Below are 144,179 nucleotides of genomic sequence, written 5' to 3'. Positions count from 1 at the left end.
ATCTGTTTCAAAATCTCAAATGTGAGAATGAATAGCTGATACACCTGGAAACTTCTATGACTGTATACAACTACCTTTGCTTTTGTATGAAGGCGACACTCAATTACCTTCACTGAGAGCTGTGGTCAACCACCTGTATAGAACTTTCTCTTTTAAGCCGAAATTCATTTTTAGCTCTGTTAAAGTCATAATTATTATCATCACTACTACCACCACTACCACCATTGCCTTCGCCACCATCGTCGTCATCATCATCATCATCATCATCATCATCATCATCATATCTGCCTTTTATTTGAGCACTTACCAGGTGCCAAGCTAGGCACCTGATATCTTATACACACACACTGATATTAATTCTCACTACAGCTCTATGAGGTAAAAATCCTGTCTCCTTACAGCTGAGAGAAGTTAAATTGCTTCCCTGATAATTCATGACCCTTCATGACTTATAAGTGATTTAAATTTTTTTAAAAATGCTTTATTTTAAAATAGACGCTACAGACATTTAGAGATTAGAGGAAAGAAAGAAAATGTCTAATTGCACTATCCTCACACAGCCATATAACACAACAACTAATTATATTACTATGATTCATTCATTCACCTACTAGGATATTCATGAAACACATGGTACCCCATTTGTGGGAGGCACAGCTCTAAGAATTAAGGGGACTGTGCAGACCAAAAAGGCAGGTATTCTGGACAAATTGAGGAATGGAAATAAGACAGAATAAAAACAACGCAAGTTCAAAAGAGGCAAACATGCTAGCAAAGCATGAAATGCTAGGAGAGTTCAAAGAAGAGACTACCAGTTGGGGATGGTGCCTGGTTGCAGGAGGTCGTTACAGAAGACACGGTGTTGAGTCACTGAGCTGGGTAATGACTCAGTATGTTCTGCGTGGACGGAATAGCGGGCTCAGGAAGTTCATAAGGCATGTAGGGGGAATGGCATAGTGAGTATTACTTTCCAAGGTACTGTGTGTATAAATTACTTACTATGTTTCATTGCCTGGCTATCCTCACTAGAGCATCAGCTCCATGAAGACAGATTTTTGTCTGGCTTGTCCACTCTGTATCTCCACAACTGTCATAGACAGCTAAAGTATATTAAATATAATATATATAATTGTAAGTGCTCATTAAATATTTGTTTAGGCATGATGGTGACATGGACAGAACAGGGTGCCAGGGAAAAGCTGGAATGGGTAGGAGAAGATAGGGTTGGTCTAGAATGTTTGGTCTGAGGTGCTGGTGGGGTGCTGGGTGGTGACGTCCTTCAGGCAACTGGAGGGTGACTGGATCTGAGGAGCCAGCTCCAGCCTGGAAGCCTCGGTTTAGGAGCTGTTCAAAGTGAGAAGGAGAGAGAGTGAGGAACGGGATAGGAACTGGGAATGTCAGGTTTTGTCAATCAGGGAGGAGAAAGTTTTAAGACATGGGTGTAATCTAACGTGACTCACATATCAGAGACTTCAAAGGCAATTTAGAGGTTTGGTGCGAGAAGAGACCATTTGACTTAGATGACTAAGGGGTCGTTGGTTTCCTCTCGATGCCACCCCTTCAGGTGAGTGTCACAGGCAGGGACCGGACTTGCACTGTTCAGTACGGTGGCCACATGTGACTGTCGAGTGTTTGAAATGTGGCAAGCTCAAGCTGAGATGTGCTCCAAGTGCAAAAAACCACACTGGACTATGAAGATTTAGAAAAGGTAGGGAAAAAATGAATGCGACATGTCTTATTCATAATTTTTATACTAATCACATGTCGAAATGATATTTTCATTTCAAATATATTAGGTAAAATGAGGATATGTTGTTAAATAAAATATGCTATTAAAAGCAGTTTCAACTATTTTTTTACTTCTTAAAATATGATTACTAGATACTTTTAAATTACACATGTGGCTCGCATCATATTTCTATTGGACACAGCTGGGCTAGTTTACTGGGGTTAAAATTCAGCAGCGTGTATAAGTTTTCTTTCTTTCTTCTTTATTTCTTCTTCCTTCCTTCCTTCCTTCCTTCCTTCCTTGCTTGCTTCTTTCCTTCCTTTCTTCCTTCCTTCCTTCCTTCCTTCCTTCCTTCCTTCCTTCCTTCCTTCCTTCCTTCCTTCCTTCATTCCTTCCCTCTTTCCTCCCTTTCTTTCTTTCTCTCTTCCTTTTTTTCCTTCTTTCTCTCCTTCTCCCTTTCTCTCTCTTTTTAAGAAACTACTATATGTAGAAGCTGTGAAAAAAATGTAGCCTTTTAGTGGCTACATTGTTTTCTGAATGGACATTTTAGTAGTTGATCTTCCATTCTCAATAGAAGTAGATGCTTTTTATAATATGAAATCATCCTATTGCCCAGAATTATATTAAAGTCAGGGATATGTGGTGCATTAGTTGTACCGAGCTTCTAGCCTCCCTGGAAGAAAAAAAAAATGACATAAATGAGGTTTCTTTTACCTTAAGTGTCAAATGAATGAAAGCATTTGAAGAAACCACCTACGTGAAGTCTTAGAATTATAATTACTCAACCCTCCAATTTGGCAGAGGTTTTCTTACAATATAACCATCTCCCCAAAATGGTCCCTCTCGATAGGAGGTAGAGAGACTGGGGGCTGCATGGGTCCAGGACAAAGACGTTACTGATCTGGACACTTGAACTGCTGCGTTCATCTTGGCTGGGGCCCGGGGTTGTTCTGGGATGCTGTGAGGCTAGCCTTTAGTCTTAACATATCTGCTTGTAGTGCAATGAATTTGCTTACTTCTCAAAAAAAAATAGACAATAAAAGGAGCTGCTTCTATTCCCCTCTCAGTGCTCTGTAGCTGTGCGGACATCCTTCCTGGAGGAGCAGAGAACTTCGGGCCTGGAAGGGACCCATGAGGCAGGCATTTCGGTAGGTGAGGACATGTCCTGTGGTCGCGTGATGGCTCACCGCATCCATCAGTAGCAGAGCTGTCCCACCCATTCTGCCGCCTACTGCCCACAGCGTGCTTCTCCACTCTGTCCTCTACCTCCCCTTCCCCTGTGGGTACCAGAGCTGCCAAAATCCTCCTGTGGCTCTGTCCACCAATGTGTTTTTTGTTGTTTGTTTTTTTGTTTGTTTGTTTTTGTTTTTTTTTTTGAGTTAATGAAAGTGGTTCTTTCCTAAAACATTTATTTAGAAACTTGAGGTTTAAATGGGCACCTCTGGTAAACATTAGCATTTTCTTTCTTTCTTTTAACTTTAACCATTAGTTAAGGAACAATAGGAACAATAAAAATAAAACCAAGATCTACTGATGCTATCTTAGGCTCGCAATGCTTTAACCCTAGTTGAAGAGTGAAGAAGAAACTGTAGAAGGTCCCCATGCAATGATCTCTTTTCTAAAAGAGAGGAAACCATTTTGCATCCAGAATTCTAGCTTAGAGGTGGAACTCACCTTAGTTTTGACAATGTCAGTTTCCAAGTGAGCCAGAATAGGGGCTGAAGTTTTCACTGGCTGTGAACACCTCTGGCCATTTCACTATGTCTAGTTCCTCAGAAACATTTTGGGGATTCATGTGCAAATGATGATTAAATTGGTGCTGGGGGAGCAGGACAAGAAGAGGGAGAAGCCCAGCACAGGTGTGCTCTTCGGCCAAGTCCCAGCTTCAGCCTGATCCCACAGGGGAGCCCTGCAATGTCCATTATACCTCAGAGTTAGTCGACACCTGAGACAGGAGATTGGCCTTTCACCCCTCTGCATAGGTCAGTCATGGGTCAAGGACCAGCCTGACCAAGGTGAGCTCTGTGAGTGCTAGTCACCTGGGATTGTCTTCAGCTGCTGGCCAGAAGCAAGCACACAGGCTAGGAGATGGATGCACAAATCAGGAAAGGGGACGAAGGGGATCTCAAGGTCTGCTGCACCACAATTTTAACCTGGACAGCATCTCGATGTCTTTTGCTATCCGTTTATGTCCTCTGGAGCTCCTTACCCTGAAAATCTAGGTTGGGATGTGTAGTGGACATTCGCTGTTTTCCGGTTGCCCAATCTCCGTTCCCCCTTTCCTTTGATAATTGTAATTTATTATTAAAGTAATGTAGCAATACTAAAGTAATAATAATTTCAGGAAATTATTCTTCTCGGTCCACATTTTTTTGGCAGAGATGACTAACCCAGACTCCACGGGCGGGCATGTGCCCCAGGCCTAGGCAATCAGACATGGCCTCCCCTTCAGCTCAGTCACTGATTTAAGGATAATGCTTCCGTCTGTAGTCACACACAGGGAATAGAAATGTCTCTAGCAGTCTTTAAATAGGAAGATATTTAATGCAGAGAAACAGGGGCTTATGAAATCACAGGAAGGCCTGGAGGAGCAGGCTCTGGCTGGGTTTCCAGGAAAGCTAGCTGCATTTTGCCCACCAAGGATGAAACAAGAAAATGTTGGAGGTGTTGGCCCCCCTGGATCCATTGCTTTTGAGAATGCACCCAGTCGCTGCGATCCAGGTTTCAGAAGCTTCCCAGCGCCGACGAAGCTAGAGACTGGACGTTGAAACAATTGTCCTTGTCCAGGATTCGCAGCCGGAGCACCACTGTCGTCCGAATCTCAGCTAGCACATCTCATAGGTGGCACCGAATTCGCATCCAGGACCCTAGCTGAGTGGGAGGCTGCCAATGTAGATTTTTGTTTTACAGCCTTTGCTGCACAGAGAGTAATTCTAGAATGGTCAGAATGGGCTCCGAGGGCCGGTTTACCATGACCCCACAGGTGGGCACGTAGCCCAACTCAAGCAACAAGAGTTGGGACCTCAGCTTGTCCAGCGAGGGGAGAAGAGAAGCTCTCTTTCCTGCTGGGTATGAACAGGAGAAGAGGTAGGTTTGGAGTTGCTGGAAGTCATCGTGCCATCATATAAGGCCTGATAATGAAGCCAGTGCATAGTGGAGACCAGACTCGGTTTGAGAGATCTAGAAAGACCTGGTCCTGACGATGCTATTTGAAGACCCGGAGAGGGAAGGTGACTAATGCAAGGTCACACAACAGTGAGAGGTGGAGCCGGACCTAGAACATCGGCCTCCTGGCGCTCAGTGTAGCTTCTAGCAGCTTCTACCATCACGTGGCCCTCGGCCTCCACTTAGAACCTGCTATGCCCTCCCTCCACCCAGCAGCCCTCCGAGCAGCAGCCGGCAGGGGTTCCCAGCCCCTGTTTGTTAAAGGAGCTGATTGGCCCGAGCTCTCTGCGCAAGCGGGGCTGCCTGTAGAGGGGACTCAGCAGAAAAGCACTTAGAACACATTTTCTGGCAGACCTGGTGGAGCCTGGGTGTGTATGAATAACTCATAACTGCAGCCCGGCTAGTGAGGAGCTCAGAGCTGGCTTTAAAAACGCCCCGGGGGTTCTCTCTGAGCAGCACACTGAAATGTGGCCACACCGGTTCAGGCTATTTTAAGCTTCAGAAACCAAGGGAGGTGAGGCGGGGTGAAGCTGAGGTCTCTGAGGGCAGATGAGTTCCAGGCCAGCTTTCTCTGTACCTCCAAGGTCACCTTGGGCCCTTCCCCTGTCACCTGTGGTTTTGCTTTCCCCTTCCCACTTCTTCCTGGAAGATGGGAAGGAAGGACACTTCTGACCTTGGGAGCTGTGAGCCAAGGAGGAGCAGGAGTAGGGGGCGGGGAGCTCGGTTAGACAAGTGAGGTGAACAAAGGCGTTATCTGCCGGATCCTGAGTGCTTCCCCTTACATTTGTTTATTTACATTGATTTTATTTAACCCTCACAACTCTTCGAAGTAGTGTAATCGTTATTTCCATTTGTCACAGGAAGAAACAGAGTTTCGGAGAAAGTGAGAAGCTTGTCCACAGGCCCTCGGTAACACAGCTGAGCTGAGATTTGAAATCAGGTGGGTCTGCATCCCTAATTACTGTGCTCTGTGGCCTCAAAGTGAGACAGCAATCAGAGCTACCCTTTCCTACACACCTGCTCCTTTCTGTTCCACCCAAGGGCTCTGGGAGTTCCGTCTCATAAGCCTCATTTTTCAGATGGGGAAATGGAAGCTCAAAGAGCTTAAGAAATCGGCCCAAGGACACTCTGGGATCTGTAGTCACACCTAGAGAGCCATGACTGAACCCAGCCTTCCCCTCCCTGGCCCAGGTTCTTACCCTTTGTACCGCACAGGCTTTTAGTCGCCTGAAACCCTTCCACAGGCTCTCGTAGGCCACCCACTTCAACCCCTCCTTGTTTGATGCTGAGGAAGCCGAGGTTCTGAAAGATTGGATGAGTGGCCCAAGGTCACACCGCTAATGTCTGGATGGGCTAGAACCGACTCTCGGCTCTCCAGCTGTGTGTAAGCAAATCCTTATTTTCTGGCTCGCAGTGTAATTTCAGGGATGTTTTACCTTCATTTCTAACTGATCTTCATTAGGCAGTGGCTTCTACCAGTTTGATTTAAGGTTTCTCTGTCAGTTCGCATTGGCCTCTGGCAAGGGGTCAGTCACTTGTGACTGTACAAAGAGGAGACCGGGTCGGGCTCCTGTAACTGCCCCTCAGCCCTCCTATGATACAGCGATGACACCGACAATCTGTTGTCACAGAGGCCTCGAGCACAGCTACACTTCTTCATACTTTCCTTATAAAAACATGTCAGAAGGTGGGAGGTGACCTCGGGGAGGTGAGCAGTGGGGAAGAAAAAAAATCTAGACTCCAGGCTTTTTTTTTTTTTTTTTTTTGGAGTGTTTTAGATGATTAGTGTCTTAAAAATTATTTTCATGATAGAGTAGATGACACAGCTCTAAATAATGTGACATGCATGGCAGAAAGTCACATTTTAATTCCTTGATTTCTTTCCCTTTTTCTGAAATCAGTAAATATTTACCGAACATCTCCGTGCCGGCCGCTAGAGAAGCCAGGTGCTGGGGATCCAGGAATGAATCAAACTGGGTTCTTGCCTGCCCAAAGCAAGAGAGAGACAAATGCAGGTGCACAGCGCCGAAGTCACGTGTACAGTGCTGTGACGAGGATGGGGCAGTGTCAGGACCACGCGTGTGGCCATCAGCATTTCCTCGGATGGGGAAGGATGAGACGCGTGAGCTTCATGCAGGCCTGGGAGGCTGCACGGGTGGGGTTGGGCATCTCAGGCGATGGGCATGACTCGTAGAAAGGCCTACAGCCGGAATAAGTGACCTGGGGGACTGCAAGTGGCAGTCGTAGTGGGGGGAGTTTGTGGGGAGCGAGAGATGATATTGGAGAATTCGGCAGGCTTGGTTTCGAAGAGCCCTGCGTGTTATGGAAGGGAATTTAAATCGTCTCCCAGCGGCAACAGAAAGCTATTGAAGAGGTGAAGCCGGAATGTGACATGACAGAGTTTCTGTTTTAGAAAGTCACTCTCACTGCTTTTGGAAGACAGAGGGATGATTAGCGAGACCGGCCACGGACGCCATTTCGGGGAGGGTGTCAATGACGGGAGAGAGGATCCCAACGGGTCTACACCAAGGCCCCAAAGGTGGAGACAGATGAGATGCATGCGTTGAGATATCCGAGCTGAAGAAAACAAAGGAGTGAAGCATGAGCGATAAATTTTTTAACTGGGGGTTCGGGTGGCTCACATGACAAAGAAGAAAGGGTGTCTTAACAGAAAAAATTTACAACATTATAAGTTATTACGGCACACAGGACATTTGGAAAGGAGCAGAAAGAAAAAAGACCCAGTAATCGCATTATTAAACTGGGTCTCTGCCCTCCTGGACCCCAGAGTCTATCGAGAGAGACTATGCATGATTTATTTCCGGCCAATATTCCCCACCTAATTTGTAACCCAGCGTCAATTTCTTAGAGAATACTTTTGCTTTTCTTTTTTTTTTAACTTGATATGAATATTTTATTGATTTGTTTAAAAATTATTGTTGACGTGGCGTATTGTACTAGTGTCAGAGAGATGACGCCGTTTCTTGAGCATGGGATGGTTGATGAGAACCGCCGTGCGCTTCCTCAAGCCTGTGACAGACTCACTTTCAGAGCCACTGCTGGAGGCTCCATCGCGTTTCTTTCTTTGGGGAGGGTCAAATTGCTTGCATATCCACAAGGCATTCAGTTCGATCGAGGACTTGATCATGAGCGTGTTACAGTTTCGTCTGTTCCATAGCTTGGTGCATTCCATTGTTCATTCCTTCTACTTCCCCACCGGCTTTTAAAATGATCGAGATGATGAAACACCTCATACCTTTGTGTCCTGTACAATTCGGCCTGGGATTCCCAGAAATGACAGTGTTCGAGTTAATCCTTTCTGTGGCCTGTAGGGCCCTCTCGTTGGGGAAGTCAGTGGGAAGAGCCTAGGTTTTTCATTTAGTACTCTGGTGTTTTCACTGCCAGGGTATTCTCTGAGTACAGTTCGGCTTCCAGCCTTGCTCCACAGGGAGTGTCCAGCTTGAATAATAAAAAGTAATTGATGAGAAACCTCCAGAAAAGTTATTCTGGCTCTAGCTGGCTCTCGTGGGTCTGAACAATTTACTGCTGGCAAGCTCCAGGTTTGGGGCTTTGCATAGACATGGGGAGAGAGCTGCAGTCTTCTTTGGGAAAGGTGTTATGCAGAATGTCAGCAGTCTTCTTGGCTTTGAATGAAGGAGGGGGGGGGGCGGTGGGGGGGGCGGAGAGAGACAACCAGACAGTGGCCTCATTCTGTGTTATCGGGCTGAAGGGTGATCTTGGGCAAAGTAGGCATTCCAGGAAGAGAGGAGAGCCTGGAAGGAGAGCCAACTCTGTTTGCTAACCTGGAGCATAGAAGTGGTTTCAAGCGAGCCTGGCAAAATGAGGCTATTGGATTCATTCCTTGGATTCTTCCTGCCCGCCATGGCCACCAGGAGCCTCGCCTCTCTTTGGCAGCTGCCGGGAGAGAATGTGATGATCAATGAATCCAGAGCAGGGTAGGAGGGGGATCAAACGTAGGAGATGAATAATGTGGAATGGGGAGAATGCTAATGACCCAGAGCAGGAATTGGAACCATTTTTATCTCTCACATGCCCTTGTGCAGGCAGAGCAGGATGGCATCCAACAGTATGTTCTCTGGGGCTCTGCCCAGGCTGATTTTACATGACAATGGTTGCTCTATACTCTTTCATGGAGCATTCTAATAACGACGCAGGCCCCATGTGGCCTAGCGGCCAGAGCTGGAAAAGGTTCCCTCTCAGACTTCCAGCCCAGCCCAGCAGCAGGTGAGGCACACAGGCTATGAATTACCCCAGGAGGCTAGACAAGCATTTCCCCCAGCCTCCCCGGCTGTTCTTACAAAGGGACTTTTACCAGTCACAGGAAGGGCTGTCCAGGGCACGGCAGGTCACTGCTCCTGACCACTGAGCTCTCTCACGCAGCCTGGAATGAAGATTGGACTTTCGCTTCCTATGGGTCACTGGGAGATTTTGCAAGACAGTGCGTTGGAGTGTTCGCGTGGCTTCCTGCGGGGCTAGCTCTTCACACTCCAGCCATGTGAAAATGCCGGGCGCAACCAGAGAGAGGGAAAGACGCTTGGGAGCCAGTGCGAGGTCGGGCCAGGCTAGCAAGAGTGAGAGCCTGGTGGTCAGCCAAGCTGCAAGCCGGTTTTGAAATTTACTGATCTCTTTAAAAATAGATAAAGAAAACCGAAAGACTTTTTTTTTTTTTTTAGAGCAAACCACTGATAAGAGAATCGTGACATAAAAAAGGAAAATGTAAGCGCTCTGTTTCTTTGTGAGCGCTAAAGGCAGTGAACAGGGAAATGCCAGAAGCTGTGACCCATAGTGTGTACTCATTTCTCGTATCTCATTTCCATTTGCACACAAAGGTGAGATTCTTGTTTTCCAGTCACCTTCGTTAAAAGGTACACCTCAGTGAAGGAAATGAGCTAAGCTAGAATAATAATAATAATAATAACTATTATTAAATGTGTTCTTTCAATCAAGATAGCTCTTAAGTGGAGTGTCTCAGTGCAACTTAATCTCTTATGTCAACATGGGGCCTGGAGAGCCTGCTCAGGTCTCACATTCACACCCAAGGCATAGATGTCTTGGCAGGAATGTCTCCAAACTAAGGAAGTCAACCTCCGTTAACCCTAGAGGACCCTCCACTTACAGGGTTCCTAGGTTTGTTAAGGGCGTGGCTCCTGAAGGCAGAGACAGAACCAAGGAGAACTTTCCCAGCTCTTCTGGTAGCAAGTGACAGAAACCAACTTTAAACTACTTTATAAGCATACAAAAAGGGTGGGAAGGTGGGGGTGGAAGGCTTGGATCGATTAGGTCATGTGACTGGGAAGAGACAATTTCTCCCACCGCCAATTTTTGTTTCCAGAAGAAAAAGAAATAATAGGTGTCCACAATCTTAGCACCAGAGGGGACAATAGCATCAGCCTCCTCCATTCTCCCACCCCAAAATGCTACTGCTAAGCTATTGTCAGTGGGCTATCTCCCACTCAGGAGCTCTTCTTTGCTCTCAACTCCTCTTTCCCTTCTTTGAGCACGTAACATACCTCCCAATGAAAATCCTGATCTTTCTAATGCATATTCTAGGAAGACCAAGACCCATAAAATAGTTTTGGACTTGTACTAACACAAGAATATTGAACGGATAAGATGCTACGATATTAGAATCTTGCATCAGGGCTGAAGTTGCTGCAGCAAGCGGATACAACCAAAAGTTATTTCCTTTTCATCTCAATAAAATAGCCTGTTCTCAAGATTCCAAGGAGTAGGCTTTTGACTATAGTCAGTTTGCACTGCTTCCAGTCATCCAAAACCCCCAAATTAGTGACTTCTTCCTGCGCTGACTGAGGTAAGTAATAGAAGAGGATACTAAGGGTTTTGGTCTGACTCTTGATTGGATGGAACCCAAATATATTTAAGTGAGCTCAGATAAATATTTCTATGGTACAATCTCATGGAGGTCCAAGAACAGGGCTTCATGAGCACTGGGCATCAGAGAATGGATATGGGAGTTGACTCAAGATTCATGCTGGGCATGTCAATAGTAGGTTTCTTCCTCTTTGTACCGCTAACTAAAATTGTGTGTGTGTGTGTGTGTGTGTGTGTGTGTGTGTGTTTAGCTCCACACTCCTGATAGGCTATAAGAGAAGTGTTCATATTGTTCACAGCTGTGTCCCTAACAAACAGCTCAGAGTGTGGCACAAAAGAAGTGCTCCTTATATTTTTGTTCAATGAGTGAATTTTTGCCTTCTGCTCCACCATTTAAATGACCAGCTGACTCTGTGTCTGCTTCTATCAGGTCTGTTGTCAATTGATTTCTCCAGTTCTTCTGCTTACTCAGTTTCTTCTCCCGTAAATCTGGGTTGTACCTGATACGTTAGGATCTCTTCAACCTCTTCTCTAACATAATCTTTTGTTTTTAGCTTCCACCACTAACTCACCAATTCTATCCAAATTCTTAAGAGAGAAGGAGCTATATAGAAAGAAACCAGTTATCCAGGTCATCTCTTTGCACCTCATCACAGGTCATGAGCCAGCCGGAAGATTGTCTATCCTTGGGGATGGTGCCCACTTTGGTCATCAGCTGAGGTGGAAGACAGACATCAGTGTTAATTGGTTCAAAACATAGGTTCCTAGGCAGCAGGGTCTGTGGACAAGGCAATTTCTCAAAGAATGGAATATGATTACGTAAGGCAATTTTTTACCTCTCTTGTAAAATAAAACTAAAGAGCTTATTATAGTCAGAGAGATGACTTAAAGGCAGATCAACATGAATCAGTAAAGCATCTGTGCTGTTGCCTCTCTGGCAACCCTGACTCCCTTGTAAGAGATTTCTTCTCTGGCCACAGCAGAGCTCGGGTGGCCCAGGATAGGCTTATGGGATCTCAACTTCCGAGACATAGTGATTGGGTCAAGGGTGAGCATGTGACACAACCCGGTCAATAAGAGGTCTTTCTTGAAATTTTTAACAATGAATCTGGAAGAGAGCATTCCTTTGCTTTTCTCTGATCATGGAGCTGCTGAGTTATGAGGCTGAGCTGCCGGCAGCCACGCTCTGTATCATGTGGAGGGAAAAATAAAACAACCAGTCAGAAGAGGGGACAAGATGCTGGGAGAGGGCGTTCTCGACAGCCCTTGCTCCTAACAACCTTGTTCTCGTTCTTCCCATTGTTTGGTCCAATGAATTCTCTCTCTGTCTCTCTCTTTCTTCTCCTCCTTCCTCTCTTTACTTAAGTGAATTTAAGTGGACTTTCTCTCTTTTGCAACCAAGGTAATTCTGAATTTAAACGAATGCTAAATTTGGTCATTTAAACTAAGTAAACATTTGTTAAATGAGCGAAACGCTGAAAGTTATATATGTTCAAAGGGAGAGAGAGAAAGAATGCATGCAAAGAAAACCTAAATTGCCTTAATTAAAGTAAAACATTTCCGAATTCAGTACCTCATCTAGAACAAACCCAACCCTTGAAATGTGAACTTTCTTTTTCTTATTCTTTTTTCCTTTTTTATTTTTGAGAGCAAAGCACATGTTTTTCCCTGCGTCAGCAAGCAGGGCAAAGACTGAGTTTAAGGCAACCAAAGGACATGAACTTGAACTAAAGCTTGAAAATATAGACTGTCCTAGATTGAATCTCAAGATTAGGAGACATTTTGATATAGAGCTGAACATAAGTCTTTTCTCTTCCGACGAACCAGTTACCCTTTGTTCTAGAAGCAGAAAGGAGTAGTCAACATTTCCCAGAGAGAAAAAAATCTGTAAGGCTTTAATTGAGCAAAAATCATGGTTTTCCCAAGACTTATTTTGGTGCTTTCTCATGGGGCAGGGAAGACCTTAGATCTTGAGTTGGAAGGTGCATCTGTAAGGGTGAAGGTATCTCCAGGGATGGCACTTGTAGGTTTTACTTCCAGTTTTCTCAAAATACGTAATGACCCTTGATGTTTGTGGGTTAACTTGTGGTGCAACAGCACTGAGTAGGTCACATGCAAAAGAGTGCAGCAGGCAACATAGAAAAGAGCCCAGCCACTGTCTCTCTACAGGTTGTAACAAGACAGAAGGGATTCTAAGTGCTTCCTTTGCTCTAGGTCAGCGTCTGGAATCTTCAGAATGAGTCCTGAGAGAGTGGGATAGCACAGTAGGTCCCAGCCCCAGCTGGAAAGTCAGTCTGGAGCTGAATGGAACTTTTGAGAGCATCCGAGCCACTATTCTTATTTCTCAAAAGGGGATGGTGAGACCTGGAGAGAAAGAGTGTTTTATCGAAGGCTTTGTGGTCACTGTGTTAGTCTAATTCTCCAATAAGCAGACTCCAAGATAGGATTCCATATGCAGGGATTCTATTAGAGGAAATACCTGAGTGTGGGGAAATAGAGGAGAGCTGTGGAAGACCACAGTGTGAGTCTGATCTGAGTGGAAGATGGAGTAGAATCATCTTAGACAGCTGCTCAGTCCAAGGAAGGCTCAGTGAGGCTGCGCATCTGTGTGTGTTGAGGGGGTGGGGGTCCCCTAGCCAAAGCTGGCTGACAGAGGAGTCTTGTGTCTCCCAGGACACAAACTACCTTAGAATCCCTACCATCTCATTCACTAGTCAGGAGCAGTTCATGTGATGTGTGGCTTCCCAAGCTAGTCTGGCAACAGATGTCAGAGGCAGCAAGTGCTGCCCTTGGGTGATTACACTCCCTGTAGATGGAGGTCTCACAGCCAGATCAATGCAGTTGCTCTTGCAGTCACAACTGGTACCGTCCTCTCCCTCCTGCACTCTCCATCCCAAATTCCTCTCATGCTCAGCTATCCCCTTAGCTGGTCTTGGTGGCATGACCCAAAGCTTCGTTTCTAAGGCTACCTGAACCCTTAATAATATGCCTTTTTCAGGCTGGGGTTGCTGCTCATGTCTGCTCATAGTCGTAGAGAGGAAAGGGAGAAGCAGGGGGTGCCTGAGTGGATCACCTGGATTCATATATCATTCCTTTCTGTCTTTATCATGTTAATCCATCCCTCTGTGCTCTGCATTATCAAAGTCAAAAGCTGTTGCCAGTTTAATGATTTCTTTTCTTGCCTGCTGACCCCTGGGCACAAGGAGTTCAAAGCATACTGGTAGCAGCCATAAATTATAGTTTACCAGGACCCTTGCTGTGTTCCCTGCCACAAGTGAGTCCCTTTGGGAGATCAAGACCTTCATTCAACCAGGCAGTCGAGAGTTGCAGACACAGAAAACACGAGATCCCTAGTGGGTCATTGGGAGTGATGAGAGGTGGGGCCGCTGCTGCTTCTACACCATGTTTCCTTCCCAGTGGAAACCCAGTGCCACAAAGGAGTCTCTTACTACTAAACATACTGCGTCCCGAGGATGCGCCCATCCTTTCTGAGGGTTTCCTCTGTGCTGGCACTTCGGCTGCACCTGTCTGGGAGGTAGGCTATTTCCAATGAAGATCACCAAGTCAGCTGCCCAAGCAGATATTCACCCATCTTTCTAGTTTACAGGTAGCCCCAATTTTCAAGAGTGATTTGCCTGACTTCAGGGAAGGTATCAAAGTATCTATAATTTGCTTTAAAATACTCTACCAAAAATAGCATAATATATACTAGGGTATTGGTGTTAAACTCTGGGAACCTAGTCAACATTCGGAGTACACTAATTAGGAACCCACACAGTAGGGATAGTGAATTTGCATTTGAAAACCCTAAAGGTCTTTGACTAGATGCCTGATGACCTCCAGATCCATTTTCTGTCCCCCACACTGCGGTATGTGAGCCTTAGGAGCTGACCTTTCTGACCTGCATAGACCCAGCCCCCTTGCCTCTGGCTTCCTGCAGAGTCTGCTGGGGGAGGGCGGAGCAGGAGACTGGAAGCTGGAAGGAGGGTCTGGGCTATTTATCTCCACTCCCTACCCACAGCCCAAGCCAGTTTTCTGGCTGCAGATCGCCAGTGGCAGCCTTCGTCTGCCTAAGCCTGAGGCTGCTATTGGGCAACCCTCTGCTTCGGCTACAGCAATCTCCATGTTCCCAGTACCTCTTCTTTTTATGTTTCTTCGGGCTTAGCAGAAGGGTGGCAACGCCTCTCACAGTTGCTAGACGGGTGGTGCTTCACCATCTTTTGTTAGTTTCTGCTATCCCTGACCCTTCCTTTGCAATAATCCCTTCGTTAAACTTTCTTCCATTACCTTGTTTGAGTGGCTGTCCATTTTCTGCTAGGACTGTGACAGATAGAATTACCTTTATCTCCAATCAACACGAAAGGGTTTATTAATTCCCATAGACATTTTTAGGAAAGATTTTTACATTGGTGGACTGAGCTGTGTTCAAGATATGTGCATTAATTGGCTAGAAGTGGTGTATTGGCACCCTTGTCCTTGCATAAATAGAATCTAAGAACCCAGAAATTCAACAGTCTTTTCCTTTTAGATTCCCATTTTGGATCTAAGATCCACTTAACTATTTAACCTCTGAATATAGGAATCTTGATGATGCCTAGACGGTTGGCTGAAACTTGCCAGGAATTAAATATTCCTGCACTGGCCTCAAGGGAACCCAAAGACCAGGGACTTTGTCAAGTTTACCAGCCAGTTAGATGACTTTATTTTACTTTGTTTTGTCATGTCTAATTGTTTATAAAAGTTAGTAGGTGTGTCAGAATTTGGCTAGGACTTCCAGATTGTAGGGTGAGAAACTGTTAGCCCTCCACTGTCTCAAAATCTTAGAAGCCACCAGTACCTAAAAGTCAACTCAGTAATTGTGAACTATCCAGCTGGCTCAGGCCAGGCCACAACAAAGAGAAGTACTTTTCTTTCCTCCCTGATAGAGAGGGAAGAGAATCACCTTTTCCAGACTCTGGGCCTCCCCAAAAGCCAAAGACCATAGTGGTCTTGCACTTCCCTGCCCTTTGTGGGCTGAGTATGGGAGGGAGTAAGGAGGAAGGGTTTGCCATTGCTTAGCAAGCGCTGGAGAGGGTGCCTGCTCCCATACCTGATGGCTCTTCTCAAGGGATGGGATACACAGCAACTCTGTTTTCATATCTGGGATCTCCTCACCCATTTGGAGACCCAAGTCACATCAACATTTTGTCACAAGCTGTATGTATTACAAACGCAGCATTTCATTGCAAGAAACCTCCAGAGAGATCACGTGGCTAACATCCTCAAATCACAGGAGAGCACAAGGAGGCCCAGTGAGTTCGAGCTACTTGTCCAAGGCCACCCTTACTTGGTGGACAGAGACCTAAGCGGAACCAGATTTGCCTTCCCCCTTCCCCCTTCCCCCACATCCATCGTTCTGTGCACAGCTGACTTTGCTGGGGAGCTGGTATAGGAAATTTAAATATAGGGATTGCATTGATCAATCAGCAAGCATTCACCCAGAAACAGTTACTAGGTGCCCAGGACTATGCTGTATGGGACAGATGGGGGCTACAACCACCACCAGAAATAACAATGAACTAGCTCGCTAGAGCGGGATAGCTCTAGGAACACAGGAGAACAAAGAAAGGTAATGCCGGTGGTGGTTAAAATGTCTTCTTCAGACTCAGACAGACCTGGTTCAAATCCTAGCTCTTCTTAGGCAAGCTGCTTAACCTAAGACTCACTTTGCCTATCTACATGGGAAGAATCAGTGCCTCCGTCATAGGACAGCGAAATTAAATAAGATTTTGCCTGCTAAAATGCTTCACATCAAGCTGGAAAGCCTGGTAAATGCTCTCTTAGCTAATTAATATTTATTAGTTAAGTTATTTAGTAATCAAAGAAGAAAGGGAAGGGTACCATAAGCATATGGCTTTCTCTTTGATCAAGCATCACAGTGCATATAGTATTCCAAAGGGGTCTATATACAGGGGGCGGAATAACCTTGAAGAATGCTAATTAAATGACTGAAATGACCTGCCAAGTAAACATGATCTAGAAACAGGATTAGCCGAGGGTCAACCAATTATGGTGGGATTAATTGGCTGCTGCTTTTTCAGGGTTGACTGAGTGTCACACGGTATTTGGGGAGCAGCGATCACCTGCTTTCCCACACACTTCTTCATCTTCAGCCTTTCGCTCTGCCACAAATGCAAGAACAGAGGCGGGAATGACCAAGAAATCTGTTTTCAGAGCTGTCTTTGCAGAGCGACTGCTATGCAGCTCTGTAGAAATGGGTTAATCCTTCTTAAGGTTTCTGTTTGTTCATCTCTTTAACAGCTTCACAAATACCTCAAGGTCACGTTTAGTTCTAGATCACTCTATTGTGATGCAACTCCAGGGCAATAATATCATGAGGACGGAGTGCACTGCTGTCCCTCAGTTCTTCCTAAATTAATTAAAAAGGTCGATGGATGATCACCAGCGTACCCACCTCACAAAAGGAACCAGAAAGAGAAGACTTATCTGTCTAGCTGAGGGATAAACATTTACATATAGGAAAAATGGAGTTGAAAGTTCCAGAAGCCTGAAAAGTAACTAGCTCAAAAGCCAGTATGATTTTAATCTAAAAGATGTTTGAGCAGAGAACGAAGCCTTAATCTGGTGTGAACACGGCCAAGAGCCCTATGATTCAGAATCAGTTACAAATTCAGGATATGAAACAATTGAACTTTGGTTTAGTTAGGTCCGTAATCTGACTATTAATGCAGAGAAGGAAGTTATAGGTCTCTTAGTACCTGAAATGATGATAAATCTGAGGCCTTTTCATCCTACCTGTGAGCTGACATTGACTTAACAAAGAAGTAAGAATGAAATTTGCTGTGAAGAGAAATTCCATCTCTGGATTTGCTCTGAGAGCTTCCTGACTTACCATTCACTTCTAAGAAAAGTTTTTACTTAAAATAGTCTAGCCTCTTGTTGCCGTTTCTCCTGGGAATCCTACTTTCTCCATTACCTAGAAAGGTTAATTTAAACAAAGCAATGTAATAATCAGTTTACATCCATTACGATGTCTACTATTAAAATAATAATAATAATAATAACAACAATAATAATAATAAGTGTCTGTGAGGATGGGGAGATGTTGGAACCCTTGGTGGAACTGTAAAATGGTACAGCTGCTGTGGAAATCAGTGTGGTTCCTCAAAAAACTAAAAATAAAACCGCCATATGATCTAGCAATTCCACTTCTGGGTATATGCCCAAAAGAATTGAAAGCAGGGTCTTAAAGAGATATTTGTTCACCTATGTCCATAACGGCACTACTCACAATAGCCAAGATGTGCAGGGAACCCATATGCCCATCAACTGATGAATAAACAAAGAGTGGTATCTTCATACAATGGAATATTATTCAGCCTTAAAAAGAAAGGAAATCCTGTCGCATGCTGCAACGTGGATAAACCTTGAGAACATTATGCTAAGTGAAATAAACCAGTTGTAGAAGGCTAGACACTGTATGATTCTACTGAGATGAGATACATAGGGCAGTGAAAATCATAGAGACAGAAAGCAGAATGGTGCTTCCCAAGGGCTGGGAGAAGGGAAAAAGGGGAGTGATTGTTTAATAGGTACAGAGTTTCAGATCTGCAAGGTGAAAAATTCTGGAGATCTTTTTCACAACAATTTCAGTGTGCTTACACACCATGGAACTGTCCACTTAAAGTGGTTAAGGTGATAAATTTTATGGCATGTATTTTTTACCACATTAAAAAAAAATCAATGTAATAAATGCCTCAAAAAGCTAAGAGGAATACATCAACAGAGGGAGGAATGGATATGTGGACAGATAGGTGATAAAGCAAGTCTAATGAAATGTTAACAGCAGGTGGTGGGTATATAGATGTTTGTTGTAAAACTTCAACTTTTTCATATGTTGGAAATTTTCATAATGAGATAATGGCAAAGAATTTAAAAAATCAATGTAATCATTAAAATTTATATAATGTACTCTACACGTGATACCTATACTGTACATATATAGCTATTATTTATAATTATGGTACATTTTTCTTAAAAATAATTAAACCTCTCTGAAAGAGCGGAATACTGTAAAAATAAAAGGGGTACTCTTCATGACATTAATTTGCTTAACATTTTTCCCATCAGATAACATAAACACATTAGTTTTTAGAAAATCAATTAGAGAAGAAAGGTTCTTAGAGTGAATTTTTTTTTTTTTTTTTTTACACTTACAGCACCTGGACTTCCTAGGTGGTCTCCCATTCAAGTACTAACCAGGCCCGACCCTGCTTAGCTTCCGAGATCAGATGAGATGAGGCACGTTCAGGGTGGCATGGCCATAGACTAGAGTGAATATTAACTGACCTCTGCTCAACCCGCTCCAACCCCAGTCCTACTTCCCAGAGCTTACTGCACATCCTCACTTCCGTTTTTATGTTTTGGGTGGTTATTTCCCTGTCTTTAACTAAAATGCTTATACCGCGATTTCTCATTTTATCAACTTTAGGTATTGTCTGTTGACTTCCTGCCCTGGGAGATGTGGATTTGATTCCCATACATGGTCCTCATCTACCGTCCACTCTGCCCCTGGCATCGCTACCTCCTCCCCCGCTCTTCTTCCTCCCTGCCAAATACTCTACCTCAGTTTCTCCACTGGTCATCTCCGAAACTTCAAAGGAATACTTAGATTCTTGTTTGTTTGTTTGTTTTGTTTTGTTTGTTTGTTTTTGTTTTTGGGTGTTTTTTTTTCTGTGTGTGTGTGTGTATGTGTGTGTGTGTGTGTGTGTGTGTGCGCGCGCGCGCGCGCCATTAACCGCGCTTATCATCTCTTGGTTTCCTGTATGGTAGAATTTTGATATTCCCATCCTCTCCCGTTTTGTCCCTCTTCTTCTCCCACTCGCCTTCCATCCCTCAGACCGTTCACTGTGCCTTTACTTTTGCATCATTACATCAGTTTGAATGTGTCAAAACAAAAACAAAACCCCCACAATAACTCCATGTTGAAAATCCTATTCTGACATGGTGAATAAGCAGCTTGCTAGGATGTAGTAAACGTCTGGCGATTGGGTAGTAGTCCTGTTTGCCAACACCAAATAAAAACCGGGGCTTCACCATTGCCTCCTTATCCCTGAGGAGCCGAGAGCAAGTTCATCATGGCCCCAAGTGGGAACGAAGACAAAAGGCATTTCACAAACTTCTTTCTACGTTATTTAAAAAACAAACGAAAAAAGTATCACATCTACTCTCCATTGTTTCAGGGTTCTAAAAGATCTGTACAACTGCATTACATTTTTAAAAACAAGATTAAATTGGATCAAGATAGAAACAATATAGACGATTAGAGGAAAATTAGTCAAGTTTAGGAGATGTCCTCAATTTGTCTGACCTGCCCCCAAAACTGTTCCTTTGTGACCACAGCCATGAGCCCTGTAGCTCCCCGTTCCTCCAGAAGCTGCAGCTCCTACTTCATTCTGCCATGCATCTGAGTTACGCGTGTGCTTGATGCCTTCACTAAATTATATATGATCTAGAGATTCCAGAGATTCAAGGGTTTCACACATCTTACTTTTCACCCCTCATCGTCATTTTATTATTGTCACTGTGCTAGAGCCCAAGTCTCCCAAATGCAAACCAGTTCACTCTACAACCTTGCCCGAAGATGTCAAACACGACCTATCGATCAGGTAGCCATTGTAGCAGAAGCTGGTTGTTTATGTCATTCTCTGACATGCACTGGCTTCTCTCTGTGCCATTTCCCCCCGCACACCGTAAGCAGCCTCATCCCACGATTTCATATTATGCTTCAGGAATGTGATAGCCTCAGATTGCTGTCTGACGTGGTAAATGAAGTAGAGAAACCCTCCTATTTTCTTTAGCTGCCAGGGGAGAAAGCAAAAGTTCAGAGCAATTCTAGGCCTCACTCTAGTCATGCAACAGTTTGCTGACATTTCTGAAGCCCGAAATGACCTCTGTTAATTCCAAGTCTAGAATCCTGGCCTCTATCTGCCCTTCAGCCATATCCACCTTGAATCCCCAGAATCTGTGACTGTATTATGGGTCAAGCCATAAGGGACTTTCATGTGCGATCAAGGTTGAAGACGTTGAGGTAGGGAGATTTTTCTGGATTATCCAAGGAGTCTAAGCTAATCATGTGAATCCTTAAAAATTGAGAATCTTTTTGTTTGTTTGTTGGTGGAGAGAATGAGAGGGGACTGTGGAAGGAAAGGGTCAGATTGCTGCCATGTGGGAAGGACTCAATCTGCCATTGCTGGCTTTGAAGATAGAGAATGGAGGCCATGAGCCGAGGCATGTAGGCGGCTTCTAGAAGCTGGAAAAGGCATGGACGTGGTTTCTGTGCTAGAGTCTGCAAAAAGGAACACAGTCCTGCCAACACCTTGAATTCGCTATGACCTGTTTTGGACTTCTCGCCTACATAACTGTAAGATAAGTGAATGTTGTTTCAGATGACTTAGTTTGTTGTAATTTTTTCAAGCAGCATCAGACAACTAATATACTATCCAAGGCGAAATTGGCATGCCCTCAAAAGATATGAAAGTCACCAATTCTTCATAATGACTCGGTGCTTGAAAATTGCTTATAAATCATGTCTGGGGAAATCTCTGTCCCCTGGGACTCTTATAAAATATGCCATGGTGATAACTGTGTTTTTCCAAATAGCTGACGATTTACTCGTTTAAGACGCACGACATTTTTTATTTTAAACATTTTGCAAGATGAACATTTTTAACTTTTAGGAAGTTTAAATTTTAACATTTAAAGTTACACATTTAACATTTTAATTTTTAGAAAGATTAAGTTCTTTATAAATCATATATATCCATATATATTCCTTCATATATACACAGATATGTATACACACACACACACACACACATTTATTTCTTTCTACTTAAACAGAATATATTAAACTTTATTTAACATTTTCGTGATGCGTGGGGGCATTTGTTATTTTGAACATTAATTATTATCCAGTACTATAGCATTATTGCCCTTGCGGGTGACTAAGTATTGGAAAACTACCATATGTTGCAGTTTTTCTGGAATGATCCCAATTTTAAAGATTCTGTCTTACTTTCCTTATCCTTGTCGGATTATCCTTCCTGATTTTCGGCTCAGTTACCACAGTCGCTAGGCCCTAACTGCCATCCAATAGGGTATCCTAAATCATGAGTTTGTTACCTTTCAACTCTGCTAAATAATTTTCTGCACAAATTTTTTGGTTGGTAGTGTCATCCGTATTGGGCTGATGGCATGGTGAGTAATAGGTGACTGAGGCCACTAGAAGTTATCTAGCAATAATGTCAAGGCGTGGACCTGTAGCAGGGCCACCGCAAAAACTCAGAATCCCTCAGAATCCCTCTGTTCCTTGATCAAGTGAATCTACCAACTTGCTTTTGACTTAAGTAGCGAAGCCTACATCTCTCTTGAGCAGCCCTTTAAATAAGACTGGAATTACCAGTCGAACAAACCAGTGTGGTTATGATCTCCCTCCTCAAAATAATGCTTCCTTTCTAAACCCAGTGTCAGAAAATCTAAACCAAGACAGGCCTCCAAACTCCAACCACGACTATCTTCAAAAGGCAAAGGAGTCATCCCGTTTCTTAGCAGTCTGGCTGCTGACGTCACCACCTGCTCACATGACTGGCATAGGAGGCTCCTTTCCAGGGGGTGATGTGGCTGGAACCCATTTTACATGTGAGGGTCCCAGCTTAAGGCCCTGAGCCTCAGACCTATTTAATTAACTGAGACATACCTATGGTTACTAATCACTCCCGATACAAACAGATGTCAACAAGCCTGTGGGTACCAAGCTAGTCTTTTGAGGTTACTTAGCGTGGCCGAGAGAGGGAGGTGTGCCAAGTGTGTGTATGTGTGTGTGTGTGTGTGTGTGTGTGTGTGTGTGTGTATTTCCATGTACATGTGAGTGTGTGGCTCTGTGCGGATATAAATGTGTGGGACTATCTACGTGTGCATGTGTGTATTGCAGGTTGTCTGTGTGCATGTATGTGTTTCGTGAACGCAACCAAGGGCGAAGAGAGAGAGGGAGAGATGGAAGCAGAAGAGAAGAGAGAGCCGACAGGAAAGGGCAGTGACACAGAGAGAATGAGCGAGAGAATCAAGGAGGGGGAACGAACGGCCGTGCGAAGGCCGTGAGTGACCAAGACGGCAGGAAGGAAGGTGGAGCACGTGACGCGGAGAAAAGGGGAGACTCGGGCGTGGGCGGCCTGGGTCATGTCTGGGGCTCAGAAATGCCCTTCAGGGGAGGCGGGCAGAGTTCAGTCAGAAGGGTAACGTCATTCTCTTGTCATTTCCCTGATTTTTTCTCACATGCGCCGCTGGTCCTCAACACCCAGCCGCAGCCCTGGCTCCGGCCCCACGGGGGGATGGTGCTGCCTAGTCATACCTCAAACCTCACCGCGGAGCCTGCGGTCTAATTTTTTTCTAATAACTTAGCAACATCAAACAAAGGAAGTCATGTTCATCCTCTGCCTTAACAAGGCCAACAGCGGCTGCCCCAGCCTGGGTGCCTGCCACTCAAGATACACACGAGGGAGGCCAGCGGCCAGGGCACCGTGCAGGGGCCTTGGGTGAGTGGGGCTGACGCAGCAGGGAACTTAGTCTGAGAACAATACAAGCCAAGTCGGCCACTTAGTGCTGAGCAGTGACCAGGGAGAGGGGTTGACCCGGGAAGGGACGTGGCCCACAGGAGACTTTGCGAGCCGTGGGACAGGCTATCTGCTTGGAGACCCTGGAGGAACTTCAGCCCAACTTTCCTGGTTAGGCCTGAATATTTTTCATGTGCACAAAGAGTTACACTATTCAGTGGTTTCCAAATGAGTCTGGGGATTTCAGGGGGTTCCGTGGTGCTCCCCCGGGGCCTATGGATGGGGGTGGGGGAGCCAGCAGGGAGTCCGGTCTCCCCTCTACACTAACCTGAACTGCCCCACGTTTCACTTTACTTTTGTTTGCAGACTGCTAAGCAAAAGCAAGTCTGAATTCCATCTCCCCCTCCCTCCCGCCCCGCCGCCCCCCATACTGGATGATATCAGCAGCCCTGCCAGTCCCAATACTTTATGACTCACATCCCTACTTCAGAGGGTGGAGCAGGGGCGTGGGTGGCGTTACTGGGACCCTGGGACAGAGTTGGCAGTGAACTTTGGCAAGGGAGAAGGCTCATTTGTTCACATCATTAAGGGGTCTAGACTCTTCTTGGCTGGCCCCCAGTGCTGGAAACTCATCCACAGAGTCTGATTCCTTAGGACTAAGGCACATCTGTACACCAGCTGGAGGAGGTCAAAGGGTGCACCTCATTCCAAAGGGCACAGTCTGGTCAATTTGAAATTTCTAGGCTGAGCCAACCATTAGTTGACATAATACTCAGCCATAAAGAAACAGGGAAGTTATTTCCTTGAAATCGGTGCCACCTTGATGATTGTATATCCTGCAGAAAACCAAGGGAAAACCCAGATGAGGTGACTCGTTGGATTAGAAGGTCAGGTTCAAGCTCCATCAGATGACAGTGGCTGTGCCTTCCTGCCAGCTGGCTCTGTTTTGTGTGGGGAGGCCTCCCAGCTGGTTCAACCCAGCTCTGTCGTTCCACAGCTCACTGTGACCCACCCACTTTTTCAACAAGCAGATGTTTTCCCTCAGGATATGGCATTCAGGCATCTGTCTTTTCTGGGCTCCTGAGCTGCCCATCTAAAGTCACAATGGATTGGCCATTGCGTGTCCTGGAAGGATCAGAAAGCAGGCAACCAATGGAAAAACCAACCATCCCCTGCTGGGTTCTTTTTGAGCTTTTCTGTTGGACTTGAGAGCAATGGGAGGGCCTGCCAGTTGGCTGAAGGGGGTGGCGGAAGGCATTCGCCACCAGGCTGAAAAATGACCAACTGCTCAAAAACCAGGTGGATAAATCTGCCAAATCAGTGAAATGGCATCCTGTTCCATTCGGAGGGTACAGCAAACACAGATGTACAAAGCAGAATGATAATTATATCTCGGAAGAAGACGCTAAATATTTAAATGCCCGCCTGGTCCTGATCCTTATTAGAGGAAATTTTTTGATGTTGGGTTTTACAGACAGTAAACTTGTGTACTGAGTTATTTTTCTCCCCTCTCTCTTAAAAAGGGGTGTGTCCGTATTTTTATCATGTGGCAGGTAATAGCTGTGTTCCCCTTGTGTAAATTATTAGTTACCTCCAACCTCGGCCTCCGTTCTCAAACTGGAACGTTCTTTGCTGCAGCTGTCTCTTTGCTAAGGAAATCTCTTCCTAATTGGATCATAGTTTATTTCTGTTTCTAGGGGCAACCACTTCAGATTTCTAGCATGTGGGTGGTTTGCATACATGAGTCATGCAGATGTTGTGTTCCTCCAGAAAGAACCAGCCACATCCTTTTACCAGGTCAGAGCTTTTATCACCAAGCACCGTGCCTGGGAGGCTAGCCCCAGCACTGCAGGGGACCATGTGACTGCCATCTAGAAACGTGGCCCTTGTGTTGTGGGTCACAGCTCACCTTTACCTGACATCCGCCCTTTCTCTGCCTCCTTCTCTCACTCCCATAGGCATTTTACTGAAATATACTCCCTCTGTAAATCACATGCCTCAGATTCCTTCTTGGGTTCTGCTTCTGGAACCTGATGTAGGTCTCTATATCCAGGGCCATGAAGGGCCTGGCATTCCAAGGGCTCGCCTGGAGTCTTAGGCAGCGCCCACAAGCCAATCTGATTTTTCTAGTTCCCTTCAGAACGTTGTCTGGGCAGTGGGGGCTGATCACGGCAGCTCTGCTCCAACAGAGAACGGGGGGCAAGGGATAGCAGATCACATTACCGAAAAGTGCGCTCTGCCAATTGACCTCTGCTTCGGTAGATGAATTCTTTCTAGGGTGCACCCACAAGGAAAAGAGTTTTAGATCTGAAGCCCACAGGCTCTAGGAGACACACAGAGATTTACCCAGTTGCTTTGTGCTTATATCTACAAGGCTGTTGCATTGTCTCCCTCACCAGACTACAGCTGTGTCTGAGTCCCTTTGGGCTGCTCTAATGGAATACCATAGACTGGATGGATTATACATGACACACATTTATTTCCCACTGTTCTGGAAGCTGGGACGTCCATGATCAAGGCGTTGGCAGAGTTGGAACCTGGCAAAGGCCCACTTCCTGGTTCATAGACGGCTGTCTTCTTGGTGTGTCCTCGCATGGCAGAAAGGACAAGGGAACTCTTTGGAGTTGCTTTCATAGAGGCCGTGATCCCATTTATGAGGGCTGCATCCTTTTAATTTAGGATGAGGCCGCCTAAAGCCTCTACCACCAAATACCATCACGACAGAAATTAGGTTTCAACACATACATTTTGGAGGGACACAAACATTCACTCTATAGCAGCCTGTCATCTGAAATTCTACTTTTAGTAATTTAGTTCTTTATGTTGAATTTGTTCCAGAACCCAATGTGACAGGTGGTCCAGGCAGCTTTGGATGGAGGTGGGGGGAGTTGGAAAAGCCAGGAGCCTTCTCCTCTCGCTTTCCAAACTCTTCCTGGCCAGGGCTCTGCCCACATACTTGCCCCTCCCTTCCCTCTTGTCTCTCCCTTCCAGTTTCCCCTTTCACTTTCTAGGATGTCAACTTCTTCTGCCTTTTCCCCAAAGCACCTCTTATTCATTGCTCTCGCTCACCATAGCTTTCATTCATTACTTGATCAGTATAAGGGCCAGAGATTGGTTTGTGGGTATTTACTGAATCTTGGCTAGGCCAGTAAATAAAAGCCACTGGGGAAAGGATAGTAAACAGCCTTTCTAAGAGACAGTGACCACACTTCCCATACAGTATTTTTTTTTTTTTCTGTCCAGTCAGGGCTTTTTCCTTTATTTCTCAGATTTCGTACGTTTGGGTGCTTGTTCATATTCCCATGACATGGTGGAATGCAATTTAGTTCACGACATTCAATAGAACTTATTAGAACCTACTACGTCCATGGTGTCATTTTAGAGTCAGAAATGGCATCTGCCCTCAAGGTGCGTATGATCTGGGCAAAGGGATCCAGGTGGGAAATGGGGGATGCTCAGTAAGTCATGCTCAGCCTGGTGACTCAGTCTCAACAGAGGCTCTCGCTGAGCAGAAAGGGGTCTCTAGAATACCTCAGTTTGTTAGGATGGGACTCTCACACTTTAGTTTCTCCAGGAGAGGGTCTCTATGGACATTTGGGGCAGCGTGTAGGAGTGTTTCACTCATTCAGGACATTTAGCAACTCTGCTCCCAGGCACTAAATGTTAGGAGAAATCCCCCAACCCGATGTTTCAGAATACTTTGAAAGGTCCTCACACATCTCCCTGTGCTTCCTGGGGTGAGGGGTGGGGATGTCGCCTGACTGAGAACCGCTGGACTCTTGGGTAGACGTGGCTCCCTCCCTGAAGGATGTGACCCTAGGAACTTGACCGCAACTTTTAGATCCAAAGCCAGAACAAAAATGAAATAAAAGGGGTCCGATACAGTGGAATGAGTCCTTAGGGACCAGCAGGGGAAACTGCAGGTGTAACCCGGAGGAGGTCAAGGTGTCCTGATGAAGACGGGCAACAGGGATGTATCCACTGGGGTGTGGGGCCAGCAAGGACCTGCAAGAGCATCAGCCTGAACACTGCCAGGCCCAAGAGCAGGACCCAGCTTTTCTGCCTCTGCATCTCTTCTCTCCTGCTCCTTATTTGACCCCCCACCTGACAAGTGAGTGGAAAGAGAATAGTGATCAGAACAATCATGACTGTCACTGTACCAGGCTTCCCAACTCGAAGTAATTCCACGCTGGGGAGGAAGAGAGGACATTCTGTTTACCAAACCCTGTCTGCGTTTGGGCCTCTAAGGGACTGTGGGGTGCGGACATCCTGAGCCGCTGCAGGAGTTTCCACCCAGCTGCAGGCGAAAGTTACCCTCACTAGATAAATATTCAAAGAGATGAAGACGGGAAAAGTTGCGTTTTGATCGCAATCTAAACATCATGTGACTTCATGTAGGTTTCATATAGATTAGTTTCAGAATAATTATTTTAACGCCACTCCACCGTGCTCGCCAAAGAAACATGACCAGTGTGCTTAGTAGGCAGTGGAGATTTTGGCAGTGGCACAGGTTTTAGAATGCACCCCCCCCCCATTCAGGCAATTAGGTCTTATCAATCTTCACTTGAATGAACAGTGCCAACTTCTGTAATTAACATATTGTCGTCAACTGGAATGTCTGCCCGGGCTGAAAAACGCAATGTGTAATTTATTGTGACTGGTTTTCATTGAGCGAGATAGAAAAAGAGTAAATTAGCCATAAATTTAGAGAGATGGCACATGGTGAAGCTTGATGGAAAATGCAAGATTAGCAGTCAGAGAAAAGGCCAGCTCCCAAAAACACACAAGAGGAAAATTTTACTTCCTGTGAATGCAAGACATGCTGGTGTGAGCTTCGGATGTGTAAGGATTGGTGGTGCCTGTTTGTCTAAGGGGGAAAAATGACATGGTGAAGGCTCTGGGACCTGCAGGGCTCAAAAGGGCTGCACCAGTCACAAGCAGTCAACAAGGAACTGATGAAAACCTATCAGAACTGGCTGTGGTCCATGCACATGACTTGCCGGGGCCGTGGAGGCAAGACCTGATGGAGGCAAGACCTGCAAGGGTCGGCTGGTGCAACTACGGTGTCTGAGCTCAGGCAGCTATAACAAAATACCACGGACCAAATGGATTAAGCAGCACATTTATTTCTCTCAATCCTGGAGGCTGGGAAATCTAAGTTCAGGGTGCTGGCATATTCAGTCCTTGGCATGGGCCCTCTTCTTAGTTTGCAAATGGCCAATTTCGTACTGTGTCCTCACATGGCGGAGAAAGGATGCTCTAGTGTCCCTTCCTCTGTTTATAAGGGCACTGATCCTATCATGGGCCCCACCCTGATGACCTCATTAAATCTGATTTCCTCCCAAAAGCCCCACCTCCAAATACCATCATATTGGAGGGGCGTGGGGTAGGGCTTCGATATATAAATTTGGAGAAGGAGGAACAGAAATGTTCAGTCCGTAACACATGGTAACTTTCTTGGACACGGATAAAGGGCCCTCTGCCGGAAGTGCTCTGTATTCCACATTTGCCAACACACGCATGAGAATGTAGATGGTCGAGACTGAGCCGTTTCCTTTCTCACACTCCAGGCTTTCAGGAAACAAAATGGGAAGAAGAAAAAAGCTTGAGCAGTTGCATGATCAATGAGGGCCTTCAAATATTATTTGCTGGGACGAGTGTGTCCACATGTGTGTCTTCTTCCAAAGAGGATGTGAGATGGCTTACAAAGATAAAAACATTAGAAGTCGGTGAGAGAGACAAGGTACAAGGACAATGAGAATAGAGACAAACTATATGGGCCAAGCCTTAAAATAGAAGGGAAATTAAATCTATTTTGCTCCAGTAGGGAAAAGTGCCATGTTTTCTGGGAAGCCAGTGGCATTCTGTTCCGTCTCTTTTAAATTAAGAGTAAGCTGTGTTAGTCTCAATTTAGGGGCCTGCATTTTGATGAGTTTGTTCTGTTTGGGTTTTGTTTGGTTCCCTGACCTTAAATCTCCATTTCAATGAGAAAATGGAGCTCCATCACAGTCGGTTGACAGTTTTCTTGTAACTGCCTTCCTCTAGGGATCTTCTGGTGGGGAACTTGGCAACTCATGAGGGTGGCAGAGGAAGTCAAAGGTTAAGAAAGAATCGGACGGCCTGGACAATACAGGAGCTCAAAAAAGAAAATTCTGGAAGAAATATCCATTTTACCTCTAGTGTTTAGATGGCTCAGAATTTAATTATTTTCTAAAAAGAAATAAGACTAGGTAGTCCACCTCTGCTAGAGCTAAAAGCTCCATAAATAAAACAGGAGTATCTGGATAATTGACCTGACTTTTTGCTTTGGCTGTGTAAGCACAGCGAAGCAGGCTGCTGTTTATTCAATTCCGTGATAGTTTTATTTGATGGTACAAAGGCTATCTTTTCTTTCAACCCCAAGACTGGTTTGCCAAGATTATCTTTATTTAAAGGCTCTGTATTAATAAGCAGCACCTCTGTAGTCTCACCTAGAATCGTCATTTTTAGCCTCCAGAATTCAAAAACAAAACAAATAAGAAACAAGGAAGTTTGCAAATATTACATCGATTCTGTCTAATGATAGTTCATTAGCTACAGGATCGAGTTCACTTTCTTAGCCAGGGATGAAAGGATTTGTTGCATTCTGACTCTTCCACCTTGGTACATTACTTCTCCAAAAACTCCCTGAAGAGCCCCTTGGATCCATTTAAAAGTCTTTGACTGGCGTCTCAGATCCAGGTACTTGGCACTTATGCCTTCAGGCAGTCAGGTGTAGTTGGGGGTGATGGGATGGCGGCAGGAAGTGCCAGAGAATTAACACCCTGCCCTGCTCCTCCACGAGGATCAATTGGGATGACTTAAGAGATTTTAGGTCTGTGGAATCACTGGAATGGGTATTGTTTTGGGCTGAATTTTGTCTCCTCCGAATTCACACGTTGAAACCCTAACCCCCCCATATCTCAGAATGAGATGGTATTCAAAGATAGGGTCTTTAAAGAGATGATTAAGTTAAAATGAGGCCCTTATCCAATACGCATAGTTTCCTTACAAAAAGAGAAGATTTTGGACACACAGAGAGATACCAAGATACCAGGGATGCTCACACACAGAGGAAGACCACGTGAGGACACAGCAAGAAGGATGCTTGTGCAAGCCAAAGAGAGAGGCCTCGGGAGGAAGCAAACCTGCCGACACCTTGACTGTGGACTTCTAGCCTCCAGAAGTGCGAGGAAATAAATATCTGTTCTTTAAGTCACACAATCTGTGGCACTTTGCGATGGCAGTCCTCAAGAACTGATACAGGTGTCCTCCACAAAGACTTTCTTTTCAATCGAAGTCCACTGTAATTATTCTTCCTCTCAACTCCACAATTGTTTTCTGTACCATTCATTTGAAATTTAAACATGAATTTTAAAAATTAAGCCTTCATGATTTATTTTTTCTCTCCAATTCTTCATTCAGTGATTAACCAACTCTTTTTTTGGGGTACTGCTATGTCCTTTTCTAAAGCAAGGAGATTGCCAGATTCTCCAGTTCAGCTATGAATCCACCATAGAACCAAATAAAGCCTGCAACACTGTAGGGATTAGAAAAGTGTAATGAGTTTCTTTTTAGAAGTCATCATTTTTCTGATTATTAATCGGAATTATGGAAGAATTTGGAAAATACATAGAAAAGTATGACTATGAAAATAAAAATCACTCATAAATGCCACTATTTGGGGAAAATTACTGTTAGAGTTTTGAAGAATTTTCTTCCAGTTTAAAAGATAGGTATCAGGAACACTTTCTCATGCTGTGAAATAGCTGTTTAAAGCAATTTTTAGTGCTGTAACAATATTCAACATTCTATTATATGGATTTACTCTATCTTACCTGTTACTGGACATCTGAATTTTTCCTATTATTATTATTATTATTATTATTATTATTATTATATATTAGGTAGCCTGGCTTATTAACTCTCTATATAAATCTTTGTTTGGATTTCTGATAGTTTCTTGATGATGGGGAACTAGAGGCTCATGGAAATGAACTTTGCAGTTCTTGATAGACATGACTGAACCGCTACCCTGTGGTGACTGCACATAACAGTTTTGTTTTTTATTATGAAATAATCAGGTATGTGCTACAAGACCTTCTACTGCTTAGCTTTGATAACCCCAAACTTAAGAAAAATCTTTACAAGATAGTCAGAAAACTCCTACATATTATTGGAAAGTCGACTACAAAAAAGTTCCATTTTCTTATTATTGCATCTTAATTATGACATAGTATTAAGCTTGTCGTAAGCAAGATGCAATACTGAAAAATCCAGTTTTTTTTTAAGTCTAGAATTTTAAATCCAGCACAAAAGGTAGAAGAAATTTTGGAAGCCACCTGCCAACATTATAGATGACAAAATTGCAGCCAGGGACGTGGACTTCTTAAAGTCATGCAGTTTCTAGGCAAAGCGCTGGAACTGGCACTCAGTCTCCCTAGTACCTGTCACAGAAACCTCTCTTAGGAGATTCAAGTCAGGGCAGCACAAAGCAATAAGGATATGACTTATTCTTAGACGTTTCCTACCAGAGCTCTCCCTGACTCAGCTGCTTTCCAAATACCTTCTGTTAATTGGTTAATTAGGAGAATGATGGTTTTACAAAGACAATTCTGAAATGAGTATTCCTAAGAGATAAAGTAAGAAACAAAGGCGCCCACCACAGAAACTACTATGGCTTGCCTGCAGAGAAAAATGAAAACTTACTTCCTGTTGGGGCTTTTGACAGACCAAAGAAAGCCCTGTACTCACCTCCCTTCTCAAGACTCCTCGAACGAATGACCAGTGAGAAGTAAACAACTGCTCTTGCTGGTCTTGCAACCTGGGAAAAACGGATTGACTATCCAAGGAAGGTGGGCCAGGCAAAATGCTGGTCATCCTTGTTTAAATTTAGAGACTTAGAAAATAATTCTAAGAAAACTAAGTTGTATATCAGCACAATCCAATAGAATGTAATATGAGCTACGTAAGTAATTTTAAATTTTTTAGTTGTCATTAAAGTAAAAATTAATTTTAGTAATACATTTTATTTAATCCAGAAATATCCCAAATATTAGCATTCTACCATGTAATCAACAGCAAAAAATATTATTGTGCTATTTTACATTTTTGCCCATATTAAGTCTTTGTAATTCAGTGTATATTTATACTTATAGCCCATTTTGGTTTGGAATGGCCACACGTCGAGTGCTTAGCAGCCACAGGAGGCAAGTGGCTTCCATATTGCACAGCAGATCCTCATGCAACGGAATTCAGTCTCTGGTGGTTCAGTGCCTGCGGGTTTTGTTACCAAAGCGGAAGAGGCATTTTAGAGTAGAAAAGATGGTACGGTTGTTTTAATCTTTTAAATGTGTAGCAGGCAACGTGCGCAAACTGTTATGAAGAAATAGGGATGGGAATGTATGGTATCCAACGGGTACTAGACTTGTTGACTGATCATTTTGTAAGTTACATAAATGTCTAGTCACCATATTACACACCTGAAATCAGTATAACATTGTATGCCAACTGCATTTGAAAAAATAAAAACTTTAGAAAAAGAAGTGAGTATGGAAGAAAGACAGAGACTGAGAGAAGTGAATCATGCTCAGCCGGGCAATTTTACACACTTGGCTAACAGCTTGAATTCATGTCCTTGAGTCCCAAAAGTGCATCTACCGCTGACTTTGTAGCAGCCACTCTGAAGCTACCCAGCTCCACCGCCTTTAATCACACCCAGAGAAGCTCCAAGGGCCTTGCCAGGGAGAGGAGTAGCCAGAACAGGATGCCACAATTGGCAGAACGTTTTTCTTATCAAGGACTCACAGAGAAAGTCTCCCTGTTCAGGGAGGTGTCTTTTGTTTGCTTTTTCTTTTCTCTTTTAGCTGAAGGGAGTTCCTGGGAAAGATGAAGGCCATTGGAAGCGGAAATTCTTGGCAATAAGAAAAAAAGCTACCCCACACAGATACCCGCCCCGCCCAAGCAAGGATCTCAGCTTCAAAGGGTTCAGCAAGTGGCCAGGCCCTGTGTTGCAGCCACACAAGGGCCCATCCCTGGAGAGCTGGCCGGGGCTATGTTTCCTCTCCACGGGCCAGGGCTGCATTGAGGGCAGCTGCACCCAGAGCCGCCCTTGCTGGTTCAATCAGGGGTAACAAGGAAGGCCAGGGAGAACGCGGTGCTCTTGGATTGTGCAAGTAAGGAAGCCTGGAAGCTGGGACCAAGGAAGTAACTAGAGGCCTGGAGACCCTCCCACCCAAGTGGAGGAGAATCCCAAGTCACACAGCTACAAAGCAGCCAAGCAGGGGATTGAGTGTGCCTCGGACTGGCAGCCCAGCCACTTTTCCTTCTAATTCATGAAGCACCTGCACGCAGCAGTAGAGCCTTTTTCTGTGATTTGCTGCTGAAGCGTCACCGTGTACTTGTGGGTGTTCAAAGTGGGGGCTAAGAGAGGGAGGGCTGTTCAGTGAGAGTCTCACCCCAGGTCATCACCCAGGCCAGTAAGTGATGCTGCTCACAGCCACCAAGGCAACACGCAATCCCAAACTTGCCACTTTACCAGTCAGTCAATGTTTGCTGTGCCCCTACTGTGTGCCAGGCACTGTTCCAGACACTGGGGATATGGCAGTGAATGGAGTGGGCAGGACCCTCCCCTTACTTTCCCTCTACAAAGGGGCACAAATAATAAACAAAATAAGTAATTCGTGTAGTAGGTTAGAAGGTGACAAGCCAAGAAGGGGCCTAGGGGTTTAGAGAAGAGGGGGGTTTGCCACCGAGGTAGGGTGGTCAGGGATGGCCTCACCACAAAGGTGATATGTGAGCACAGTCTCTCTAAACGTGATTTATTTACGGAAACGCCTTACTGTTCTGGACCCTTATGAAAAAACAACAGTAATAATAATAATAATAATAATAATAATAATAATAATAATAATAATAAATAACTATAAAGTGCTTACTCCATGCCCTTCAAAGTTCTTTATATGCATGAAACTCAATCCCTGTAACACCACGAAACAGGTGCTTTTATTAAGCCCATTTTACAGAGAAGAAAACAAAGGCAAGTGAAGTGAGTTTGCCTGATAGCACAGTTACTAGCTCAGGTGGGCTGGATGACTCCCGAGCTTGTCAGTTTCTTTGCCCGCCCTAAAAGGGGTGGTCTCGAACTGAGATCTCAGATTTAAGTCCTTTCCAGCTTGCACGAGGAAAATCGAGAGGCAGCCTTTCCAAACCAAGCATTGCTGGTAGATAGCTCAGGATTTATCTGGGGAGGTCGCTCGTGATGCTTCTGTTTTTCTGTCTCCAAAATTAAGTGACCACATGCTGTTCGAACAGCTACTGTTTCTGAAGCCATCATGCTGGACTTCACAGAGGATTCAAAGATGTGGCATCTGCCCTAACAAGAAACAGATCTTTGCCTTGGGCAGAAAGAAGCCAGCCCATTGAAAAGGTAGGAAGGATGAGAGACCACCAAAAGGCTGCACAGCCAGTGTCCAAAGGCAGTCAGACCCCACGGGACAGTCAGGGCATCTGGCAAAACTTGCTGAGAGGCTTAAAGGGGGCCTTGACTGCCAGGAGGATGTGAGTAGAACGGAGCGTGTCACACAGACCAGAACAGCACAGGTGTGGGTAGGACCATGCAAGGCGGTTAGGAGAATGGCTAGTTAGTTTATCCAAAAAAATCTTATTCTGAAGTCTGTCTTCTAGTGGCGTCGAGATTAATAGGAAGGAAACTGCTTCCAAATCCTGATTCTCTGTTCTGATTTAGGTGGCTAAGAAGCTGTGGAATCAACAACATCAATGAATCCAAAATTATGTTGCTTCCCTGGATGCTCATCACCTTGGCAAGGTGGGAAAGCTCCGTGGACAGCGAGAAGAATCCATTTATGTGGCGGAGAGGGAAGAGCTGGAGGACGGAGCACAGCCAGGTGAGTTCTGCATGCCTTATTATCTACACTGAGTGTTTATCCTTGGCTATATACTTCTCTTACCTTGGCTTATCCATTCTGTAAACGGAGGGTCTAATCCCTCAGGCATTCCTGAGTTGTTTGGGAGTAGCAGACACTGTCGCCGCTGCACCCAGACCTCCTCAGAGCCCTCTTACTGGTACTGTGTGCTCGTCCCCCAGTTTTTGAGTGCTTTGCTTCTGAAAGCTCCCACTCGAGACCTCCTTTGAGGACGGCCTTTGGGCTGCTGGGACATCTTATCCCTTCTGCTGTTTTCTCATGGGGGCACTTCCGTTGTAAATCACTTGCACATGAAGCCGCTTCTAGGGAACCCAGCCGAAGACGATTTACAAAAGCATCTTGAAAATCTGCAAGTGAAACATACTTGTAAAGAATTCTCGTGTGGGGTAGCTGCAGAACTGACTGTACAGATCCTACATTATTGGGGTCAGGACAGGACAAGAGGTCAAAAGGAGAGCTGAAGCTGGTTGTTCCACAACTTAGCACAGTCAGCCTCTGTGACTAGCACACTTTCGACTTTGTGTGGGCCGCCCCATCATCAAATAGACTGGGAGCCGCGTCCTCTTGGGCCTCTGGGGGCCTCTACCACTGCTGGGGCCGCTCTGTTTTCCACCCGGGGTCGTCGGCTTATTCCCACTACACCCCCCGGGTGACCTTTCTCAGGGCTCCAGGAGAAAGCAGAAGTCCAGAGCTTAGGACATGGGCCCGGACAAGATTCGGTTTTGAGAGCTATGTAAGGAAGGCTTTTTGGAAATTGTCAAGGGGGCAAATTATGAACCCGGATTTTTGATCAACAAAACTTAAATAGAAACAAAGGCCATTCATTGTATTGCCGGATTTAGTACTTTTAACAAGAAACACACATGCTTCAAAAATAGGTCCTCGAAATTCAGTCTTGTTTTGATATTTCTCCTATGGCCGATGAGTTTCCATGTTTCACTGACTCCTTGGGAGCCTGGGGACAGGATGGACCTGTCACCATGATCATATCTTCAGCATATTTTCATCTTCCTCATTTAGTGGGTGCATTTCAACTTCCTTTCAAAACCAGATCACTTTAAAGGCATTCATAAAGAATCCAACTTACCTTCTGAGATCCAGCTGCCTTGTTTTCTGCGGGCCAAATTCTTCACACCCTGTCCTGCACACCTCTCATGCCAACAAGCAGAGAAATAATGCATGGCTGGCATATTTGTATATGCACAGCGCTTCTTTAAATTGTGTCCAGCCTGGCCCCCTTGACCAGTAAGGCAGGGTAGGCTAACTCTGGACCTGGGTCTGCCCAAAGGTTGAAAGAAATGGCGGGGAAGGAGGTGGGGGGTGGGCACGGTGACCTAGCTGAATCTGGGAGGGAAGCCAGAGAGCTGCTTAATAGACCCCAATCCTGGTGGGGCATCGGCATGGGGATCTGAATGTACACAAATGTAGAGAATCAGAACCACCGGGCACTTCGCCCCAGCCCAGCCAGGTGAGCCTTCAGCATTAGAGATGTCTAGTTGTTCTGGGTCCCAAGAGGTGTGCAGGGCACAGAGAATCTAGAACCCAGCACTAGGGATGTTCGTCATAGATAGGGTCGTGGGGGAAGAGTGTGCAGAGGAGAACCAGCAGGGGACCCAGAAGATGGTGCCATCGCTGGTTACCCCTTAGGTGTGGAAGGGCAGAGCTTGGATGCCAACCTAGGAAGTAGGCAGTTGGCATGAGTTGAAGTTGACAGCTCGGATCCCTCCTGGCTTCCAAAGGTCAGGCTAGGACTGAGCTTCTCTGAGGTATCCAGGCCAAGATTGAGCAGAACCAAACTCAAACCCAGGACCTTTGACTCTGGTTCACTGGCTCCATTAAGAAAAGCCCCAGAATCAAATGCCAGAAAATCCTAGTTCTAAATGGCTACCACCGTCAGCCTGCCTTGGGGGACCAGAAGGCATTTGCCACATGGGTCCTTTATGGGGGTTCAGAAACAGAAGAAATGGGCTAGGTGTTTGTGGAACATTTATTCAGCATGAATCTGGTGTAGGAGTACAAAACACTCAACTGGGCTGAGCTAAATACACAGGTCGCTTATGGATAAGTAAAAAAATCATCTTTTTTTCCAATTGAACACATCAAACCACATGAATACAAATGTCAAAATCTCTAGGTTCTGCTGGAATTTTGTCGTAGCAAATATTGACCAATGTTTGTGGGCTGCCGGCAGAGTCTTGTCCGTGTTTGGGTTATCTGGAAACTCTGCTGGGCAGTAGTGGCAAGAGACAATCATAGGGAGTCAGGAGGCCCGGCTGGGTTCTGGCCCAGACTCTGTTACCAACAGCAGGTGTCCTTTGATGACCCTCTTCAACTTGGTACATGCCCCTCCTACCCCCACACCCCTGCCACCTCATTTCCTCCTCAGCAGTTTGAGGGTATTGACCTAGAGGATCTCCAAGATCCTTTCTAGCTCCAAAAAAATGCATGACAAATGGAGGCACTGTGGCTAAAACCATCTGATGTTAATTTGGACTTAAAAATGTTCTGATAAATGTTTTCAGGCTTGGGAGGTCGCCAGCGGTGCACTTGCTGCATCCAAATTGACATGTTCCAAACCCCATGCATGAGGCTCAGGGCCTTGGGGAACCATTTGGAGTCTCCAGGCTGGGCAGATGGTGCAGAATTCGGTGCCACTGACAATAAAGGTTGGTCCATATCTGGCTGGACCCTGCAGTAAACAGATCGAGTGTTTTCTTTCCCTGTTTAGCTGGATGGGGCTCAGTGCAAACACAGACTGGAACCTCCAAATGAGGACAGAAGTATTTTAATAGATAGTCTGTCAAGAACATTACAACTCCATTAAAGGATGCTCCAGACCTCGTATCACATGGCATAGGCCTGAGTCCAAACGTCCACAATGGACTCTGAGCCCCTGCTTGGAGATACTAGGGAGGAGCAGGACAGGGCCCATGTGGGAACTGTCTTAAATTGCTCTCAAGCAGCATATGACCCCCAACTCAAAACAGCTGCTGCTCACCTTTTTTTTTTTTTTTTTTTTTTTTTTTTTTTAAAAAAAAGGTGGTAAAGTGAAAAAATAGTTTCCTTACAGGGGAATAGCAGAGTAGCCATGACAACAGTGGTCATCTTTCTGCAGGAACTTTTGACAAACCATCCAGTGTGATTGTGGAGGGAAATTTGCTTTAAAAAAACACTACTCACAAAAATTTTAATTCACAAAATAAAGAGTAAAAGGTAGAGAGGAGTCTTCACTCCCATTAAGGATGTACTGTAAATTCATCTAAGAAGGGTGGGGTTTGCCAACAGGCCCCTCACAGACAAAAGAAGCTGATCTGCCAGGATGTGGTGAGTGGCAGTCATCTGGGTTCTGGATCCATGGAGGGATCCAGTGGCAGATGCTGGGCCAAGCACCAGGACATCCTTAGGTGGTGATAAGGGGTGACTAGCTCCCTCCCACCCTCTCTGTGTGAGGCCATCCGTTTTTGCTATGTCTGCTGTGCGCACGTGCATTTATGACACGGGAGAAGACATTTTTCAGTTGTAAAAAGGTTATACAATGTACAGAATGTCCCAGAGCTAAAAGTGGGCTCACCGAAACACTTGGACACCTCTTATCCACATCATGGTGGTGAAGAGTGGCCTAGATATTTCAAAACCATAGATAGTCCAAAAATAATTTATATCAGGCACACATATGATTGTCTTGTATTGTGCCTAGAGTCCTATTATAGAATCACATATTTTTAGAATGAGATTAGTTCTCCCTCTCTTTTAAAAAAATTTGTAAAAAAAAAATAAAAACGAATTTATCCTTAACAGTTTATAAGAATACTTCATAATATTAACTAAATGTACGTTGTTGTAATTGTCCTGCAACAGATCTCTGGGACTTTTTCTTGTTGCAAAACTGAAACTCTGTACCATTAAACAACTCTGTTTTCCCCATCTCCCCCAAGTCCCTGGCAACCAGCATTCTACTTCCTGTTTCAATGAGTTTGATTACGTACCTCATATAAATGAAAGCATGCAATGCTTTTTGTTTTGCGACTGGCTTATTTCACTTAACGTAACATGCTCAAGGTTCATCCATGTTGTAGCATATGACAGAATTTTCTTCTTTAAGGCCAAATAATATTCTATTGCATGTATGTGACACATTTTGTTTGTTTATTCATCTGTTGGTGGACATTTAGGCTTATTCCTCCTTTGGGCTATTGTAAATAATGCTGCAATGAACATAGGGGTGCAGATAATCGCTTCAAGATTGTGTTTCAATTCTTTTGGATAAATATCTAGAAGTAGAATTACTATGGTAGTTGTATTTTTTTGAGGAACCTCTCCATTGCTTTCCATGGTGGCTGCACCAATTTACATTCCCACTAATAGTGCACAAGGGTTCCCTTTTCTCCACGTCCGTGCCAACTCTTGTTGTTTCTTGTCTTTTTGATGATAGCCATTCTAACAGGTGTGAGGTGTTGTCTCATTGTGGCTTTGAGTTGCCTGACGAATAGTGATGTTAAGCCCCTTTTCATGGGCCCATTGCCTGTCTGTATGTCTTGTTTGGGAAAATGTCTATTCAGATCCTCTGCCCATTTTTTAATCAGATTTTTTTTTTTTTTTTTTTTTTTTTGCTGTTGAGTTGTATGACTTCTTTATATGTTTTGGGTATTAACCTCTTATCAGGTATATGATTTGCAGTTATTTTCTCCCATTCTGTAGGTCGGCTTTTCATTTTTTAGATGGTTTCCTTATGCAGAAGTTTATTAGTTTGATGTAATCCCACTTGTTTATTTTTGTTTTTGTTGCCTTTGCTTTTGGTGTCAAGTGTAAAATACCATCGCCAAGACTGATGCCAAGGAGCTTACCACCTCTGTTTTCTTCTAGGAGTTTTATGGTTTCAGGTCTTCCGTTCAAGTCTTTATTTTGCACTGTTTGTATATAGTGTAAGATAATGGTCAGGTTTCATTGTTTTGCTTGTGGCTGTCCAGTTTTCCCGACACCATTTGTTAAAGAGACTGTCCTGTTCCAATTGTGTATTCTTGGCTTCTTTGTCATAAGTTGACCAAATGGGTGTGGATTTATTTCTGAGCTCTCTATTCCGTTTCATTGCTCTATGCATCTGTTTTGTTTTTGTTTTTGTTTTTGTTTTTGTTTTTGTTTTTTTTTACCAGTATCACACTGTTTTGATTACTGTAGTTTTATACTATAGTTTGAAATCAGGACGTGTGATGCCTCCAGCTTTGTTTTTCTTTCTCAAGATTGCTTTGGCTGTTTGGAGTCTTTTGTAGTTTCATACAATTTTTAGAATTATTTGTTCTCTTTCTGTAAAAAAAAAAATTGCCATTGGAATTTTGATAGGGATTGCATTGAATCCATAGATTACTTTTATAGTATGGGCATTTTAGCAATATTTATTCCTATCCATAAGCATGAAATATCTTGCCATTTTTTGTGTTTTCTTCAGTTTCTTTAATCAATATCTTATTAATTTTTAGTGTACAGATCTTTTACCTCCGTGGTTAAATTTATTCCAAAATTATTAAATTTATTTATATATTTTATTCTTTTGATGCAATTGTAAATGAATTGTTTTCTTAATTTATCTTCCTGATGGTTCATTATCAGTGTATAGAAACACAACTGACTTTTGTATATCGATTTCATACCCCGAAACTTCATTGAATTTGTTTTTTTAGTTATAATAGTTTTTTGGTGGAGTCTTTAGGATTTTCTATATATAATATCATGTCATTTACAAGTAGAAACAGTTTTACTTCTCCCTTTATGATTTGGATGTCTTTTATTTCTTTTTCTTGCCTAGTCGCTCTGGCTTGGACTTCTAATACTACGTTGAATAAAAGCGGTTGGAATAGGCATCCTTGTCTTATTCCTGATCTGAGAAGAAAAGCTTTTAGCTTCTTATTATTGAGTCTGATGTTAGCTGTGGGCTCATCATATATGGCCTTTTATTATGTTGAGGTATGTTTCTTCTATACCCACTCAGCTTTGTTGAGAGCTGTTCTCATAATCTTTTCACGTGCAAAGATGAATCCTGAGTTGGGGAGGGATTCAGAGCAAGTTTATTAGCATCATAAAGTTAGATGAGTGTAAGTGTAATTTTCCCTTGGTGAGTAAGGAAACTGGAGCTTGGGAACTCTCAACCATGGAGATAAGGGTCCTGATGGAGAGGGGCTCACCAAGAAAAAAGAGAAGAGAGGGAGCCTTCATGGTGGGAATGAATATATCAGGGAAGTGATGCCGATGTTGAATTATTACTGATTCCTATGTTGTTTGCCAATCCATTAGCTTCAAAGATACATTGGGAAGATACTTTGCTATGTCCATGGTGCTGTGTGGAATGAAAGGAAGAGTGATAGGGGCTGACGTGGGGCAGAAACAGAAAAGCAGCTGCAGGGAAAGGCCAGGAGCCAGAATGAGAGTAGGAGAAATGATGAGAACATGAGGCCCTGGGAGTGCCAGGGAGTCTAGACATGGTGCTGGTTCTCACAGCGGGGAGGGGGATGCATTGCAGTTATTTAAGGAAAAGGGAGCTCAGAAAGGATACGGGCAGCACCGTCCCTGCGCCTATGGATGGCTACAGCCCTGTTAGGGGAGATGTACACAGGAAGTGTACCTGGTAACTAAGGCAGCAATTGTTTAAATGCCCATTTCATTAAGCAGAAAAGACAGAAAGTGCTATGAAAGGTTAGAATTCAGAAGGATTACTTTGACTGGAGTCAGTGGTCATCCCAGTAAATGTTTAACAAACAGCTCCCTGGGAAGAAAATAAAAGCTCTACTTTGTAGCGTTTGCCACTTTCCATGGTGTAAATATCATATGTCAACCATGATCAATTTTAAGTCATCAAGTCGACTTTATAAAACGTGGAGTTGGAAAGAGATGCATAAGAGCACACTATTACTACTTCCAAAAGCGTAATAGATATAAAGAACTCAGAGATTATAGTCAAATGTTTTATAACGATGCAGCAGGGGTGAGTTCTGAGCATTTACTACCTTTGTCTTTATTTTATTGTAAGTTTATATAATAAGTTTACATGATTTTTAATAATGTCTGTGTTCAATAGCCAGGTGGTAAATTCCTGAAAATTTACCAATTGGCTTTGTGAACTGGCATGAGGCAACTCTAGCCTCCCACCAGCTGGAGTGTCAGGGAAGGCCTCCTGAAGAAGACGGGTTTAGAGGATGGCTAGGAGTTTGACAGTCTTGTCAGAAGGCCTTCTAGACAAGGTGAAAATGTGGCAAAGGTGTGGCCAGTAAAGCAAATTACGTGAGTAACAAGAGTGAGGGTTTCTATAATACGTTAAGGTTAAGGAGTTACTTTTTAAAACAATGAAAAGACCTAGCAGGCATTAAATGTTCATAATATACATAAAGCATATAAGGTACCACATATTCATGATATATTAAATATGCATAAGTATTATGAAGAACTCAATATTGATAAGGCCTTAAAATGGCCTTACCCATTCTGGTTTCATAGGTACCCTGCCAGATAAACTTTATAACAGGCTAGCTGACAAACTATAGCTGTGACCATGAATACTTACCCCTGGATCTGCCCCGTGGAACAAGTGTGTGTTATTGACACAGGTACCTTCTGCCTCTGAGCCCCTTTGCTCAAACCTCAGCTCTGCGCCCTGTAATTAAACCATCAGCTGGGAAGTCTGATGTGCCTGAGAGAGAGACTGAATGTGTGAATATTGCATAATCCAGGGCTCAGGTCATGTGGTCCTGTAATCCACTTGTACCCTCTGCCATCTCTTTCCTCTCGTTTCTCAATGTTTACATTGATTTAATAAACTGTGTTAATGCCTTAGTCCGTTTGGGCTGCTTTAACAGAATACGATAGACTGGGTGGCTTATAAACAACAGAAATTTATTTCTCACCGTTGTGGAGGCTGGGAAGTCCAAGATCAAGGTACTGCCAGATTTGATGTCTGATGAGGGCCCACATCCTGGTTCATAGATGACCTTCATCTGTGTCCTCTCGCAGAGAGGTAAGGGAGCCTCCGGGAGTCTCTTTTATAAAACCATTAGTTCCATTCATGAGGGCTTCACCCTCATGACCCAATCACCTCCCAAAAGCTCCACCTCCTAATACTATCACATTGGGATTAGGTTTCAACATAAACATTTTTGGATGTGGGCGGAGGGGGACATAAACATTTGGTCTGTAGCAATTAGGAATCTATGGCCGTGTAAAAACAATTACCCCATAACTTGTGGTTTTAGAATAACGAATGTTTATCATCTCATAATTTCTGCTGTCAAGAATCTGGAAAGAGTTCTCTGCTCACAGGCTGTGTCATGGGCTATGATCAAGGTGCTGGTCAGGGCTGCAGTCCTGTCAAGGCTAACTGGGGGAGGATCTGCGTCTCTGCTCTCTTCAGTGATATTGCCAGGGTCCTCTAGCTTCTCATGGGTTGTTGGCCTGAGGCCTCCCTTAGTTCTTTGCTACGTGGGCCTATCCAGGAGGCAGCCTGCAGCGTGGCAGCTGCCTTCCATCACAGCGAGGAAGTGAGAAAACAAGAGAGAGTGAGTAGGACAGGAGCCAGAGTCATTTTACAACCTAACCTCAGGGGTGCAGCCCATCACTTTGCCAGATTCATTAGAAGTAAGTCACTAGGCCCACTCAATACTCAGTGGGAGGGGAATACACAAGGATATAAATAAAATACCAGGAGGCAGAGATCACTGGGGGCTGTCTCAGAAGCTGCCTACCACCTAAAGTTCTGTGACTTCTGGCTTAGCCTAAGTAGACTTGGAGGCTGCCAGTGCACTGAAGTAATTCCCATCCCACAGGTCCCACAGTCATCGTCACTCTACAACAGCTCACAACAGCTTTGAGATATCGGTATTGTTGTTGTTATTATTTCCATTTTATAGCAAAGGCATCGAGAGTTCAGTGACTTAGCAAGGTCCTCATAACAAGAGTCCGACCTTGGATCCAGGTCTTCTGACTTCTAGGCTGTGGCCTTTGCTCTTTGCTATATTTTACTCAGTTGAGTAGTCGATTCATGTCTCCTCAGAACCTCTGAATATGACCTTATTTGGAGGAGGGTCTTTGTAGATATATTCAATTAAGACGAAGTCATGCTGTGGGCCCTAAAACTGTGGACTGTTATCCTTATAAGAAGACCATGTGAAGACGCAGACACACAGGGAATATGGCCACGTAACAACAGAGGCAGAAATTGGAGTGATGTAGCTGCAATCCAAGGAATTCCAAGAATTGCTAGCAACTGCCAGAGGAGGCAAGGAAGGATTTGGACTTAGAGCCTCCAGAGGGAGTACAGTCCTGCCTACACCTTGATTTCAGATTTCTAGCTGCCAGAATTGTGAGAATAAATCTGTGTTGGTTTAAGCCACTCAGTTTGTGGTCATTTGTTACAACAGCCCTAGGAAACTAATACATATATTATCTCCCTGGAAGAAGATCCCAGCCATAAGCTTCCCCACTGTCTACCATGTATTGTAGGGGCTACTGCTGGTGAGTCAGGATGCACAGCTACCCCAGGTTAAGCCCCATCCATCAGTCCCCAGAGGCTCTATTTAGAATTCAGTCTCTTGTTTCCCCTCCTGGCCAGCACAATGTTTCTTTTCTAATTCCAAGCCAGCAGCCCTACCTGACCCAGGGCTGGGAGAGGAAAAGGGATACAGTGAATAGATTCATTGCCTGTCATCTCAGATGATAAATATTATAGGACACAAGCACTGGTACGTGTGATTTTCTTTTCTTCCATGTGAGAGGCCAAAGATTAGAATCCCTCTGCCCTTCTCCCCGTCATGCTTTTGAACTTGGATGCACTTGGAGCAAATTGCTCACAGCAGCTCTGTGTACGTGTGAGAGTTTTTGGTAGTCTCTGCTGCCACGTAATTGAAATGGTTTATAATATGAAGCAGAGGTCATGTTTCAGCTGGAAAAGGGGTGGGCGTGGTGGGTTGGCTGTGGGACATGTCGTCCTTTGCATCCAAGTTGGCAGGTTCACACAAAGGAATCAGCAGCATTGTGTGAAAGGAGAGGGTGGCTGAAAGAATGTTGCTCAGATTCAATGCCATGGCACAGGGCTTGGGCTCCTGTCTGCGGAGTTTTTGAAATGCAAGAATTTCCTCTTGTCGGAGGACAAATAGCTCATCACGTGAATTATGATTAACGTTTAAGAATTAGTCTTAAAATAGTGCTCAAAAAATGCCCGCCACTCTCCAGCTGAACTCCTAGTGACAGCAGCTGGACCACTTGTGTTCACCAGGGCCCAATGACTAGAAAGTCACAATTTTGCACTTTAATAGGCTCGCAAGATAGAACCTTAGAGATGACCTAAATCCACTCCTTTGGCAGACGGAGAAGCAGAGGCACAGAGACTTCTGTCTCACCAGAACCTTCCTGGTCCCCCCTCCAAATCAGGTGGCCCATGGGTTCTCAGCTCTCCATTTCTCCCTCTACTTGCCTCTCTGCTATCATCATCTTTAATCTACATCTACCTGTGCCATCTTTGTCCCTGAAGCACCTGTAGCTTACATTGTGGGTTCCAGTGGGTGTATCCATCTATCTAACCTTCTAGCCATCTCATATTTATTGAGCAAACTGCGATGGGTCCACTACTATGAATTATGGATGTGGAAATTACTTGTTATCAATGAACTTATAGTCTAATCAGAGAGAAAACGTATATGCAAGTTACTAGAGCTTTAACTAGACTCCTTCAGTGGAATACAGAACAGCATCCCATCAAGCAAAACTTTTGTAGAATTGGAGAAAAAATTTTCTAGAGGACGTGGTTAGTCTTACAAGCAAAAGTCAGTGAAATGTATATTTGGCAACCATACATCCTGAATTTTTCAAAATATCTCTAATTTAAAATAGTGCGTCCTCTTTTCAGTTGATGTGTTCTGACTGTTGGTCAGGGAAAGCCGACCGTCATGCCGTCAGGGTTTTCTGCACCCAATCCATCTTCTCTGTCACCTTCCGTCTCTGCCTCTGGCACAGTCATTCTTTGGACTTCCATCTTATTACAAAGTATCTATACTTGGAAGGGTAACACCATAGGCCATACATCAACGACATCGGCCATACATCAATGACATCTTCATCGATCACCTGAAGCCCCAGTTTGGACAGGTTTTTGCACAGCTGATGCAAAGGTGCTTAAGCGTGTGTGGGACCGCTGGGCCGTGGAGCTGGAATCTTATGAACATCACGAAAAAGAGTCCGGCAGAATGCTTGGGGAATGTTATCACTGGAACTCAGAGCAAGTGCTGGGGACAAGTGGGAAGGAACTCCAAGAAGACCCTGGGGAGTGGGAGAGAATCACCTTTTTTCTTCCATTTCATCACTTTACCCAGCGTCAGCTCTGTTATGCAAAAGCTCACTGGCTGGGGCGCCTGGAGACCCAAACCATTAGAAGCAGAAAGAGTCTTTAAAGTCTTTGCATTTCAGTTTTATAAATAAAAGGAGCCCTGCTCTCTCTTTCCCTGACAGCTTAGAGACAAAAATAAGTCAACGTTGCTTTTCAGATTAGTGTAAACACCTTTTCTCTCTATGTGGGGACAAATGGCTCCCTGAGAGGCAAACGTTCACTCAATTATGGACAGATGTAATCAGAAAGTCAAGAGCGGGTCAGGAAATGGCCACAAGGCATCCAGGGCTTTATCCAGCTGAGTAGCCCTGACACATGTCCCTGTGCTATCACAGATGGTCCCCCCACCCCCAACCCCCCCAAAAAAGACTTTGACTTACAAATGTTTCAACTCTCATTGTCAAGGTAATTTAAAAATAGGCTACACAATGTCCATATTTGAAGTGGGTATATAAATTTAGAATAGATTTATTGTAAACAGGCCGTCTTCCCTCAGTAAAACTTATTTTATTCACCCAACCATATTTTGAGCACCAATTGTATACCAAACACTAGTGGGGCTGAAAAGCCAAGAGGAGGGAGGCTTGGCCACCAGCCTCCTGGGAGGGAACAAAGCAGACTTTGTGCTTCCTCCTTGCCTGGGGAGTTTCCTCTTCAGACTTGAAACTTACCTTGTAAGCCAAGTCATCAGCATAAACTTCCCCGTGAGGTGAACTCCCTTAAATTTCGCAGCAACAAGGAACTCTAAGGCATTGTCCCAGGGCTCTTCTTGATTGATATTGTCTGATATAAGGTTCAGAAGAACCTCCGCTTTATAAATGTTTTGACTTTAGGCGTTTGATCTATTACTTTTTTTTGCAGCAGTGCTTCAAGCACTTGGAGGTTCTCTCAGTCCTTAATCTCATCTATGGATTGTAGAGACGACCTCAGAGCAAGGTCCAGAGAAGTTCAATGGCATCTTCCAGGTTGGACTGTGAGTTAGAAGCCCTGAGCATTGCCTCCAGCATAAGCTAGTTTATACCATCTCAGGCTATTTTGTGTCAAGGTCCTCATTTTCCGTATAAGGAAAGTGAGACCCAGAATGGGTTATCGATTGTCCAAAGCCATTGAATTCTAGATTTTTGGAGTTGGAAGGCACTGTTAGCCTTTTGTTATCTAGTTTCACCTCCAACATAAAGAAGCAACACTTCCCACATGGTCTTTGACAGTTGACCACTGAGCTTCCGCTTAAAAACTCCCGGCAATGGGGAGTGCGTGATTGTTTTCTGGCCATTCCATTGACATACATGTCTAGCTCTTCTCTATAATCAGAGGGAATCTGCATTTCTGCCGCATCCACTGACAACTGCCTTTCAGAGCTACCAGAAGGAAACCAGAGCCTCTGTGCCCCAGGAGAATTACTCTCCCGTGGATTCCTTTACTCAGCTAGACCATTTCCGCTTGCCCTGCCTTCGTTTCCTGGAAGAGTTGGGGTCCACTTTCTTTAGCATGGCTTAGTTCGGTAGGGTTATTTAGCTTTTATTTATTAATGGTTGCCATCACCTCTAAGTCCCACTCATTTCCCTCCTTTTTCTCAGGTGCAGAAGGCTCTCATTAGAACATCAACGAGTTCACTGCACTCTTTAAAATCAGGGCAACGACAAAAATGCATGAGCATGCTTCCCTTGACAAGGCTGCTTAAATATAATCATAGATCTGTCACAAAATATGCAGGCTTATGAGGGGTTGTCAAAGTCTTTCCTGAAGTGGGAGACGTTTGGGAAGGAAAAACTTAACTGAAAATGAACAAAGAGGACAAAATCAAGGATTAAATGATTTTATGAACGTTTTGCGTAGCTGCAATGTTGCAAGCTTCGCCTTGATTGCCGATAATGCTGATGGTTCCTGAAAAAGAGGAAAATGAAGCACTGGGCTGTATCTGTAATTGATCTTAACATTTCCATTCTCTGAGGTTTTTATTCTCTTAAACTGGTGAGGAAGCAGGTGACCGACAGTGTTCATTTGCAGTCTTCCAAATTCCAAACGATGGTTATGGTAGGGAGTGGCCCGAATGGTGGCCACTTAGTAAACACAGAGGTGTCTTTAAGCCATGTCCTGCTCAAAGCGCTCCAGTTATTAGGCTGCATTTTACACCATGACTCAAGGGGGTTTATGGACCCTTAAGCAGTTCTTTAAAAAAGATTCTAACATTTCTTTTTAAAGCTATGTGGATTTGTATTTCAAAATGAAGGGGAGAAATTCAGATCCTTCCAGGTTCTGTAGATGGGATCAGTGGAGGGCGTTCTAGTTTTCTTTGTTTCTTGGGCAGCCTCCTTGAGGTCCTGTGGACATTAGCCTAGGCTTCCAAGTCCCGAATGGGTTCTTCTCTGACCTGAGCATCTGGCTGCTTCCAGGGCCAGCAGAGACACAGCCCCACGTTACATGGCGTTTGGAGAAGCAGTTCAAGGAGGCCATGAATAACTAGACCCAATGCTGTGGTTCCTCTGTGGCTCTGGATTCTAGGTGGGGCCTTGTCATATCAGTCCCTTCTCATCTGCTCAGCCCGACTCTCGCAAGCACTCCAGTGATCTCCGAGCTTTCTGCAATTACTTGGCATAAATAAGATTTCAGAACTCTTCCTGGTTTAAAGCATCCTTTCCGCTTCCTCACCAATACGCGCTCTCACCTCGCCTTGCCCTGAATCAGAAGTACAGTAGCATAAAAAGTCACAGGCCCTTAAAACTGCCCCATGGTACCTTTCTGCCTTTTAGCTCTCCATGTACTTCTCCCTCCCCTTTCTTCTTCACGCATGCAGGTTAAACAGAGCATTACATTCAGACACAGCTGACACGCCCTACTTGGAAAGAGAACATCACAAAAACCAGCTTACCCTTTCTTCGAAATGAGAAAGCAATCCCGCCCCTTAAAATTCCCAGTAATTGTAATGAGGATTATGAACAAGCCCTGCAGAGATCAATTTTCAAATGAAATGCAAGTACTTTCCAGTGCCCTACCCGATTTGTGGACCATAGCGCGACGATTGAAGTTGGTTTTAAAAAACCACACTGATGATGCTTCAAATTCAATTATATTGTACCTGCACATGGCAAAGAGGGGGACATCAAAGACAGAATCAGTTTGGATGGCAAACAGAAATAAATGCTGTTCACAGACGTTGAAGAGAGCTGGCTTTTCTGGAGCCTGATGTTTGTTTCTTAGGGAGGGAGGACAATTCGTGACTTTAATGAGAGTTGGGTGTGGCTTTGTTCTATCCTCTAACTTTATTGTGAGTCTGTGATTAAAGCCTTATTTTCAGGCAGAAAGGATATATTGATTGTCTTATTTGTTACTCTTTAAAACTTTTTCTTATATTTTAATGAAGAAAAATCATCTTTCAGATAAGAAGTCAAGGTCGACCTGAACGCATGCAAAGCCAGGATTAGGCTATTACAAAGGAAATGCAGCTTCCTTACTTTCAACCTAGAGAAATAGAAAGTTGCTTGGGAAAGGAAGGTTTTTGGGGAGGGGGGAGGCAGGTTGCTCAAATAGAAAAATAACAAATATTTTTAATTAACGTCGTCTGTTCTTTCATGGACTTTGATGTGTTTTAAAGTTATTCTTGTATATAATTTTAACACTGCCTCCTAAGATCTTTTTATACTTTGATTTATGTCTATTTAAAATGTGCCAGATTCTGAGTTCACAACATTTTAATAAAAAGGGTTTTGTTGACCACAATGAAGCAGTATCAGTGGCTCTAGAGTCACATGGACCTGGACCTGGATTTGAGTCCTGGTTTGGCAGCACTGTCTGGATGACTTCGGGTGCGTGGGTGCGTCATTTAACATCTCTTTGGTTCATTTCCTCTTTGGTAAATGGGAAAATAACAGTCCTCACTTCCTGGTGGTGTTGTGAAGATAAGATAACACAGTGAACATAGCCACTTATACCAGTGCTAGGCACAGATGTCAAGAGCATTAGTTGGTGTCCAGGGATTTCTGAAAAAAGTGACAAAGTCTCTCTGATTCATCAAGCAGATGCCTCCATCTGCCAAGGTCTCTGCTCTTCACCACCCTTTCTAGGTGGAAAGCAGACAGGACACTTCTTGTGTGCCCAGGTTTAATTCCTAAGTAAATAACAAATTTAATCTCGTGAGAAGCAAGCAAATTTTATTATGGATATGGAAACATTTTATCAGTCTTCAAAGTAAACAGTAGGTAGAAGGACGTCATTTTTCCATTTTTTCTGACGTGTGGGGCAAGAAAATGTCAGTGTGAGTTTCTCAGGAGCCTCAGATGCACCTGTGGTACAATAAGACCATGATGGTGTCCACTGTGAAGTAAGAGCCCTGGACGCCTGGGTTCTAAGCCCAGTTCTGCCACTAAAATTGGGATTATAGATAAGGCACAGGCTCCACGGGGCAGATTTCCTTGAGAATGTGATGGCTCAGCTATCAGTCCCCATGGTCCTATAAGCTCCCGAGTCCTCAAGCCAGCTTCCATATGCTCTCATTCAATTTGGGGGTTAATAAAGGCATTTCATGACAGCAGCAGGCCCATCCAATAAAATCTACCTCACGAAAAGGCCCCAGGCAAGATACATTGTTCCTCCTGGATATTTATGTCTAGGGGAAAGACCCCACCTGGCTGTGATCTGAAGTGACATAAGGTGGGCCAGCCATCTCCTTGGGGATTCATTTGAGGATGTTCCTTTCAGGACTGCCACCCAAAATCAGGTCGATGAGAGTGATGGGCAAGTGGTGGGAAGGGGTCTCTGCTCAGAGAAGGAAGAAATTCAGTGAAGTCTGCAGTGATCATCCAGATGGCCGACAGATGCTTCCCAGTGCTCCTTCAGAGTGATGGAAGGTCTTTACAGGGAGTTTTAGAACTTTCCGTATTTAGTTCCAAACTGCCCGTCCTCGTCTCCATTTTGCAAGGGGGCCAGCTGTCTCTCAGTGGGAGTGTGTGCTGCTGTTTCTTCCTGACGTGGGTTTTCTCAACACTGTCATGCTCACTCCACTTGAAGACAAGAGTCCATTCGCTCTCACCAGAAGTGCTTGAAAATCAGATGCTCTGTTGCTTTTAGATGAAGAAGTTAGGATATGGGCCACCAGTTCAGTCGAGTGACTGGGTAATTGCTCATGATTTGTCGAGGTATAGCTATCACTATAAAGTGCTACATAAGCAGAATAAAAAGCTCAATAGCAGACCATGAGAATCAACACAAAGAATGCTGTTTTCCCCTAATTCACTACAAGCTTTCCTTCCATCATTGCCAGCAATCCTAAGGACGCCACAAGAAGTCCATTTGTTGCCATGATGGGCTTGCTTTCCACAAAAGGAGTGATGCTCTTAGTTGTTCTTATTTTTACTCTTTACATAAAATACTGGAATTTAAAGAAAGGCCTTTTTTAACCCACCATTTTTAAAAAGAAAAGACCATGTTCGTGTGCCCGATGCTTTGCCAAAACTCAAAATGTCAGAGTTTGGTGTCAGGAAGGGGTTATTGATCGAGAAGGCACCAACCAAGAAGATGGAAGAACTAATGGTGCCTCAAATCCATCTTGCTTGCTGGACTAGGTTTAGGGTTTTTAAGGGATTAGGGGGAAACAGCGTGCAGAAGTACTGGTGGGGCAAGTTTTAACTGGAGGACTTCAGAATGTACCACTTATGGTAAAGGGGGGAGGTCAATACCGGATCTTCCTGGACAGTGGACCCTCTGCTTCTGAAAGGGTTCCTGCGGTCAAGTTGCAGTTATGTCCTGGTCTTTTGGTTCTGTGTGTGTGGTGATGGGAGGGGGGTGACCTTGGTTCCATGCAGCTAGAGGTCAAAGTTCTCTCCTCTACACATACTTTGGCTGTATGACTTGCGGCTTTGGTCTGTTGTCTCTGAAAAGCAACTCAGTATTTCGTTAAACAGAATAGGACATCTTGAGCTGGTTCTGCAATTACAGCTGTGTTGAGACAATGTCGAATGTATGGTTTTAAGTGATACCCCTTGTGGATACATGGTCTCTGGCTTACGATGGTTCGACTTACGATTTTTTGACTTAATAGCCATCACTGCTTCTGAAAATAAGAGCAGGTGTGGTCTCTATGCCTTTGGGACAGTCCACAGTTTTAAAGAAATATTTTTCTTTGGGGACCTAAAATTGTCTTTAAAAGATTCCTTCCCTTTTCACCCAGCTTCCCCTCACAGAATCCCAATCCCTAAAAGAAGAAGGCAAGTGGGATAAATGCTCATGATACTTGTTTGGCCTTTGTCACTTTTCTGAGGCCAGCAGCCATCTGTGGGTGAGGAGATTATGCTCATTTGTGATAAAGTTTGAGGCTTGGAAGAGGGAAGCTCATAGTCCTCTGACGAAGGCCAATTTTATGTCCTCGTTTTAATCTTTAATCTGGTTACCATATGTCGTCTCTGAGGGATTAGTTAATCAAAAGACCTTATTTTCAGAACGAGCTAGACTTCCATTGGCAATATATCAGAAAATAATAAAAAAATAAGTAAACTTAACCCCAGAAATGTTTGAAAAAAATCTTTAATGTTTTTTTTTTTTTTTTACTAATAAAATTTTAAAAGTTAATATGGACTGGAAAGAGAATGCAGAGTTTACCCCAAATTCATGAGCATTTAACCCATAAGAAACAAAGACTCACAATTCTTTCACACAACATAAAATCCACTGGTAATAATACTGTGCCCATGGCCTTGAGACACCTCTAGATCAACTGTATTTTTTAGGTAAAATTTAAACCAATGATCAAGTACTACCCAGTTAGAAAACCATATTGCTTTGTTGTTATTTTTCAAAACAAGAATAAATATTTGCAAACAGTTCATTTAAATGGTTGGTGTAGTAGTTCCCTCAGGCTGCAAAGTGCCACAAATCTGGTGGCTTAAAATAACAGACAAATTTTCATTCATAATTCTGGAGGCTGTGAACTCGAGGTGTCGACAGGGCCATGTCTCCTCCGAGGTTCCGGAGAGAGATCTGTTCCTTTTCTTTCTCCCCAGCTTCTTCTGGTCCCTTCTGGAAATCCTTGGTTGTCTTAAGCTTTTGATGTATCACTCTGGGCTTTGCCTCTGTCTTGATACAGGTTTTTCCTTGTGTGTCTCTAGGTTTCTATGTTGTCACATGGGCTTCTCTCTTCTATGTCTGTCTAAATTTCCCCATTTTTATAAGGACACCAGTCATTGGATTAGCATCACCCTAATACCACCCTATGACCTCATCTTAACTAACATCAGCAAAACCCCTATTACCCAGTAAGGTCACATTCTGAGGTTTTCAGGTGGACATGGATTTCGGGGGACACTATTCAATCTAGTACGGTAACCGTTTCACTGGCTCAGCTTCTCCATAAAATGAGAATCACATTGCTTGTTTATGTTTGGCTTTAGTGTAATGGATACATTTATAAATCATTCTCCAATAAGACTCATTCTTTGAATCTTGCTCTACAGCCCTAGGAAGATTAGAAGCTAAACTTTCTTTGGAATTATTTTCATGTAACCTGAAAATCATTAAGCAAGGGATCTTTTTTCATGTAATCTCTTCAGATTAGCATTTCCTAGAACATACTTTGGGAAACAACGGTTTGGTGCTTGGGCCTGTGTCAAGTAAAAACAGTATGACTAGAGCTGTAAGTGCTGCGGTTTGAATGTCTGCATCCTGCCCACCTCCTAAATGCATCTGCTGAAATCCTACCTTCCAGTGTGATGGTGTTAGGAGGCGGGGACTTTGGGGGATGCCTAGGTCATGACAAGTGGAGCTCTCATGAATGAGATTAGTTCTCTTATAAAACAGGCCCTAGAAAGTTAGCTCTCTCGGTCCACCACGTAAGGATACAGCAAGAAATTGGCAGTCTACAACCCCGAAGAAGGTTTTCACGAGAACCTGACCATGCTGGCACCCTGATCTTGGCCTTCCAGATCTGAAAGCGAGCCTAAACAAGAGAAGGGTGGCTCAAAAGGCCTGGTAACAAAGACTTCAGGGTTTTTATCCCTTTTTTGCTGTGGGCGATTAGTTTTCTTAGAGGGGTGGGCTTCCTTGATTGATAACTAAGATTGACAGGACTCAGTGATTAATCATTTTGCTTTCTGCGCATGTTGATTCACAGAATTCAGTCTGTTATAGTGATATAATAAACTTCCGAATATATGCATCATATTATAATGATGGTATCAGACTCAGGTGAGTTGAAGGTCGTTGGGGGATCTTCATTGCGCAGGTGTGAGTGACTGGCTTAAACTGGTACCTAAATCTCTGCCTACTGGTTTCTTTGTGTGAGTTTAAAAAAAAATTAAAATGCCATAAGGCTTGCTTAATTGTGGGCAGACTAGGGTTGATCCTTCTAAGATAGGATGACCTCAGTGTCTTTGCAGGCAGACCCGAAACCCCCTAACTAACCTTCCTGCCTAACTCTTTTCTAAGAGTCATTAACCTCTTAGTATGGAGGTTGAGGGATGGGAGGCCTCTTCTTCCATATCTGCTTCCTGCTGAGAATGGCCTTAGTCCCTGCCTACAGGGGTTTCATGGAGCTCTTTCCCTTTCAGACTCAGTCAGGGTGGGGTCTTGGGTTTCCTGATGAAGTGCCACCTCAGTCCCTAGACAAGGAAAAGAAGATACAAACTCATTATTTAAATCATACATCTATTAATTTCTATTGATTTGCCTATTAAGTGAGCAAAGGGCAACAGACTTGGTAAATATGTTTCTTAGAAAGTAAAAAGAAAGACCTTTGGTTTGAAGTCCCCTCCCACCTCAGACTCTAAGAGCCCTGTCTGGCTTAACACCATTTCTGCTTAACAATGGGCTGATGACCCTTATCAATAGCCAGAGGATCTGAGCCAGAGGGGCAATTATCAGATGTGAGGGAGAGGGACTTTTCTCCAAAGAAAAGAGGTAAGAAAACTCAACTAGGTTTACTAAAAAGATTAACTCTGCATGAGATGTCCCATTTCATTTCCTGCTAAAAGATTAAGAATTTTACAAGTGATGTCCCCTCTCAGGACTTCTCTCTCCCTCATCCCTCCATCTCTGCATGGTGAGGACCCCACTGCAGACTGAAGCAGCCAAGAACACAGGCTGCCTTGCTCCTAAGCTCCCAGTTGGAGAGTTTCTCCCTGAGAGGAGAAGGACTTTAGTGTTAATGACTCCAGCCAGCTACCTGTTGCTGAGACTTAGTCCTGGGTAAGTGTGGTCACATGTCAAGGTTTCCTTCTGCCCAGCTCTGGCTCATGGAGTGTAGGCTCCACCTTTGGTAAAATGCATGGAGAACACTGGGGCCATGCCTGCCTTTAGCCAGCTCCTTGGGCGGTGATTCCATGCCAGGAGATTCAAGCCAAGAGGACCTCAGGCTGCTGCCTCCCCACCTTGCTTGCTCTGGGCGTTCAGCTCCTAGAGCAGGAATGTCAGAGAGAAGCTGGCTCTTGTGCCATTCCCAGTTCCAGAGCTCTGGCTCAGAGATTTTTCCCTGGGAGACAGGGGAAGAAGCCGCCTGTAAAAACAGTCAGCTCCTAATCTCTTCCCCCCAAAACTGATTTCACTTACAACAGAAAGTGGAAAAGTTCAAATATAAAGCCACTCTGAAGAACAGTGCAGGTTGTGATTAGAGGCAATTGAGAGGTGATTCATAGATTTAACAGACAGCCTAGACTGTAGGCTGGCTAGTTTGCTGGAGAGAATTGAGGAAGTAGACAGCTGGGAGGAGCCCTCCTGAAGTCAGAACAAATATCAGACAGTGAGCTCAGAAACTATTCCTTCAAAGGAGCCACAATTTTGGTTCATTTGTAGAACAATGTATGCCCCAGGGCACTTTTGACAACAATAGAGCAATCAGCTAGAAATTAGTGTGCGTTTAACAGTTGGGTGTGGTCAGTGAAAGAGAAGAAGAAACCCCTCCCAGTACCACAGCAGGCCCAGGGTGACTGTAGGCACAGCCAGAGCTGTGCCTCCCTGAAGATCAGCAACCTCAAGGCTTAACTGTGTGTGCGTGTGCGTGTGCGTGCGCGCCTTCAATAGAATAATACAGCCAGTCACTAAAATTAAACCCACTTGTTATCTAGAGTTGCTACAATATATTATCTAAAATGTTCAGTTTTCAGCAAAAAAATTATGAGACATGCAATGGAACAGGAAAGTATGACCTATACACCCGTGGGGGAAAAAAGACTTCAAAATAGTCACTATAAATATGTTCACAGAGCTAAAGGAAAATGTGATTAAAGAAGTAAAGGAAGGTACGATGACAATGTTGGATTAAATAGAGAATATCAATGAAGGGAAAAAAATTATAAAGAAGCAAATGAAATTTCTGGAGTTTAAAAATACGATAATTGGAATTTAAAATTCACTAGATTAAGAGGATGACAAGCCACAGTCTGGGAGTAAATATTTGCAAAAGAGATATCTGATAAAGGACTATTATCTAAATCAATTATATAAAAATGAGCACTTTTATTTTAAAAAGGACAAAAGACCTGAACAGGCAACTCACCAAAGAAGATACACAGATGGCAAATAGCATATGAAAAGACGCTTATCGCATGTCACCAGGGAAATGCCAATGAAAACAACGGTGAGATGCCACTGCACACCCATTAGAATGGCCAAAATCTAGAACACTTACACCACCAAATGCTGATGAAGATGTAGGTGGAGCAAGGGAAATTCTCATTCATTGCTGGTAGAAAGGCAAAATGGGATGGCCACTTTAAAAGGCAGCTGGGCAGTTCCTTACAAAGCTAAACATATTCTTACCACATAATCCAGCAATTGCACTCTGGTATTTAGCCAAATGAATTCAAACTTTACGTCCACACAAAAACCTACACACAGATGTTTATGACAGGTTTATTCATAATTGCCAAAACTCAGAAGCAACCTAGATGCCCTTTAGTAGGTAGGTGAATGGACAAATAAACTATAATACATCCAGAGGGAGAATATTATTTGGCACTAAAACAAATGAGGCATCAAGCCATGAAAAGACATCGAGGAATGTTAAATGCATACCACTAAGTGAAATAAACCTATCTAAAAAGGCTATATATTGCATGATTCCAACCATATGACATTCTGGAAAAAAGGAAAACCATGGAGATAGTGAAAAAAAAGATCAACTGTTACCAAGGATTAGGCAGGAAGGAAGAATGAATAGGCAGATTACGGAGGATTTTTAGGGCAATGATACAATTCGGTAAGATAATATAATGGTGGATACATATCATACATTTATCAGCCTATGGAATGTATGACACCAAGAGTGAACCCTGGTATAAGCTGTGGACTTTCCGTGATAATGGTCTGTCAATGTAGTTTCATCGATTATAACAAATGTGCACCTGGTGCAGGATGTTGATCGTTGGGGAGGCTATACATGTGTCAGGGCAGGGAATATATGGGAAATGCTCAATTTTGCTGTGAATCTAAAATGTCTCTAAAAAATGGTCTATTGAAAAATTCATTAGAGGATTTGAACTAGCAGAAGAAGGAATTAGTGAACTTGAAGACAAATCAATAGACATTATGCCAATTAAGGCACAGAGAGCAAAAAGAATAAAGAAAATGAACAGCCACCATCAAGTACATCAGCAGACACCTAACAGGAATGCTGGAAGGAGAAGAGAGAGAAAGGAGCAGAAAAAATACCAAAAAATAAAAAACTTCCCAAATTTATTGAAAAATAACCTACACATCTAGGAAATTCAACAAACTCCAAATAGTATAAATGTAAAGATCCAAGAATAGATACACCATGATAAAAACAATGGACGTCAAAGACAAGATAAAACTCTTGAAAGCAGCAAGAGAAAAATATCTCATCCCATACATGGGTACCCCATAAAATTAACAGCCGACCTCTCAGCAGAAACAATTGAGTCTAGAGACAGTGAAAAAAAATGTATCGAAGAGCTCAAAGACAACTGTTGACCAGACAGTATTGATCCCATAACTTAAAGAGATTGATGTCATTTCAGATCAACTGGCTATAAGCCCAGTAGGTTCCCTGACTCCCTTGGGTTTAATAATTCACCAGAATAATTCACATAACTCAGGAAATCACTATAGATACAACCAAATGAAGAGACATGTGAGGTTTGGGAGGAATCTAAACACAGAGGTCCCATGCCTTCCCTTCATAAAATTTATGTGTGTGACCTTCCAGGTACATTGATGTGTTCACTAACCAGCAAGCTTCACCAATTGTGTCCCAAGTTTTTATTAGGATTTCCTTACATAGGAATGATTTAACATTGGCCATGTGATTGAACTCTGTCTCCAGCTCTTTCCTCCCTCCTCCCCACTCTCAGGAGATTAAGAAGTCAGGATAAGATGTGGCTCAAAACTCTGGCTCTCTAATGAATCACATGGTTGGTTTTTACAGCATGACTAGCTCCATTTTGAAGCTACCTACGAGATCGCTGTGAGTTGTCTCATTAGCATAAAATTAGATGTGATCCAAGGGGTTCATAAATAACAAAGACACTTCATCAGGAAATTCCAAAGATTTTTAGAAGCTTCATTTCAGGAACCTTGGGTAAAGACCAAATTCCTTATTGTGCAATAGTTACGGCATGTCGTTCTTTTAATATTTTGTTAGAATTTTTATTGAGGATTTTTGCATCTATATTCATGAGAGATATTGGTTTGTAGTTTTCTCGTGATATCTTTATCTTGGTATCAGGTTCATAGAATGCGTTGGGAAGTGTTCTGCTATTTTTTTGGAGGAGTTTTGTGAAGAACGAGTATTAATTTCTCTTTAGACATTTGGTAGAATTTACAAATGAAACCACCTGTTCTTGGGAAATTTTTTGCAGAAAGGTTTTAAAATACTAATTACATCTGTTTTTATAAATCTTTTAAGATTTTCGATTTCTTCTTGAGTCAGTTTCAATCGCATTAGTCTTTATAGAAATTTTCCCCTTTTTTCTGAGTTAAATTATTCGTATTATTCATTCATAATCTTTTTACTTCTGTAACGTCAGTAATAATGTCTCTTTCATTTCTGCTTCTCCGTATTACTGTTCTGGTGTTGGGAGTAGGGACAGTGCCTCGCTTCTTTGGAGTGACACTCATGCTCTGCGAAGATGGCACTGGTTGGGGGCCATAGCCTCTGGCTTTCTTAGCTTGTGTCTTCCGCTATGGAACCTATGCCCTTTGAGTGAGGTAAGTGAGGGAGTCCAAGGCCCCAGTATTCTTGGCTTACTATGCCCCTACTGTGTGAGTGGGGCTGGGTGAAGGAAGGGATCCTCTGACCTTTTGGCTCTACTCACCTGGCATTTAGCCTTTCAACATTTGTGTATGTGTGTGTCATGGGGGGTGTTGAATGCTGGAAGCCTTCGGGAGCTACTATAGCCCTTTCCTGGGGACTCGGGGACAGGGAGGCCAGTGTTGTTGGCCACACATTTCTGGAATGGAGTTTCTGTTGCACTGATCTGGGGCAGGGGAATTGAAGGAGTGGGTCATGGCTCCAGTGTCACAAATTCTCTAGTAGATTTTCCTGAGTAAATGTTTCATTTGCTGCATACCCTTGGGACAATTAACAGAGACCTTCAAAGGTTATTTGAATAAATAATTTTCACCAATTATGGTTGTTCACTTGAAAGAGGGTCCCAGACTTCCTCATGTGATGGTCTGGGAGTGCACTTAATCTCTGGCATCCGTTTATGTTTCCACAGCATGCATTGCTTAATTCTTGACTTTAGAACTTTAGGTGGCCATGAACAGTTCAGGGAGGGTCTACAGAAAACAGAAGCATGAGAAAGAAAACTTAGGAGGCATGTATCCGGGGAATTAATATAGAAGAAAATGTTAAAATATGAAATGATTAACTTTATTAGAGAAGGTTAAGGTTATAAAGAGCTGGTGTATGTGTTCATTGAGCAACAAATGAAAGCTTAAATGCTGAGCAAGGTACACAGATCAGATGTGAGAGATAATCTCTTGGCAAGGCTGTTAATAGGCTGTGCTGCTCATAAAGGCTGCGGAGTAGCATTTTAAAACAGGCTAGGTCCTTACCTTTCGGTGGCTGATTTTGTTACTAAAATAAATGCAGCTTCTCCATCACCTCATGCATTATGGTAGAATTTGGGGGAGGTACTTTATTAATATGAGTTATTAAAATAACTAGTGTTGTATCTTTCACCTACAATATCGAACCATAGCAAAACACCTTAGAATATTTTAAGGTTTGCAATAACCAGGTGCAAGGAAATCACATTAGGTTCTGGGCGCCACAGATGATTATTTTGTTCTTCCTCCAGAAAGTTAAACAAATCAAAGCAGCTGTCTTTTCTACTCGACTCTCTGCAAGGCTGACTTAGCCGTGTTTCTGCCCAAAGACTGGGGCACAGGGTAAATAGCCTCATTATTTCCGTTGCAATGCTTGGATTCCTAGGGCATGTCAGCTTCCTGAACATGGGCGAGCTATTGTTTTTCCCTTTCCAAGATGGGGAGATAAACGATATTTCAAATATTTATCCTCATCTTGCTTACTCTAATCAGGGAATTGGTTGTGGTGTCATTTCAAATGAAATGCCAAATACAAAACAATTTGAATCTAAAGAGATGTAATTCAATGAGCTCTTTCAAATTATAATCTTAAAATATTAGGGGAAATAAATGCTCTTGTGTAGGCAGAATTACAGAATTCAGCCTTTTTCAGGGATCGCCTCATCTTCTCATGGCAGTCCAGTGCTTTCTTCAATAAGAGGAAGAAGTAACAACAGATACAGTGATACTATCTGCCAGCTTATCTTAGCGACCAAACTAAAATATGCTGGACACCTATTTAAATCGTAATTTGCAAAATGTGATCAAAGTTACTGCTTACTAAAATTGTGCTCTAAGATTGACTGGAATTTGAATTTGGGGTCAAAGAGGGGAATCTAGAAACTACAACTGGTCGAATACATAAAAATTATGCATACTAAATTACATACGTATGCCACAATTTTATCTCTCTCGATTGATAGTACTAAACTGATTTGAGGCAATCTTGTTTTGAGGGAAAAAGCAAGCACCGACACATCACTGGATGAGGGATTGTTTCCTGTGCTGAAAGGGACATTTCAGATCGCAGGAGTTTGGAAATACATTCACCTGTCATTTTACTTATCCAACTTCCTTGATTATATCTGCCCCTTAACATTTGGCAAGCTAAGAACTGAGCACAAAGTCTCATCATTGTATTCCATGTGTCATGAAAAGAAAAAAACAACACAAAGAGCGATATATTTTTTGGAAAGCTTTAAGATTAAGGTCACAGATCTGTAAAATAGCACAATTACTACATGTTGGAGAACCCGTGATTTATTATAAACCTTCATTTTAATGGAGTTTAAAAATATCCTAGGTAAGGTCTTATGTACATAAAGGATAATTCAAATCTTTTTGTGACATGTTAATAAAAAAGGATATCTAATTTTTCCCCCTTCAAGAACTTTTTCTTAGAAGTTTCTTGCCTAGTTAGTTCAGAAATGCAATTGAATTAGCTAGAGATTGGAGTTACGCAGTTATTTACACTAACAGGCTGTGTTTAGTTAGCTAAGTGTTTTAATTTTCTGAGTCATTAAAAGTCTGTATATCTTTAAATGTATGAATATGTTATGGTGTTTATTCTAAAAATATTATAAAGTCCTAAAGCATAATAAATTATTTTGAACTAAACAGATTTTTCCATATATATTAGAAAATTTAGAATCTTAGAATGGTTTAGAACTTGAGTTCATCTGGTTCCATTTCCCACCCACTGTGATAAATATTTGGATCAACTATCTTACAGCCTTTATCTGAAGACACAAGCAGAGAACTCCATGGCATGAATGACTCAATGTTTGGAGAATTTACTAGTTGTTAGTCACTGGTCTAAATGCTTTTCTACTATTATCATAAAACAATTGCGAGGTATTAATATCCAGTCTTACAGATGAGGAAACTGAATGTTGATGAAGGTGAGGTAACTTGCTAAAGGCCATCCTGCTATTGACAGTGTCAGGTCAGCTGGCATGAAGTTGGTGTTTTGGACATGACACTAAGCTGTCTGACACATTAACTTTCATTTTACATGATTTCACATATTCTAAGTTAACCTTCATAGGTCCCCCACCTCCAACAAACATTTATTTATTTAACAGCTTCTCATTACTCTTTTGCTTACTTTTCTAGGATGCACACAAAGCAAGCAATGCAGTTGTGGGAAACAGAAGTATCTTTCTCCCACCTTAGTTTGCTCTAAAAAAAAATCACAATATTAATTTGTAAGACGTCTTACAAAAATATGCAGGGTAATAAATACGAGTCCCTCCCTACCCTCTGTATTCAACTCTACGTAGTTATTAGGAGTTCGTTGTGTCTTTCCATTTATCTACTTCTTCGACGTATAGGCAGTCCTTGCTTTGAACAACTCTGGCGTGCACAATTTCAGTTACTAGTTTAAATAACATCGGTTCCCCAACACACCATTCCACACAATTGATACCGTAGTGTATTAACTGAGCAATTACCTAAGTACAACTTCACTTCACTGTCAGCTGTTCAGGCTGCAAATCACAATGTAATGACAGATGTGACCCATGATGGTCAGTGACCAATGTCACTTTTTTCGAAGTCTGTTGGTGACTGGTCAGTGTACATTATTGAGCGCAGACAACAAATCGTGTTGTTGTGTTGCCTTCTTGTTTCTTAGTGATAGAACCGCATGACATTTTATAAAAACGGATAATCAAGAGGGAATTGGCCTATGGGACAAAAATACAGCAAAGAAATGAAAAGTAAAAACACCGAAAGTGAAATCTGAATTGAATGTAAAGAGAGTTATAGAAAAAATAGCTGACCATGGGCATGACCGTGGGACTCCAGATACTAAGAGAAACAAGATTAACTTATCGACATAAATCAGGAAAGTAGCTGTGATGAAAAGGATGATGTCCCAGAGGAAGTGACTCTGACAAAAAATCCACATTAAAGGAACTCATGGAAATATAGCACAATATTGAAAGGGCAAAGATGAAAATGTTAGCTGATTCAACTTAGGAGTATGACAGTTTGCCATGGCAGAGAAGATACTTGCTCTGTATCACAAATTTTATGATGAAAAGCAAGCAAGCACTGGTCAAATAGTCTTATTAAGTTTCCTTACAAAGAAAAACTTTAATTTTCAATATCTGTAATGTTTTAAATTATAATATACTAACTTTTAAAAAAAATTTCCATGTATTTATAATTAACACTTGAGTTTTTAATATTTTAACGAACACTTTTAAAGATCATGGAACAATCATATTTTCTCCATTAAGATTGCACTGTTCCAGCTTGCATGGTCATTTTTATGGTCTTTTATTGTGCAAACAAGGACCATGCATTTGCGCGTATATGTGGCTATGCACATCTATACATGTCTGTGTCTGGAGCTTTAATGGCACCTTTTGACCCTTTTCACCCATTTTGCTTCTATCCTCCTCCCCTGCCAACCACCAACTGAGTATCTAAGAGCTTGTAGTTTTTTATTGTTTAGATCCCCACTCTCAACACTATATTCTCTTTTATTTCTTCTGGCATTTTTGTTACTTTTTCTTTCTATTGTCACTGATTCTTTTCAAACGTGTATAGTGTCAAGTAGAGATCTATTTTTTCCCCCAAATATTCCCAATACCATTTACTGAGTAGATCACCTTTTCTAAATGTATTTTTAAAAAATCTATTGTAATTATGATTGCATTTTGTTTTGAACTATTTGCTTGCATAATTTTAAACTAAGTATTAAGCTCATTTTCCCAAAAGTTCAAATGAATCATGACTTACAGGTTTCTAAGGAGTAAAATTACCTTGTGATATACTTGACACAGCATATTAAAAAGCAGAAACATTGCTTTAGAGAGAAAATATTTAATCTGTTTCATGAAAAAAACATACAAAGCTTTAGAAAAGTCATTAGATTTCAGTGTACAGTATAAACACATTCTTGTTCTATAATCACATGTATTACGCTTCTTTTGAGTTGGTGGTGAAGGCCACTGCACACTCGTTCCAAACCATCTTCTGTTAACATGCACTTGGAAAAAATCACTGAAAATAGTCTAGAAATAAATGTAGAAATATTGTATAAAAATATATTAATCTGTCTACATGAAATGCTTAAAAAATGCAAACCGAGTAAATTCTTTTAGAACTAGACCATGTCTAGAAATATCAATATATGTCCTCGTAAATTGAATTTCCATTGCATTTTTTATCTTTGAAGAAAAAGATAAACCTTTGGAATGACAGATATGAAGTCAGCACAGCAGACCAAGTCTACTCTTAGAAATAAAACCACAACTTTATCCACACAGAAGAGGGAAAGGATTTGTCTCTGAAGTTTAACAAATTAATGAAATGTTAAAATTTGAAAGTAAATACCTATGATTTTATATATATAGTTCTGTGATATAGATCATAGAAAACTTTGATTTGTCCATAATCCACATGTAAAGTAATGACGGAAAGTAAAACATTTCCAAACTGGCTCTCAATGGACCCTAACCGTGAGAACGTCAAACTTCTTTTTACATGAACCTATGGAAAACATAATTAGGCAGGTATACCTCAAAGTAGAGAGAAATTAATTTTAAAGTCACAAAGGGTACTGCTCTTCTTTGCAAACTGAGATATTAGGGATTCCAGAAAAGACATTTACCACAACAAAATCATTCTGCTGTACTTATTTGTGTAACTGTGGTTCCTCAATGAAACGACAGAAATTTCTATTATTTTTAGAGTGAGGGAAGCCCACAGTGTGGGGAAGGAGCAGGGGGGAGGGGCAGTCTGCTCGTGACATAAGTCTGGAGATGAACATGAGTCTGGCGGGAACAGTGTGTTTCAACCCTACACGAACAAAGCCTGGTTAAGTCCGAATGCCATGACGAACACGACAGTGAACACTGCATGCTCACAGGATGACTACATTTCTGGTGGGATTAAGAATAATGACTACAGATTCTAAAAACAGCAAAGAGTTACATGGCGGAGTCCCATATTTTTAGGAAGGAACACGTCTATTTTTACTCCTCATTACCATAATTTACCAACTAATGCTTCGCCCTATATACTTTAACATGTATTTTTCATGAGCACAGCACATCAGATAATCGTAAAAATACTGTTTAATTTGGGCATGTTTAAATCTGAGGGCTAAATTTTTTTCTGTACTTGGTATTATGGAGTCTCTTCTCACTTTATTTCAAATATAAATGTGTAACCCAGGGTAATACCTCCTGTTTGTCCATTTAATTCATAGTTTTAAGTTTTCAACATCAAAAACAAAAAGATCTGCTAGTTTTGCTTAACCCTGTCTTGCTGAAAACACCAGGCGTGTAAGCTGCTGTGCGGAGGCCGGGATTCCCGCCACACCTGCGGCGATGTGGCCTTGCGGGCCTGCTGTTTAGCTAGCTCTCCGTCGTGCTGGGCAGTGCTTTTCAGCGAGTGTGCCGCTGCTGGTACGGGCGGGAAGTGTATGTGGAAATAACTGCAATTCTTTCCTTTTGATTGTGGAGCTTTCAACAGAATGAAACATCCTTTGGTACACTAGGGAGCGACATGCCAGTAAAGAGGGACACACCAAACAATGAATGACCATAACTAGGCAAAACACCCCACGGCGATTATCTAGGGTTTTCCACTTTCCAACTCTAACCTCTGAGAAGAACTAGACCGCATCAGCACCCTAGGAAACGGAAGGGGTGCAGTCAGAGGAGCCGGGGCCTGGACCCGGGTCACGTGGTCAGATCGCTGGAAAGCCAGCAGCTGCGTCTCCTCCGCCGCCCAGCACGCCAGAGGGCCCGTGGCTTGTCGGATGTGGAACGCTCACAGGCAGATTAGCTGAGCCTCTAACTTCTAATGCCAATCTTTATGTTACCCTATTGCAAGGAAATAGGAAAATACAAACTTAATGGTTCAGGATGAAATGGTGACTAAGGTTAATGTGAATTTATTTAAATAAACCACCTGCCACAGGAGGAGGAAAAGGTGATCCTGGTGACTAACAGTGACTTCCACTTCTAAAGTACGGCACCATCATTGCCTTTTTAAGCTGTTGTATAGTTCCTTATGGGTTTTAGAAATGGGATTTTATAACAAAATTAACAAATGTTAATGTTATTTAAGTTAGAAATCTAACAATGAAAAGATGTTTATGTTCTTTAACCTGGATGATCATGGATCATAATTGGTGGTGTGGAGCATTTTACCTCATTGATTTTAATAATATCTAAAGCTGGAATAATAGGCTGACCTGGTGAAAACTTTAATAGAATTGCACACATTCAAGTCACTGTTTGGTGGGTGGGGTCTCCACACCAGTGTTATTTACAAAGTAAGTTAACAGAGGCCTTTGTGTGTGCTAACAGACCGGCCAACCATTATGTTTCTAGAGCTCACTTTAATTATTAAAATTTTCTTAAATATAAATAAGCTTTTGAGGTTTGAGACAGTTCTGTGCTAATTCAGTTGTACTTCATGACTGGATCTTATACCTTTTGAAAACAAATTAAAATAGCATTTTTGGAACTAACACTGAAAAGCTATTTAATTCCTTAATACATCCATCCGCCAAGAAAAACTTTGGACAATATCTGAATTTAAGAAAGAATGGTACAGAAGCTCTTTTGGAGAACATCAATTATACAGACTGTTCCAAACCTTGAAGGATAAGAGAGTATAATGAAAAGTCCAAAAAGCTTATATAATTAAATGGATTTAAATTAACTTTCAAAACCAATTATCACTAGGATTTTTTTGGTTCCTTGGATTGACTGGTTACTATATATAACTGTGAAAGATTTGTTTTTAAGAAAACTACTTTATGAGGCACAACAGCATGGTAGTTGAGCAGACTCGTCAGGCTCAACCACTTCCTAAATGTGGGATATTAACTGTTTGTGAAACTCCTTATAACCTCTTTGTGTCTCAGTTGCCTCATCAGACAAATAAGGAAGAATAGTCCCTCATAAAGTGCCCTGTGAGGATTAAATAGTTAATACATCTCACACACTTAGAAAAGTGGCAGACACAGAGTGAGCACTCAATAAATTTAGCTGTTACTCTTATTATTATTTTATTTAAATCCCGCAAAAGCTCAAGAAAGCATTTGCAAAAGAAAATGAGCACTCCTAATTCTGTGGTTTGTTTTCCCTCTACGTCTGAGTAGAGCTAGGAAGCAGATGTTTTCGAACAAAAGATCCATCCCTCACTACTGACCCCGTGGTTATTTAACAAGCCTGGCCAAGTAACTGCTCCTGCCAAGCACTGCTCTGGCATCATCGGGCATTATTCTAGGAGCTCTATCTCGAGCTATGTCACCTGCATTTCAGAGCTGTTTCCTGTTCTGCAGATTGGACGTAACATCTACTTGCCTGATCATCAGGACACTGTGAAGCTCCAATGAGGCAACATGCATGAAGGCACTTTGAAGATTCTGTAAAGCACCATCAGAGTGTGGTACAGGAATGTGGTTCAGGGTGAGTATGTTTAGACCCTTTCAAAGGAAGTTTATCATTCGTAGTTCTAAAAGGTCTTAAAATTAAAAAAAAATAAAACTGTAGGTATACTTCTTCAACACTATAACATTGTGTATAGACTAGCAACATGCTTGATTATAAAACTAATTCTCTTGAACCTCAACTCTATGGAGAATAATTAAAATATCAAATAGTTGACAAAGAAATAGTTGCATTTAGAAATTGTGGTGGCAGAGAAAATGTCAAGCCACGTGCTTATGGTCATATATTATTAACTAAACCAATAACTAGCAGTTTCATTAATTATCAAGTGCTTTATCAACAGTTTCACTGAATCCTTACAGTAACCCCCTGTGGTAGGTATAGAGGCCTCATTTTACAGGGTTAGAATCCCAACTGCCTGCAAAGTCCCTGCTCTTAACCATTACATTACACAAAAGACCAGAAGAAAAAGCCATAATCATTTGTCTTCACCAGATCACATACTTAAACCTGGTAATCCAGGAGCTCTAAACTATGTTTTGATCTTTGGTAATAAAAGTGACATTTGAAAAGTTATAGTGCTTACTATTCAGTTCATTTAAAATCTTTACAAAAAATTTCCAGTTGGGTTTTTAAACAATAACACATTGCTCACTGAGAAAAAAAATATAGAAAAGTAGAATTTAAAATATCCATAATTCCACCATTTGGGAGAACCATTGTTGACATAGCCCTTTGCATATATTTTTATGCAATTGTGAACTACAGAATTTAGTTTTTCATGATCTTAAACATGATGCCAAACACGGTGGCTAGACCAAAGTCTTTTTAATTGGCAGATATAAAATAGTAAATTTTGTGCAGGCAGAAAATTATTACAGAGATGGTATTATCAATATCTTCCCAAATATTCCAACTCTGGAAATACAGAAAGAGTAACTTATTTCAGTGGTATGAGCTCAAAAATATATTGATCGTAAGAGAAATTTATGTGAGAAATTCTTTAGTTGATCTTTTTATCTGTATGTAGCTATATACATACATACTTCATATATCTTAAAGTTTTTTAGCTGTGTTAAGAGTTATAGTTTTCTAGAGGCCTGACAGTACTATAATTATTAAAACAGTAGAGAAGAAAACTGTTTTTCAGTCACTGAACTTTGCCAAAGTTACATTTATGTGTTTTTAAACTGTAAAGTTTTTCCTTGTGAATAGTTAAATATTTGCTTGAGACAGCATATTCAAGATAAGCAAAATTCTTTTCAGGGATCATATCAATCCTGAGTAAATGCAGAAAAAAGTCCTACCACTTGTGAAACGACATCACAAATAAGGAGGAAAAAACAGAAACCAGCAGAATCTTTAGGACAGATTCCAGGTATTATGTCAAAGCGTTACATACATTACTGGCGCTCTAAAGTAACTTACACCAAAATCTTACTCTTTAAACTATCACTGGACATCATAATTTATGCACAAAGAAAAGCAAAAATTAAAAAAATGCAGACATTCTTATAGAAAACAAGGCAGACAAGGATCAAGAAAAATTTAAAAGTAAATCTTCTAGTACTTCTTCTAAGAGGAAGAGGTTTATGTTAGTCATAAATTCTAGGAACCTATTTATATTGCTTTAGTATGATTTATAAAAAAATCATACTAATATAAATATTTTGAATGTAAAAAAACAATGCAGACTGGTGGCTGGATAAGAATAATGTTCATTAAAATTGTACTTCCAAAGTAAAGTATAAGCTTGATATTAAATAACCTAGGCAAAGGGAACATTAACAGATTCTAAGGAATACTTTTGGATTTTTAATGTACATGAAAGTACATACTGTATGTTTATGTGCAATACTGAAAAATTATCAGTACATCTGAATTAGCAAGTTAAAATTGTATAAACTTCTTTTAGTGAGTGAAAATATGTCTTTAAATAGGAAAAGATTAAGCCAAACTATTCTCATCTTGTCCAACTGGAAACGATAAGTAAAATAAGCAAATGAAATTAAAAAATGACTATGGCCTGTTCTCCATAAAAGAGATTAATGTCATACATCCTTTTATTACAGAACATTTTTTGTGGAGAGAAAAGGTTATGAGGAAATTACATATAATTTTAAACAAGATTCCTTTAACTTTACACTTATATCTCTTTAAAATAGCTTTAGCAGCTTACAAATTAAGCCAAAGTCTTGATCTATGCATTTCCTTACTTCAGAGATTTAGGTAACCTATATAAAAGTGAATAGTATGTTCAAAACTATATTTCAAAAAAACAGAAACAGGCAGATGATGGTACTTAAAAGATTATACTGCAGATTTAGCACTTTTCTTAAGGTGGGAAGGTATATTATGCCATTATTTTTTATAGATATTTACTGAATAAATATGGTTCACCTGATTTTTGAAAAAATCTTGTAAGCTTATTACAGCATAAACATGTTGAATCGGTTCTAGTAAAAACAAGAATAGGCTTTTAAATAGTTATAAAGAGAAATTCTGGTAACAAAAAAACTTGCAATGTCTTCATTTGGGATTAAAAAGAAAACCCAAAACAGTGTCATCAAATCACTGTATGCTTCTGACTTAATATTTTAAAGAGTAATATATTAGGATATACTACACATACTAATGGCATGAAAGTGCATCACATTGACATTTTCACTTTGAAGGCTTAACAGTGATTCTTAAAAACATCACAATACATGATAATTTAAATTCTGAATATGTGACCAAAAAACCCCAACAAATCTGCATTTAATGCTTACAAGTTAAATGTGAATTGCTAAGATAACATATATACATACATCAGATTCAGCTGGCACAATTAATTCTTTTTCATTAAACAGTATCACAGACAGAATGTATCCTTAAGTCCCTTTCTCCTTGAGAGTCATACTTCCAGGGACTTGTTCATTATCTGGTAAGACTGTTCACTCAAACAACAGTTAAAGGAAGTGAGTCTGTTTACCTTAGAGACTCCATCTTAAACTTGTTCTGTACAGAATGATAAGGCATTAATATGTTAAGATAGTAAATAATTTATAATAAAAATAGATAAAAATTCTCTTTTAAATATATCTCAACTGAGCAAATCATAGAAGAGAACAAAGGACATATTTACCACCCAGGCACTCTTTTTAAGTGTCTACTGTGATGAAAAGACTTTTTTTTTTTTTTTTTTTGCGGAGGGGAGGCTTAAAACAAACCGTATGACTTGAATGCTGGGTATCCTTATACCAACATATGGACTGGATCTTAGGTTCTCTTTGAAGTTACTGTGAAATCTATACATTCAAATGTGCTGCTTACTATTAATAAAGACAGAAAAAGATTAAAACATTTGCTATCATTATTGTTATCAGTAATCACTGTAAATTATCTCATGATACTATTTTATACTATAGTGTGGACTTAAGTCTTGTGCTAAACAGCAGCATCATTTATAACATCATGGTTCAAATGATGGTCAGTGATTTAGCTGGTACACGGCCAGAATGAAGAAATCTGCTTATAATAAATAATTAAATAAGGAGTATAGCTTTATCAGTTGCTAGAACTGAGCAGTGGGCTTTGTGGTATCCAGTGGCAGCAGAAAAGTTTCTTTTCATAATTTACAGTGAGGATGGAGAACAGGCAGCTGTGGAGACCGGGTTGTTAGCTAGCTTGCTAAAATACATACTTGAGCTCTACTGGAGCTGTGCAACCTTGTGCATGGGTTATTTGTAAAGGCTGACTGAACGAAATTCCCTTCATCATGCAGGCACTGCCGTCCATACTACAGTAATAAAGCAGCACGCTGATAGATATAACAGCTTCAGGTGATAAGCAATCTGCAGGGATCTGCAGTTGAATGGTTGGTTGACTGGAAATGCTCTCTATTTCTCCAGATGGTATCTGCCCTTGAAGAAGCCATTCATTGCCTTGAAAGTAAAAAGGTAAATTAAGACTGTATAAGATAAAAGTGTTTAGTAATATAATATGAAAACTACAGAACCTACGGAATACAAATATATATATAACTCTGCAGTGACTTGCAAATTAAGATTATGGTGAATTATTGAATATCGAAAGGTACTAATAAATAACACTGGTTTTTAAAGAAACAAGTAACATTTCATATGTTATTCTAATGGCTTGAACAATATAAAAATTAAGAGATTCTGTCTACCTCTTTTTAATACATAAAACTCTTCCAGACTTAGATTATCAAGTCTAATAAGCTGCTAAATCTTTAACCTTCTAGTATTAAAAAAAATTTTTTAATGTCTTTACTCACGCAGTACCTTCTGTCAGAAGGCACGCACATGTCACACTGAGGAAGGACATGTGCACATTCAGCCTTAGAGGGTCTTAGATATCAAGAACCAGCATCTGGGAAATGTGGGACACGCTCTCTTGCCTTCTTAAGAGTATACCGAACACAATCTAATGACTATCTGTGTAAAGACTGATGTATCTACTGAGTTGTGAAAAGATTCTAGGACTACTTTTTAGCTTTTCTGTCTTTCTTTTGACCTCAGGATGAGTCAGCATCTGCCTTTATTGGACCTCTTCTTTAGTATGGTGCTTCTAATCTGTTGACTGAAAAATCAAATTTGAAAAAAGTATGCCAAATAAGAGTAAAAAGAAGGTGAAAGGTGAGAATCTAAAAAGTCCAGAACCTTTATGTAGGAGCTTTTAAACAATTCTTTTAACATTCTCTGGGCTTCTTTGCTTATTTCTGAACGGAGGAGTATGTTTTATTTTATTTAATGTTTGATTTTGCTAGATAGCAGATTGGTGGGGAGCTTATATTTGACATCAAACAGGAAAGTAAATTGGGCTATTTAAATGTCCAATTCTAGAAATATAACAGAGAAAATGTTTTTTTAGATATTTTTCAGATACATCACACATGGGATTTGTGAAAGTTATAATATGCTAATGGCGCTTTTATGCTGCCTTTTTTTTTTGGCTTAAAACCTTCGCATATGCTAAAAACTAAGTTTATACAGACCAAAATTTAGTTAAAAATAAGTGTTTCTGTCTCCAACTAGCCAAGAAAAAAAAAATGTCCTTTAATCATAGGTATACAAATGTACCCCATAAAATAATTTCAAAAACTTTCGGTTATTACAAGTCTTGCCTGAAACCTTATTTGCCCCATACAATAAAAATGGAGTCAATATTTTAGACAAGTGATAAAATCGCTAAGAATTTGCTCTACAGACTTTTTCACTTTCCTTTAAACTATCCATATTTATATTTTTATGACTCAATATTTATGTTTGACAGTTATAACAAACATGTTAATGTGTCAATAATCCTATTTTGAAAACCAGTACACTGCTCTTTAATTTCACACAGAAAAATTAACAGTGACCTCCAGCTGATGCAATGCTTTCCAACCAATGGACAGAGCAGTTGAACTGGCAGTTGAGAACTTGCTCTGAACCTGTAGAGGACTGAGGGATGGCCAGGGATTGAGTATTCTGTACACAAAGCTAGCTCCAAATATCCTCCTGGGACTGCATGGCCTCACAGATGACCTCGTTCCTCTTTAAACTTACAGAACCCTCTCGCCTCTCACCCAGTTGACAGCCTTCTTCTCAAAGTACTAAGAAAACAGAAGCATTTGGAAGAAAACTTCCACCTGCACCTACCTGCCTAGCCATCCATCTAGCTCTCTGGGTCACCCACTGGACCTTCTCGCCTTCCTGTGCAGACGTCCACATTCCTGGCAAAGGCCAGCCTTCTACTTGTGCACGCCATTCCCTCCCCTCTCACATCTTAAAGGATACCCGCCCCCGCCACCTACCATCAGCAATTTTCTCAACTGGATCTTTGCCATCAAGAAACACGGTGTTTTCTCGACTCCATTTCCCCTGCTATCAACTGCTCTATTGTCTCGTATCCTGAAAGAGCTGTCTGTATTCACTCTCTCCAGGTCCTCTTCTACTCTTTTTTAACCTGCTTTCATCAGGCATCTCCTCATCCATCACTCTGAAACAGCTCCAGTTGAGCACATCAACTAACTCTGTAATGTTAAATCAGTGATCAATTCTTAGTCCTTATCTTACCTGATCTATCAACAATATATTGCACTTGGCACAGCTGGTCACTCTCTCCTTAAACCAGCTGCTTCTAGGAAACTCAGCTCTCTTTCTCCTACCTGCTTATTCATTTCTTCCTGGTCCCTGCTCTCCCCTCTGACCTCTTCATGGCGTGCTCTGTGTCGGTGCCACTCCAAGTACAGCCTGCGGCCTGGTGCTCATCCACTGGCTGATGAGTTAAGTACAGAAACTGAGAGTAAGGTTTAGAAACCTTTATAACATCCATATGTGTAATTAGCGGCTTTGAATTTCATGTCTTTAAAAAAAAATCTCATTTTTAGGTCTAATAACCCCTAGAGCAAGTTTGAGATGGAGTGGCACAAAGACACTAAACTAAGAACAAGCAGAGCTGGATTCAAATTCCATTTAATATACGCCCTTGAACATTTATCATAATCAGCATAATGAGCACTTATTATAATCACTCTTTGAGCCATTAGTCTCATTTATAAAAGAGGTTTAGAATAGATGGTGTCTTTTGGTACTTTTCGTAGCTATAATATTCAAGGACCTATCATTCTGAGACCACAGAAGCCTGCCTCATGTAACTGACTTGCTTAGTAGCAAATGGGTGCAATCATGACTAATTTTGAGTGAGTTACACTGTTTTTTAATTAAAGAGGAATGACTCTCAAAGATTATAGAAAACTGCTAAAGTGGGGTTAGATCTGGACCTATTTTGTCATATGACCTTCCTCAAATCCTGCCCAACTACAGAGCAAAAACTCACATAACCAAATGAGAAAGATTGCTAGATTAAACAAGAATTTATGGAATACTTGCATTTGCAAGGTTATTCTCATACCTTTGGCTGTTAGAAACCAGCAACTAGGTGCTCCTTCCGTTAGTTTTGTTCCTGATGGGAAGTCTAATCTTAGCTTGAACTGAAGAGTCTGTCCTGGAGATGCAGCCACTGGGGGAAGTCTAATGGCTGGAGCAGATTTAGGAAGAATGGGTACTGTCTTTTGTTTTTCTACCAGGAATGGGCCATCTACCGTCGCATTTTCAGACATGAAGACTGGGAGCTGGAAAATAAGAAAATCTTTTTATTAAAGCATAGGTACTTTACAGTAACTGTAGAATGAGAGTTTATTTTTTACTTCATTCTAAAATGAGGTTTTATGTCACGGAATCTCAATTTTCAATGAAACTTAATGGCCATTCTAGTCTGAATTAAAATGTTTACTTAGATGTCCTCATGATTATTCTGTAGGTTCAGAAGAATATTTAATCCTGGCAAAAAGATTACCAACACTTATGAATGAAACGCAATTAATTGTCCAATATGTTTACAGATGGTAGGAAATTAGAATAAAACTATCAATTTAAATGTAGTGAATATAATTATATCCTCTTATAATTTTCATTGCCAACTATGTCAATCATCTTATATCAAAGGTCTATGACAAAGGAAATGACATTTATGTTATGACAATTTATTTTTATTTTGAAACATATCTTGGAAATTCTTAGAATTTTAGAAAAAATAACTCTTGCATTTTTTTCAGGCAAATGTGACACATCAAGGGGAAGCTTGAAAATTTTATTAGAGACCACGTCCATATCTCTAAAAATTGATTAGAACTTATTTTTCTTCTAATTTTCAATGTCTTGAGAAATGTGGCTTCTAGAACTTTCTTCGGAAGATTATTTGGTAGTGGAATCATCATAGGAAACAAAGATTACACATTAAGGATCATTAAAAATAAAATTACAAAACTAAGCAATCTAACCCACATTGTACACGTGTGGGCAGTGTGTCAGAATGTCTACACATTTAAAAAACAGATCTGAGTCCTCTTTTTTTTTTCTGAAAGTCCATCAAATTCTTTCCAACTCACAGTATCTTTCTCAAGCACTCTCAGCACAAATGGCATTTTTACTTTAAAAATAATAAGATATCCTTGAAACTGACATCCATTTACTGCTCTACCTACATGTTTCCTTTTCATCACTAGTGATGGACTAACCAAAAGTACCTGTCAGTGCTGTGAGTATCTTAGTTTCATTCACAGAATGATACCCTTTAACTTATATTTTAAGATTACTTACCACAGAAATCGTTTTTGTTTCTAAATCCATCACTTTAATTTGATGATTATTGGTGTCTGCTACATATAATAACTGTCCATTCTCTCCAATACATAATCCTCCTGGTTCGTTAAAAGTTGACTCAGTAAAACTGGAACCAATAACATTACTTGCGTCTCCAGTTCCTGCTAATGTTGTACAGCTTTTTGTTTTTGGATCCACAACTTTAATCTAAAAAGAAAGGAAGAAAACTGGTGTACCTGAAGCTCGATCGCATGTCTGTAGTATGGAAAAGTGCAGTATTATAGCCAGAGGATTTGTCTGTCATTAGTATTCTTAAAAAATCTCAGAAAAGGAACAGGCATTTCTATATTTTCTTGAAATTATTTATGAAATTTAAAAAATTTAAATGTCCTTTTTTCTCACCATGGGGCACAACTGAACTGACTTCTCATGAGCATCTAACACTGGCTGAGGATTTGCTATTTCTGTTAAACTTAATGACTCCCCATTGTGTCCTAACTGTATTAAATTGATAGTCACTCATAAAATATGAATATTTCTCACTGATTTTATTAAAAAATAAAATAAAAATGGAAACAGTTGAATGGTCAGTACAATAGAAACAAATGGAAATGCTGCTTAAAATGAAATTATTTGCTAACAGGCACTACAACTATTCAACAGCTCAAAAATGTTCATTTGTTAGTCAACATATTACTTTCTCTGCTACCTGCCTTCTCCTTATTTACTGAATTTGTTACTAGGATTTGGTGAGTTGCAATTCAGTTTTGGCTATAGCCATTGGCAATCTGTTTATTAGTCCTTTCCTGAGCTCAGCGTACCATCATATCCTCTTTGTAAAGAGAGGACCAAGAAAAGAACAGAAAATGCTTGTATATAGTTGTCAAAGACTGTCATTCCTCTCTGTATTTTAGGAGTGGGAGTTGTAGGAGGCTCACAGAATTTTCAGCATTTTAAATACCACAAATGAAAAGTAGTGTATTACATAATTCTGTCAAGACTCACCTTGTGATTGTAAGAGTCTGCCACGTAAAGTAAATTCCTTTTTTTGTCCCATGTTACTCCAAGTGGGTGCTGAAGCTTTGCGTTGATTCCTACTCCATCAATATCACCAAAAGCGAATAAATTCTTTTTTTTTTTAAAAAAAGAGAAAAACAGTGTGTATTAAAATTTTTACAGTGCTCTGTTAGGGTGTAAAGTGAAAATTAAGATGGCTGTATAGACTACTTGTTAGTGGGAAAAGGTCTGATTTCATATAAATAAGGCTGAGCATTTGATTCAGACTTCTCTTGGTAATCAAGATTGTATCCTTTCTTTCTCTCTGAAGCCTTAACAGTTATATGTAATCAAGTAGAGTCAGTTTACTTTTCTTAGATGGTTCTGTTACTTGTTTCTTTATATTCGCATTTCCTTTGGTTTGACTTCTGCTTTGACTTGTGGGTAAAGCAGAACTCTCTTCGAAATGTTATTAACTGGTCACAATTCGGAACACTGCGGGCTCGGGAAGCGACTGGGCGCACCGTGCCCATCTGGTTTTTCTTACCGTGGGGTCTCTCTCTCCTCCTATGAGGTGCTTCACTGCTCCGTCTTTCAGGGAGACGGTTCTCACTGTGCTGCTCTCGCTATCGGCTACGAACAGGCAGCTCCAGGGATCTTCGGAGGCCAGAGAGAGGCCTGAAGGTTGGGCGAAACCTGCCTTGTGAGGATATGCATTATTTCGATTTTCTTCATTTCCACTTCCAGCAAATCGAAGGCAGGTTCCTTTTTTTAACTCACTGAAAAAGACAAGTTCATTGGTTGAAGTTGACAGTTTCATTGTGTCCAATTTAATTACTAAACGAATGAGAGTAAATGATAAAATCAATGGTGATAAGCACTGTAAAAAAAAAAATCTACTGATCTTGGCTTAGTTAAATTTCTCAAGTCAGCTTACTGTAGTTCTTCTAATCATTAACTTATTTATCCACTGTGTGGAGACCTACTTTTTTTTTTTTTGACATAGGCAAAAATGAAACTATTCTCAATGGCCAGATAGGAAATCACTGACAAGGTGAGAATTATAAAAATAATGAACATGAGGGGATAGATTTTGTTTTTCCTCTAAACAGAGACAGGTACAGCTGGATCCCACCTTAACGCCCTGACCTATTAGCCTCAGGCAATATTAGGTTCTGAAAGGGAATTAAAAACATTATCTAGCTCTTGATAGCTTAAAGCTTAAATTTTCATTGAAAATGTTTTACTTGTACATATTAGAGACTAGCAAAAGGAATTAAAAGAATCGTTTTGAAAGATACCCAGGTAAAGCATTACCCATTTTAAGAAACTGATAAGGATGATTATGTTGCTTAACTAATCAATTATACAAATCAGTATCTTATATACATTAAGAAAATTTCTATCATTTACAATGATTATTTGTAACAATTCCTTTTGTAATGCAAAGAAAGTTTTACACCTTGGTTTCTAAGTTTATGCCAGAGGGACTGTAAGGAAGACACGGTGGTGTCTTGTGTTGAGGGAAGAAAAGCTGACTACAAAGCAAAATAATGAGACTATGAATAATCAGGACCAAATATGGCACAACAAGCAAATGTCTAAAACAATCATCAATCACTTAGTGGTTGATATGTTCCCAAGGTTGAAATTAGGTAGGCAGCAGAGGATGGAGGCAAAGGCATATAGAACACATAAAATATGGCCACTTATTTAAGGAATTTATAAAAATAAATAAAAAATAATTACTACAAGGAGGCTCAACAATTTAAAAAGGAGTTTCCTTACATAAAAGCACTAGTGTCATTTCTTGCCTGCAAAACCTCCACTCTCCCTGCCTAACTCCTGCTCCTCTATCAGGTTTAGTTTAGTAGCATCTTCCAGGAAGCTTTCCTTAGTATCTCAAACTAGTATCAGGAGTTCCTCTTATTTATGTAAGGCAGTGGTCCCTCAACCTTATTGGCACCAGAGACCAGTGCTCCTATGAGAAGCTAATGCCTGATGATCTGAGATGGAGCTGAGGCAGTGGGTGATGCTCTTGCTGGGGAGCAGCTGCAAATATAGTCTGGGGCCCGTGGGTTGGGGACCCCTGATGTAAGGCTCACTTTCAATTTAAAGAACTACTGGAGTGATTCCTTTGACACAGCGCCTATACTGTCAACTGTTTTGTTTGTTTGCTAATCTGTTCTCCTCTGTAAACTCACTGAGGACAGCAATCATATCTTTTCATTTTATTCTTAATTAGTGAACATATTTCATCCCTATTGCCTAGCTTAGTGTTTAGAAGATAGTTTAATACATATTTATTAAGATGGATGATTAAGTGTTGCAAACATCATATTAAGCAATACATACACATATACACTATTTGAAATATATTTGATATTCTGGATGATATAACTGCTCCATTCTACTGATAAAAGTAACTGAGATGACAGGCACTTTCTATGGCAATTTGACAGTCTTTATCGTCTACTGACATTTATTCATTTATTTCTTACTGTGCTTATTATGTACTGGGTACTAGCCTAGGTAGAGGAGACACAAAAATGAATAAGGGCCCTTTTTTTAAAAAGGCAGTCTAGTAAGCAGAAATAGTTATGTAAACAAATAAGTGCAACCAAAAACAAAGAAGGAGGAAGGGAGAGAGAGGCGGGGAGCAGGACAGAGAAAGGCCTTACCAGTGCAGTGATATAACTACATGCGAAGTATAGTGACTCAGGAGAATGTGGTCGGTTCTACCTGGGGTGTTAGGAACAGGAGGAAAAGCTCTATCGAAAAGACAAACTCTGCAGAGACACCACTTTTTCATCTCTATATCCTCAACAGCAGCAACAAAGCTACCAACATTTACCGTACATGCCAGGCAATAGGAGTTCTTCACACATGTTATTTAACTCCCAAAACAGGTCTAAGAGGTAGATGTAAATAAGGACGATGAGGCTTAGAAAGTCCAAGTGGCTTTCCTAAGCTCACGCAGTGAGTGGCACTGCCAGGATTCAATCTCAGGCCTGACTACAAAGCTGGAGCTATCACCCACTCTGCTTTACAGCACTCAAGTATCCGAACCAATGATCGGGGATATCTAAACTACCTGTTAAACGACCACTACCCACCAAATGTTTCCAGTTCTCTTTCTAGACCCTCTGCAGGATTGCTCTTCCCAGGTTCCTTGAAGTTAGGTGTGGTCATGAGACTTATTTTGCCTGAGGAAATTAAATAGAATTGATGTGTCACTTCTGAGTAGAAGCTCTAAGAGCCATAAGCTACTTGCCACCTCTCTGCCAGGATGACTGGCAAAGATCCAGGTGGTGGCTGCTTCACCAGCACGGGTGGCAGGCAGAGCAGTGCTCCCCAGCGAACCTGCGTAGGTGAGCAAAACACAAACCTTGTCTTAACGCCAGGAGCACCTGGGTTGGTTGTTGTGGGAGGATATAGCCCAGCATATGCTGACTAGTACAGTGAGTGGGGCAAGCGTGGGGCTCTGGGAAAGGGAATTCCGTGAACTCCGAGGCGTGCAGTTTACCCAGAAAGATGCTGCCACTTACCTTTTCTTTGGGAGTCTGCCGCAGTCCAGTAGGAGTGCCCAAATCTGATGGGTTCCTGCCATGGCTATCCACAGAATGTCATCCCTCTGGCCCTCTGAACCTTTATAAAAAAATAAACAGTAAATATTATACACATATCTAGATAATACAAAACACACCAATTGTTTGAGAAATTTAAATTAGATAAAAAGAGCAAGATGTTTATAAATCATCTGCTAGAATATAAAAACAGTGCAATGTTTTAAACTGTTTTTGAAATTTTTTTTTAAGATAAACTTCTTTAGACTTATAACTTTATCTGTAAATTCATAGAAATCCAAAGTATTCTTAATGGCAATATGTCCAGGAACAATGTTTGTAAACATTTAATTTCTATTTTATGTGATAAAAGAAATGAATTGATACATATTTTCCAAAGAAACTTTGGCCGTCAAATATCCAGTACTAACCACCTACTTTATATGTTTTAGTAACAGGTTTTCTAAACAATTTCTCATGGGAAAAATCTATCTTTTAATAGTTTAAGACATGTATATTTCTGCTATAGCATTAGATTTTAAACTTAGATATACATCACTATTGCTATTTTAAAATACACTGCTTAGTTATGAAACTTTAAGAAAGATATAGTTGACATACAAAAAAGCCAGGAGTACAATATAGTACAAAACAGCTATTTATAAAACTTAATATTTACTAAAATTAAAATGAAGAGTTGTAAAATTAATTTACAGTTTATTACAATGACAAGGATCTATTTCTCAAATTCTATAGTTTAAATATTTTAATTTTATATGTATTCTGAGGCTACTTTCAGATACAATTGAGGCATTTTAACTAAAAAAATTTGGTCAGATATATCCTATGCTCTAAGAAATATCTTGCCGAGGCTATTTTATTTGTATTTTCTTTAATGTAAAGTAAAGTAATTGGTATCCAGAAGGAACTTTATTTCCTTACCTTGTATTACTTTCAATTGTCTTTCAGTTTAACAACAGAAAAGGTGATGATGATTCTCTGTAAACTGTGGTTGCTATGTGCCAAGTACTGTACAGAGATCATCACTTAAGTTTTCTCAAAGCCCCAGGAGAAGTAGTGTTATGAGGTCCTTTTTACCGATGAAAAAACTGAGGCTTAGAGAGGTTAGGTAACTCGGTAAGATCACATAGCTAGCAAATGGAAGAAACCGGAATCTGAACCTAGGCAGTCCAATGGAAATATTTATTTCACATGTTGCCTCTTTCTCTGTATTCTAAATTGCTCTCCTATGAAATATAAATGAAAGTAGTTTATCTCAATTTAATTGTCCATTATCAAATATTTTTATAAACACAAACTATTAAAAGTGACAGTGACATCCATATATTCTGGAGACTCAGTCTCTGCTTAATCACTTTAAAACTAGATCTAAAGCTTCTCACATTTAGTGTATTTTGTCCCTTCCAAGTGAGGACAAAGTGTGTAGGTAACTGTCCATAAGCCAGAAGAGAGCTCTCACCAGAAACCAGTCATGCTGGCACCTTGACCTTGGACTTGTAGCCCTCAGAACTGTGAGAAAATAAATGTCTGTTGTTTAAGCCACCCAGTCTATGGTATTCTATGGCAGTCCGAGCGGACTACGATATTCCCCCGAGAGCAGAAATGAGACAAGGATAGCTGCTCTCAACACTTACATAGCATCACAGGAAGGTCCTAATTTGTGTAACGAGTATGAAAAAGAAAAAAGCATAAAGATTAGAAATAAAACTGCAATTATTGGAAGATAACATGCTTTTAAAGCCTCTACCTTGCCAGAGGAGAACTGTGTCGGTACATATGTGAGTGAAAGACCACATCGGGCCTCCGTTATCCAGTTCTCCAAACAGGCCAACTCGGGTCTACTGTATGAAGGCAAAGGTTTCACAGTAATACAGTGTGAGCATCTGTTTGCTTTTGGTCTCTGTGTACGGATTTCCTTAAGAAACCCAAGGGATGAGGAAAAGCGTAGACGCGCAGGCTGTGTCAAGTCAGGATTCAGGCGTCTGAGGTTCCACGTACCAGCCGATGAAGTCGGTAGTGCTTTTCAAACGTCAATCCTCGTAATTCTCACGATACGCCCCCGAAGCTTAGTAGCTTCAATTTACTTGAGGAAACTGAGGCATAAATAGTCTAAGTAACTTGTCCAAAGTCACACTACTAAGACGTGAAATTAATTAGAACCCAAGCGGCCGGGCTCCAGAGTCCATCTCATGACTACCATGCTATATACCATCTCTCAAGTTTTTATCTTGCCTGATCATTTCACTGAGGGTCGAAGAGTTTGTTCTTACAAATAAAGTGAGTTTGAAAAAAAATAGAAAAAGGTAGCCTGGCATTTATAATGTCTATCAAACTAACAAGTGTCATATTAATAATTTATGCTGTTCATCCTGTATTTTGAAATCTAAAGCACATAGCTGTATCACTGAGTATAGGTATTAGTTTTGTTCAAACAAGAGTGTGGCAATCACGAACATTTCAATTTTAAATTAAGAGTACATTTAATATCACTGACTCTCAATAGTCACAAATTAAAAAGGGGCAATGCCAAAAGCTAAAAAGGTTTTAGAAGTATTTTAAAAGGCAAAGCCCATCACACTCATCAATTAGGATTAGTGGAATAGCTTCAGAAAAGAGGAATAAAATAAGTGAATGAAACATGAAAATGAAAACATTACCTGCAATCCAGCTTTTAAAAATTTTGAGCTATTTTACGTAACTATGATAAAAATAGATCCCGCTGACTAGAACCCTCTTAATAGCATCTGTGAAACTGGCCATTAGTGTAAATAGTTTTTTTCTAACAGTCTCTAAATCGCCTATGAAGCAAAGCATTAAGCCGCTAGGAAAAAGCAGCGAAGCTGTCACTCGCCCAGAGCACAGGAAAAGACCAATGAGACAACTGGAGAAAGGGTAGAAGAAAAAATCTCTACCTCTGGGAGAAGGCCAAAGACCCAATAATAACACCAACCAGAGGTTCCCCCACTCCTGAGGCAGAAACAGAAAAACTCTTCAAAACCACTCACAGATACAAGGCAGTTGAGCTGCCAGAGAGAAGAAACAGGAACAATAAAAAAGTTGCCCATGTACTTTCAAGGACACTTATGCACACAGGGCCTCCCTCATATTGAGGCTGATCAGAACAACAGAGAGCACTTCCCCTTAGCCCCAACACAACCTAGTACAGAATGACAAAAAGCAGTTTATCCCCAGGGGTAGACCCCTCTATGGCTCGCTGTGCAGGATGACTGAAAGCTGAGGGTGGAATAGTAATGCTGAGAAAAACCCTCCAGAATCTTATCCCCGAAGCTTAGGCAACACCAGCCCACCGCTAGAGGAATTCAAAAGGTATGGCGAATTGATAGAACTCAAGGCAATAATAAAACCCAGACCCGGCCCAGCTTCCGACCACATTGACTCAACCTCCCATAAGAACTGCATAAATACTATCAATCTCAGCTTCTATAGTTCTACACAAGATGACTGGAGTTTAATAAAAAATGAGAAGACACAAAGTAAGCAAAAACAAAACAAAAAACCCCAACCAAACCAAACCAAAACCAAACCAAAACCATTTTCAAGAGACAGGGCAATCAACAGAAACAGACTCAGAGATGACCTGAAATTTGGAACTATATGACATATACTTTGAAATTATTATGCTTACTACGTTAAGTTAGAGAAAAAGGTGACCAACATACCTAATTAGGTGAGGAATTTCATCAGATAGACGGAATCTATAAGACAGTAAAATAGAAATGCTATAAAAAATATCAGAGATGAAAAATTCCTTCAATATGCTCATCAGTTGATTAGACACAGCTGAGGAAATAACGACTCTACGATATTATCCACAATGAAACTTAAAGAGAAAAAAACGAGTGAAATAAAAAGAATACAATATGTAAGAATTGTTGGATACCACATTAGAGTCTAACATATGAGTAACTGAAATCCCCAAAAGAGGAAAAACGAGTAGAAAAACTACCTGAAGAGATAACGGGTGAGAATTTTGCACAGATAATATTAGACATCAAACCATAGACTCAAGAAGCCTAAGCAGGATACTTCCAGACATATCAAACTGCTGAGAGACAAAATCTTGAAGGCAGCCAGAGAAAAATAACACTTTATATACAAAGGAACTAGGAAAAGCATCATACCTCTTATTTAAAACTATGAGCTATAAAAAAATGCGATGACCTCTTTAAAATATCAAAGAAAAAAAAGTTGATTCAGACATATAGGGTGTAAAAACATCTTTCAAATATGAAGGCTAAATACTTTTCCAGACTCCCCTCGCCATCTGCCTCCCCCTGCCGAAAAAAGGCCAAGTGAAATCACTGTCAGCACACACGTGCTATAAGAAATGTTAAAGGAAGTTCTTTAGGCAGAAGCAATACTCCAGAAGGATACTCAGGACTCTTAACAGCCACTTTGGAAAGCAGTCTGGCAGTTTCTTATAAAATTACACACATACTTATCATATGACCCAGCAATTTCATTCTGAGGCATCTGTCCAAGAGAAATAAATATGCATGTCCACATAGAAACCTGTATGCATGTTTACAGAGGCTTTAATCATAACTGCCATAAACCGGACACCTGAAATGTTTATCAACTGATGAATTAATAAGCAAATTGTGTGCAATGAAATATGACTTAGCAATAAAAAAAGAGCAAACTATTGACACATGCAACAAGGAGGAATCTCAAAAGCACTGCACTAAATGAACTAAGGCAGACATGAAAGCCTGTACTGAGGAGCAAGAAAAACATTACCGCCAGTGGCTGGGGCGCGCGGTGGTGGGGGGACCGAACAAAAAATCATGAGATAACTTTCTGGGGTGATGGAAATATTCTATATCTTGACTCTAATAATATTTATAAGACTGTGTGTGTTTGTCGAAATTCATAGAACTTATGCCTAATAATGGTGAATGTTATTTTCTGTAAATTCCTCATTACCTGACTAAAAAAAAAAATCTTATAAACACCCAATGTGGTAAGATAGTATAAGAATCATCTCTCAAATTTTAGATGAAAAAAAAATTACTTTTATTTCAACAAAAACATACTAGTCACATTGTATAAAATTTCTCAAAAATATCTGCAGTAAAAAAGGGGTACTTTGGAAATTCCGTGGCAGAAGATTAATGTTTTCTATGGCATTTTACAGCATATTAATGGAACTCTGAGAAGCATGCTATCTAAGCACAGAAGTACTAACACTGTAGATTATAAGATCAGCATACTAAATAGCTCGATTTTGGTCATTGAAGGTTGTATAAGAACAGCTAAACCTCCATGTAGAGAAAATACTGATTAAAGGGCCAAGGAAGGTTAATGGGATTCGGGCACATTATCCTTTGTATAAATGATTCTAAATGAGGTAAAGTCTATGTAGAGACTAGCAGGGGTTATTGTCTGGCACAAGTCAAGTCATGCATATATAGAAACATGAAAGTTTCTGCTGACCAAATGAACATATTGTAGTAATTATTTTTAGTGCATTATATAGTTCTGACCGTATTTAGAGTGATAATCGAAAATGAAGATGAAACAATCGTTTTTGTAAAAATAACTTTAACTATTTATGCATTTTATCACTGCAATGGCAATAACTAGGTTAAATATTCAGACACTATTTAAAATATACACATATATTTACACATTAAGTGTATGTCTAAAATAATCAGAGGTATTTCAAGTCCCTTTCCTTAATCTCTTCTATGTTTTATTAACTGGGTTGCTTGGTAGGGCATGTATTTAACTGTGTATTTGTCCTTGTTATTTTTCATTCTCTTTACCTAATCTATTTTGCTTTTTATAAGCTTTAGTTTTTAATTAAATATGCATGTGAATGAATGTTACAAAGTTTAATAACTAAACATCCATACGCACACCACCTAGCTCGAGAGGAAAACATTTCGGAAGCTAGTGCACCCCTGTGACCAGATTCCCCTCCTTCTCTCGCCAGAAGCACTTGATCTAAAAAATTTGTTTTTCATTTTTCTTCTCTTATATTTATTTTACTATGTCTGGATGGATTTCTCAGTATATTAGTCTTGCTTGCTACTGAACTTTCTATAAAAGAAATTGTATTGTAGGTCTCTTCAACAACTTGCTTTTTTTACTCAACAGACTCCGGATACTTGTCCATGCTGCTAGGTGTAGCCATGCTTCATTATTTACCTCGAGGTAAAACCTAATGTATGAAGATATAACACCTATTCTATTTTTCATATTTTCCTCCTGATAATTCCATCCACTCTCAAATTGCTAACTATGGTAGAATTTCAGAAACATTCTATAAAATTCTGAAAGCATTAAAAAACTTTAGTGTTTACAAGAACGATTTTTCTCAGCTACAATCCCCTTCAAGTTGCGTTTAAATCCACATTTGTTTAAACCAGTTTTACTATTATGTAATTTAAATATATCTGAACCAATTTAATATAAATGCAAAAAGGAAGCTGTTTCTATGAAAACAAAGTTGAATACTCTGGAAAGACTTCATAAAGGCAAGTAGCTAAGTCAAATTGTTGTTGAATTAGGTGTGGTGCTACATCAAAACCTTGGCTAAAAATTGTACACTTATATTTCTCAAATTAAAACAAAGCATTTCTAGATTTATGATTCCCATAGTTAACAGAATTTTTTTTTCTAATCGAACCATTATTATAGTCAATCACTTCAGTAAAGAATTCTACTGTATTTACTCACTTCTACTTTTATTACATAAAACATTAAAGTAGCTTAGAAAGAAATAAACCTTGATAAGATAAATACATTTAAAATAAGAAAATGGAAGTAAGAGGTAAATAGGGAAGAAAAGAGAGATGCAGCCATACTAATACTAAAAATTGAATGTCATGTTTCCATTTTCCTTTGCGAAAGATAAATTTGCCTCTAAGTTTCCTAGCAGTCCATACAACAATGCAAACACAGTTATGATAGTCAAATTTTCCAGGAGCTTAAAAACAAACTTAAGAAAAAGTATAACTACCTATAATACAGAGGGGTTATTTATAAGGTAATAACTGAAACTACCAGCAAATACTATAGTCAAAACAGGAACAAGTCCTATAGGGCTATGTTTTGATGAAATACATAATATGAAACACATACACAGACATCAATATAAATGAATGTGATGCTTATGTGTTGATATATTTTTAATGAATGGCATGTTGCTGAAATATAGTTTAGTAAAAACAACTGTAAGAAGAGCAAATATTCAATGATCCAATTTCCCCATACTCTGACAATATACATTAATCCAGGATTAGATTAGATTTTAGAATAATTTCATATTAAAGGTGGCTCTTAAAACGTTTTTGGATAACATACCACTTTGAACTCTGAAGAGAATCTGACCAATCTCCTACATTTTAAATAGAAGATATGGGAAGTTTAAGTACCTCGTGAAACCTAACCTTGAACGCCTTGGGTATATAACCAACCTATGGCTACAAACTCTCGGGCTAGCGTAGTCATTGTGATTACAGGTCCTTCATACAGTGCTTGAAAAGCATTTTCTCTTAGTATTTTGAAAGGCACTGAGCTTAAGTGCATTCAAGATTACCCCTTTTGCCAAGACCCTGAAGTGAAGCTATTTTAAGCTGTAAGTGCAGGGCCACACGATTATAATGATCTGTTGAGCTAAGTAAGGCAGGACTTCCTTTACTTAAAACTGAGTTTAATAATGACACAAGCCTCAAATAACACATCACTCCAACTGGAAGCTGAAGGAGTACTGGTCAAAAGAGCCAAGGTTTTCTTGGAAAGCGATTTAGATGCATCATCGATGAGACAAAAAAAAAACAAAAAACAAAAAAACCTAGAAATTCCATGCCATAAAGTAAAGTATGACTGAAAAACTTTTAGCCTAGAAAAATATTTAAGCACTCTCTGGTCATTAAATAAGTTCAACTTAGTAAAGCCTCCAGTGAAGAACATCGTGTTTATGAACAATATAAATTCTAATGTATACGACAGACAGAATTATTGGTTTCAACTCTTCACTCCTCTGTAGTAATATCATACATCCACACCCTTGCCATGGCCGCTTTGTAGGCAAAGTACCTACCTCTGCCCCATAACTTTGAGCTTAGTTATGTGACTTGCTTTAATAACAATAGGTAAGCAGGTAAGACATGAACAAAGGCTTAAAATATGTGTGACTGGACTCTTGTGCTTCTGCCTTTTGCCAAAAGAATATGCCTCAGATGCTACTGGTCCAAGGAAGATGAGAAACAAATGGAGATCTGCACCTAAGAAGCACCCTGGAACCAAGCCAAGCCTTAGCCTTGGTCAGGTGTCCCCATATGTGACCAATAAACAAAGGTTTAGGTTATATGAACGTTGGGATGATTTCTTATGAAACATTATTGTGGCAATTACTGACACTAAAAAGAGGCTTTATGTTGCAAAATATAAAAATCAGTAACTGAATTCTACACGGACTATTACCTATAAATCACTGGGGGCTCACATAGTAAAGGTAGACATAATTTTTTCCTTGAGGGAGGGTAAGAGCATCCCAAGGCAACAATTCTCATCCACTTTGACTATTTTACTAATATGTTTCAGATTACTTTTCCATCTGTATGATTTATGCTGAAATAGCTCAGTGGTGCACCAAGGGCAGGGAGGCAGGAGGATAGGTAGGTCCTAGTGGGAATGAGTATTTTTAACTATGAAATTATTTAGAATTGCCGAGGCATGGTGATAAAAAGATTGAGCTGTAGTTGGTTTTACTACTGTTTTTAATTTCTCTACATATAACATATTCCCTTCCTGACTGCGCCTGGGATGTACTACTCCCTCTACCCTTCCCAACTCCTTCCCCACTATGAGTGACTAAAACAACTCATGATTATTAGGACACAGAGTTCCAAACATGAAAATCTCAAAAATAACTCACCCAAAATAACCAAGTTATACATATTAATTACAGGTAGTACCAGAAGTTCATTCAATTATTTTATGAATATTAAAAACTTTATAAAAAGTTAATCATAATGAAGAAAATTAAGGTCTTTGAATTAAAAACAAATTGGAATAGAAAATTATTTCTAATGTAAAGCCATTCAACTAAACTGGTGCTTATTCACGCTATAAATATATTAAGACCACATGAACCTTACATCTTCAAATACCATTTGCATTGTATTTTATTAACTGACTTTATTCATTACTCTGGTTTTAGACATGTAAATAATCATCTCAGTATCACTGAGAGCCAATGAAAAATAAGAGTACTTATGCTACTGGACTATCTTATAGTCGATTCATATAAATAATAACGGTTGTAAAGAAAAAGTAAATTATGCATTATCAATATCTATATTTCAGTAGGGTAAATCTTTTTTAATTGCTAAAAGAAGCTACCATGTTTCAGTACAAATCTAAATATTAAAAAAAGCAGCTGTCTCTTATTTCTTTTTCAAATTAGAATAAAAAGAACATTGTTAAATGGTACAGTTCATGAATAATTCTTAAGTTCTGAAACTATAATTCTTCTAATTTGAGAATATTCAGAACTGTATCAATGAAAGCTTCAGCTAAAATGAAATTCTTTAATATTAGAGTAACATATACTCTATCTTGTATATAAAATATAATGTGTAATGTTATAAATTACAACATATACTCTATCTTGTATGTATTACTGCTTTTACACAATTAACAAATCCAAAGCCACAGGTATAAAAAAGAACTAGCAATAAAATTAATCCAAATGAATGTCCCCCGAATAATTTTTAAATCTTACACTAAGCAGAATTTATTTGTATTTAATATTAAAAGTTCACATACCCGAAGTTCCAATAACTACATCCCACGGGGAACTAATGGGCTGCTCTTCTCCTTGAGCTCCTCCTTCTTTATCTGAACCTTGAATTCCAATGCCAGCTACAGTGCTCACCATCTCGGCTTCTAGGTCAATCTATAGAAATTAATATATGTTTTATACAATGCATGTTCCTTTTTTAAATTTTGGTACATGAAGATTTTCAATAGAACTATGGAAAACATCTGTAACACAAATATTCATTTAAAAAAAGAAAAAGCTTAAAAAAAAGGCTAACCAAGTATAGGGTGACCTTGTTATTCAAAAGCACAAAATTCAGTACTTTTCATTTCTTCATCCGTCCATTCCTCCAATTTCCACTTGTACCCCTCTCTGATGCCTCTATCAGAACTGGTGTTGACTGCATTTTAACTATAAAATACTTTAAAGTGAAAACTGAAATTTTAAAGCAAAATAGAGAAAAAAAACACATGTTCCTTAAAATTAAATATCTGTATTTCAGTTACACTTGGCTAGTAATTGACACATATAGAGCTTAACATATGTGAGGCACTGATCCAAGAATCATCTATCCATCCATCCTCATAATAACCCTGTGAACGTGATTTCATAATTTTAGAGGAAACTGGGGCAGATTATTATGTAACTTTCACAAAATTCCATAGCTAATAAGACCAGGAACTGGGATTTGAAGCCAGGCAGATCTAGTTCTACTACACTGTATTGCCTCTAGTGCATAAACTAAAAAACTAATGCATTCTACTGAAAAAAAATATGCTCTCATTTCTTCTCCTGAGACCTTCCCCAATATTATACCATAAAAATTTTCAGATAGAACAGTTCAAAAAATTTTGCAGCATTCAGATACCCACCACCTGCTATCAATATTCTGCTTACTTGCTTTATCACATATTTTATTTAGCTATCAATCTCTCAATCCATTTATATTTTTGATGTATTTCGAAGTAAATCATAAGCATCAGTACACTGTCCCTAAACATTTCATTATCATTACCTAGAATTCCATAGTTTTTTCAGAGTTCTTTTTTACCTTTTTGAGACAAAACTTACAATAAATAGCATAAATCTTAAGTTTATCATTCTATGAATTCTCATAAATGCATACACCTGTGTAGCCCCAACTTACATAAAGATATGCTACTTTCACTCCAGAAAGTTCCCTCATGCCCCTTTCCAGCCATTCCTGCCTCCAGAGGCAAACAGTACTTTTTTTCCTAATCACAGATTAGTTATATCTTTTCTAGGACTTTAGATAAATGGAATCATGCAGTATTGGCTCTTTTGTGTGAGGCTTCTTTCACTTAACATGCTTGGGATTTATTCATGTCTTAGTAGCTTGTTTCTTTTTATTGCTGAGCAGTATTCCATCATAGGAATATACCACGGTTCATATATATTTCACACTGATGGATACCTGAATTATATACTTGAAATGGGTGAATTTAATGCTATGTAAAATATATCACAATAAAGTTGTTAAAAATATATCACAATAAAGTTGTTAAAAATACTGCATGTTTTACAAGGTCATATACAAATAAAAAGATATGAATTAAATGTGTCGAAATGGCTGCCTAGGGTGTGTTTATACAGGAGGAATGGGAAGAGGGATGGAGAGGAATTTTTAAACTAAGTAGTAAATTTTCTAAACGAGAGACGTCTGCACGGAATGATGTCATCTGTGACCTGTGAATGTAGGATTATGATCAATCCTTTGCAAATGAGGACTTAAAATACTTTTAAAAAGAGGAAAAGATGATAATTCCACTTCATTTCCTATTTTTGCAGAAACTAAGCCGTATAATACCAAAAAACTCCAGGTAACCTAAATTTGTGATTATCCTACTTAAAAAGTATTTGAAATGCAGTCAATACTCCAAAACCCATTAAGTTCTAAAGCAAGAGAAATCGCATACAATTAAAAAAGGAAGAGTACTTCCTGAATGCTGCAGGCTAACTTCAATACCCTGTTAGATATGTATGACACTATAATAAATTATAGAAGCAGACGACCCCCAAAAGATAATAAATACTGATATGAAGTTCTTAAGTAACAAAAGAAAAACCACTTTTCCCCAAAGGACATACCATAAACATAAACTCATTAGTCCCATAAAAAGTTCTGCCTAAAAAGGGATCCTTGATCAAAGTTTAGAGAAGCGCACCAATACATTTGCATATTAAAGTCTCTAAAAAGAAAGTCTCTAATAGAGACTTTCAAAAAATCTAATTTATAAATCCACAAAATATTTTTCATGTAATACTTTTCCATATTAAGAGAAATATACACTTTACATAATACTTCATTAAAAAGATGTTATTTGCTCAGAAACTCATTCAACAAATCTCTACTGAACACCTACTGTGGGCCAGACCTTCTCCTAAGTGCTTAGGATTTCAGCAGTAAGGAAATTTTGCGCCCTCATGAAGATTGACATTGTATGTTCTAGATATGGATTTTCCTATTATATATATTAGGTGATAATACTGTCAAATAAATGAGCATAAATGTTTAACCTTTTATAATGACACAAAACAAAAATATAAGACTAGTTGGCTGATAAGTATTTCCAGGCAAAGCAAAAGAGCTGAAAAGCAGCAGGTAGTGGTGTTCGATTTTTTTCTAGGTCTCAGAAAATTTAACTGAAAGAGGACAAAGTGTAAATCTGTAAATAGTAGTTAGGAAAATACCTCAAAATGAGGAGCTTTGGGTGAGCGGGCACATGACTTTGAAACACAGAACAAAAAAAAAGGACTTGATCGATGGGTTTGTCTTCTTTGACAACTACAGGCTGACACATAGAAAAAAATACCTAAGAATAAAACTATAACATGTATCTCTGAAAACAACTGAATACGGATGATTTGAGGTATTTAGGCATTATCCTCTCACTTTAAATATTCGCTGTAGCAAGTAAATGTCAGTTTTTCTGATTAGAAGTATTAAAACTTTATTTAAATGGGAAATTACCTTTCTTATAAGGTGGTTTTCAGTATCTGCCACATATATGATATTATTCATTATGGCTACACCCTGTGGTGAATTAAAAGTTGACTCTGAAAATATTCCATCTTTTCTTCCAGGGTTGGGTCCTAAAAGACAAGACAGCCGTAAGACAAAATTTTCCCACTGAAAAAGTTACCTCAAAATAAAACCCAAAAAATAAAATCTATATTTAGAGTTGGATTTTAAAATACATAACATGATGTTTCTACTTTACCTCTAAAATGTTTCCTAAGACACCTGTTTTTCTCTAGAGTAGCAAGCTTCGCTAATGACAGGACTTACTGGATAATACTAGTGCACTGCAGCATAGAAACATGCATCAGAAAACACTTTCAAAAGCATCTTAATTAGCTATTACCTTAACTAGAAATATAATTTTAATCTTTTAGCATCTAGATGAATAATATTTAACAATTTTGGAGGATATGCTTATGTGATAAAACCACTGACCCTTGAACAACATGGGTTTGAACTGCATGGGTCCACTTACACGTGGATTTTTTTCTTAATTTAAAGGTCTAATTTGCTTTATTGAATGAGTCATGAATTGGGCAGCATCCCATTTAGTAAAGGAGCTTCCTATGTGGATTTTTTAAAATAAATAATGTAAATGTATTTTCTTTATGATTTCAACATTTTTTTCTAGCTTACTTTATTGTAAGAATACAGTATACAACACATGATATGCAAAATAGGTGTTAATCGACTGTTTTTACTATCAGTAAGGCTTCTGGTCAACACTATGCTATTAGTTAAGTTTCTGGGTAGTCGAAAGTTATATGTGGATTTTCAACGGCACAATGAAAATTATTAACCCTCTCCTTGGAGAAAAATACTCATACTCAAAAAATGTCGTAATTTCAAGGAGTTTAGATTCTGAAAGTCATCCAAGCATTTCTTAATAGTCCATGAACCCTAGGTTAAGAATCCTTCTTATTTTCTGTTTCACTTTGCCATGAAGTTCTATAGTATCTCATAAACGCTGAGATAAAAAAATGATTCTAGTCTAATGGACTAAGTCTCCATTTTTGTAATACATGTGGAGTTTCAAGAGTAGAGAGTACATAGCATAATGAAATATTATTTCTGTGACCCAAGGACAAGCCATTTAAAGCCTCTAAGTCAGCATTTCCAAACTATGCTTTGCAGAATTCCGCTGTCCACAAGGTAGGTGTTAGTAAGAGGGGTAGTACAGTGTGGTGATAGGAACATAAACTCAAGAGCCCAACAGACTTGGAATAAATCCCAGCTCTACATTTCCAAGGCGATGATCTGTTCTTTGTGTTTGTTTGTCTTCTCTAAAACAGAAATAATAATACACCTAACTCATAGCATGGTGAGGACTAAATAAATTAATACAGGTAAAGTACTTAGAATAATGCCAGGCATACGTTATTACTATTACTACTATCATTAACAGCATTGTTGGAGTTCCTGGGGGGAGGGGAGAGGGAGAGCACTGTGGTCACTTCGGCTTCGAAGAGACTGCGTACTGTAACACTCTCTTGGATATTCATGATGTACATGAGCAGATTAAAAGCTATGAGAAGTACAGTAAGAATTCTTTTTTAAAAGTTGCATAATAACTATTAATTTATCACAAGACAACGGTGTTCCTAGAAACATGTTTGGGAAAGCTAGCTTGTTGCTAGTTTCTCTGTTTAACAAAAAAGAATATTCACCTATACTATTTTGAAAATTATAGAATCTATTAAAAACTGTTCACCATTTAAATTCAACCTGCTATAAGATACTTTTTCAGTAAAAATTCTAACTGCCTGTTATAAACCAAAATACTAAATTGCTAAAACAAAATAAACATAAAACATACACACCCTCTGACAAAAACAACAAATTAACGAAATTCAAAAGCAAGGGAATAATATCATGGCATACTAAGAACGGTACCAGGGCTTAGGAATATTATTACTTTATTTGCATTAGGAACGCAGGTTTCCCTACTTTATGTACTGATGCTGCGTTACTAATGCAGGACTGCAGAGATGAATTATTAAAAATAAATTAAAAATAAATTATTAAATGTTAATACGGTTTTATTAATTGTGTAGCCATAAATAAGAGCCCTTTTTAGATCTAAGACCAGAGAAATATTGGAACAAAATGATCTATGCTTAAACAATATTTATATTTTGCTTCACTCAAAGGGAAATGATCTAGAAGTATGCTTTCACTCTTATGGAAGGACAGAAAACTAAAATTACGTACAAATCCAAGTTCAGTTATTTTGTACTCTAAGTCTCAAGTTCCTAGGGTATTGCCCTGGTCTTAAAAAAGATATTGGCTATATTTTGGTGGAAAGCGAAATAGCGTACTTCCATTTACAATGCCCCAAACCCACAATTTCTATGGAGTAGGTCCTTAAGTTAATGTTGTTTTGCTTGGCGTTGTTTTGTTATATAGTTGATGACATGCCATAGGAACCAAACTCTTAATATCAAATCACCTACGGTAAAATGTTTCGTTAAACATTGTTTCACTTGAAGCTGCAGAACCTATCCACAAGTTTAAGTGAGGACTTACAGGAATACTTATATAATAAGACACAGTAACTGTGGCAGTTTCTTGGGGGGCAGGGGGAAGAGGGGATATACAAATATACTTAAAAATTATAACAAGATTTCCTTTTGATTTGAATGGGGCTTGTGGTATTTTTGTTTGTTTCCTGAGTGAGAAGACACAGTACATTAATTAGTAACATAATTTCATGAAGTTAAAAGTCAAGGCATATTGCCCTTCTATAATCAGTTCTTATTTATAAATTTCAATTTTAATATATTTCCTTGAACTTTATTACTATAAAATACATTACATATCATAATTAAAAACAAACTTTACCTCCAATGCTGTACTGAATTTGTCCATTTTTCCAGATGACCAAAATTCTATGATGTCCAGTGTCTGCTATTACCAATCTCTTAGAAACATGGTCTACGGTTACTTTGCCAGGAAACAGCAATGGTGAAGGTGGCAAAGAATCTTTATAGAGTTTTATTCCGATTTTATTATCTCTGATCTGTCCCCTGTCTTTGTAATACTTTAAAGCTATTGAAGTATACAAAAATAATTTATCTTTGTGTCCTTCTCCAATCAAAGAAAACAACATGTTTCCACGGGGTCCAAATATGACCAGAGTTGGCCAGCAGGAAACTTCCAGCTCTTGCCAAAGGCTGGCATCCGCATCATTAACCACAGGGTGGGTGATGTTGTAGCGGAGAACAGCACTCTTAATGTTATCCAGGACTTTCTCGTTTGGAAACTTAGCTGAGTGAACTCCGACAATCAGAAGACCATCTAAATGAAAAAAATAACAAGTTAAATATTATGAAGTATTAAGGTCTGAATATTGCACCATCCACATGTTAGGTGTTGTTAGGTCATTAATAAATATAAACTGCTCAGAGATTAAAAAAAGAAAAAAGGCAAAACTAGTGTCTTCAACTGGATTTAAACACAAGCATAAAAAAATTAACAATTACATCTCATGACAATCTTGATAGCTACATAAAACCACATATGAAAATCATATGGCTATTTCCAGATTAAAATCCTTTGTGTCCTTGATCTAGACAAAGCTTTAAAAATACACTATTTTTTATATGATGTTGAAATTTTGTTAACTTTTCCCCACTTGTATGCTCCGCTGAAATTCAGTGACTATGGCTGCCTTTTGTTGATATTTATCATCTTAAATATTTCTGACCTAACTACATTACAGATTAACAAAACAATATAAGATGTTTCCATTAGATAAGATCTTTGATTTATTTAAAATTCCTATGATATAATTTTTCTAACACACATTATAGATAGCAGAACTACCAAAAACTAAAAATGACATATTTCTCTTAACTTATGATATGCCAAAAAGACAATATAGGGGAAAAGAAGTATTAGGCCGAATTAAGAGAAAAAACTCAATATTGACTATCAAGATAGTAGAGGTAATAATGGCTATGTAAATTAGAATCTCCCAACGCACCCACCAAAAACTATACAAAACCAGTATGAAGAAGAAATAAAACCACACAAATTGGGAGGTTTAACTCCCTGACAGCCCATCCTTCCATTTATAAGTATTAACTCCAAATCAAAACACATTCATGGAGAAAAGTAAACAAAAGCAGGCAAACTTAGAAATCTGGAAAAGCAAATCACATGAGGTGAGTTTCCAGTTTTATTTTGTTTTGTTTCTGCTTTCATGGCTTTGCACTGAGGACGGTCCTCAGTTTTGGAGCAATAAAAGTGGCTAAAACTCCAACAGAAACCGCACTACCTTTCTGGCCCAAGGAACCAGGAAAACTGGGGAGAATGGAAGAAACCATGACAGGAAGAAATTCAGTATGATTAGTCACACGTCTTGGCTTAACTCCTAAACTACATCTGCATTTGACAGCCCCCAAAATGTATAGCAGATGCTTAGAGAACTAAGAATTGAATTATTGGGCTGATGGAAGGAGAGACAGAGCTGATGAAAGATGAGAAAGAAACTTACAGTTTGAACAAACAGGGATGAATATCTACTAAAACAAACCTATCAATATTCCCCAGAAGATTTTAATAGAACCCAGAGTCTGTTATCAATGACCAAGATACAATCCAAAATTACCTGACACTCAAAGAACAAAGTAATGTGACCTACTGTCAAGGCAAAAAACCAAAAACCGAAAACAAAAAAACCTGACAGATACCAAAATGAAGCAGATGTTTGAATTAGTAGAAGACTTTAAAGGAGCTGTGATAACTATACTCCATGAGGTAAAGAAAAACACAATTGAAATGAATGAAAGATAAGAAATATAAACAGAGAAATAGGAAGTATAAAAAAAGAACTAAATGAAAATTTTAGAACTGAAAACTAACATAAGTGGAATAAATTCACTGGATGAGCTCACTGGTAAAAAGGAAATGATAAAGAAAAAAGTTAATGAACATAAAGAGAGCTCAGCAAAAATTATCCAATCTAAATAAAATAAAAAAGATTAAAAAGAAAAAAAAAACGGAACCTCAGGGTCTCGTGGAATAGTTTCAAAAGACCCAATATACATGCAATTGGAATCCAGAAGAAAAGAAAGAGATTGGGTTTGAAAAAAATATTTGAATGATGCCAAAACTTCCAAAATTTGACTAAAAATATAAATTTACAGAATTCAAGATTAGCACACCAAAAATATGATAAATTTAAAGAAAGTTATATCTGGACGCATAAAAACTGCTCAAAACCACACACACAACCCCCGCCCCCCCCAAACATTTAGAAAGCAGCTACAGAAAAAGACCGTGATTAGTGGTTGCTTGGAGACTGAGGAGAGGGTGGTGGGTAGGAGTGGGAAGAAATGTACACTTAAAAAATATGTGCAGTTCACTGTGTGTCAATTATCCCACAACAAAGTTTTCCAAAAAAAAAAAAAAAAAAAATAGCAAAGGCTATGAAGTCAGACTTCCTGTATTACTTTGGGCAAGTTATTTAAACTCTCTATGCATTGATTTTCTTATTAGTAAAATGGGGAAAATAATAGAAACTGCCTCATAAGTCAGTTCTGAGGATTAAAACAAACAATCTGTATAAGGCATTTAGCATAGCACCTAGTACAGTGTAAAAAAACTCAACAAATGTTAACTGATAATATTTTAAAGTTATAAGCACAAAGATAACCAATAAAAAAAAACAGAGTGATGTTAGCATAATTCCCTTTTTCTCCCTTTTTCTTTTAAATTACAACCAGTAGGACATCCAAAGCCCAACCTAGGATCCTCTGCACAGTGCACTAGGATCCCTGAGCGATCCGCACATCTGCGCATGCAAAGGCTGGTGGACTGGGCCTCACGGGGGCTGCAGAGCCAGGGTAACAGCACTGATGGAGCCGGCAGCTGGAGGCACCAGAAGCCGAGGTGGAGTCTGCATCTAGAGGCTCTAGGAACCCCAACGGTGCCTGAGAACTGGCCAACCTCTTCCCCTCTGACAGTGATCTCGGCTCTCCCAGCAACATGGGCTGCACCAAAGACTCTAGAGCTCATGGCAGTGGTACGAGCATCGCTTCCTAAGGCTCCAAGAACAGTGGCATCAACCATGGCTGGAGGCTCCAGGTGCCATGGAAGCACTTGCCATTGGAGACTAGAAGCTCTAGGAACAACAGCAGAGTCCAAGACCCAGGCAGCCCCCACATAGCAGGGGCAACTCCACTTCAGCTCTCCCAGCAGCAGGGGCTACACCCAGGACCCCAGTGCCCATGACAGTGGCAGCGGTGATATGAGGCTCCGAGAACCTCTGCAGCTCCCATAACCCAAATAAGACCAACCTCTGACGGCAGCAGTGACTGGGACTGCGACCTCAGCCTTCCCGGCAGCCGGAACTGCACTCAAGACCCTGGTGCCCAGAGCAGTTGGGCTGATACCTATGGCCTAAGGTTCTAGGAACTGCTGTGGAGCACCCGAGACCCCAGTGCCCAGGGCAGTGGAGAGCCACCTGTAACTTAAGGCTCCACGAACCTCCAACCAAATGCACCAGGCAAAGCAGAGGCACTGGGAAGCAGCAACACTGACAGCAGCAAGGCGAGTGACCTCAGAGGCACAGGCAGTGACAAGGGGACCAGCAGCGACACCGCTGGCGAAGGCAGCAGAGAGTGGAAGGCACTAGCTCTAAAACATAACTGGATGCAACGCAGAAAGATGTTCACTGTTCCAACACACCAGAAACAAGTCATCAGGTACCACGAAGTAATATAGTATCACACACACACACACACACACACACACAAAACTACAATTCTCCAGAAAGTAAAATTAAAGGCATGGAAGACTGCAATCTGACAGAACTGAAAACAGCTGTCATGAAAAAACTCAATACGCTACAAGAAAATTCAGAATGACAGTTCAATAAATTCAGGAATAAAATTAATGAACAGAAGGAGTACTTTATCAAAGAGACTAAAAAGGAACCAAATTTTGAAGCAGAAAAACTCAGTGAGCAGAGGGATGCATTAGAAAGCACTGGAAATAAAGTAGACCACATGGAAAAGATGATTAGCAAGCTCAAAAATAGAAATCTAGAAATGATTCAGGTGGAAGAGGAGAGAGACATAACATGAAAAAGACAAAAATGAAGCAACTCTGCAAGAACTGACTCCATTAGAAAAGGCAATATAAGGATATTGGGTATCCCAGAAGGAGAAAAGAGGGAAAAGAGAGTTGGGTGCTTGTTCAAAGAATAGCTGAGAATATCCCCAAACTGGGAACAAACTAGATATCCCAATCCGCAAAACTAACAGAACACCTATTTATCAACACAAAAAGACCTTCTCCAAGACATATTACATTAAAACTGTCTAAAGACAATGATAAAGAAAGATGTTAAAAGCAAGTAGGGGTCAAAAAAGAGAGTAACCTGTAAAGGTACCCCCATTAGGTTATGAGCAGATTTCTCAGCACAAACACCATAGGCCAAAAGAGTGGTATGACAAATTCAAAACATTGAAAGATAAGAACTGCCATCCTAGAATAATCTATTCAGCAAAGTTATTCTTCAGATATGACAGAAATAAAGGCTTTCCCTGACAAACAAAAGTTGAGAGAGTTCACCACAAGACCTGTCTGACAAGAAATGGTGAAAGGAGTTCTGTCAGAAGTGAAAAAACACAAGTATGCAAAACTTAGCATAATGTGATAATAATCAGAAAATCGTAAAGCCATTTGTGATGAGTGTGTCAAACATTGAAGTACAGCAAAAAGCTTAAAGGGGTGAAAGAAAGTCTCTTTTATAAATGATGCTGGGAAAACTAGACAGCCACAGAATGAAGCTAAACCACTATCTTACACCACATGCAAAAACTTACTCAAAAAAAATTAAAGATTTGAGCATAAGATCTAAAACCATAAAATACATACAAGAAAACATAGGAAATAAGCTCCTTGACATCAGTCTTGGTGATGTTTCTGTGGCTTCAACTCCAAAGGCAAGGGAAACAAAAGGAAAAATAAACAAATGGGACTACATCAAACTGAAGAGCTTCTACACAACGAAGGAAATTCCCAACAAAATAAAAAGGCAACCTATCAAATGGTTAAAGATATTTGCAAATCATATATCCAATAATGGGTTACCATCCAAAAATATATAAAGAAACCATACCTCTCAACAAAAATCAACGTGATTAAAAAATGGGCAGAGGATCGGAATAGGCATTTTTCCAAAGAAGGTAGACAGATGGCCAATAGACACATGAAAAGATATTCAACATCACTAATTACTAGGGAAATACAAATCAAAACCACAATGAGATATCACCTCACATCTGCTGCAATAGCTATCATCAAAAAGACAAGCAAGTGTTAGGGTGCGGAGAAAAGGGAACCCTCCTACACTGCTGGTGGGAATGTAAATTAATATAGCCAGTATAGAAAACAGTGTGGAGAGTCCTCAAAAATTAAGAACAGAACTGCCACATAATCCAGCTCTTCTGCTTCTGGGTATTCTGAAGAATACAAAATCACTAATTCAAAAAGATTTATGCACTCCTATGTTCATCGCAGCATTATTTACAATAGCCAAGAAATGGAAATGATCTAACCGTCCACTGAAGGGTGAATGGATAAAGAAGATGTGGTGTGTGTGTGCACGCGCGCGCGTGCGCGCGCACACACACACACACACTCTTAACGAAATACAGCTCAGTCATAAAAAGGTGAAATCCTGCCATTTGTGAGAACACAGTAGACATGGAGGGTATTACGCTAAGTAAAATAGGTCAGACAGAAAAAGACAAATACCATACGCTTTCACTCATGCGCAGGATGTAAAAACAAATGAACAAATAAAACGAAAACAAACTTACAGAGGCAGACACAAATTGGTGGTCACTAGAGGAAAAGGAGGACGGAGGGATGGTGACACAGGTAAACGGGCTCAACTGCATGGTGACAGATGGAAACGACTTTTGGTGGTGAGCACAGTGTATACATACAGATGCTGATCTATAATGTTGAATATCTGAAACTTACATAATAAGCCAACGTTATCTCGATAAAAAATAAATTTAAAAATGGGAAATAAGAGTACTTTCTTCATAATATTTCTAAGTTTAATTTTTATAATGCACATCACATCCTTAGCATAATACCTGGCACGTAATAAGCCACATATATGTATATTATATTACTTATTTGTTTTTCTCTTTTCAAATAAATGAGTTATTTAGTGAAAAAAGAAAAAAATACCTTTTCTAACTATCAAAAAAAACTAGTAAAATAAAATAGCAAAGAAAGCACATTATGTTGAGAAATACAACGATAAAACCTAATACACATAACAATAATAACATACAATAATCAAATAAATGTGAATAGGCTTAATTTATCTGTTAAAAGATCGGGATACGTTCTGCATATTTGAGATACAACTAAAATTAAGTGAATCAGAAAAGCTAAAAAGAAGGGATAGGCAAATGAAAGCAATACAATGGCTGTGATCCTGATACCACACAAGGTAGATTTCAAGCCCAAAAGCATTAAACGTAACAAAGGAAGAAACGTTTTAGTGTGAAGAGCATTCACAGCAAAGGTAAAAGTTATGAGTATCCATATAACAAAGGAAGAAACTTAATAAAGCGGAAACATCACTCTCAGTGTGAGCCAGATCAAGCAGAAAAAAATTGAATATACAGAAAGCTGAATTAAGATAATAATCAATGAAGTAGAATTAGATCTTACTGATACATATCAAATTGTAATCTGATAATAAATATATCTTTCAAGTATGCATGAAATGTTTATAAATACTGATTACAAATAAAATTACATTACACTCTAAGCACAATACAATAAAACTGGATATTTATAACAAAAAAGGAGGCCTTTAGGAAAAAGTCACACTATTCTCATGTGTTTCTTCCTCACTCTCACATTACTCCCTCACTCACACTTTTGACACCAGATGTGTGCTTTTTTTCACCACACTAAGCATTTGTCCGTGACCAGATGGGTGTCCTGTAATTCAATTAAATTCTAACAGACTCTGTAGTTAAGGGCTCAGTCCCAGGAGACTGCCCTCCTACTTAGAAGCCAATCACAAGTAGTATGCCCCTCAAATTACCCACAACTTCTGATGGATTCTGCTACAAATTAGACCCTTGACCCTTCCCTTGGATTTAATTGCTAGAACAGCTCAAAACACTCAGGTAAACACATCTTTAGCAGTTTACTATAAGACGATATGAAAAAGGATACAGATGAACATCCAAATGAGACGCATAGGGCGAGAAGGATTGTGGGAAGGTGGCAGAGCTTCCACGTCCTCTCCAAGCTCAACACTCTCTCAGCTCCTCCATGTGTTCACCAACTCAGAAGTTCTCTGAACTCCATACCTTAGGAATCTTTACGCAGGCTTTATGACATAAGTATGTATGATCAATCATTAACTCCATTTAATGGAGTTAATAAAGAATGGGGTGTGGGGCTAAAAATTCTAAGTTTCTAATCATAGCTTGGTTTTTCTGGAGACCTGCCCTCACCCAGGAGCCCACCAAGGGTCACCTTGGAACAAAAGACACTGTTATCACCCAGGAAATTCTAAGGGATTCAGGAATTCAGGTCAAAGACCAAATATATTAGAACAAAAGATGTCCCTAGCGCTCTTATCACTTAGAAGATTACAAGAGGGTTTAGGAGCCAGGAACCCAGGGCAAAGACCAATACATATATATTTTCTATTATGTCACACTTTTCCACTTAGAAATTTTAAAACCCTCTATCAACTTGGGTGAAAGGTGAAACAAAAGTCAAATTACAGAATTTCCAAAATATGATAAAAATATTACATATCAATCTATGGGACATAGTTAATGAACTGAGAGAAGAAAATTCATAGCCTTCAATTCACAGTCTCAAACATTTATATCAATGAAAATTACGATAGATGAATTACTTCCCCACTAACAAATCTAGGAAAAGAACAAAATAAATCAAAAGAAAGCACATGGAAGGAAATAACAAAGATAAAACCAGGAATTAATGAGGCACAAAACAGAAAATTCAACATCTAATCCCGATAAAAAAAAAAAAAAGAAAAATAGAGAAAATAAACAAAATAGGAATTGATGGCTACCTCTTTCAATAGAACCATATTCACATTTATTGATACAACTAGTGTTTGATCTCAATTCTTTCATATTAGCCTACATTGATGTTTGTATATATTATACTTGATGGTATTTCTTTAGTGTGCCCTTTCTCTTTTTTAAAAAAATTTCTTTGGGGTTTTAGGAAAGTTTGTATTTTTGTTCCAGTATCAATTATATTAATACTTTTTGTCATTTTATAGAAGTATATAATCTCCATTTTTCATAACTTTTTACCATCCGGTCTATCACTTTTAAATGGTATCCTTTAACTCCCACCTATTACTTATACAATCATCAGTGGCTATATAAATGTGTACACTCATTTCCCTGCTCCGTCTCCCTTTTCTTTCTATCTTTCTTTAGTTGCATTGTATCTGTCAAAATACATGATTTAATTGTTCTACCCATGAGTGATGGATTTATATTTCGCTGATTTAGCTAAATTGGAGGTTTTCCAGTACTCAATTCCCTGCCTAGTTTTGGGTTGTCCTAGATCACTAGGGACACTTTGTCAAAGAAGTGGAAGGTATAAAAGGAAGCAACAGTCACATTCTTTTGCTTGGAAGACTGGTGCAGGGCACGAGGTTCTACTGCAGTTCACACACCTTGCAGATTTTCTGCTGCCTCACTTTACTGGTGTGGGGTAGCAGCTGGGCCCCAAAGCTGCACCAGCTCCTGCCAGATCTCCTCTCTGGGCTTCTCTAACTCCTAGGGCAGGTGAGAGTTTAGCTCCATGACAAAGGGCACCAATGAACTCTGCTGGTCACTTCATTAAATTTGACGCTTATGTGGGTTCCTGTTAATGCTTGCAGGTTGCAACTACTCCTCTCCCCTACTTCATGTCCGTCTTTTCTTTTCACCTGCCAGACCTGACTTCGAGTTGAGGCACTAGACATAGAAGTAACAGTCACGTGTGGACTAGTTAACCAGCTCCCACGATTATATAAGGTCAAGTGCCTACAAGAAATCCTTTATTATTTCTATTACTCCCAGTGGTTCTGCTTCTTTGATCAAACCCTGATACACAAAAACTTTACATCCTCTTTTTGGTCTTAGCTCTAAAATACATGCATGAAACCTTCACCCATCTTTCTGGGAGTTTCCTTAGTCACCCCTGGTTAGCTCTCCCTCAAGGAGATTTACCAGAGAGTAGACTCACACATGCACAGTATTCTGAGTTCTTGGACAATGAAAATTGTTTCTCTATAACCTTAACAGATTCTTAAAAGACACATGGTTGGATATAATATCCTTGGTTTGTACCTTCTCTACTTAATTCTTGAAAATGCTGTTCTGTTGCCTTGCTTTGCACATTTGGGAAGTCTGTCCAGTCTAATTTTTTAGTCATCTTTAAAAGTCATCTTTTTAAAAGTCATAAGTGACTTTTTTAAAAAGTCACTGTTTTTCCTAAAGGCCCTGAGGATTTTTTAAAAAACATATTCAAACTATAATAGTTTTACTAGGATACTCCTTGAAACTTTTTAGGTCAATTTTCTCTGGTAGCTGGAAGGACATCTCAATATGTATATTCAAAGTTTCTTTTATTTCTGAAATATTTTCCTGGGTTCTAATTTTAGATATTAGTTCTGGTCAGTTTTGATTTTCTCCTTAGAGTCCCCAAGTAGTCTTATGTTGGACCTCTTCTGCTATCTTCCAATTCAATCATTTCATTTTTAACCCTTTTTACTTCTTTAACTTTTTCATTTTCTATGTCTGCTTTCCTCCCCATTTACTTTGATGCTCCTCATTACATTTTTACATGCTTTTACTATCCCTTGGGCACCTTGTAATTTAGTCTTCATTTCTGGTATTTCTTACCTTTTTCTTCTATTTTTTTTCTGAGTTCAATAAACACATTTCTTCCTTTTTTTCTCTTTTTGATCCATTTTTGTTCTTAGTTTTTAAATTTCTGATTCAAACTGTTTTTTCATTATTACGAAATGCTGTTTGAGGATATGGAATTCAATATGAAGGATTGTGTTATGGTTGTCCATTTTGTGATCACTTTTTAAGTGAGACTTTTCACCAACATTTCGCCTTCAAATACATTCCTATCTTTTTATAGTTTATGTGGATATGTTCTGTTTTTCATTACTCTTATTCATTTTGTGGACAGGGCTCTCAGTTTGAGAGCACCCTCTTCTGACAGTTTCCTTTTTCTGTAGTTTCATTTTTGGACAGCACTGTTGGAAGGAGTGGTTGATATGCATTTTTCCTTTGCTTCTGCAAGATCCTTAATTTTTCCCTCTTTTCTTTTTTCTCTTCAGGAGACGCTCTCTGAAGGAAAGCACACATCTGTATATCTGATTCCCTCCCCAAGCAATGCTTCTCTAAGGCTTCCATTCTGAATCTCTCAGTCTCTCAAGAGCTAGTACTAATAATCTACTCTATATAAACCTGTGTTCAGTATTTTGCACTTACTGTTGGAGTTTCTCTTTCTGTAGGTATTTCACCAAAGCCCTCTGAACCACTCTATTTTTTTTTTTTTATTCTATTTTAAGCCTCCCCCATCCCTGTTCTTAGCACCTACTGGCTTGCAGCAGCAGGACCTTTAATGGAATTCAGTTTATTTCTCAACTTACGGGTAATTCGAAGGCCATGATCTTCTCTGTCTCCTAGTATTGCTGAATGCAGGATCAAGTGTGGTTTTATTTACTCTTTGCTGTTTTTATGTTTGGAGGGGAGCAGAGGACAAGTGGGGAGATGAAAAATCAGGTGGCCGTCATGCTTTTCCAAACTGGAAAGTAGCAGATTTTTGTTTCTGACATCAGATTTATTGAGAAATAATTTTCTTCAGTTTTGTCCTTTGATACCTTGCTAATTAAATAAATATAACTGAGTCCTAAGACCAGCCTCTTAATAGAGAAAAATGAGAAGTGTTTCCAGTAAGGTAGGGAACAAAGCAAAGATGCCCACTGTATTATTTGACAATGAATTGGGGGAGGGGTATTAGTTGACAAAATTGGACAAGAGAAATCAATTACAGACATAAGAACTGGAGATTTTCTTTGCAGATACTATTAAAGCACATTAGGGAAACCCCAGAGAATCAGTTTTAAAAATAAACCAAATAATATAAGATTCTGGAAGCAGCAGAATATAAAATTAACACACAAATAATCAATAGTCTTTATATACCTAAACAATAACCAGTTAGAGAACATAATGCTTGACAAAACTCCATTTATAATAAATAGCCATAAACCTATGAAAAGATATTCAACTCCACCCTAAAATTCAGTTTAAAACTACGCCAAGATACCATTTCGCACCTCTTAGGTCAGTAAACATTCAAAAAGTATGTCATTGCATTTTATTAGAGGAGGGGTGGGGACATGGCACCCTCAAACGACTAGCAGGAATCCAAACTTAGTCAACCCTCCTGGTGCATATTTTTGGCACTGTCAAAACTATACATGCATCTAACTTTGACCCGGCAATCCCACTTCTAGGAATTTATATCTAAGATATACCACCAGCAACACAAAAATACATCCACAAGATTATTCACTGTTCGTAACTGCTAAATACTGGAAACGACCAAAGGGCCAATACATAGGAGAAAGGCTGAATAAATTATGGTACACACACACACACGCGCGAAGTACTAATGTGCAATTATTAAAAATAATCAGGACATTCTTTATATGTCTGGAATGTCTGCCAGGATAAAAAAGCGAAGTGCAAAAAAAATATTTATAGTATGTCACCTCTTGTGTAAAATTAAAAAAAGAAAGAATGAATGAATGGGAAGATATGAACAGGTAGAAGAGATGAGTGTATGGAACTATACTTTCTGTATTAGTTATGTCTTTCAGGAGCATGTTAAAATTTTACATACTCAAAATCTAACCAAATCAGCAAAAATGGGAGAGGCTAAAAATACAAACAGAAACAAATTAGTCTGCTGTACTTAAAATGGGTAACGTAATCTCATGGGAGAACCCACTCTGAGTAATATCTGAGTTAGTTAAGAGAACTAGCAACGAAGATACCCAGCAGCACTGAGCACAGCTGGCGCCTAGATCTTGGTTTCTCGATGCTCCATACTGAAAGGAATGAGAGCTCCTTGGAGAAGTGGTAATTCAGGGGTGGGAACAGGAAAGTAAATGATGAACCTGGAAATACTTTGTTGTGACAAGGAAGGAAGTGCTCAAAGAATGAGAAGAACATGTCAGAAGGATACAGATGATAGCATGAAGGGGATCCCATTAGTCAAATAGGGACAATTTGAAAATCAAAATAAATAGTGACAGTGATGATTTATAACCCAAGGAATTAAATGAGACTCCATTAGTCAAGTCCATATATATTTTACATATGTAATATGTGTAATACATATTATAAATATATATTTTTTCATTCTGATCAACACACCCCAACACTTCTTTGAAGGAATGATGATCGAGGTGAGAGCTGAACGATGAGAAGGTGCCACCTAGGTGAAGCAAGCAACAGAGATTCCAGAGACAGAAAACTACACAGGCAAAAGAGGGTACGTGAAAGAGAGGCCAAAGACGGTGACTAAAACAGAGAGAATAAAAGGGAACACGGAACAAAATAAGAATGCACACAAATAGGGTCAGTCTTGTTGAGTCACAGTAAGGATTTAGATCTTTATCCTTAAGAGCAATGAAAATCTCATTGAAGATGAAGTGTAAATCTCAGATACTTCAAACTAAATTCATGACCTTTCCCTCCAAACTTGTCTTTCCTATAGTGTTTCCTTTCACTGAATGGCACCATCACCTGTCTAATTATACAAGCCAGAACCCCACCTAGGGTATCCCTGTAAGACCCAACCAGCCCTCTCTCCTCATGCGTATTTAATCCAAGTCCTGTTGATCTTATCACCTATGACTTGTTTCAAGCTATTATCATGTCTCACGGAGAGCACAACAATGGCCTTGTCACATATCTCTTACATCCATGCTTGTCCACCAATTAGTTACCCACCCAGGAATCGGACTAACATTTTAATGAACACAAATTTGACCATGTCACCCTCTTCTAGAAAATCCTTCATTAGCTTTCCATTGTTCTTAATATAAAAACCAAATCTTATTTCTCCAGCATCTTCTCCACATCGTTCTTCCCCTCTTTCAGGGTTTTGTAGTGACCTGGCTTTCCTTCAGTCCCTCAAGAGCATCATTATTCCTCTTGCTTTAAGGCCTTGACACTTAGTCCCTGGGCCTGGAATGCTTTTACCCTTTCTCAGCTAGCAAAACCATATTTACATATCTCAAACTCAATTTTATTCGTAAGATAGCTTTCTTTAATTTCTCCAGATTACAGTAAACACCATTATTTGTTTTCACAGCACCCTGTAATTTTGTTTCTCAGCACTAATCAGAAATTACAAAAATATTTGTGTGATTGTTTGATTATAAGTCTTCCCCCTGTAATTCTTATTAATTATTTAGGGACTATGCATGTTTTACTATTCACTAATACATAGTATGAAATAAATGAATCGACAGGACACAAATACTAAAGAAATTTATATATCTGTATAGTATATTGTGAATGAAAAAGGGGCTCCGTACTAAATCAGTGACCTAAAGTAACCTTACATGGTGATCTGATCATAAATTCCCAAATGGGCACATCACAGTAGGTAGTCAGGCCCCAGGCCTATAAAAAGATTTCTCTGCTTCAAGCCAGCCCTGTCCACTGTTCTTGGGCATCTAGAAATGTCAGAGTAATCCTCTTTTTCAGACCCCTCAGAGCCATAACCACCCTCAAGGGAACACATGATCTTATAATCCAGTCATAAAGATGTCCCTGCCTTGCTTTCTCCCACCTTAATGTAACTTTGCTATGTTCCCTCAATTGCAAATGTATAAAAAGAACTGCAAAACTGTCATTCTCTGGAATATTTGAGATCTTGCTTCCCAGCATGTCATCAGTTTGGCTCAAATAAACTCTTATAAAAATTCTCTGCATGTTGGGTCGTTCCTACGTTGATAATATAAGCCATATCATTGTCTAAATAGAATATATTGATCTTCATACAAAGACAGCTGTCAAGTAACAATGCTTCCCATTTTCTCAGTTAAGAACCTTAAAATAAGTATAGATTTTTCTTAAAATACTTTGTTTTTCTATTAATCACACACAATAAAAAGTAAAATGTAAGAAGATGCTTCACTTTATGACTCTTTTGCCGACACAAGATCAAAAGTATTCCATTTTAAATTAAATATGGACGAAAGAAAGGAAAGAGGGAGAAGATGGAGAAAAGAGAAGGATGGGGAAGGGAAGGGGAAAGATGAAGGAAGGAAATGCAGAAAGGAGAAACCATATAAAGAGAGTAACTACTTCTAGGAGATTAGTAATAACTTTAAACATCATTTTAAAAGCTTCAGAGGTCTTAAATTTCAGAGTTATAGCTAATTGTACTAAATTACAACCTATATAGTAATGCATACGACACATATATAATATAGTATATAATAGAAAGTATAGTTTAATCATAGGCACTATAATAACTTAGTTAAATGCAAAGATTGAAAATATGTGAGGAGTTCCACATGTTACAAAACTATATACAGATACTGAGATCTAAAAGACAGGCATGACTTAACTAGGCAAGAAAGGATGGGGTCATTCCAGGCAGAGAGAACACTATGTGTCTGGGCCTTAATGCAGAAGGAACAAGGACACTGAGAAACTGAGGCAGGCTAGGGAGCCCAGAACACCCCTGGGGAAGAGAAGAAGGGAGTGGGGAAGAAGAGTGTGGAGACACAGGGTTTTAGACTTTATAGAAGAGCAATGAAAACATGAAGTTTAAAGATCAAAATCACTGAAGCAGAGATCAGAAGAAAATTTGAAAGTCTTATAGAAATTCAAAAACTGACATTACCCTGGATCTACAAGAAACACTCTGAAAGTCTGCCATAAATTGACCAGTATTTTCCTCATACTTTAAACACACAGACTAAAAAATATATGGCCTGCTGTAAAAAGAAAACAGTGTCTGCAGAAAAGAGTTTCACATAGCAGGCCGTGCTGCTGCTCTTTCAAAGGCCTGCTTCCAATAGACTGGCCCTTGCCTGGATTTCAGGAGGGTTCCTTCCATTCTCGTAACTGATAAGCGGGGCTCACTATGCCTAAACTGTTTGTATAAAAACTGTGGTTTATGCTGAACACTTGCTTTCCTTCTGGGAGTCTAGAATTTTGGTACTTGGAGGCAGGCAGAAGCTGCCTATGTGGCCAGCCCCCAATAAAAACTTTGGGCAGTCTCCAATGAGCGTCCCTGGTTGGCAGTATCTCAAACATGTTGTTACAACTTCTTGCCAAGGGAATTAAACCGTCTTGTGAGACTCCACTGAAAGAGGACTCTGGAAACTTGCGTCTGGTCTCCCCTAGACTTAGCTCCATACGTCTTTTCTGATTCTGTTTTATCCTTTTGCTGTAAATCCAGTCTTGAGCACAACTACGTGCTGAACCTGTGAGTCCTCCTAAGGAATTGTTGAACCTGGTGGTGGTTTTGGGAATCTTGACACAAAATGAAATGATATATTGACGCGTTATAAAGTTTAGATTCACTATAAAATTTAAAATGCATTTTTCTAATTTTTAATAAAACATAAAACAGAAAAATAGTATATACTATATAATATAAATACCAGCATTTACTCAATGGTGTTGTAGCATGTAGGTGTTTAAAAGTCTGATTTAATTATACACTAACATACACTAACACACACACACAGCAATCATATTTTAAAATATACCAAGTTTTCCTAATAGTTGTTTTCTTACAACTAAAAACAGTGTTTTTCCTTAGTTAACAGTTATTGTGCTAAGTTTGTTTATAACATACTATTAATGAATCCAGCATGAAAAGGTAAAAAAAAAAATTTAGGAACTCTCAAGTAGGAAAGGAAAAAAAAAACAGATCTCTTCAGTTTAATATAAATAAGTACTAAATTGTTACAAATTAATACCCTTAGGGCACAGCTACATTCTTTAAAAATGTTTGGAGATCGGAATCATTCATTATTATTAAATACAGTATTTTTTCATTTTTTGTTTTAAACATTTGCATTTATAATTTCTCATATGAGACTGTGAAAGTGATACTGGCCTCCATTACAAACCTGACTTTAAAAGCTGTTTTATGGAAGAAGGAGACTGGGTATTACACTGGACTTCTTTCAGGGTGTTTTTGAATTAATAAGCACTTCCTCACAGAGCTGAGCAATCCTGGCTGACTGACTGATAAGATGAACTGAACAGTACAGGGAATTTAAAATAGGCTGCTGAATGTCACTTCGAGAACTATCAGCATTGCTGCAAATATGTTCAGAAACATATCAGATAGTAACGAGACCAGACACTTAGCTCCAAAAAAGCAAATGAATTTAGTGACAGCTTAACAAGCTTTCATGTGATAATATCTGGGTATGCTTGCTTTTGTGACTATGGACTGAACTTAGCTTCTGAGCGACACAACCACCTTGTAAGTTATCAGCATTTTCATACAATAGCATATTATTGAAGAAATGTTTTTTTGAGATTACAATGTTAAGATCACTATGAAATACTTTACTTTTCAGAAGTTTATTTGTATGTAGAAAAAGTTTGGTTTTTGTTTGTTACGATGTACTACAAAAATGTTTATTCCTACAAGATCAGTGACCCTCTCATCTTTTTATCCATACCTAGAGCTTCTATTAATTTAAACCTAATCAAATGGAACCTTTAGTTTCATTTACCCCATTCTCTTCCTAGAAAAAAAAAAAAAATTATCTGAAAAAAAAATCAAATTTCTAAAGTAAATACTAAGTATAATGTCTTACAGTTTCAGAATTTGCAATACCATAAAAGAGGATTTCCTAATGTACCTTGGAAGACATTAACCTTTAGAAATCATTTTTTCATAGCGCAAGGTCAAAGAAAATCCATTATATTTTACATTCCAATGTTGCTCATGTCATTCAAAATTAAAGGAAGCCTATTCACATTTTCTAATAAGAACTTTAAAACTTAAACCTTTACATCAGTGAGAAGAGTATAAAATTAGAATCAGTTTCAATTTTCATATAACAAATTTAGGTAAATCTAGATATATACAAAATGACCTTTTTAAAATACTTGATCATGAAAAAAGTAAATTATGTCCTTACCTTTACAGAAAAACATATACTAAATGCTAGTTCTTTAGGAAGGCAAATCAGTATCATTAAGCTTACCTCTTCAGGAAAAGGCAGATAGAATCTTTATAGATTAGAATTTACTTTTAGAATTATTGAAGTCTTACCAAATGTTCATTCTCCTACAAGGCAAATGAATCAGCTACTCTTCCAGTGCCCATGCAAGGGCAGCCTGTTAAAAACCAATTAAAGGGCAGATACCTTTATCAGAGTAGGTGTCTTCTAAGGCATGAAGATCAGGCAGTAAGTGAATACAATTTATGCAGCAATAGGTGAAGAAATCAAGGATGACCACTTTTCCACATAGATTCTTGTAGACAGAAATAGGCTCTTCCGTGTTCAGCCATTCTAACCCTGAAAGTTACACAAAGTAAATTATCATGAGTAAAGGAAAAGGCAACTTATCTAAAACTTTCCACTAAAATGTGAACCACTGTTATTTCTAAGGAGAGGACAGGTGCAGGGAGGGGGTTAGGAGAACAAGGGGAAATGGCTATAGTGGGCAGTCTAGAAACATAGCTAGAAGATTACCAACTTCTTTCAGAAACAGTGTAACAATCTGTGTGAAAGGAAGTAAGAACAACACATTTAGGTAAAACAAAAAAAAAAAAAAAAAGAGGACATACCAAATATTAAGAGAAACTAAGTGCACAATTAGGTACAAATGGGCTACTGAGAATGAAAGTCAACCTCAAGAATAGCAAGACATAACTAAATATCATAATGGAACAAAATGGCAAAATAAAGTATAAACGTGCAAAATACCTAAGCTAACCTCATAAGACAAAGAGCGGAAATGCTCTGGATTTGAATGATATCTTAAATACAAAATATTTTAAATGCAAAGTTAAGCAAAATACACTGTTATTGTAGATTTCGCAGAAGCAACATTAATATTGATGAAGGATGTGCTTCCTGTCCTCCAAAGAAAAATAAAATCTCATTAATCTGTTCTTTTGCAAATTAGATTTTATAATTACTTGACTATGATTTACAATTTTAACTATGTACTATGAAGATTTTGTCAAACTAATATTAAAAGTACAGCATCTTTAAGAAAACAAGGATAATGAATTTCTTATAAGTAAATAAATACAGCTACTAAAACTATTAATTATGCCTTTTTAAAAAAGCATAATTAACATAAAATATTTCATCATACACTGGAGCGGGTATTCAAAAGTATTTTAGAAACTGAAAGCCAGAGTTGTGTAGAACAAGTGGATAATAGCTAATGACTAATAATAGTAACAGGAGTTATTCAATTTTAACAAAATTCTTAAACAAATCTGCAAATCAAACTAATATTTCTGCTATTTAAGCCAATGTAGTGAAGCTTTAGGGTACAGTGATCTCTTAATTACCCATTTTAATAAAGTGTTAATTGTATATCACATCAAATGATCATATAAAACTTCAAACTAATTAATTTTCTACTTTACACCCTAATTGCAAAATATTTATGAATCTGTCTTTTAAGTTTATTTTCTGTAAATAGTCAACAGTGGCTTAGATTGGAGGGGGACAGGGAAAATATTATTAATGTCAGTTATTAGGTACTTATCAGGCTTAATAAAAAATTTTATAATTACAATGAATATAATTTAAAAAGCTGCTAACATTTACTGAGCTCTCCTATGAGCTAAGAACTTTAGATATACTACCTCCAATGCACATAATAAATCTGAAAAGTAAATACTCATAAGAGACTTATACTAATTTTTATAAGTGAGCAAAGTAGGCACGGAGAAATCAAGTAACTTGCTCAAAATCTCGCAGCTAACTAAAGGAATAACTGGGATTTAATCTCACGCCTCTGAATCCATCCATTATACCACACTGTTTCCTATAAATGTGCTTTTTTTAAGAAATAAAATAAGCATACTGTTTCTGAGATAGTTATGTTTGACTTCTTGATTAGTTTGCTAATAAAGAAACCAAGAAAAAACACATCTCTGGTATTCTGTTCTCAATAAATAGGTCCAGCAGAAAATTTGATTGTCAAATACGAAGCCTGAATATTTTGTTACATTACTTAGCAGTCACAGGGGTCAAATCTCATGGTAATAAAATACACTCATTGTAAATACAAACAAGAAAATTAAAACACTGGCCTAAATCCTAGCTGATGGCCTGCTCTTGTCTAACAGTGTACTATACAACTAAATTCTTCCAAAGGTTTTTACAAGCATGCATATGTATATAATCTTTTAAAGTTTCTTTGATGGGATAAGTACTCATGCATCCAATTCTTCTGTAAGAATTCTGCAGTATTTCAAATCCAGTATAAAACAGAAAAAATAAGCACTTTTCAAGGTGGAAGAAAAAAGGTTTGGAAAGACATACAAGACTGTTGTCAGAGGTAAAGTTCTGATATACCTCCCATGAGATACTGAACCCTGCCACATCCAACCAATTAACTATACATGTGGTTTCAGTGTCATCCCAGGAGACAAGCCAACACCACCAGGCAAAACAATGACAGTCCCAACCAAAGAAGGTAAAGTAGGGTTTCGTATACTATAGCAAGATGTGCTTCGTAAATACCACTACTGGGAATATTAATTCCCTCACGTGCCAAATACTCACAGGGCCGCCATTCAAACCTTGGAGATGGATCACAAATGATTCAGATTTTTTAAATTGCAAGTTTCATGACTTGGAACAGGGAATTGTGATATAACTAAGACATCGAGCAATCTGGAGTCTCTACAATCCAATTCTGGCAGATATTAGTTGTTAGGCACTTGGCAAATTACTTAACCTCCCTGTGCCTCAGTTTCCTGAAGTATAAAGCATGACTAAGAGCACCTCAGTAGATAGTAGAGAAAATTAAATAAGTTAATTAGATAACACCTCTGAAGTGTTTAGAACTATGTATCAAAAAGTGATCAGTAAATGCTAGCTAGGATGATGCAGAAAGATGAGGATGCTGAGACTGAAAAAGAAAAGGCAGGTGGCATGGGCATTTTAGTCATTGCCAATCCGGGTCACAAAACATCCAAGGAATGTTAACCTAAGGCACGGACGGGGCTCAGGTCATAGGGACGAATATGCAGGGCCCCCGCCTTCCAGAAACCGAGCATCCCCGCTACTTCCGGACACCTGGGCACGGCAGAGCCCCCCAGCAGCAATGCGCCGGGGTCGGGAGTGGCGGCACCACCCCGCCGCGCCCACCGCTTCGGGGGAGGGCGCCGTCCGCGAGGAAGGGGCGGTTCCGGGAGGGGTCCCCACCGCGAAGCCAAGCCCGCACCTTCCGGAAACTCAGGCACCAACAAGTCCTGCTCCCAGCCGTCCACCTTCTGCAGATATTGGTAGACCAGGTTATTCTTCTCCTCCTGGGTGACGGCGTCGAGCAGGGCGTACTCCAGCGAGGTCTGAGCCGGGAGCAGGCCCGAGAGGCTGCAGCTCCGGGCTCCGGGCGCCGCCATGTTCTCTCCGGACAGTCCCGAGGCGGCCGCGGCCCGCGGGCGAGGCTCGTTGGGGCACGAGAGGAAGCGCTTCCTGTGCTTTGGTTTCACAACGGCACATTCACCCGAACTCCCCGCCAGCCCCAAACCACACTAAGGACCCTTTTTTCGTCTGTAAGCGTGCACTCGAATGCTAAAGGACTGCAAACCGCCGCAATTCCCGGGCGCCGAATTAAACTACCGCTCCGAACCTCCCCGCCCCTTCTGCATCTTCTCGCCGCGGCTGGGGCTGGACATTCAGAACGCCAGATTCAACACAACCCCCCCGCCCCCAGAGTTACCGTTCTAAAAGTTCAAAGAGAACCATTCCCCACCCTTCACTTTGAAAATTAGCGGATTTTAGAACAAAAAAATAAATCCATAGGACACACAAAAAAGGGGCACAATTTTTTCATTCTTTTTAAAGCCCGACTCTTAGGACGGGACCGGCCGATTCGACACAGCACTGGTGGCGGGGAGGCAGTTCCCGCCACGACAGGAAAGGTAATGGAGCAGGGATATGCTCTGGGGAGAGGCTTTTTTATTAAAAAAATAAAAAATTGAGAGGGATCGGTAGATGGATTTGGCTTACACACAAAAGCAATAGTCCGTGGCTCTGCAGGACTGAAAGTGCGGGCGCGAATAGATTGTCAGCCGAGCGGGGTGGGGGGGGGGGGTGCCAAGGGGAGCGGACGCAGCTGGAGCTGCTGGGGGAAGGGGATGGTGGTGGCAGGTGGGCGGCGTGGATCCCTGAGGGCGCGCTTCTGCCTCGAGGAGGGAAAGGCTGTGATTGCGCTTATGGAGCGGGCTGTGCTAGCAGCAGTTCGTTCGCTCGCTGCCCTTGAGGTGGTGAGGCCCTGCTCGCTTACCTTTGCACCCTCCTGGGTCCAAAGTGAAGGGAGAGCCCCTGGAGGCATCGGGCTGGTGGAGGGAGGGCTAGACTTAAGTGTGGCTGGCCCCAGTGCAGGCACGACTTCACATATTTCAGTTTTATTTGTTTACTGTGCAGTGTTTGTTCGTTGCTGCCGAAAGAAGATGGTGGAGTACCCAGGAAACTGAAGTTTGTTGAGTATCTACGAGGCATTGATAAGGGCAATTAACGTTTATTACCAAGCACACACTTCTCTGATTATGGAATGACTAGTGTTAATTAGCAAACTGTGGTAGCCATTTAGTGTTTGTACCTGCTGAGTCAGTTGCCCAGGGACTGGATGGATTTGTGAGTTACTTGGACCATGTCCAGTTGAACTGATAGGAGCTTTGTAACAATTTTACAAAGCTCATTCTAAAAGTCCCATTAGAGCTTAATTTTCAAAGTATAAATGATTCTTATGAATCAAATTCTGGAAAAGGCCAAGATACCTGGATGAAATAGTAGCCACAACAGAAAATTTCTTAGATGCTACCCCTGTGGTAGCTTCTCATAATATTATTGTGTAAATGGAACAGCAGGTTATAAGGTTTGTAGTTTGCCAATATATTTATTACCAGAGCTTTAGAGTCCCATCAGGTTAGTGGGATTTTCATTACTTTTTGTCAGCAGAATAATTCCATTAAAAAATTTTGTCATGACAAATGGACTCTCTAAGATTAGTGCTTAAATGATAAAAAATCATTTTTTGCCATGTTAGAAGATAGTTTCTCTGAAGAAGACATTTGGGAATACAAATCCAAAAGAAGACTAAAACCAGTACATCCAAATAATTGCTCTGAGAATATTCCAAAATCTGTTGAAAAAGCAATAGATGGGAAAAAACAGTCAAAACGAAACAGAAATAAAAGAATCGTGGAAGCTAAAGAGAAGGTGAAGGACCCTGAAATGTGTCTTAGAGAAACAGGTAGTCAGACTTCTGTAGCTTCTAGTCAGAATTCTAGTTGTGAAGATGGTATCCAGCAGTCCCAAGGCACTCCAGGAAGGCGCTGTAGGACTCCCAGAAACAAGGTATCTCCAAAGATACGTCCAGTTTATGATGGATACTGTCCAAACTGCCAGATGCCTTTTTCCTCATTGATAGGTCAAACACCTCGATGGCACGTTTTTGAGTGTTTGGATTCTCCACCAGTCTCTGAAACAGGTAAGATTACAGAAAAGATAGTGGTCTTTAAATAGACTTGAATTAGGCCGAACATATCAGTCCAGTGAAACAAGCAATACACCAATAAACCAAAAGAGAGATGAGACACTGTAAGTATAAATGACCCTAGAGGCGAACAAGGAATGCATTTACCCTTGAGAAGGATAAAAAGATAAGTCGATGGTATAATTGTTAAGAACGTTGCAAACTTGAAAACAGTTTAAATGCATTTTATTTCATGAAAGTCTCCAAATATCTGTTATTTTTCATAAATGTTAATTGAGCACATACCATCCTAGATACTTTCACTCTGTTTACTTACTTGACTGTCAAAGACCGCACAGGGTAGGTGGTATTGACATTTTATAGATGTGAGTTCTTGAAAGTTAAACAACTTGCCATTTTGTTTTGTTTATCGAAACGGAGTTAGAGAATTATGAACATAGTCCAGTCTTCTAAATGTGGCGATGTTAGATTCATCATACCAATGTACAGTAGGAGGTACTGAGAAAGAATCTTAGATTATTAAGATTCTAATAAAAATGTTCCAGTCTGTAACAAAAGTAATGCTGTGTTTTTTACCTTTTAAAATATATAATAAATGTCATGTTAAAAATGTAGAAAATCCAACTTGGAGTATGCGGAGAATGGATCATGATGATTTGTCTATTCTAAACTTACATATACCATAAATAGATTTTTAAGTTTCAAAAAATTAAAATTCAGTAAAATAAAAATAATACTAAGTATGGCTTTCATGTTAAATATGATTCAGAAGAGATTTTATTATTAACCTCTAGTTATTTTAAAGTTCTGCATGAAGATACAAAAAAAACCTTTTTTTAAAATTTGGCATTAGCCTTTCTATAAAAGTGTAACAAGTGAAAGCTTCATCAAATGCTAGTAATTTGCTTTTAAGTGGCTTAAAAACCAGTAATAGAATTTAGAGTCTCATGGTCAACACCTCAGGGTCAAATGTCTTATAGATAAAGCCACCTCAGAGATTTTTCTTTCTTTCTTTCTTTTTACTGACCAAACTCCCTTGAATGGAATCTCAGATGGACTCTTCTTGAATTGAACTCTATAACAAATACTTTTATGATATGGTTTTAAGTTTTAAGCAATGTAATCTTCTAATTTAATATAACATCTTTTTTTTTTTTAGGGGTGGGGAGGGATCATTTTCTCATAAACCTGGAAATGAATGTACAAGGGGATATTCCAAGATGGTTTACAGAATGTTTCTCAACCATGATGATATGATGGGATTGGTTTCCAGATTCTTAAAACCTTATTATTAACATTTATTAAATTGAATTTCACATCTTAGAACAGACTCTAAATTGGCCAGGGTATGAACAGATATAATTAAGATTATTATTGTATTCAGTGTGAATATTAAATAATGGAATCCAGTTCGGTACTACAACTGTCATAATCTGTGTTGCTTGATAAGATAAAAATTGGGGTAGAACTTTAGTTCTGTGAGAAGCATACCAGTCTTCTTTATTCTTTATTGTCTGAGCGATAGTGAACTAGTGAAACTGATGATGTCGGTTTGTAGTATGTGTTTAAGAAATACGTAATGCAAGCATGACATGGATTTTGAAGGACCTCAATTGTGAGAGTTACAGGGGGGGAAAAAGGTGTTAGTATTAAACATTTTTTTGAGAAAAGATTATTTGAAAAGACATTTAAGAGTATTTGATTGAAAAATAATAACTAGCACCTTGAAAAACCATACTAGATTACTGTTATCTTATGCTGACTTTTTGATTTGTGTAAAGATAAACTATTGTCCTAAGGCCTCAAAGTAGGACTATCCACTTACGTGTTAATGTATAGTGCTAATGCAGTCAAAGCTTAGTCTGTGTTTGATCCTATAAAACTTTTTCTTTATTAAAATTTTCAGAGTGTCCTGATGGTCTTCTGTGCACCTCAACAATTCCTTCGCATTACAAGAAATACACTCACCTCCTGCTTGCTCAAAGCAGGGCTAGTAATAGTCCTATTAGCAGTCCATCACATGGGTTAGTTGGTAGTTTTAGTGAGACTAAGTCAGGCCTTCTTTGTAACCTTGAGGAAAGATGGTCTCTGTACCAGAAACAAACTGAGAACTTAAAGGATGTTTCAGTTGATCCCTTGTTGGTGACACAATGTCTAAGAAAATCTCAGTCTCCAACTGAAAGCAATAAAACGATTTCTTTTTCAACAAATATCCAAACATCCCAACAAGCTCCACAATTTGTGCAAGGTGTAAATAATAACAAACTGGTAGGAATTGGTTTGCCTCTTGCTGAAGAATTAGATAGCCAAAACAATTCAGAACACATAAATTTGCCATTGCCAAATAATGACTTTAGCGACTGTGATATCTCCTATTCTCCACTTCAAAGTGATGAAGAAACTTATGATATAAATGGAAAGCTGGATGATTCACAACCTGAACTATTTTTTACAGAAAGCTCTAAAGATGGCAGCCTAGAGGAAGATGACAACAGCTGTAGTTTGTTTAAAAATTTCCATGGTCCCTTACTGAAGGACCAGGAGAAGAGCTGCCCCAAAGCAAATAGCTTCTTAACACAAGATAAATACAATGAAGAATTGTATAAAGACGAAACTCTAAATGATCCGTCTCAACTTATTTTCCAAAACGAGGGTATTATTTTGCATCACGATCCAACAAATACTGATGGTAATTTTGTGTTGTTTCCACCTGCCTTAGCGGGGGAGCTTGCTTCTAGTTATCAAGCCACTAAAGCAAAAACTGATGAGCCAGAATTTCACTTATCTCCATCAAATAAACAGAAACAGGTAACTGAAGAATCAGCTGTTTATAATCAAATTTCTCTTCCGTTAGGGAAAAGTGAACAGTCAAAATCTTCTAAAAGCCAGGGAGGAGGGTGTCATTCTTTCCATCCAACCCAAAGTAAAGTTAGAGAATTATCAAGTAAGAACTTCAGTGCTAAGAGCAGTACCAGCTCAGTATGTTCCTGCAGAAAGGCATTAGAAGGCATGCTAGACAGTAAAGCTATGGTTTTAAATACAGAAACATTTTCTAGCACACCTACTGCTGGGAAGTCTTTGAAGATGTTGCCATCCGGTCCTAAGTGTAATGTAACACAACCTTCTACCAAGGTGATGAAGCAAATGGATATAGGTGTGTATTTTGGTCTACCACCCAAAAGAAAAGAAGAAAAATCGATGGGGGAAAGTGCATTAGAAGGGGCGGACTTAAATCCAGTCGTAAGTCCTAACGAAAGGAGATCCCGGCGGCGCAAGAGGAAAGCAGAAAAATCTCTAAGTGATTTAGAACTTGATGCAAAGGGTTTACATGAGAATTGGCAGTCTGTGGAACTTTCTGGTCAAAGGTTACAACGGCAAAGAAAGAGACGTAAAAAGTCAGATTCGCTCCAGGAAGGAACACATCAGAAGAGGTCAGATCACCTCAGTCACAGGACAGAAGCAGGAAGAGTCAATTTAAGTAAAGAGAAAGTCTTCATGAAATCATCTTCCAGCGGGCTGCACAGAGGCAACATGAAAATCCCAGCGTCATCGAATGCAGGAGAATTAAGAACAAGGACATGTCCATTCTATAAGAAAATACCTGGTAAGCTAAAATATCAACACTTAATATATGTACAGAGAATGAACTGACTTGAATTTCACGTTCGTTGCCCATGTACGTTTGTACATGAAAAAATTTTTTGTTTCCTTTGTTTTTATACTTCATCGACTTGTAACATAGAGTTTTGCATGTGTATATTTAATTGTTTTTTTCTCTATTCAGTAAAATTTTATTAAACATTCTATATGGAAGGAAGATACTATACTATTTACGTAACTATTACAGATTTGACAGACTAATAAAGATCAGCTTAATACAGAAAGAGGAAAGGCTCTCTGTAAGTAACTAATAAAAGACAGTCTCTAAGCACTTAAGAGAAATGCAAAGAGCTAAATAGCTTCAAAGAAGGAAAATGCCACAGGTTGTACAGGTCATCAGTGCCAGACATTTTAAAACCATAGAATAACTTAGTTTTTCAGGCTTTTCATTGTGGTTTTTCATGCATTTACAGATGAGTTAGTAGAAAAATGTGTGGTGAAATGAATTTTATTGTTAAACCAATAACTTCTGAAAAGAATATAAAATAAAACTGTCAAAATACATTTGGTTGCAGAAAGATTTTTTAAGAGTGTTTTATTGCTATTCTACAGCTATAATTTGTTCAAAATATTTAGAGAAAGCACTTAATGTACATCATACTACTAGTTTTGTTTTTCATAATTGTTGCGATTGATTTTCTGTGTTTTCAGTGAATTGGTATGCCATGTGTTGCTAAATCTGAATAGAATTGTGAAAGTTTGCTTTTTACTTGCATATCACTTGGATATTTCATGAATACATTTTAGAATAGCTCAACCTTATTATTACTATTACTTCTCTAAGGATTTTGTTTTTTTAGGCTTTTTTTTTCTTGCTTCCCTCCTTCTCCTCCATCCCACCATTCCCAGCAATGAAATGCAAATAATACTGATATACTATTTATCTGTTATTGTACTGCGGCCCTTTGGAGGGCCACAAACTATTGTAATATGTAAGATATTTTGGGTCTTCAATCATTTTTGTCCCCTTAGAAGCATATCACTATCACCCCATTGAGAATTCACTTTTTAGAAGTTAGCATTCTCCTTTGCTGTTTTGCAGAAGTAAAGGGATTTTGGGGCCCACTAAATATCGGGAAAATAGTCAAAGAAATAATGTTCAAAATAAAACAAAGATGTAATCGTTTTGTACCTTAGTATTTTGATTTTTTTTGTATTGTTATTCATTTTTAAAAAGCCTATCCTGGGATAGTTGGTAGAAACTGACAAGACTCATTTTCATCTTTGGTATCACCTTTTGCTGAATTAACGTGGCCTAAGTTTTAAATTATAAAGTTAAGTTAGCAGTGAAATGTGAAGATGTCAGAGGGTTAAGTATTTGTAATCAAATTGGATCTCTTCTATTTTGTTAGCTATTGCTCAAACAGCTGTGCCGGTGTTTTCATTGCAGGAACGAGCTTTACAGTCGACGCCTTTCAGTATGGGTTGGTCGAAGGCTGTACAGCTTATTTTCTCACGCATTTTCATTCTGATCATTATGCTGGATTGTCTAAGAACTTCACCTTTCCAGTTTATTGTAGTGAGGTAAGTTTTACTATTTCAAAATCTGAATTTATAGAATGCAGTGAAATTCTAAGCAATTTGGTTAAAAAAGAATCATTAAAAAGTATAAGATCTATCATTCTACTAGACGACGTATGAAAAAGCAGATACCACATTGAAATTCTAAAACGTGTTACTGTCAGTTGTTACAATAGTTTTTTTAAATATATGCTTTGTTAAATGAAAACAATAAACTAGTTTACAATGTACTAAAAAAAAACCTGAGTTTCATTTAATAGTCATTTATTGAGTGTGTAAAAAATATTCAAGGCAAAATACCTAACTTCAAGGAGCTTACAGCCCTTAGGGAACACATTCATAAATAATACCAGGATGGGATCAGTGTTGTAATAGGAAAGTGAACAGAGTGCCCAGAAGGGAGAGAAAGGAATGGTTTACACTATCCCAGTTCAGATGAGAGAAGGCTTCGTGATGAGACAGTGTGAACTAATTATTGAAAGGGGAACATTTCAATGCCTACCACTAAGAACTTTGGCTAGAATTTGACTTAATCTTCACAGCGTTCTTGAATTATCTTTTTTACAAACAACTGAGGCTTGGAGAGGTTAAGTGACATGCACCAACTCATGGAGCTAGTAATGGCAGAGGCAGAATTTGAATACAGGTCTGTCCGATACCAGAACCAGGCAGATGAAAGAGAGGAAAGCATTCCAGGTAGAGAGTGGACTTTGTTATAAAGGCACAGACATCTGGGAAATAGACCCACGGCAGCCACTTCAATTATTTCAGAATGGCTAAATAAGAGATAGGAAATAACAGGGGATAAACCTGCAGAAATGGGCAGGGGCCGGATCACAAACTGTTTGTCATGCCAGGGATAGACTTTTCATAGGTAAGAACTGGTGACAGTGTTTAAGCAGAATCGTGACAGTCATTTAGGAAGTTTTTTCCTGGCACTCTGGAGGGTTTGCATTGAATGTTAAGTGAGAGAACAGGAAGGTGATTAAGATGCTTAGATTCTAAACTAGATGTGAAATAAAATATTTAGTGTTTTGCTCTATCCCTAATAAGCACGTCCTATTTTGCAGATAACTGGCAATTTGTTGAAGAGCAAACTTCATGTGCAAGAACAATATATCCATTCATTGCCAATGGACACTAAATGTGTAGTAAATGGTGTCAAAGTTGTTTTGCTTGATGCCAATCAGTAAGTATTAAAGTTACTTTAATAATAGCCTATTTTTTTAAATATTCAAAAGGAAAACATGTTAGCATGTTTTCTTAAGAACTTTTTTCTTGGAACTAATAGGCTTGATATTTCCTAAAACTTGAGTTAAACATGTTTCTCCTTTTGGAAAAAATTAGTGTACCCCATTACAAAATCAGAGTGTAAATCCAGAGATCTTCTGTTATCGAACCCATTTTTTTTAATCCAGTTTAAATTACTATGCTTGACATGAGACTCCTTTTTTTAAAAAAAAAAAAAAGATATGTTAACATATTACTGCTGTTCTTTAAGAGATAACCTTTTGCCATTTCCTTTAATGTCACATATAAATTAGCAGCTTGTACTCCTTTAAGATATCAGAGGATTTTCTTTTTCCCTTTAAGTAATTCTTCAGTCTTCGATACGGAAGACTTGGAAGATTATTTTCTTGGAAATGTAGGTTTTCCTCTTTCCCTCATTTTTTAAAAAATTTAAAGTACTATCAGTATTCACATTGCAAAAATGCAACTTTCAACTATGCTTTTTTACTTTTCATAGACTGTTAGCCTCATGTACCTTAGAAATCGTAGATGCTTAGAGAATTCAAATTAAGACTAAATCTAGGATTCCTAAAATCTAGGCCAGCGTCTTTCTTCAGGTTGCCTTGAAGTTATTGTCTGCTAACTTTGCTGCTGTTTCATTTTTTAATCACTGGTTAGGACAACTCACGTTCTAATTTTTTTTTTTTTTGTCAACTTTATTCAGGAATAATTTACATAAATAAAATGGACCTATTTTTACTGTTTGCAGTGTTTTGATGAAAGTGCACACCTGTGTAATTCTTGCCGTGATAAAAATATAGAAACATTTTCCAAAATGTCCCTGTGCTCTTTCCAGTCAGTCCTCTGGCCTAGGAAAACGCTGATCTATTTCCTAGCACTGTGGATTAGATTTGTCTTTCTTAGGGATTCATCTAAATGAAATCATGGAGTATCTGCTCTTTTGTGTCCAGTTTCCGTTATTTATCATGTTTTTGAGAGTTGTTCATGCATTGTATGTATTAGTAGTATATTCCTTTTTATTACTGAGTACTATCTCTTGTAAGGACACACTACCGTTTGTTTATCCACTGAACTCTTGACATACCATTGATTTTAGTTTATCGACTTTGTATCCTAAGATCTTGCCAAACTTGCTCATTAGTTGTAGATTTTTTGTATATTCTTGAAAATGTTTCTGCCTGTATAATCATGTCATCTGTGAATAAAGACAATTTTGTTTTACTTTTTTACTTTCTATTTGGGACTTTTTTTCCCCTCTCCTCTTTATTGTACTGGCTTACACCTTTAGTACAATGTTGAGTAGGAGTGGTGAGAGCAGACATACTGCCTTGTTCCTGATCTTAAGAGAAAAGCTTTCAGTGTATCTATTGAGATACTTATGTAATTTTTCTCCTTTATCATGTTAACATGGTAAATCGCAATGATGGACTTTTTTAATGTTAAGCCAGCCTTGCATTGCTGTGATAAACCCCACTCGGTCTTCATTTTATTACCTTTTTAAAAAATATGTTGGATTTGATATGTAAATATTATGTTAAAGAATTTTATGCCTTTTCATGATGGGTAATTGGTCTGTATTTTTTATGTTACTTTTGTCTAGTTTTGATTTCAGGGTAATGCCAGCCTTATGAAGTATTCCCTTCTGTATTTTCTAAAAGATGTCCTGTAGTATTGGTATTATTTCTTCCTAAAATGTGTAATAGAATTTCCTAATAAAATCATTGGGGTCTGAAGTTTTGGGACAGGGAGGTAAGGGGACAGTTTTTATTACAAATGTAATTATTTCTTGTACTTTCTTAAAATTCAAAATTAAAGTTCCTTGTACTTTGGCAGTAATTTCCAAACCCCATTGTGTCAGGGGTCCCCAAGACCATCTTTAAACTCAGTGGTTCACTAGGGGGACTCACGGGACTCAGCAAAACTGTCAAACTTGTGGTTACATCTTATCACAGATTAAAATTAGCAAAGGGAAAAAGCAGATAGGAGTGAACCCAGGAGAAACTAGGCACAGTTGCCAGGTGTCCTCTTCTAGTGGAGTGGCACAGACGTGCTTAATTTTCTCAGCAACAACGTGTAACAACACGCGAAGTGTTGCCAACCACGGACGCTCACCAGAGCCTCGTTCAGGGTTTTTATTGAGGACCAGTCAAGGATGCATGGACTACCACGTGACTGACCTCAAGCTACTTAGACTCCTTACAGAAAAAACTGCCTGATGATACTGGTAACCGACACATGGCCCAGTGCTTCAGGCTGCAAAATGCGCTCTTATGGGCGGAATATTCCAAGCACTCAGAACTCATCTTCCAAGAGCTGGTCCTAAAGACAGGCCTTTCCTGGGAATGTGTGCCGTTTGAGCAACCCAGGCCTACTGAATTAATCCCTCCTGGCACACCAATTATTTTTATGATGTAAATTTCCTTAAAGGGCTAGATTTTCTATAGTATAATGCTTGTGATCATTGTGATCAGCTAATAAAGTGTACTAACTCGATATTGAAATAAGTACTCTTCCTTTCGTTGCTTTGCCTGTGTTAAGAATGTTTTTGACATGTTTGTGTTCAGCTGTCCAGGTGCCGTCATGATCCTTTTTTATCTCCCTAATGGTAATGTCACGTTACACACGGGAGACTTCCGAGCAGATCCCACCATGGAACGTTCTCTTCTTGCTGGCCACAAAGTCCACACGCTTTACCTAGATACCACGTAAGAGGGGCTTTCTTTATGTGCTGCTTTTTCCCATGACAGCATTTGCCCTGTGTATTATGAATAATTGGAACATTTGCTTAGCTAATCAAAATGATGGCTTTTGTCAGTGATCATCTCAAGGCTATTTATCAGAGGGATGCTGTTTAAAAAAAAAAAACACCATTTTCTTAAGGACAAAGTTGGGATTACATGTGTTAACTGACTATAGCTCTTTTTTTTTTTTTTTTTTTGTAATTTCCTTTTGAAAATATGGTTTGAGAATCCTATTATTGAAACAAGGAGGAAAAATTGGAGATCCGATTTTAGGAAATCACCTTTTTAAGGTTATCCTTTCAAGATATCTGTAACTTAAGTATAACTTAAAACTGAGGCCAAAATATGATTCTATTTCAGAGTATTCAGAATTTGCGCTTTTCTCCAAAAGATAATTCATAAATGACAACTTTGACTTACTAAGTGCTATAAACATAATGGTATAAACCAAAATTTTTTTATTATTATATTAAAATACCTCAGCAATTTGTTACAGATTATGTTACCTATTTCAGCCTGTTTCAAGGAGAAGTGGGTTTGTATGGCATCTTTTAGTAAAAGATGGTCTTTTCACATCCAATTTGCTAACACTAGCTAATTTTTCCATTTTTTAATGTACATATTAAATACTAGAATCATTAATAAAATAAGTTTTTAAAAAAAAAAAACTTTTCTTGTTACTTAGTACTATTCTATATACATTTCTGAATTTCTTTTGGTTTTTATACTAGAAAGGACAAATTTATTTATGTATAGTGGCTGACCAGCAAAACAATTTTGAAAATTGGGAAAATGTTTCTTTGGTGTTTGTACTTTATGACTTTTTTAGTGATAAAACACTTGATTTTCATTTCAAATATATATAAAGTTGCCTATATATATATAGTGTTAGTTTTTCATCAAGTGTTATTATTTTGAGGTAGACCCAACTGGATTTATTATATTCCTGTACTGCTGTATATATTTCTCTATCTCCTAAGAAAAGAACAACTATGTGAATATTAACTGTTTGACTTAAAACTACATTAAATTCATGTTTTATTTCATTATTTTAATAATTTTCTTTACTATATTAGACTTTAGTCCAAAAATAATACCTATTAATAGTATTTTATTTGATAATGATTTTAAAAACTTAAAAAAAGATATTGAGGTTTATAATTCACAGCTAAAAGAGTTGGCTGGCTAGAAATATACTTGAAGAAAAAAGGCAGGTTTTTTTTTTTTTATTCGAGGGTGCTAAAAGAAACAGTGAAAAAAAGTATACTGAAAACGCATACTTCCATCATAAATTATCAATAGCTGGTAAATATTTTAATCATGGGCAATGAGATAACTCGCAGTGGTGTAAGTATATAATACTGCTGTTATGTGTAATATTGCTAAAGCTTATTTTCTAAAATAGCACCCAATTTAATGCTATGGCTTTCTTGTTGCTCTTTTTAATAAGTACTGCATTTCCGTATTACAGATACTGTAGCCCAGAATACTCCTTTCCGTCTCAGCAAGAGGTGATCCAGTTTGCCGTCAACACTGCCTTTGAGGCTGTAACTCTAAACCCACGGACTCTTGTTGTCTGTGGCACTTATTCTATTGGAAAAGAGAAAGTCTTCCTAGGTGGGTGTTAGCTGTATCTAATTTACATTAATATATTATAAAGATCAGCTTCTCTTTGCATAAAGCCCTGTCAGTCTCGATTCTTGTAGTTGATATTTATTTCCTGAAATGATTCAATATTACCTTTGAAGTTGAAGGAAAATTTGATACAGTCTGATTCATTTAAACTTTGAAAGGCTTAACCTAGTGGAAGCGTTTGGTAAGTGTGCTTATGGCAGCCTTTATACCTACAAAATGTTTATAGAGCAAATGCCCACGCTACATTAGTAGTTAAATAAACTTTGAAAGATGACTAGTGCATAGTTGTATTATTGCATTCTTTGATGAAAACCATCAATTCTTAGAGAATCATTTTCATTTTGTTCCTAAATGATTTTTGGATACGTTAACTATAGTTTGTCTACATTACATAGTTTTGTGTTATTTCCCACAGTATTTTCCATTTCTTCTTAACTATGGTCACATGATGTCAAACATTAAGACATGCAATGATGAAGCCAGGGTTTTAACTCCTCTAAATTTGGTTTCTTCCCTCCTTCTACCCCTTTCTATACATATTTTGCAGTTTTTAAATAACTAGGTTTTTAAAAATAAATTTCTTGGTTTTCCCTTAATTTATTCCACACAACCAACAAAATTATTCAGCCTTTTTGTAATATTATGACAACGTAAATGTTTTAAATTTCTTTTTATTTGGTAATAATAAAAAAATTTCTTTTTATTTTAAAATTTAAGTTGTAATTTTATTATTTTTCTTATAAGCTGTAATTTTACTATTTTTAACCTTTTCCTTTGCCTACAGCCATTGCTGATGTTTTAGGTTCTAAAGTGGGCATGTCCAAAGAAAAATATAAAACATTACAGTGCCTCAGTATACCAGAAATTAATTCCCTCATCACTACAGACATGTGCAGTTCACTGGTTCACCTTCTTCCAATGATGAAAATTAATTTTAAGGTAAGCATTCAAGAGGTAGGTATGTCTTTTGAGATCGAACTAGAAAAGGTAATCTGATGATCGTAAACTAGAATGCCATTTACCTGCATTTAATGTAGAAGAATTCAATTGTAATGAAATCACCTACGGTAAACTTTGCCCTAGAAAATTTCTTAAGGGGAATTTAAAATGTTAGTTTTTCATGGGTGCAGCTCTGTAATAATTCAGATGCCCACCAGGAGTTTAGAAACTAGAGAACTGACATAAGGGAAGAAGCAAAGGTGTAGAAAAGCATACACCTGTCCAGCCATTCAGACCTGTTCTTAAGATCGTTTTCCAGTTCTTCCTGGATGAGTGGAGAAAGAAGTGGAGAATTCTAAGAAGTTCTTACTTTTCTTCAGATCTATTCTGTTTAATATTAAGCCCCTATAATACTGATATCTGTTGGAAATTTACTGGCGAGAATTAAATAAAATACTGAAGCGCATCCTAATAGGAAGCTCTAGTGTTAGTTCTGAGGTATAAATTAAGATACGTAAGACGTGGCTTCACTGTGATTCAGAGGGCTTATTTGTCAGATTTATTTATATACCCAGATTTATTCCATTTGCTGACATTTTGACACCCAGCAGTGGAATACATCAAACCCGTGTATTAAAAACTATTCAAAATATATTGTACATAGAAGATGTATTTTCACCCTTGCTCTGACATCCGTGAAATAATTTTTATGGAACTTTTTGAAATAGCCTACGATGCTGATTACTATATCTATCTTATAAATAATAACACTTATATAAAGAGAATAAATATTAGAGGTTTATCCCTTGAATAAGGAAATTCTAACTGCTGTAATTACTCCTTCATGAGATTAAGGTAAAATTTTTATGGCCTATTTTCATGGGTATATAATTCATAAGAGATTTGAGGGATAATCAGGTCAGAATTTTGTCCATTGGTGTTTTAGCCAGCCTTGCAAACTTATTTTAAATTTGGGAGGCATCCAATTTGTGTGGAGCTAATGAGATGTTGATTTATCATAAAATAAATACAAATATCCCAAAGAAGGTATAACATATTTTTATTATTTTTGTGTTAGTTTTATTTCCTACTTAGTTTGTTCTATTTGAATAAATCATCCATTTAGGAGGACAATGGGAGTGGAGAAGTCAGAGTATTATGGAAATGAAAGGACTATAAAGCTTTTTAAGAAAGTGTTTAAAGATGCCATATGTTGCAGAGAGGTCGTGTGAGGAAAGAATGGCAGTTTGACAATTAGAATATCTTTGGTGACCCGTACAAGAACTGATTCAGAGAAAAGACATTAGAGGAAGCCAGACGGCAGAGGGCTGAGGAATGAATGAGAAGGTATTCAGATGACCACATGGATGAGAACATACACAAATGGCCAATAAGCACATGAAAAGAGGCTCAATATTGTTAGCCATCAGGGACAGCAAATCAAAACCACAGTGAGATAGCACTTTACACTTACTAGGATAGCTATAATAAAAAAATAAAAAAAAAGAGGGCCAGTCGTAGGTGAGGACATGGATAAATTGGAAGCCTGGTGAAATTGCAAAGTGGTATAGCCGCTATGGAAAACAGTTTGATGATTTCTTTAAAAATTAGACATGGAGTGACCATATCACCAGCAATTCCAGTCCTAGGTATGTGGCCAAGAAAATTGAAAGCGTATGTCTATATAAAAATTTCTACACAAATGTTCATAGTAGCATCGTTTATAATAGCCAAAAAGTAGAAACAACTCAAATGGCCATCAAATGATGACAAACAAAATGTGACATGTCCATAAAATGTAAATATTATTCAGCTATAAAAACGAATGAAGTACTAAACATACTACTATATAAATGAACCTTGAGAACGTTATGCCAAGTGAAAGAAGCCAGGTCACAAAAGGCTGTATTTTATGTGATTCCATTTATATGAAATGTCCAGAATTGGTAAAACTGTAGAGGCAGTAAGTAGATTACCGGTTGTCAAGGCCTGAGGAAGAGGGAGTGGAGAGCGATTGCTAACGGGTACGGTGTTTCTTTTTCGGGTGCTGAAAATGTCCTAGAATTAGATAGTTGTGATGGCCATACAACTGAATATACTAAAAACCGCTGAAGTGTCTTTCTCAAAGACAAAAAATAAAAATAAAAATGAACGAATGAACGAATGGAAGGCGGACGGGAGAGAAGCAACATAGAGCATGGCCGTGAAGAGGAGCCACATGTGTTCACAGCCAGAGGGAGGTGCTCAAAAGGGAGTTTGTTTGTTAGCTTGTAAGAGGTGAGGCTTTTTACACTGTGAGTGATATGGAGAAATTGAAGATACATGAGAGAGGAGAACAACTAATGAAGTTAACTTTCTGAGAAGGATCTGGAAATAGAGGTAGAGGGCTTCTTCTTCCTCTCTGACAATTCCCTTGCAACATATAAATTTATAGATTGTTTGTACACATTACTTTCTTTCAGAGATCATATATATACAAATCCACACTTAAGAATTAAATCTTCAAATAATAAACCCAAGTACAATTTTTTTATCCAGGAAATCAGATCAGTTTTAACATCTCAGAAGCGTTCATTTTGAACCTGTTTGGTGTTTTCGTTGTTTTTGAAAAAGGAATGCCATGAAATCATTGTCTGTTTTTTCTGTATTTGTCATCTGTTGACATTGCCTTCAGGAGACCTTCCCCTTCCTCCAATAAAGTTAACCAGATGTTAATGACATTTTTGATGATTTCTTATCTTCAAAACACAGATGGAGCAGAAGCTGCTGGTTACCATGAAGCTACATTTAGCTTGTACTTGAAGCTATTTTTTTTACCAGCCAAAAATAGTTTTGTTGCATTAGAGCTAATGACTTTTTTTGAACATATAACCTAATACAGTTTCCAGGGTTTCTAAGACATGCTTGAAAGCCTTAAAAACCCTGTGAGTAATACCTTTCATGGTATTTAATTCAACAACCCAAGTTTGTGTATATAATATAAAGTTGACTACCACCCCAATTTAAACCTGATTCACCGAATGTGGTAAAACATTATGACAATAATCTTACAGACGATTACTTGCATACTGAAAAAAAAAAAAAAAAAGTAGTCCTAGTGGCATATACCGAAAGCGTTTTCATCACAAACTGGTTGCCAATAAACAGGGAGACAAAGCCATGGAACTTTGTACTGAATAAATCAAATTACCCATGTTAGTAGTTCTCCAGTTGTGTGTGGTTAATGAATGACCTAGTGGCTGTTGGCAGACCTTTCTGTATGTTTGGCTTATGTGATAATGCCGTATGTTTTTGTTTGTGGCACAGGGTAATGGTATTTTTGTGGTAACTAATTTGTCTCGTGAAAAGCAGAAATTACTTCTCATTTAATTCTAAGTATTTTTGCAGAGACAAGTAAGAATGGATAAGTTCGACGACCTATATTGAAAGTTGTGGTATCACATGTATAATTGCTGTAAACCTCAGTTTCCTATTTGTGAGGACAAGGGGAATAGGATTAGTAATTGAGCAAGTAGCATTACGTTAGCTAGCGGGAGGTCAGTAGTTGGAAAGAAATATGACTGGTAAGAAATGACTAAGTATTCTTGTATTGACTTCAAATTAATAAAAGGTCATTGTTTGATACAAAGAGAAATGATTGTTATTCATCAGTGAAATATAAATATCTGATAAAATGTTCAGCCTCTTACTAGGAATCAAAAATAAAACAACAATGATATTTGTCTTCTAGCAAATGACATTTTTTAAAAGGTATTTCTCTGTTGACATTCAGAGAAATTGGCACTCTCATCCACTTGGATAATAGAAAAAATTAGGAGTTAATCCTTTAACTCAACAATTCCATTTTTAGGAATTTATACTAAAAAATAAGTCCTTTGTGAAGAGGTCCATTTGTAAGGCTCGTAGGTGCTGATGGAGAAATAGATGATGAGAGTTAGAAAATGTTAAAAACGGGCAGATGGTTTCCATGGGGGAAAAAAAAAAAGACTCAGAAGGTAGGGTTTGCAGACTGTCTCTCCCTTAGGCTGTAAGCTTCCAGAAGGTGAAGGCCTTGTCTGTTCTCTACTACTCTGATACCAGCACCTGGCCTTAATAGTGGAGCAGATATTTACTGCACGAGTGAACAGGTAGATGGATGAATGGATACCAGCATCTTTTAGATAATAGTTCAGAGAATGTATGACTTAGGAAGAAAAAGGAGACTTTTGGAAATCCAATATGACACTATGTGCAGTTCAGGTTTTTTATTTAAAATAAAACTAGAGTTTTATTATAAATTTACACGAAGGCTTTGTAACTTTTTGGGTTTAGGCTTAAGACCAAAGTGTTAGACTTTTTTATATCCCTTGTGCTGTTATTATCTTCAATTGGATTTCTTTTATCTTTCAAAGATTGAACTTTGGTTATTGCATTTCTAAGAATTTTATCAAATGTCATCATTCATAATGACTTTAGTTTGGAAAGTTCTATATCCTATTCCTGATTCGTTAGGGAAGTACCTTACTTCCAATTGTAGCAGCATGAAAAGTTTTAGTATTTTCTAGTTTGTATTTAAAGGTGGAAAGAATACTTGAGGCGAGTATTTCTGTGCATCCTTAAAATGTATGTCTTTTGTTGAGTACATACAATTATTTCCCTCTTACTATCCATCTGTCGATTCTCTTTTGGTGTAATGAGTGGGGATATGTTTGGATTAATGTTTGCCAGTGGTAATAATATTAGCTGTAATAGGAATTCTGTTAAATACATACTAGTATCTCCAATCTTAACATCCTCATGGTAGTAGGATTTGGAGAGGTTTTTTTTAGTAGCTATCTGAATTGTAATTTTTTAAATACACAATTACTTATGTTTAAAGTTGCCCCTTCTTTTTTTAAAACATGTACTTAAGCATATTTAAGTTTAGATAAGTGAAGGGGGAAAAGATTTTTTTCCTAGTGACTTTATGTATTTGGAAGCACGAGCTAGATCGTTGCAAGCTAATGCTTACCAAGTGGAAACTCTCTGGGACTGTGCCGTGGACCATCTTTAATCATTCTGTTTTATTCCACATAACCCGTCTTCCCTGAGCATTAAATCAATATCCTATTTTTACTTACCAGGGTTTACAGAGTCATTTGAAGAAGTGTGATGGGAGATATGATCAGATTTTGGCGTTTCGACCTACAGGATGGACGCATTCTAATAAGTTAACGAGTATAGCAGATGTTGTTCCCCAGACCAAAGGAAACATTGCAATATATGGTATAACTATTAAATTTTCTCACTTTTAATGTTTGTAATTACTTTACATTTTTAAGAAGGGCCGGAAAATTAAGATGCAAGAAAAACAGGCACAAAAGAATCTTTAATAATTCAAGAGTTTCAAATCGCTCTGTGTACTCTAAAACCTATTTCTTTAATGCATTGTGAACTGATGTAAAGGAGTATGATCATAGTAAATAGATATAGCTAATACAGATCATTTGTTCGTGACCAGTGTGATACGTAGAGGAAATTGTAGAACTACTTGAAGGGGGAGGGTTGGCACCACTGTGTACTGGAAGTTTAGATGACACTTTGAAACTGAGAGAAGACAATGGATTAGAGATGGTGACAACCAGAGTTACAGGCGTGAATGTTTTCATTTCTCGGAGGACGTTTACCATTGTCCTCAAAAATTGGCTTATTACGTGAGTGGCTGATGGAAACAGTTTTGACATGTCTCTAGTCTGGTGACTTTCAGCCTCTAAAGACCCTCGTTCGCGCAGAACTGGACCCTCTTTTCACGGTGGTACTTGATCTTCAGTAAGGAAGATCAAGGGATTTTTAGGATTTCATTTTTTTCTTTTTGCTTATTTTTTATGTATGCAAAGCTCGGGCACTGCAATCGGCTTACTTGCTCTGGAGATCAAGAGTCTCCAGCTTATTGTTCTTCAAAATTTACTCATATTTCTTCCATGATTTTTTTTTGAAATTCATAGCTGAGCTAAGTGCTTAAAGGGAAGAATTATTTAAAAAGAAAAGCCTAATTGTAAATAAGGATCTATGGAAATACATATTATTGTCTACAAAGAAAATAGATTTTTTTAATGTTCAAAGCATTCATATCATTTTAATGTTTTATCCATAAAATAACAATTTTTTTAAAATCAGAAATAAAACATCAAGGTTTTTTGACAAAAATTCTCCGGATTGCTTTCCTTTTCTCCTTTATTTTATTTTGGACTTGTACATTTAAAAAGAATTAATTCGATTTTTAGTAGGCAATATCTTTTTTTGTGTGTTCCAGGTATTCCTTATAGTGAACACAGCAGCTACCTAGAAATGAAGCGTTTTGTTCAGTGGCTGAAACCCCAGAAAATCATACCTACCGTGAATGTTGGCACCTGGAAATCTAGGAGCACCATGGAGAAATACTTTAAAGAATGGAAATTGGAAGCTGGATATTGATGTTACCCGGAAAAACTTAGGCGTATAGTTTGTTAGTAGTTTAATTTTTAATGATACGAAATATACTTTACGTGCAAAAACTCATGAAAGTCACACATTTAGCTTATTTTCTTATTTACATTTAAATAATGTGTTCATGGTGCTGAGTGCCTCTCAGCATCATCAGTGATAACGGAGACTGGTCTCCCTAGTACCCTTAATTCTTGCCCCTCCCCATGGGGGCAGTTATATTCTGCATCCAGCCTTAAAAGGAAATAAAGGTGGGTTCGGGGACCAAAAAGATTCATGATAATGGATAACTAGATTGAAAACATATATAAGTAATTATGTATCTTTGAAATTATTTAATGTGGGGATATTTTTATGGGATAAAACTTTCATATGACATGCACATTTAAATAAAAAATTAATCTTAAGTTTGCTGTGTAATGTCTGGTTTTTAGGATTTATAACGTGCTTTTCATGCAATTTTATAAATTTCGATGAAAATAATTCAGCATTTGACTCTGAAAAAGATGACTCAGAGCCTAGATAATAACTCAATAAAGGATGGAGGAAATTTTGCATGAATGATGTTTATCTGAACTATTTACTCAAAATATCGAATAACAAAGTTTAGATTGCTGTATTTTTTTTTAAAAAGTGAGATTATATAATTTCTTCATGAATCTTGATCTCTCCAACACAGATTAAATACCTTATCCAAAAATGAAAATTTTAGGCCGATGCATATTAAAAATGTTTTTATGGAGTTTAAGCTAGTATGATGTGTATTCTTGCATTACCTCTAGCAATGAAATTAACTTAGGACTTCTTAATAAATGCTTTTATGGAAAATCATGTTCAGTAATGATTTCAGTCACCAGGAGGATATTATTCTCCATGAACTTTATTTTCATAAGCTTGTATTTTGCATTGTATGGAGGTAAGGTCTGTAAGGATCACATTTAGGGGAAGAAAAGCTTTTAGGGGCACAGCAGTCATAAATCCAAATAACTGTGTTCTCAGTTGACTTTATTTACACATTTAAAATATTTTGATTTGGGCTTGGTGCCTTCAGCTTTTTATGAGTTATAAATTATGAGTTACAATTATAAAAACTATATATTCTATTTATCACAAAGAGGAAATGGTCAAGTCATTTAAGGTCATTTTATTTTTGCTAGAATTATCATTTTTCACTAGTAAAAAGATTTTTCATCATTTTGAAGGTTTTATTTTGAAAATCCAGTCATGTTATTTAAGAGCAACCTTGACCTTTTTAATCATTTAATGCAAACACATCTTTCTACACAGCACCATTTATGGTGGCTTGGAATGATTTTATTTCACTGCTATTGCCGCAGAATATGCAAAACCTCATTTAGGGACCATCCCAAATAGTTTTATAAATAAGTCACAGTCATAATCAAACTTTCCTGGGCTCTGTTGATAGCTGTATATGAGATTTTTAGTTTCAATACCTAACACTTTGGTAGGTTAAAATTTTCAATTTTAAAGTGGAATAGAAGAAAAAATCTATCAACCCAAAATAAGTGGATGATAGCTCTTGAGCATCCCAAACCTGTGTAGAGAAGAAGTAGAACTAAGCCAACATAGGGGATAATGTTTTACCATATATGTATTTGGAACTTTTCAGGACACTTCCTTACCATCTTATCTGACATTGAACATTGAATTACCAGATGCAGTGGTAACAGGTGGATTTCAAGTTCTCATGACTTTAATAGGAAAATATTTTCCACTCGATGTCAATGTCTTTTGAATCTAAGTGATCTAACACTTCATATTTATAAACTTTGCTTTTCGGAACAACTAATTTAAATTAGTTAATATAACTTTGTTCAGTTATTCAGTTATATTCCTGTGAATGCATTTAGAATTTCCATATTTGGTCCTGAATAACCATCAGTAGTAACTAGACTAAGGAACTAAGAAGAGACTCATCCTCAAGGACCGGTCCAAAAATGATCTGTCTTGAAAGGATCGATAGTGGCTTGTAACGTCTCTGGTGTTGGTACCGATGTTAGAAAAATTCCAATGAAAAAGTTATTTGAAGCAAGCGAAAGTATGAGTTAATGGTTATAGATAATAGAACAGTCGAGTCGTGAGAATTACTTATAACCTGAATAGTTGGCAGCTTTTAACTTGGTAATCATTTAAATATGCTAACTATGTTTCGTCTTTCTCTTGGTGTCTACTCCTTCCTCCAGAACGTAGACATACTCTGTGTGTAGTAACTCATTTCCTCTGTGTTTTCACAGTGCCGCTTTGGTAAGCCAGAAATAATTTATAAATCATTTGTTATGGAATGTATACCAAGTATACACAACCAAGTGTAACACAAAACGATTATTTTCTTAAATATTCATAGCTGGGCCAGAACTAGGATGAGGCAGGAGAGATGCCTAGGGTTCAAAACTGAAAAAGGCACTTTTTTTTTGTCTAAGGCTGACCCTGCGCTCGCATGACCCTGACCGTGAATGCCTCCCGAATTTTACACTAGGAAACATTTTGCCTGACTCTAGTGCCTGCTGGATTCATAACATCTAATTATGTTTTTTTTTTGCTGCTTTGGTGAATTCAAAATGTGTTTCTGAAAATATTACTGCTTTGTTTTAATGTACATTAAAACATAAATAGTATAACCTGAATTTATGAGAGTACATTTTAAAGAACTTTCAGATTCACCAATGTAGTAATTAGTACTAGTTTTTCTGAAGTACCAAAACCCAGATTTCTTTCAGATTCTTCCCTCAGTGTACTGTAAACATTTTTAGAGCAGGGCCCATATCTTATTCATTTTATGATCTAGCATCTTTTCTGTTTCTGGTTCACAGTTCTAATAAGTTGTAAATACTTGAATGAATCGAATAAACAGTGAAAAATCCATCTACATTTTAAGAATTCGACTTCTAAAATTTTTTAATGTATTTTTCTTAAGTAATAATAATTTTATTCCAGAAGAACCAATAACAACAACAATATAGTGAAACTAGTCAATTGTTTTGGTGCATTCAAATGATTGTTATTTAAGTCCACTTCAGTGTAGGAACAATTTAGGGAATACTTTTTTTTTTTTTTTGGCAGGGGGAAGTCAAGATTTATCACTTTAGTTTGTCACCAAAATCAGTCATTGAGCATTTGAATCCTTCTTTCAAGAACATATATTCTATCGATCAACATTTCTTACTGATTAGCTGCTGTCTGCCCCACACTATTCTTGGTGTTGTGGGGAAATTAAGATAAGAATAATTCAATCTGCAAATATTTATTGAGTGATTATTTTGTACGGGGTGAGGGAGTTATACAATTGTCCTTTGTTAGGTGGTTAATTCCTGCATAAAATAGCCTCAAACCTCAGAGGAGAATAATAGGAGAGAAAGACACGTCTCCAGGTGTCAGAAGTCAAGCTGTGATAAGTGGTTTAATACCAAAATGCGTGGGAACAGTAAAAAGGGAGAAGTTAATCCTGGTAAGGAAGGGTGCGTAGACAAGGTGGCTTTTTACAGGGTCTTTAAAAGATTAACAGACTTTTCATGGGCTGAAGAGTAGCCCAAGGGGCAGCAAAGGCCTGGCAGTGTGACACCGTAAGAGTGGAAGAGGAGCTTTGAGTAGTTGGTGTGTTGGCATGTGAAGCTCAGGAGGGGAAGACCGTGAAGAGTGTTGACATCCATACTAAGGAGTCGGGAAGTTATTCTGAAGAAAATCAAGAGCTTTTGAAGATTTGGAGGCAGTCAACATATTATGTGTTCGGAAATGATATAAAACTAAGGTAGATAGGTAGATAGCTGATCAGATAGATGGATAGATATTAATGTGCACAAACATATAGCCATATTATGAACAGCGTATACAATATATGTATGTATAGCTCGACAGGAGAACTGGGCCAGCCCCCGAACCTTAAAAAACATTATAATTCTAGGTTATTTGTGAGGAGTTGAAGTTGAAGACAAAGTCCTCCCTTGCCTTAGAGGAACTTAGAATTTCCTTAGGCAGCTGGCTAAAAGCTAAGATATATAAAATACTTAAGAGATGAATTTGTCGTTTTATATCTTGAGAAAGGAGAGATTGAGTAGTTTGGAGTTGTGTGAGCTGGTTGGTGAAATAAAGTGCATGTGAAACTAATTTCGAAACAATTTATTTATAGTATGTAAACCATTCCTGAGTAAACCATTCCTGAACTGGTCTTTAAAAAGCTCATTTAATTTAAATTGAATTTGGTTTATGTAAGTGCTGCTCTTATGGTTAGGACTGCATTTTGTGGTTTAAATCCCTGTAGAGCTATTATAAATTACATGGGGATTTAAAAACACCTAAGAACACTATTCACTTAGTCCTAAATATGATAGACTTTTTTTTTTATTTCAATAAAAAATGTTTTGTAAAATCAATTTACATTATCTGTATAAGCTCTTCTGTTACTTCAAAATGGAAAGCAAGAGCTTAAGATCATAAAATGGCATCGAAGCAATGCTTTAATACACTATTAGATAACGTTATTAAACTGTTTTTTAAAGTTTGTTTAAAGAACTGTTATGGACTTCCTGTTGTGGCTCTGAGCTCTGATTACATATCACATGGGATAAGCAGATAGAATTGTAAATGAACTAAAAACAACAGTGTCTGGAAGGGGAATAAAGGCCAAATACCCTTGTTTTGCTAAATTAGCCAATTCTTTTTATTAGTGTCTATTATCCATGGAAAGAGTGCCAAATTCTGTTTTGTTATGTTTTGATTTTTTAAAATAGCTTTATTGAGAGATAATTCACATGCCATATAATTTGCTCATTTAAATTGTGCAAGACGACAGTTTTTATTAGCGTATTTACTACAGTTGTGCAACCATTACCACATCAATTTTAAATTATTTTTATCACCCAAAAAGAAATCCCAAATTCATTAGCAGTTACTCCCCAGTCCTCTGCTCCCCTCCCCATCAATCTCCACTTACTCCTTGTCCTACATAACAACTAATCTTTCTGACTGTAGATTTACCTACTGGATATTTCATATAAATGGAACATAATGTATGGTCTTTTGTGATTAGTTTTTTAACTTAATGTTTTCAGGGATCATCTATGTTTAGCATGTGTTAGTACTTTGTTCCTTTCCATTGTTTGAAAATACCATATTTTGTTAATCCATTCATCTGTTGGTAGATACGTGGGTTGTTTTCTACGTTTTGGCTACTATTAACAATTTGTACGAGTTTTTGTGTGGACAAATATTTTCATTTCTCTTGGGTATGCAACTAGAAGTGAAATGGCTGGGTCATATGGTAACTGTGTTTAAACTTTTTGAAGAACAGCCACATCATTTTCCAGAGTTTTGTACTATTTTACATTCCCACTAGCAATTTCTTTACATCATTATCAACACTTATTATTGTATACTTTTTTGATTACAGCCATTTGGTGGGTGTGAAGTGGTATCTCATCGTGGTTTCTATTTCATTTCCCTCAGACTAATGATGTTGAGCACTGTTTCACTAATTCTGTTTTGAAAGAGAACGCTTTATAGAAAACTCAATTAAATGGTTACTCTAAAATGTATTATTTAAACTGAAGCAAAATGTCAGTTTTATAGAATTTGGCCTTGATTTGCTAGAAGATGAGGATATTTAATAATGGTTTGCCTACAGTTTTAGTCCAATGAGAGTTATTTGAATTAATAAGATACATTTTAAATGCATAGCAACATACCAGGTATCATGAAGTGGTTATATGCAGTGCAGGTAAGACTTACTGCCTCAACCTGCAAAAAGGAAGCAAAATGATCTTTATAATTATAAGTTGGAAAGGAAGACCTGAGATAAGAAGGTTTTAAGTATCAGGGTAGGTAATACCAGCTGACCTTGAATAAGTAATGTCATTTATAATAGTGACCTGCAATGCCGATGTGAAAATTTAAATATAAATCTTTAGCCAGTTTTTAAACTTTAAAATTATAGCATGCTATTTGAGATCTCTGAAAACTAGATAATGGAATACATAACTTATTGGGCTCTGTTTAGCCGTTAATTCTATAATTATATAATTCCTGGTTAACATCAAATTTTAAAAAATATGTAATAAAAGCATAGTGTTTTAAACAACTCAGCTATTCACATGTCATGAGAATAGAAAACCAGCCAAGAAACTTAACTTTTTGTGTCAAAGCTGTTGACTTTTATATAGGAACTCTATACTTATTCCAGGTTGTGTCCTAGTAATTTATTCATGTGTATTAATATTTTAACAAGTTTCTGAGGAATAACAGGTGAGATAAGTTAGGAGTCATTAGAAGGTCAGCATAAAGTTCTTTTTGTCACCATTTGAAATCCTTGGACAAAAGGAAACAGATGGGGTTGGTTACATTACCCTTGCCGTGCCAAATAAACAGTTGAGGAACATGTTAAATATTCTTTTGGTATGTGTGTGCGCCTAGGCTAGAATTGGTGTTCGAGGTTAACCGAGCTACCCTTTCCAGCCGCC

The 144,179-nt window shown here is 38.9% G+C and overlaps 2 protein-coding genes and 1 pseudogene across 3 annotated transcripts; 1 reads left to right on the top strand and 2 right to left on the bottom strand.

Annotated features, from left to right (window-relative positions):
- Positions 1-18,957: 18,957 nt before the first annotated feature.
- On the bottom strand, positions 18,958-19,076 carry LOC118604497 (annotated as a pseudogene).
- A 45,456-nt stretch (positions 19,077-64,532) lies between these two features.
- Positions 64,533-117,640, bottom strand: NHLRC2 (NHL repeat containing 2). The gene is made up of 11 exons (XM_016146366.2): positions 117,245-117,640; positions 114,193-114,345; positions 96,555-97,010; positions 93,663-93,784; positions 90,676-90,805; positions 80,836-80,935; positions 77,835-78,066; positions 77,297-77,419; positions 76,289-76,498; positions 75,042-75,261; positions 64,533-72,064 (listed from the first exon to the last, which is right to left on the bottom strand). The coding sequence occupies exons 1-11, from the start codon at positions 117,420-117,422 to the stop codon at positions 71,811-71,813; spliced, it is 2,178 nt and encodes a 725-aa protein (XP_016001852.2). The 5' UTR covers positions 117,423-117,640; the 3' UTR covers positions 64,533-71,810.
- Positions 117,641-117,792: 152 nt separating this feature from the next.
- On the top strand, positions 117,793-138,116 carry DCLRE1A (DNA cross-link repair 1A). Of its 2 annotated transcripts, XM_016146364.2 has the most exons (10): positions 117,793-117,944; positions 118,450-119,515; positions 121,428-123,125; positions 124,572-124,705; positions 125,773-125,891; positions 128,518-128,658; positions 130,166-130,311; positions 131,114-131,268; positions 136,371-136,512; positions 137,540-138,116. In XM_016146364.2, the coding sequence occupies exons 2-10, from the start codon at positions 119,065-119,067 to the stop codon at positions 137,698-137,700; spliced, it is 3,147 nt and encodes a 1,048-aa protein (XP_016001850.2). In that variant the 5' UTR covers positions 117,793-117,944; positions 118,450-119,064; the 3' UTR covers positions 137,701-138,116. The 2 variants fall into 2 exon arrangements, with proteins under 2 accessions (XP_016001850.2, XP_036078078.1); XM_036222185.1 differs by lacking the exon at positions 117,793-117,944 and having other exon boundaries at positions 118,176-119,515.
- Positions 138,117-144,179: the final 6,063 nt, after the last annotated feature.

The sequence above is a fragment of the Rousettus aegyptiacus genome, unplaced genomic scaffold (genome assembly GCF_014176215.1).
Source record: "Rousettus aegyptiacus isolate mRouAeg1 unplaced genomic scaffold, mRouAeg1.p scaffold_m13_p_6, whole genome shotgun sequence".
NCBI lineage: Eukaryota > Metazoa > Chordata > Mammalia > Chiroptera > Pteropodidae > Rousettus > Rousettus aegyptiacus.
This window is presented reverse-complemented; position numbering and strand designations above follow the sequence as displayed.

Excerpts from the sequence above, each read along its gene's own strand:
- NHLRC2 (XM_016146366.2), bottom strand. The coding sequence starts at position 117,422 with ATGGCGGCGCCCGGAGCCCGGAGCTGCAGCCTCTCGGGCCTGCTCCCG. Across the intron at positions 90,806-93,662 it reads AAAACCACCTTATAAGAAAG|ATTGACCTAGAAGCCGAGAT; the intron begins GTAATTTCCCAT and ends TAATTTCTATAG. Across the intron at positions 80,936-90,675 it reads TGTAGTTATTGGAACTTCGG|GTTCAGAGGGCCAGAGGGAT; the intron begins GTATGTGAACTT and ends TTTTTTATAAAG.
- DCLRE1A (XM_016146364.2), top strand. The coding sequence starts at position 119,065 with ATGTTAGAAGATAGTTTCTCTGAAGAAGACATTTGGGAATACAAATCC. Across the intron at positions 123,126-124,571 it reads ATTCTATAAGAAAATACCTG|GAACGAGCTTTACAGTCGAC; the intron begins GTAAGCTAAAAT and ends TTTTCATTGCAG. Across the intron at positions 125,892-128,517 it reads GTTTTGCTTGATGCCAATCA|CTGTCCAGGTGCCGTCATGA; the intron begins GTAAGTATTAAA and ends GTTTGTGTTCAG.